The following is a 105680-nucleotide window of genomic DNA, read 5'->3' as shown; positions in this document are numbered from 1 at the left end:
CAAAATTTAGAATATTTTATTAAATAATAAATTTCAATTTTAAATTGTCAAAATTATTTTTTTCCAGCATGACTTTAAATCATCTAAAAAAAATTTGATAAATTGCAAATGTGACTAAACACAAATTATTAGATCTAAAGAAATTTACATCTCAACAATAACTATTTTGTAAAATAACTTCTCAACCTGACTTGTTAGTCAAGACAAACTATGTGATAGCAAATTTAATTGGTAAAAAATCAAAGCCATTTACTGAAGGCAAACTTATTAAAGAATGTCTGAAAAACATAGCAATCATAATTTAACCTGGAGGGGGGGGGAAAAAGTCAATTTTTGTAAAACAAGTTTATCAAATCAAAAAATCACTAAAAGACTGAAGATATAGCAAAATCTGTTGAAATAAGTTTTGAATCTAAGTGTGCTACTTTTAAGTTTATTCCATGGCTTTGGAAATAATTTAAAATTAGCAAAAGCCATTCTTATATATGCAAAAAGTCAATCATTTCAAATCACAAAAAAGTAATTTTGAATCAATTGGTTTTTAATAAATATGCTTTTACTTCTACTAGTAACAATGTACTTTACTAGTATTTAATAACATTTATTATAAAATAAATGATAAATTTTATGAAATTAAGAACAGAAGTTAAACTTCATTTATATGTATTACATAAACTTGCAATCAAATTAAATATTTAACTACTGTCCAATTATATACATATTATATAAATTACTGAAATTCATAATAATATCAACAGCTATGCAAATACTTTCTACATGACTTTCCACCTACTAATATCAAATCCTTGAGATAAACATATATAGAAGTATTCAATTAATAAAATACAAAAAGAAAATTTGTAAGCCATATTATTTAGATATTATTAAGAAACTATCAAAAAATTTTTACAATTAAATACAGTATTAAACAGTTATTATTATTTAACTTCATTTTCCTATTAATAGATAATTTTAAATGATGTGGAGGTCAATTACCTAAATAAGTTTTGAGAAAAGGTTAATCACCTTCTTGTAAGGATATTGGAAAATATACAAATGTCTCACTAAAACGTTTGAGTATCCAGTAAAAATATTTAATTAAAATAACAAATGTTTTCGACCTTAGTATTCAGTCTTCATCAGGTTTACAAATACTGAGATTATAATAACAGTATGTGCAACAATTTAAAAAATTCATTGCAACATATACAAACAAAAAGATTGCATACAAGAGGCCTAGTACTATATACGACCTACTATGCAACTGAAAAGACAAAATGGACAAAAGATTGGCTCCAGGTGTATACTCTGTTCCACTATAGGATGACAAGTTTCAAAGAGAGCTTGTGCATATTGGTTCCACGAAACGCTCTCTTGACAAGCATCTACGCGAACACAAATATGACATTGATCACAACAAAGACACCACTGCCCTATTCACTTATGCCTCGGACCCCGGGCATAAGAGCTGACCTTCACAATGCCGAAATGATCAGACTCTCGCACCACATAGAACACATCGATCTCTAGAAATTCTTGAAATATACAAAGCTGGATTACATACTAACTGCATCAATTCCAAGGATGCGATTAATATATCTCAAGCTTGGAAGTTCTGTTACGAACAGGAAGACAACCCCCAGCAGTACACTTCCGTCCCTTTATTTGTGTATAAATAATACCGTATTTTCCGGCGTATAAGACGACTGGGCATATAAGACGACCCCCGACTTTTACAGTTAAAATATAGAGTTTGGGATATACTCACCCTATAAGACGACCCCCGACTTTTGAGAAGATTTTCCTGGGTTAAAAAGTCGTCTTATACGCCAGAAAATACAGTAATATATTCTTTCATTTGTGCTATGCATGCTACATATGTTACCAACACATATGCATCCATGGCAACGCACATGCTCAACGGTTTTATACGCAAGATTGGAAACATTCTAAAAAAATTTTTTAAATCGTTGCACATAACTGTTCTTATCATCTCAGTATTTGTAAACCTGATGAAGACCAAATACTAAGGTTGAAAACATTTGTTATTTTAATTAAATGTTTTTACTGGATAGTCAAAGGTTTTAGTGAGACGTTTTTACCTAAATAAGACCTAAAATTAATAATCATATTGTATTTATTATTCTTATAAATACTTTTTTAATACTTATATTACTATTTATTTATATTTATATTACTGTCTATTTCAGGCTTAGACAGGCTATACTGTAGTTAGTTTAATCCCCTCTACAGTTTATAAATCAATAATCAAATTAACTTGAGCTGTAAACATGAGGGGCATCCAGAAAGTAAAGAACACTTGGTTATAAAAAAAACCAGTAATAATAGGAAAAAAGTTTTATTAACTAATTAGTACAAGATCAGTTATTTTTCTACGTAGTTACCATTTTGATTAAAGCACTTGTCATAGTGCGACACTACTTTTTGGATTCCTTTGTCATAGACTTCCACCACCAGTTCCTTCAGTCAGTGACAACTTTCACCTCTCATTCATTCCAAAATGTTCCAAATCCACCCAAAAACTTTCAACTTGAGAAAGAGGTGAGTCACCAGGTCAAGTTGGGACTGTACAGTGGGTAGTGAAAACATCCCAGCCAAATTTCTTAAGCACAACTTTAGTGGCTATGGTGGAGTGCAGTCATGCATTATCTTCATCAATTAAACATTAACACTATTTTCTCACACTTGCTCCATTCATAATTTGATCGCCATACATTTCCGTGATTTGTTTATGAATTTCTTCAGGACAGACCTTCACATTTAGAAAATGAACAACACTTTGCACTCGTTGAGATTTTTGAATTTTGAAACATATTACCCTTGACAAAACAGTAACAATAAGCCTGCCGTTATAAAAACTCTACACGTGCTAAGATAACACATCAAAGATAACAAATTGACCTCGAATCGACAGCAGCAATTTACCTTAGCAGTGTATGCACAAACATTCTTCTAAAACAGATACCCAAATGCAAATAAATTGGAAGCCCAATCAATTCTATATGAACATATTTTAGAATTCCATATAGTGTTATTATTAATCATAATTTTGAAGTTAAAGTGGTTTGCATTGATTAATATATTGAATTCTGAAAATATCATTGTATAGGCCTATTTCATTATATTTCTAAAAATGTAATTTACATCAACAACATAGTTACCTCAAATAGAATAAAATTTAAAAATAAAACATAACCTATGTTTATTTCTTCTTCATATTTTAAAGCATTAGCTTTTGTAGAACCTTCCTAGAGCATAAAACCTTTTCAAGTTTTTTTTATTCCATTACATATTAGAAACGTGCAAACAAGAAATTGTATGTAAAAGAATCAGTCCTCCAAGTTACTAAAATTTTAGTGATTAATTGATAATCAAAATATAGCCCAAAATAATCTGGAATTTAAATTAATAACTCGATTAGAAGAATAAGAATCGATCATATTTTAAACTGAACGATCCAAGATAAATCTTTAGCAAAGATTTTTCTCTCTGCAAGGTATCATTAGCACCCAGTTTGGTTTATAAGTACAGTTACATTTGAAAAAAATAAAAAAGTTCTTTTTTAGTTTTTCAACCCACATAAAAATGGCCTACAACCAGTCCCAAGAGATGTCGATCATAATACACAGAAAGCCATTATTTAAACTTATAAATCTTGTAATCAAGCTAATTCATTTATGCAAAAAAATGTTTAAAAATTTCATACTGCCTTAAGGAAAATGTTTATATTAAAGCTTGTTTGTTTGTTTTATTAAGTTATGATAATGCAACACTTGGGTGATCTGCCTAAGGGGATGCCTTCCGGGAGATCTTTTTAAGGGAAACTGGCTCCTATTTAGGCGTTACAGACGTGGAGAAAACCCGGAAAACTCCACGTGGCCAGCCCGTCCAAGCGAGGCGCAAACCCACGACTGAACTCCCAGTGTTCAGGGGACGGAAACCGATCAGCCACCGGTGGGCCATTTATATTAAAGGATTGAATATTAAATAAATCTCATAAATTTATTTTGGATAAAGCAAAATTTGTAACTTTTTTTTAATCATCATTATCATCAATTTAAAGATTTTTCTCGGATTAAACTGGATAAAACTGCAGTTGTGAATGTCCCCCACTAATTTTAGACCATCCTATACTCATGGGCATAGTCTACAGCTCTAATAAGGACTCAACCACCTCAGAGCATTCAGAGCTGGAATTGTGCCTTATATGTACCTTAAAACTCTGAAAAAGGATAAGTTTTATATATTTAAGTCAAGAATTGGTTTAAAAGTAGAAAATTTTAGTCAGAATTGTCTCTCAGCATCATACTTCCAATCACCACCACATTACATTTCGGGTTTTGACGTCATCTTCGAGACAATCGTGACGTTTTAAACAAAAAAAACGACGTAAACAATCAATAACATCCTCCAGAAAAAGCTTCGGACGTTACCATAAATATTAAAAGATAATTTTGCGTTAAAATCGTAAATATCGCGAAGACCGAAACACAAAATCTTAATTTTTTGTTTTGTTTTTGGTCTCGCTTCTTTTAGAAATTACACTTACGCTCTTTGAGGTGGAAATCCCATTTCTAATAAAACGTTCAGTTCCGATGACATTTCTTCGATATTTTTAAGTTTTTGAATTAAAAGTAAATTAAAATAAAATAATATCCGTCCGTAAATACAATATTACAATTTGCCCAACTTTTTGAATTCGATGGACGGTACTAACTACTGCGCATGCTCGTGTACTTTGGTTGCTGCTCGAAAGACGGCGCGACGAACGGTATCTTCCTTCTTCAAACAAGCTTTTACATATTTTCAGTTTTTATACTATTTTTTAAAAATTTTTTTCTAATAATATAGATTTTATTATAATTATTAAATCTGATTAAGTGATGTAATTTAATATAATAAAAATAATATTAACAAAATACTATAGTACAGACGGCCGGATGGCCGAGCGGTCAAGGTGGCAGCCGACCGTTCTGAAGGACCCGGGATCAAATCCGAACGGGTCGAATAATTCCCAGGAATTTTTCGGGGGTGGTCCGTTCGGATATGTTGGGCCCCGTCCCTCACAACCCGGTCGCCCCATTGTGGGCCTGGCCGAACCCATAATGGGCCTACTAAAAGCCCTCTTAGTGCCCACAGGGCGGAGAGTTAAAAAAAAAAATACTATAGTACAAATTATAAACTATTTTTTTTTGTTTAACTTTCCAAAGATATAACATATTTTATGGCAATTAAGACGGCACTTTTGTCAAATAAAAATAATAATAATAAAGGCTCGAAAAATGACTTTGCGTTATATATGTGGCGTTGCAATACTTTGGTATAACACGGTCAACGAGCGCGAACAGGGGTCTTCGATCTTCCACAGCCTTTGGAACCCTTCTAGTTTATAATAGTCTTTCACGAACCCTACGTTTAGAAAACAATTTAGAACGGTGTTTTCAAACTTTGGTTATCTAGTGTGCACGCACAATACAAATCGACTAAACGTCGATTTTAAACATTTTTTAATATAATATTAATGTTAACTTCACCAAAGTATTAGTTTATTAATTTTGAACTTTGTCCATATAAAGCCCGCTTTATCCAAGTCGCAGGTGGATGAAGCTATTATCCAAAAACGGCTGGATGAAGCAAGAACAATACCTAAAATTCAGGCTTTATCCATCCAATTTTAGATAAAGCGAAAAGAAAGATGAGGGTTTCTGTTAAACATACGGTAAATTTGGGGGTTGTTTCGACACTGATGTCAATTTGTTTTTATACAGTATGGATGGTGACAGTCGACTTCCTCTTTGCGCCATTTACTTAGAGAGCCAATGTGCTAAGTGCGACGTTTAGTCTGACGAATAAATAATAGTTCGTTTTCCAGTTGATTCTCTTTCAAACATCCTTAAAACACTATTCACACTATAAAGTTGAAGTAGGATTAATATTTAAGCAGAATTAAATTAAGCCCCATTACCGAAAACAAGATTAACTATTTCTTTGTAAGAAGGGCTGCACCGGGCGCCACTCACAGAGGGGCGCCCAAATAGTCTCCAAGACAAACTATATGTCAGACATGGGCAAATGCGGCTCTTTCTGAGTTACATGTGGCTCTCGCTGAAAGTGTTAATTTCTGCTTTTTATTATTATTTTTACAGTTTTATTTCCACAATTTTATGAAAATACTAGCTGACCCGGCAAACGTTGTTTTGCCATATAAATTATTTCTAGGTAATTTCTAGCTGACCCGGCCACGCGTTGTTGTGGCTCAAAATGTATCTATTATAAATGTATAACACTTCCCCCGTGGGGGAATTTCAAAAAATCCCTTCTTAGTGTACATTCTCTTGACGTACCCTATTAAAACGCAATCAAAAACGCATCTAAAATAGTATAATAAAAGCCGAGTTCTTCACAGTAAGCCTTAATCCCGTCACTTTTCCCGCTGGGGAATATCGAAAAATCCCTTTTTAGTGTATATTCTGTTGACGTAACTTATTAAAACGCAATTAAAAACGCAAAAAACCGCATGTAAAATAGTATAATAGAAGCCGAGTTCTTCACGGTAATCCCGTCCATCTCCCCCACTGGGGGGAATTTCGACATGTATATTATATAAAAACACGTGCGTATTCGAATGCAACGTTGTGTCAAAATTTCAAAGGAATCGGTAGGAACAAACGAACGTTATATTTTATTTATATAGATAGATAGAAAATGATCTGCTTCAGTCCATTCTCACAGAAAAGCAGAATGCCTCACAGAAAACAAACTTAGGTCGTCGGAAGTTAGCGCCATCTGTTGGACATAAAAGCCTTAATCCATATATAAATATATTTTTGAAAGGGGGAAATGGTGTAGGGGTATGAAAAATAGATAGTAGCCGATTCTCAGACCTACTGAATATGCATATAAAATTTGGTAAAAATCGGTAAAGCCGTTTCGGAGGAGTACGGTAACTAACATTGTGACACGAGAATTTTATATATAAGATTATCAAATTATCAAATATAAATTATTATTAAAAAATGGAGGTCACAAAAAAATTATGAAATATTTGGTGGGCGGCGAGTATAAAAAGGTTAAGAACCACTGCCCTAGACCATTACTGACGCGCAATTAACTGATTGCCCCTGGAAGTCGGCTTCTTACAGAAACACAGCTTCCCTGTCATCAAATGTCACGGCACGCCACTGATATTAATACTACGTAATTTGGACTAATTAATTAGCCATGTTATACCCAATAATAATCGGGCTGTATCATTTGATAAATATGTGATTTTTTCTTGAAAAGTTAGTAAGTTTCTTCAATTGACTTCTATCTCTAAGAAAAATTTAATATTAATTATGATTTATTCTTTGACATATTCTATTAATTTAAATGCTAAAATTCAAATGCCGTCAAAGTTCCAAATATCCGAATTCAAATATTCGTATCCGAGAAATCAGATAGAGAACGGATCGAGTAAAGGAAGTGAAACAGATCATGACCACTCATTACATCACGTGCGATTTTGTGGCAACGCAAGACTTTTATCGGAAATACGTCGGCACTGGGAACGATGCCATGAGGTCTCCAGAAATTCCAACCGGAGAACCCAGAAAATCCATCGATGCGCAAGTTGTCAAGGAATCATTTCGGCCAGCGTGTACTGTTCAAGCGTCTGGGGAAGAAGAGGGGGGAAAATCATCAGTCTGTTTACGATGTGCTGTGAAGAATATCGTTTTACAAGAATCGGAACGAAATTTTCACGAGGGGCTGATTTGGAATATATATATATATGGGGTCTATGGATGGCTGGCTAATCTTGAAGCGACACGTCGTTTTTGTTTCTTCTTCTCCAACTGTAACCGTCATCGTCTTTTTTCCTGCGTGCGCAGGAATGGATGCGCACGACATTCGGCTCGACCATGTCGCCAGCGCGGGGGACGGGCACCACATTCGACTGTCCTGGATTTGTCTGGACCTCCAGCGACATTAAAATACAAAAGAAAAACACAGAAAACAAAACTGCAAAAATATAAGCCTCTGAAAAGCAAAAGTTTTAAGGTTGATCGTCTTTTAAGTCCGTCAAACGTCTGTCTTCTTGGAAAATGGATAAGAAACAGTTTTCGTCTTAAAGCTCATTACGTCTTCTTCAAACAGTTCTTTCGTCTTTAAATGTCGTTTGTCGTCTTCTCATCAGCACTCTGGAATACCATTCCATGGTTTCAGAAATTCGGAACACGTTGTCGTGCCATTTGGTCCTTCGTGACATCCTTCCTTGACTACGTCGTATGTGTTTCCTCCTTTAACTTTCACAATTTTGTAGGGTCCAAGATACTTTGGTTTTAGTTTCAATTGCGATCCAAATTGAGTCCTTTTGATGGCAACCAAGTCATTAACTCGATAAGGTCTAGATTCCTTTCTTCTTAAATTGTACGTCTTCCTATTTTCCTCTTGTATTTTAAAAATCTGTTGCTTTGCGTGTTTTCTATGTTCTTCCCTCTGAGTTTCAAAATTTGCTTGAAATTCGATATCGATCATTTCTCTAAGCTTCTCCAGTCCGTTTACATTCATCTTCGTCCCAAAAAGTAGTTCAAAATTGTGTAGTGTCTATGGTACGCTGATAAGTGGAATTAATCGCTCGCTGCAGTTCATTTGTATATTTGCACCAATGAGCTGAATTATTAATTGATAACTTCGAAAGAATTGATATAATAGTCTGATTTACACGTTCGACTTGCCCGTTTGCTCTAGGCAGGCCAGTAGTTATTAAATGATGTTTAATGTTCTCTTTAGAACGATAGCGAACTCACTAGAGGTAAATGCTGTACCTCTATCGGATATAATTTGAGAGGGGTTCCCAAATACAGCCTTTTGGATCTCTAATTTCGCAATAGTTTCAGCGGATGTAGTGGTTTTCGTAGGATAAATCCACACAAATTTGGGTAAATGCGTCGATTATTGCTAGAACGTACTTATAATTTTTGTGTGTTGTTTCCAATGGTCCAATGTGGTCAATGTGATAAATTTTTAATGGAATATCTTCTTTATGAAGTGGATGTAAAAGTCCTCCCTTCATACGATTCACTAGTAGACAATGAACACAACTGGCTACAATTTTCTCTACTTTTTGTCTAAACTTGGGGATGAAATGATATTCTTCGACGTTTTTCTCAGTATATTTAATTCCTGTATGTCCTTTTTATGAGCGTCTCTTATAATCTCTGTTTGCATACTTTCAGGTACAACGACTAATTCTTTATCATCCACAAATTTATATAAGATTCCTTGTCTCTCATAATAATCTTCAGTTAGAAATTTTTAATAATTCTTTAATTGCTTTTATTTCACTATCTTTATCCTGGGCTGATTTTAACTTTGGTACAATATTACTGACAGAAATACAAAGTACTGTACATTTACGGGAGACCTACTAAGGGTGTCAACGTGAGCCATCTTAGTACTGGAACGATGCTCAATAATGTAATTGAATTCTTGTAGGAACAAAACCCAACGAGCTATGCGAGTAGACAAATCTCTTTTCGCCAGAGTCCTTTCAAATGCAGAACAATTGGTGACTCTTTTAAATGGAATTCCCAATAGATATTCACGAAATTTCTTTAAAGCTTCTATTATAGTGAGAGTTTCGAGTTCATAGCTTGAATATCTCTTTTCGGCGTCTGTTGTCTTTCTACTCATGAAATAGGTAGGATGAAATTTATTATCATTTGGAGACTTTTGCATTAAAATTGCTCTATACTCCTCTAACCTCGCGTCAGTGTGTAATTCGGTTTCATAATTAGGATTGTATATTCCCAAGACTGGTTTCTCAGCTAAAACAGCGTCTTAAGTCGATTAAAAGAATTTCTCTCCTCTCCACCGAATTTAAATTTATGGCCTTTTTTCAAAAGGTCACTCAACGGCTTACCAATGATGGAATAGTTCGGAATAAACTTCCTGAAGTATCCGCTAAGTTCTAAAATGCTTTGAATTTTCTTTAAACTGTTAAACTTTAAATTCTGGTTGGTTGGTTCCGGAAAATTGAGAACAGCCCTAGTTTTTAAAGTAGAGGGGAAAATTTTACCTTCTTCTACTACGTGACTCAAAAATTCAATTCTTTTTTTCAAAAAAATGAGACTTCTTAAAGTTTATCTCTAGTCCGTAATCACTGGCAAGTTCTAAGTAAAATCCATAGACACTACACGTAATCACTGGTCTTTCAAGTCGCTTGATTCCTTCTTCAAGCGAGGAAGACAGAATGATGTCGTCCATATAGGGTAATACAATGCCATCATTAACCATTCAGCGACTTGAGTCTTGACAGTCTTTTTCTCAGAAAACGGCAATCTACGCGGCTGATGAAATATCGGTTCCTGATTTTTAACCAAAATATTCAGTTCTACATTTGTTCTCTTAGTCTTATGTGGGACATAATCCAGAACCAATTGTTGCACCTTATTTTTAAAAGTATTAGGAACATCTGGTTCGATGTTTACTTCGACTTCGTCCGTTGTAGACAAATCGATTGGCAAAATAGACAAGCAGTTTATTTCCTCAACACACCGAGTTTTATTTTTTATAGTGATACCATTTTCATTAATAGCTGTCTCACCCTGCATTAACTCTTTCATCTTTAAATAATACTGTATTCCTGAACGGATTCAGAGTCCTGCATTGTGCGCTTACTCAAAAACTCATGCAACTTACTTGAATTAATTTCAAAAGAGAATTCATCGATCAAAGCTTGTTTTAGTGTTTGCCACGAATTAATCTCAGATACTGTTCTTACAAATAAAGAGGCGTTACCACCAAGGGATCTTTTAGGTATTCAAATTCATTTTTGTAATTCAGGCAAACTGAATAATTTAGAGATGTTTTTTCAAAACGTTCGATCCAATGAATAACATTCTCGTGCGATTCTGCATTAAATTTTGAAATGGTACTCTCGATATCAGAATAATTAATGGTAACACTATGGAAAACAGAATTAGCGACAACATTACTTTGTTCAGATTGGATAGAAGAATCGAGACTCTTTTTATTTTTATTCATATCGCACTGCATTGAAAATTCATCTTCACTTTCAACTTTTTTATTTAATTCACCAGCTTCGGACTCGGAGCCAGACAAAACGAGTCGGACATTCCAAAGCACATAAATCAGCTAGAATTCTCTTCGCTACTTCCGACTTATTGCCCTCGAAAGATATCTTTAAAACGTTGGAAATCGTAATTAGCTCATTCAAGGAAAAGTTACCTTCTATACTTTTCAGTTTCTTATTAAAATTATCGCTGTCTAAGGCAAACGTAAATCCACTAAAATTTCTCATTCTCTTTCGATTTGACCGATCGCCGTCGGTATCAAAAATAAATTTATGAAGAATTTTAATTTTATCAAACTTGCAATTCTTCAACGCAACGCTTATTTCTTTTATATCATTTAGAATCATTTTGAAGAATAAAAGTCTACATACCCCTTTTGCTGCTTCCGAGATGAGTGTTGATAGTATCCAAAAGTTTGGTTTTGGCAAAACACAGTCAGTTCGAGAATCCCTTCATTCGTCACTAAACGTATCAGTATAATCAGTAAACACTATGATTACGATAATTCACAACTATTTAAATCACTTTCATCCCACTCCTCAGAAATGTGGGGTCTATGGATGGCTGGCGAATCTTCTTGAAGCGACACGTCGATTTTTCCTTCTCCAACTCTAACCGTCGTCTTTTTTCCCGCGTGCGCCGGAATGGATGCGCACGACATTCGGCTCGACCATGTCTCCAGCGGGGGGGACGGGCGCCACATATAGGGTACGTTCGTTAAGTCAAACGAGAATGACGTCATCGTTATTCTTGTTTCGTTAGACTTTTCGAACGATTCGTTATAACTAAATGGCTGTTTTTAAAATCGAAGATATGAATGTTGCTAGTGCAACCTTATCCAAAATATTTTTCTTAGGTTGCTTCGGATGGACAGTTATTTCAATCATTTCACCTTTTAATTCACAATTTAAACACTCGAGTAGATCTAGAAACATCGATATCGTCGGGCGCCATTTTCTTAACGAAGTAAGCTAACTCTTTCCTTCGTAAGCTTCGTTAGAGTTTCGTTCGATACGTCATCACCGCGGAGCATGCGCACTGAGCGAGACTACTACTTTTCGAACGATTCGTTACTAACGCGTTTAACTCGTTCGACTTAACGAACGTACCCATATATATGTTACAGTCAAAACCCTTTTTTAGTTAGAACGCGTTTTAACTAGTTGAAACTAGTTTATACTGGATGTCTTTGTTAAAACTCGTTTTGTCTAGTTAAAACTAGTTTTAACTCAAATTCATTTTTGACTAGCAGTAAATTCTAGTTATAACAAAGACATCCAGTATAAACTAGTTTCAACTAGTTAAAACGCGTTCTAACTAAAAACTGGTTTTGACTGCAACATATAGAGTGATTCGGGTAAGATGGTAAGCGGGGGAAGATGCCTACTTTTTGATATTTTCAAACGGTGACGTCAGATATTGTCATGTGTTTGTATGATGAATCGTTGGGCCAATATTGAGTGCGGAAAGCTGTAGTTGGCTACCGTTACCTCATTTTCTATATCTGAGAAGAATAAAAGAAAGATAAGAACGAAGTTTTTGTTGCGAAATGTTTCTAGAACCATTTTAAAATTAAAAGTTAAAATAGAAATTATTAAAAATTGCGAAAAACAATTAATGTGTGATATAGTTAAGGTTCTAAAGTTTCCATTGTGAGCTACCGCCGATCCCGATCGGACACGCTAGAACACGTGACTCCGCTAGGCATCTTACCCCAGACGGCCGGATGGCCGAGCGGTAAAGGTGGCAGCCTACCGCTCTGGGGGACCCGGGATCGAATCCGAACGGGTCGAATAATCCCCAGGAATTTTTCGAGGGGTGGTCCGTTCGGATATGTCGGGCCCCGTCCCTCACCACCCGGTCGCCCCATTGTGGGCCTGGCCGAACCCATAATGGGCCTACTAAAAGAGGCCCTCTTAGTGCCCACAGGGCGGAAAGAGTTAAAAAAAAAAAAAAAAAAAAAAAAAAAAAAAAAAAAAAAAAAAGGCATCTTACCCCGACAAATGGGAAAGATGCCACATTTTTATTGGGGTAACATGCCTATTCTTTGTTAATTGAATTCCAATATGCCTATTTTTAATAAATTTTTGTTTTCTCGTTTTATTGAAGGATATGCATAGATATTATATAAGGACTTCTCAAAAAGGTCTTTGGACTGAAAAGAGCTTTCAGATAGCTATAGAGCACGTTAGAACGGGCGAAAACTTAACAATACTTATACTGCGCTGTTATACTTACTATGAAGTACTTTGTACTACATATGCAATAAATTAAAGTTAGTTAAGATATTCGAAAATTAATTTCATGCAATTATATTTGGTATCTTACCCTAATGGCATTTGGCATCTCACCCGAATACTTGGGGTGAGGTGCCTAAAATGCCAGACATTAAAAAAGTCGTCATTGCAAACACAATGGAGTATATGAAAAATAATTGTATAAAGTTTTATTTGAAAAACATGCTCAAGAATATATTTTCGTTAGAGGCCTCCAAAACCCAAATTATCGTTATAATTTCCTTCATAAGCAAAATGTTAGGCATCTTTCCCCGAATACATAACTTTATTTATTTCCCCCAAACATATTTATGTAGCTAAAATTAGTTTTAACTAATGTTAAAAGTTAAAACTAGTTTTATCTAAAATCAAAACATGTACAGCAGTAAATTAACTAGACAAAACCCGTTTGTCTAGTTAAAACTAGAATTTACTGCTAGTCAAAAATGAATTTGAGTTAAAACTAGTTTTAACTAGACAAAACGGGTTTTTACAAAGACATCCAGTATAAACTAGTTTCAACTAGTTAAAACGCGTTCTAACTAAAAACGGGTTTTGACTAACATATATATATATATATATACAGTCGAGTCCGCATAAGGGCTGTTTCACACTGTCACCGACTGGTCCGACCGGTCCGACCCGACCGATCCTATAATCGGACCGACTAGTAGTAAAAGAATTCACACTGAGTACGATTATGTCGGTGGCCGACTCGTAAGGACCAATCGGAACGCGTCTTACAGGTCAGAACACTAGCCAATCGTGGTAAGTTTTTCAATTTTAAACAGAAAACATGGTCGTCATTGAAAGGTTGTCGTGTGTACGCGTGTTCGCGGGCTAACGACACCATTTTAGCATTTTTAATGTCGCTTTCTCTTGTAAATGAAATGTATTATGGTGAATTAAAGTAATTCGTTTTGTTAATATCGATGAGTGCCTGCGTATTTCTTAATAAAGTTGTTCTTAAACGAAGCAAATAGACGGAAATAAAAAATCGTTCGTAACTTTTAAACGGTTGATCGTAAGTAATTTTTTTTAATACCAATCGATTCAGCGTATCAAATTACATTTAGATATGTCTACGTCTATTCGTTAATATGAAGTTTAAGACTATTTTTTAGCTGGATACCTTTCGCTTTACTCTAACCAATTATTTTTTTCAATGTCGCCTTTATAATCGGCTCGCCGAATATCATAAAGCCATGGATATTTTCTGACTTCGTTTATTAAAGCTTCCGAGAAAACTTTACCTTCCGCCATTTTCTAACTTCGGATAAATCTAAACTCTGATTGGTTATAGCTTCGAAGCTCTCATTGGCTGTAGCTCACCGACTGCTCCGACGCGACTACAAATATTTAACTTTTTAAATCTGTCCGACTGGAACGACCAGTCGGTCGACCGACTGCTGTTGCCATGGCAATACGACTAGGAGTCGGACCGGTCGGCCCAGTCGGTCATAGTGTGAAACAGCCCTAAGTCGTCACCATGGGAGTAGCCAGGAAGGGTCATGGGTGGGCACGGCCCCCCGTTAACCTGGTACCCCTCCCAGAAAATTACAGCCCGGCCCCCACACAGCTAACCTGGTGCCCCTCTCCAGAAAATTACAGCGCGGCCCCCCAGTTAACCTGGTGCCTCCCCCAGAAAATTACAGCCTCTACTAGGCCCCTATAACAAAATAACAAAACCCTGGCTATGCCAATGAAATGGTCGTCACCCGGATAACTCGACACTCGTCGGTTACGTAGTAAGTTTTCTGTGGTCCCGGCCGACTTACATAGGCAATAATGTTATTAATGTTAAAAACTCGGTTTACTCGAGATCATAAATAAACACCAACTAACCCGTTACCTATAAAGACCAACAACTGCCGAATTATCGGGCTAGCAAATGGCTATAGAAATATTAATAATTTTAAAGTTAATTTGATACTAGAGTTAGGCGTTAGAATTTTAATTAAATAATTTAATTTAATAAAATTTAATTTAATAAAATAATTTGCGATGGCCGGTTGAGTGCCTTTGGGAGGACGTGGGCAATTAATGTGTCCCCAGCCGGCATTGTAATGACCGTCGATGGTTGTACGGTAATCTTATATCAACTGGAAGGGAAGATCGGACCGAAGGTCCGGGTAGCGTAACTGGTAACGTGTCTGCACGGATAGCAGAAGTTGTGGGTTCGTCTCCCACTTCCGGCCGATTCTCTTCTTCCAGTTAGGCCTAAATTTATTTAAATTATTTAATTAAAATTCCAATTATTAAAGTTAGCAAGAGATGGCGCCTAACGCCTAACTCTAGTATCAAATTAACTTAAAATTATTAATATTTCTATAGCCATTTGCTAGCCCGATAATTCGGCAGTTGTTGGTCTTTACTCGAGATCGTTTAACTCGTCACCACTGGATAAATCAACATACTTTTTCTGTATCACACTTTTTAGACGTCTGATAAGTCGACTCCCCTCCTGAAAAAAATGAGTTTACACCTTACAATAAGCTGTGTGGTGTGAACTCATTTTTCAGGGGGGAGTCGACTTATCAGAGTTCTAAAAAGTGTGATACAGAAAAAGTATGTTGATTTATCCAGTGGTGACGAGTTAAAAAAAACTCGGTTTACTCGACATCGTTTAACATTAATAACATTAATGCCTATGTAAGTCGGCCGGGACCACAGAAAACTGACTAATTAACCTACGGTGTCGAGTTATCCGGGTGACGACTTATGCGGACTCGACTCTATTTTAAAACGAATAATTGAAACATTTTGGTGAATTTGGACGAAAATTTTCAGAATTTTTAAAATCATTAAAATCTTCTTATACTTTGTAAATAATGCTTTTATTTAAAACAAAAGAAATACACGCGAGAGTTTTTGTTTACTAAGAATCGTACGAACTTTTAACAATAATTTCGTGCCAACACAAAATAATTCGTGGATTCGGGCCTAAACACAATGGCGGGTGTATTTATAGATGTATTCGGTCGGCAGACGAAAAGGGACGCCATTTTATAAGTTCCAAAAATTTGATTTTTTTTTACAATCTTATCGTAAAATACATTAAGGGTTGGATCCGTGGGAAGACAAAGCAGCAGGGATCACCTCCTCGTGAAAGTTTTCCGGAAGGAGTGCCCTGGGCATGCCTCCTGGGAAAACACTAGATCGCCGGGCCCTGTAATAGAGTCGTGTCGGTCATCTTTCCCGCTCCATTCTCGATATTCAGGAAGGGCAGACAGCTGACGAACGACAGTATTTATAGGTGTACAATTTTTCTCAAATTGCAGCCAAATAAGTACTCTTCAATAATTATCTTACACGGTAAACATGAACTTCCAATGCAAACCGAAAGTCAAATTATTTCAATTCAAAAATTTCTTCCCCAAAAGGAGTTAGTTAGATGACCTGAACGACTATATTTCTAAGAGAAAAGTGTGATGTACAGGGGCAAACCACTACTGATTTCAGGTGGAGAGTATATATTTTAAATTAAAAACTGCATCCCAGCATTGTGACCATGTCATAATAAATAATTGCTCGTTATTGTTGTTTATGCTGGACGACGACGATACTTTGGCGATGCTCGGTATCTTGTCAATACGAAATCTGTCACTTATCAAGACAAAGTTAAAACAGTAAAACGAAGATTTTCAATCCCTTCCTTCCGCCATTTAATTTGAAAATTAAGTTGTCGAATAACCAGCAATTAGAAAAATTACGTCACCAAAATATAATTCTCCAATTGGTGTATTAAAAAAACGGAATGTATAAGTAAATATGAACAAAAAAATAAATATATTTGCAACTCTTCCGTTCGATCCGAAATTTTTAGATAGGAAATGTAATGGAAACAAGTACTCGACGTGCTATATTCTGCATACATTCGCCTTATCATGTATTACGTAACGCTCGTTATAAAATTACTATCAGCAGCAATGACGCGAATTTAACACTTAGTGTACTGACCTGATATCGGTTATATACTTTGTTGCCAGATCAAAATGGATGTTAAACGACGTAGTTTGAAAAGTAAAACAGCAATTCTCACTGGATCTACTCAAGGTATAGGATTCGCAATCGCAAAACGCTTAGCTCAAGACGGAGCGTACGTAATTGTCAGTAGTCGAAGGAGTGATAATGTAAAAAACGCAGTAGAAGAATTACGTAGGAATGGACTTCGAGCTGATGGAATAGCGTGCCATTCGGGTAACGCCGAAGACAGAAAGAAACTAATTGAACTTGCTCTAAACAGAACGGGCCGTATCGATATCTTAGTATGCTGTGCCGGTGTTAATCCTTACGTAGGTAGTTTCCTCGAAACTGAAGTAGAAACTTGGAAAACCATCTTGGATATTAATGTAATTTCACTCTTTGAGTTAACTAAAGAAGTTATTCCTTATTTAGAAAAGCAAAATGGTGGTGCCGTTTTATACGTCTCGTCATGTGGCGCTTACAATCAGGTAGAAGTGCTTGGAGCCTATTGTGTGAGTAAGACTGCAGTGTTAGGTTTGACCAAAGTTATGGCCATGTCGTGTGCTACTAAAAATATTAGAGTAAACTGTATTTGTCCTGGTATAATAAAAACTAACTTCAGTAAAGTAATTTGGTCAAATTTTCCCGCTGCGGTAGAAATGATACCGTTAGGGAGATTTGGCGATGCGGAAGAGTGTGCCGGTTTGGCTGCCTTATTATGTTCTGATGATGGAAGTTACATCACTGGAGAAAACATCGTTATTTCAGGTGGTACAATGTCACATTTATAACCATTTATTACATTAGATTATATACATATTTCACTAATATATAAAAAAATATCCTTTATAATTAAAATTGTGTTAATTAAACATTGCAAATAAAATACTCTAAACGAAACCAACTAATGAAATTAATACGCATATCAAATTACTAATTTACATTATTATTAATTTTATCATTTAAATCATTAAATGTTTTATTTACATGTATGCACTTTACACAAGTTTTGTATCAATCTGCAAATAAATTCATTTGGCTACCATAAAAAATTCTGATTTTTCTATTTGATGAGTTAAACAATTCAATCTTATCTCAATTTTGTTTACTTAATCAGAATCCAGATAAGACAGGAAACTAATGATAAACAAGATATGAGTAAAATATTCCCTTATTCACTATATAAATATGAATTTACAAAATATATCAAAACTATATATATATATATATATTTTTTAGTTTCCATTTCCTTTATGATCTCTGACACACTCCAACTAAGATTCAATACAATTCATTTAACATTATATTCTCAAAGCTGATCCTACATATTAATCAGAATATTTTGATTCAACTTATCACTGTTAGTAAAATTATCAATTTGTTATATAACATTTTGTTAACAAAATTTCCTGTAAAATAAATGTTTATTCAACTGATAATTAATCAAATTTATAAAGATATTTTCATATAAAAATAACTATAATTAATCTGCTTATGTACAAACTGAAAAATATCTATATTATCATAATTGGTAGTAATAAAATTATTAACTAATACTAATAAAATGCTGTATTTATCTTGAATTTATATTGCTGGGTTATTTATTCAAATCAATATCAACTGCTATATTATACAGTATGGTATCAAAAATATGTATATGATAGACATAATCTTGCATAATTTGATTTCTTACACAGTCTACAAGTTACTGTTCAATTAGAAATTTGTAATGACATTAAAGTTATATGTACAACATTGCATATGAGACCTCTAAATCATATGTCCTGTGTTTCCACTTTGCAATAGAGTGTTAATGCTTGCTCACAAATATTTGGTTTTGGACTCCACTTTTTTTTGAAGACTTCTTTGCTGATCACAATCTCCTATGAAATGTGGCCTTCTAGGTCTCTGCACCTCACTTCCCCAGATATCCAGTATTTGATACCAGATAAACTGCAATATCGTCATATCACTTTTATTAAAAGTTACTTAAATCATAGTGATTTTTTGGGCAACCTGTATTATTGTACAGGATTCAATATAATAAAAAAGAAAATAAAGGTTGACAAAAAAAAATAAAATTTTAAAACAATTTCATATGGAAAATGTAAAATCTACTGGAATACATCCGAGTGTAAATAAAAAATTAAATAAACAATTCTATCAAAATTTTATCCATTATATTTTTCATTTTCATAAGATAACTGCATATTTTACATTTTAATTCTACCATAAATATCACTGTAGAAAGGTTAGAAAGGTAGAAATGTAGACATACTTAACAGTGGTGAACAACTTTTTAAAATAAGCATATTTTATAAGACTATGGATGTTAAACATGTAAATTAACAAAATATTGTAGTCATATCACAGATTTCTCAACTAATTTTTTTTACAACCTAAACGCTGTTAACTTAATCAAAATATTTAAGGAAATCAACAACTATTTTACAACAACATTATTCTGAAGATTTAGCAAAGAATTTCCTTGTACAATTGTTAAATGCAATATCTTTTATTAAAAAATATAAAATAATTATAGAAACTACTATAAAGTGACTAACTTTATTTTGTTTCATGGAAAGTAATTTCTTGAAAGTTAACATAGCTTTTGTTGACTATTCATCCAAAAAATTTTGCAACAAAAAGCCTCAAAATTATAGTTATGTCATTTGCAAACCATCTCATTTCTTTCTTAAGAGAGCTTGAGTAGAAAAATCATTATGTTAAAATTAAAAATTATATGCAAAATAATATAAAATGACAAAGACTAAGATTTTTCTATGCTAGCTAAAGAAAATGCAACAGGTCAAAAATTAGATCAAGATATATCTGAGTTTATTCACCAAAAGGCTAAAAGAAACTGAAATTTAATTTTTATTTTATTGCTTTACTTTTGCTTATATTTTTTTATTTTATGCAAGTTACTTAAAAGTACTATTGGTATAACAACTTATACACAAGAATAGAAAGCAAGCTTATAAAGCCAACTCAACTGTAATTAAAAATGTTAAGTTCATAATCAATAGCAATCACTTTTTAAAATTTTATTATTTTACACTAATAGTGTTTGATATTATTGAGTAACTGACTATCAACGAGGTACAATATTTTCCAACTATCAAAATCAGAAAAACACTATTTAATTAAATATTGTTATTGCAGTTTGATGTTACCGATATCAGGAATTACTAAAATTTGATATTATTTTATATTCTTTTCATTTCCATTCACCGAGGATTAGATTTTTCTCCAGTATTGCACAGTATAATTTTATATTATAACTTACTGATGTTTGAAATTAACAATTATATGAAACCGATAATTCAAAACACTGTAATCAGAAACAAATTTAATTGTGATCCAAAAAAATCAAAAAGTTGCCATCATTAAATATACAAATACAGTAAAACCTGTCTATGGCAACCACCCACGGTTCCTTCAAAAAGTGGTCTTTTAAGACAGGTGGTGCTGTAATACCATATTTCCCTACGTATTTTGCACACTTTTTAGCCATTTCTACTAGGCAAAACTTGAGGTGAGCAAAAATAAGCGAATTTTTTCAACGATAGAGCTGTATTGGTATTGTATTTTATTCTTAACAGATAACTCGATTTACAGGAGTAGTCGTGATTTTATAAGACAGATTTAATATCAATATTTTAAAGATTAATATAATACTTGCATTTTCTCGATTATAATGCACACTTTCTTTTTTCCGATTTAATTAATTCAACTTAGTTCTTTTCATTCGCTCCTCAGTTACGTGTATTACGTCATTGATATACAAGTGTATCGTATCTCTCCGTCACTTTGGGTTTTCGTTTTTGTTAGTTTAGTCTTATTTTAACTTTAAAAATATTAAATATTAAAAAATACAGTATTTTCTTAAATACAGTATTTTCTTAAATACGATAAGAAAAATTATTAATTAATAATAAAACGATTTTATTATTTTTTCTCATAATACAATTTCATTACATTCTGCAATTGTCACTGGACAATTGCGAGATCAAAAAAGGAAGGTTGCCCGTAAAACTTATTTTTGCATTAACGCATTTATTGTTTTTGGAATATTTTGCGTGCAAAAATTACTTGGATATTATTTTTCTAAAAATATCGTGGAAATAAGGTAGGTTGATACAAACTATTTATCACATATGTACTGTATATGAGCGTCAAAAGTAAATAAATAAAATAAATTTTATCAAACAACGAGATCAGCCAATTGTATCATGTACAATATTTTATACCCCTAAGGAAAATACTGTAGGTCTACGGTAAAATAAATTTTCGTTTTCTCACAGTTAAACTTCGCCGCTAATTGCCGTTGTGATAAACCATTTTCACTTTCTCTGATAACTTTAACACGATCTTCTAACGATAACACTTTGCATTTCTTCCATTTTTCAGACAATTTCAAACAAACTGAAATGGATTTCCTTTTTTGCTAGAGTAATTCATTAACATCTGCGCCTAATTTCAAGGGTGGGAGAAGTGCCCGAGGTGGGTTCAAACAAGAGTTTAGACCAGATATATTTGCAAAAGTGGTCAATTATTACAGTTGTTGTTTTTGGAATATTTTGCTGTTTGTTTTTTTGGACCAAAATTCGATGCCCGCAGTCACATTACACAGATGGTCGTTTAATACGGGTAACTTACACAAAGACTACGTATAAACTATTCCGTGCCAGAAATTTTTGCCAGTTTTGACAGGTGCCCATCAAATACAGGTCTAAATACCCTGCCTAAGCAGTTTTCACTGTATATTAATAAATTCATAAAATTCTGTTAGGAGAAAAATTGATTAATTTATATTTTCACATATTTATTAATGTAAATTCACATCATCATCATAACATTTAAAAGTGATTTATAATGTAAAGTAATACTATATAATTTTTTTTTCTATTATTTTGTATCAAATATCAATAAACTAATTAAGCTTTATTCTGGATTTATAATATACATAATTGTAAAAAATGAATCAATTCATGATCAAAAAGTGAAAATTTATAAAGCATATAGATTTAAACAATGTTTTATTGTTAAATTTTACAGTAAAACGAAAGCCAAATGACAATTTGAATAGAGAGATATACTTAACAGTGCTGAACAATTTTTTTTAAATAAGTGCTAAAACAACTTTAAAATAAAAATACTCAATTATATAAAACTTTCTATCGCTAAAAAGTTTAGTTAAATGTATTAAAAAATAAAAATTATTTTTTCAGTTTTTGACTAGAAGATGTGTACACTTAATATGTAACAAAAATGTGATATTTTATTATACATGCAGTTTATTTACTTGTTAAATAAATTAAATGAATTCATTCCATTTTGATACAACTGAACTGTTTGAGTTCAATGATTTTGTGTTCTTATCTGTAATCAAAACATCTTCATTTTTATTGGAAATCAATTCTTCTTCTTTATCTTCACAAATATTTCTGCTTTCCTTCCTGAATAACAAAGAATTGAAATGAATAATTTTGACACATGATTACATGACAAATACAATCAAATTTTCATATGAGAGATTTCTATTCTGTAAAATTTTCTTCTTAGGAATCTTTTTAAAATTCTTCAAAAATTGTAAAGGTTTAAGAAAGCTTTAGTCAAGTTTCAAAAACTCTGACTCAAGCTTTCATAAAATTTTTATTTCTTCAATACGTTATGTATAAAATTAATGGCAATTGTATTCAAATAGAAGTTATTTTCTAAATTTGATTACATCAGTTAAGAAAACAAAAAGTTTAAAATAATTTTTATTATTTCTTTTCCAGCATTGTTATGTTAAAACCTTAGTTAATCAATCATATTAAATATTTTATTTATAATTGTAATTAATATGATTTAATATAATTAGATGAAAAACTGTGTTTAAGAAATAAAAATGACCAAAAATTTAATTATTTTCCTGCAAATTTCCTTTTGTCACACAGAAATTAAGTTTACTTTATTAACATATATTATGGAAGTTGATACAATAAAAGTTGTTACCAGACATTTCTTTAAATAAATGCCATTCAAAAAGAAAAACCACACACTTATTCTTAAATACTACGCTTACTTTTGATAACTTCCAAAATGAAAGACAGAACAAATTCATTTTCAGATAATAATTAGCTTAGTTCACTGTTATAACAACAACAGATAGTTTATTCTATTCTTAATGACTGCACTACACTGAAGTGACATAAAAACTAGGATAGTCATCATTCACAAAACACTGCCGTCCCTAGCTTCTCATAAATGTTTTTGTCTGTATGCAGAGTCTACATAGCGACAGACATCTGTGGAAATGTAAAGATTGATTGTACAGTGAGAATGGAAAGTTATCATGACTTAAGCAAATTTCAACATGGTATGATAGCAGATGCTTGTGAAATGGGTCATAGCATTTTAGAGATACAAATAAAGTTTGAACTTTTACATTTGGCCAAATATATGATGCAAATATTGATAACAGCAGCATTCAAAAAATATTGCACAATAATATATTATATGAAAATATAACTTGATTATTATTATTATTTTTTTAAAATACCTGATAGGTTTATTTGCATGGGTACTTGTTAAATCAGTATCATCATCCATTTTCTCTTCTTCATTTTCTGACAAAAATTTTGACCATTTGCTAGTGCAGGGAACTTGAAGCTAGAAACAATTAAATATATATAAATATATGTAATTTCAAACAACAATCATTTTATTATATTACTAGCTGTTACCCGCAGCTTCGCTCGTGTGGATTTTGCAAGCAAACCCTATTTAAATTCAATATTTCAACAACCACAGTAATTGTTATTTAACACCTGTTTCTAATTTGATAAATTTTCTGGAATGTCTATAATTGAATTGGTTCAATTATAGAATGATATGTAGATAGAACCAAATGTTCGAACCATTTTAAAACGGTTTGAACATTTGGTTAAAAAATCAAAATATATAAAAAATATTTATAACAATGTCTGAAATGTTATCAATTTAATATCCCTAAGTACTGAATGAAGACTAAACGTAATTAAAAACAAAAAATCTTATCTAAAATAGTACAGTAGAAGCCGTTCTTCAGGTTAAGACTTAATACTCTCCCTCTCCCCCGCGGAGGAATTTCGAAAAATCCCTTCTTAGTGTGCATTTTCATGATGTACCCTAACTGTGTACCAAATTTCACCTCTAGGTTCTGGAACATTCTCATTGAAGCATCACACATTTTCAAAGTCAACCACTTTCAACCCCCATATCTCCCACACCCTTATAGCTATCGAGACACAACCACCATAGTGCATGATGGGAGACTTGGGGCTACTACCACACACAAACACCATTCATGTGCAATGTGTAATTTTGGCTGCAGAGTGAAATATAGGCACAAACATGTCATTTATATATATATATATATACACGTGGTACGATCCAAAAGTTCGGGGAATGCAGTAATCTATGACAACAAAAGCATGTATTTGAAGTTACAGCGTATGAAATAGATTCTACCAAACCACCTCTACGTGTTCAGGTTAATTTCACCCATGTCATGTGATTAAACCGCGAGCACTGCTGTTTTTTTCCAGAGATAGTTACCTTTGTTCTGCGACGTAATCAAAGTGGAGTTTCAAGAACAACCTCCAACATTAAATTTTGTCAGCGTTTAGGTAAAACACCTACAGAGATTTTAAAATTGCTAAGAAAGGTGTACGGTGATTCTATGGTGAAAGGTCACGGTGAAGTCAAAATGTTGGAGGTTGTTCTTGAAACTCCACTTTGATTACGTCGCAGAACAAGGGTAACTATCTCCGGAAAAAAACAGCAGCGCACACGGTTTAATCACATGACATGGGTGAAATTAACTTGAACACGTAGAGGTGGTTTGGTAGAATTCATTTCATATGCTGTAACTTCAAATACATGCTTTTGTTGTCATAGATTACTGCATTCCCCGAACTTTTGGATCGTACCACGTATATGAAATATAAATATAATAAATAAAAGTATATAGTGTATATACGTTCAAGGACGAAATCAAGGAATTAAGGAATCAAATATGTTAAATTTTTATCATTATGCCATTAGAGCCTAAACATTGTAATTGGTAATGTATTTGTTCTATTTACAAAAGTCACAGGTTCAAATTTCACTCTAAGTTGATCATTTCCTCTAGACATTTCTGAATTTATTATTATTAAAATGTTTGAGACGGCAACATTGCCTACTTCTAGGCCAAATTCTTTTCTAAATTAATTAAATTATAATCTAAAACACTCAAATATTTTTTATATTCTAGAATATGTTTTATATAGTAATTGTAAATAGATGTGAATGTACAACTGTGGCCTAGATTTATAAATTGGTATGTCAAAATCTTATGTGATCAGTAAACCTAAATATGATTCATTAGGCAAGAGAAGGATTATCACCATTGTTGTTATTTTAAGTGATTTTGCTGATTGATTCTTATTTGTTTTTTTCTGAACTAGAGATCTATTTTGTCTCATTTTTCTTTACATGGTGATTATATAAAATGATATTCATCATAACACACTTGACATGACAATATTCAATAATTTTTCATCTTAATTAAACTTTTAGCAGAATGCTTAATTAACACAAGTGCCTGCTACAGTTTTTGTCTATGGCAAATAGGGAAATACAGAATAAAGTTAAGACAACCTCAAGCCGAGGCATGAGTTTTCGTATCAGTTCCTTATTTGAAGAGAAAGATTTATTCCACCAAATAATATTTTCCTAATGAATGAAATGAACAAAGATCTCCCTCTATATTTGAGACCAGATGAGTCATCAACAGAAAAGAATAGTGACTATGTGGGGTTTGACAAAGTGATAATGAGATGGACAATAGATGGTTGGGCTAATGAAGTGGTCAGTTGGTTCTGAGACATCGAGAAGAGATGAGCAAATTGGGTGTTTTGGGCTCATAAGAAATGAGCGAAAACTAAAGACTTATAAACCCCAAAATAGAATGAACCTTGGGATATGAGCTTGCACATATCAACAATAACAACAGACTTTTGTAACAGGCTAATACCATGTTAGCCATAACAATGAAGCTTTAGTACTTTTCTTCCTTTTTTTCATTGAACTTCACAGATATCCACAGATGTATGTGTGTAGTGTAAAAGCTCAAACATGCATAACTTCTGACAATTACATCTTTTGTAAAAAAATATTTTAGATAAAAGTTTGTTTTTGATATAGAATCATAAAATACAGTAAAAAAAATAAGGGTTCCAATTTCAGAAAATGAAGTCAACCTTGTTTTCACACACTGTAGGGTCCATCTACAATAAAACCAATAATCCATTTTGTGGCTTCTTTAAAGTTTACATTTTTAGTTCAATGACTTTTTTGTAAAATGTATATTTTCACATTACTTCAGTGAATTGATTAAAATGAACCATCTGTATATTTTTAAAAATATTAATTGTTTAATTATTATTTTATTAATAATACATAATTTATATATATATATATATTTAGATGTCTCTAAAAAAAAAAAAATAATTTTATGGTCCAGAATTCACAACAACAAAAATTAAACGTATACTGTTTTATATTTTATCACTACACTAGAAGCCATAAAAGATTGCAGTTCTCTTTAATTCACCTCTAACATGCAACAATTTGTTTTATTCTTTAAAATCATGTCTACCATAACCTCACAGTAAGCATCGCAATATGTTAACACAACACTTTAGTACGCTCAATTTCAGTAAGGAAAAATGATTCAATACTACACTGTGCCTACCAACTTCATATTTTAAAATTCTTTGATTGTTTCCAGAATTTTCCCTGAAATATACTGTATATTGAAATATCTATCAACATTAAGTAAAAACTACTTAATGCACTTTTACTTCTTTTTTTTACATTTTATTGCTCAGTGTTTTCATAGATCTAATTTTATTTTTTAAATTTCATTTGCAATTCAGTTTTGCTGATCATCAAATTGCTTTTGTCTTTTTTCTTCAAGAGCAAGCTTTCATTTATGAAATGACAGAATTACGACAGAATTAACATGAGCTGGCAAATTCCACTCTGACTATGAATAGCATCATGTATTTATTGTAATGCTACTGAAAATTGTGTGTTAGTTCTCAATAAACATTCCTGTTTACAAAAAATTCAGACTCAACATATGATGGCATGGATAGCATGGTGGTTTTCAACCAGGTGCTGCAAAATATAGAGCTGAGTAACACCATAATACTTTTATGTATGTACAGGGATGCTAAGAGGGGGAGACAGGAGCAAATTGCCCTAGACCCTGAGAAAGTGGAAGTTCCCACATAATGTGGATAAACAAACAGTATTTGAAAAGTATTTACAAACTAAATTTTATATTTCATAAATATTTTAACTTGTTTGGACAATTTTTGTCTTAAAATTAAAACTGATTGTTTACAAACACACACATATTTACATAAATTTAATTTGCTATAGGGCCTCATATATATATATTTTGCCCTAGACTTCCATTATACTTTAGATGGCCCGGCTTATGTATATTAATAAAAGTATGAAAAGTGCAATAACTCTACAGTGAAGAAGTAGTAGGGATGCCACGAAAAAAAAAATTATCAAGTTGAGTACACTATTAGAAAAAGGTCGAAAAACATTGGGATAGCACTACTAGGCATATGCTTTGGCAGAAACTTGTACATATTTTGCAATTCAATCTTTTCATTGAGCAAGCTGAAGTACATTTTGTTAAGTCAATCAAAGGTCCTTTACAATGGAACCAAGGAATTTGCTGAACTTGCTTATTAATATCTGCCATCACTGCAGCTGGATGAATATACTCTGTGAGCTCCTCCAAAGCCAGTTTCAAGAAAGTATGACTTTTTTTTGGTGAATAAATGATCATATTTAGATTCAGACAAGATACACCTTTTATTAAACAATCTTGTCTTTATAGGGCTGCACTCCAAAGTTTATCCTCCAAGCTGGGATTGAATGACAATCCTATAAGAAGTTGAGCTGATCCAATTCACTGTACGATGCTTTGGACAGAGACTGTTAGCAATTCCAATGTTGACAGTTTTTAATGAAGAAAGATTTTCTTTATTTACCTTCACTTTCACCAATGTTGAAACATTTTCTCTCTTTCTTTACAAATCATATCTATGCACTAAAGATCTTTGTTAGCTCCTTGTAAAGAAAGTGTCAAAATTTCGCTCTTAAAGATTCTAGCTGGCTTGTGAATGATTGGAAAAATTCCAGTTTTGATGGTAAAAGATCTTTAAGAAAACTCCTTTTACTGTATTGAAAGTTAAACTTTTATGTTCTTTCTTTGTTTACAATTAAATGCAAGCAAACTTTTTTATATTGGAAAGAAAAGATAAGACACATTTTGTAATGGTGATTTTCAGTCCACCTTATTTGAGAAAATTTTTGTGGAAATACTGTACTCTTAGTATAAATGATAAAGTCTGCTTGCAGAGCAGGCAAATCCTTGAACAAATTATACAGCAATCTCAAATCTTTCTAAATTCCAATACACTATCATATCTAGTTTGAAATCTCCTATTCAAGATGTGTAGAGAACAACTTCCTTCCCATCATATCAAAAAATATCAGACCATTTGGATCTTCCTCTTGCATTTCTTCTTTCAATAATTACATGAACTTTCAGTTCATGTTTGGCCCATCCATGAAAATTTGAAGAAAAGATGAAGATCTAAATAAGAATATGAGTTTGAAGCCAAAAAGCAAAACTTTAGTAGAAGCATGGCCAAGGAAGACAAATGTAAGGTATATAGTTGTAATTTTTTTAAGCTATAATCCCAAAAACAAACATCCAACTGTTCTCTTTATGCTACTTTATTAAAAATTTCATCAAAGCACAGTGTAATCTTATCTTGCTTCATGCAACAAAAGCCTAGCTGATCATAAAAATGGGAAGCAACACCATACACTATTCTATATCCAACCTTTCCTTCTTCATGGTAAATTTCCTTATCTCACTGTCAGAGAACATTTTCACCAACAATTCCACTAAACTGTCAAAGAATCGAAATAAATGACAGCATATAACCACATTCATTCCATTAAAATTTGTGCAGATGTTACTGCATTTTGAAAGAACTCAGCTTACTGATGCTAGAGGTAATTTTATCATCAGTTTCAGTGAACTCATTAGATAAACTGGAACTAACCTTTGCAATTCGTTACAAGTTGCTTTGTCTGTACAGTCTGCAGCAGCTGCATTCTGTTGGGAAATTTTAGTTTCTTTCATATTCCATTTGTTGTTCCATTTGTAACAAATGGAATAATAAATACAGTCAAACTTGGTTATAATGAGCATTAGGGGACTGGCAAGATTTACTTGTTATAACTGTTACCTGTTATATCCATGAAGAGCAATAACATAACTAGGGGAGAATGGGCTGCTACTTCAGGCACAAACATGTTGGGGGTGCCTGTGGTACCTGTGAGTGGCAGATTTGTAGCTACATTAGCAATAATTAGTGAAATCTATTTTTTAACTTTTAATTCTAAATAAGTTGATTAAAAAATATGTAATTATATTATATTGTGTTTTTATTAATAGTTATATAGACTACAATATAATTAATATTAAACAATTTATTTTTTCATAATTTAAGAAAATACGAATTAATAATGTGTCTGATTTCAGTTAGTCTTTTTATCCACAAATCTTAAAATTGATGATTGCTTTGTTTTTGGTAATGTCAATACTGTTGAAGATGACAAAGAAAACTTTCTAAACACTTTGACAATTTCAGCACCACGTTCTAACTCGCAAATATTTTCTACCTTTTCGTAAACTGAGAAACATTTTCCTCTTTGTAGATATCCTTCCCATATAAGAGTGATTCTAACTAGAGTATATGGCAATTTTATAATCATAGTGATGATTAGATAGATTAGCAGAGTAGGTTGGAAGCTAGTCAAGAAAGAGGGAGACAGTCTCCAAAAAGAAAGTTAAGTGGTAAGTAGGCCTGTAATTAATGCAGATTATAAAACTAATTATCCAATGGTCATAAAACCAAGTAATCCTTTCAGTTTTATCTATTCCAAGAATTCAGTACTGCATTTCCTATTACTTGAACAATTAAGAATGTTCATGTGTTTGCATAGCTAGTGAAAATTTTCAGTAATTTCGTAAAGCACGTTCGTTATAACTGTGAGAAATCTTATAGAAAATGCATAAATTAAAATTGTTATGGTGTTTTGCTTGTTATAACTGTGAACTCATTATATCCATGTTCATTATAACAGAGTTAGACTATATGCATTGGTAAAACAGTACATTAAGATTTTTAATTTGTCACTGGACTTATTAGAAAATGGCTACGAAAAGAGGAACCCTAGCAGATAGCTATTTAATATGGTAGTATAACAATAAAAATATTTACTTAGCCACCCATAAAAAAGACTAATTCCTTTTACTATTTTAAAATTGCATAAAATGTTACCATAATAAAGTATCTGGAAAAATAACATTTGTTTAATAAAAAAAAAAAAATCTATCTTGATGTTTATTGAAAAGTTTAAATATGTTTTTACTTCCAAAATGAGTTTACTACATTAAGATGAAAAGTGGTATAGCTGAAATAATATGATCCATATCTGATAATGATATTTAAACTTCAGCAATTGTATTAATTTTTGGTGTAAGCTAACCAATTTTGTACATTTGAAAATAAAATGATTGTGTTTCCAAATACAGTATTAGAAGAAAACTTATCAATCTAAAAATTTAAATACTAATTTTGTTGTAATTAAAATCATACATATTCATACATACTTCAGTGGGTGTGCCATCATTTGTTTCAGTCACTAATTCCATTTCACCTTCATTTTTGATGCTCTCCTTCATTCCATTTAAAAGATTAAGTTTTTGAGTATGTTCTCTACAGTCTGCAGCAGTTCCTCGACAATAGACCTTTAAATAATGTTAATTTTATATGAAATAAAAACTGAAATGCCATTATATTTGCAATAAAAATAAGTTATGATTAATAAAAAATTTAAGCATAAGTTTATGTAATTATTAACAATTATTATTAAGCATGAATGTATGTAATTATCAGCATCTAAACATCTAAACAGATTTACAAACAAAATTACTGATCATCTCATAGAAATTTAGTGGATACCTCTAAATTTTAATCCATATATGCCTAATGACCTCTATGTATCACAGTTAAAAATTGTTTCAACATGCTTTGAACAGTAAACTTTCAACAGTTATTTTTGTGTAGGCACTTAGATCACAGTTATAGCTGGTAAAGTAAACACAATTTGCCATTTATTAGCAGCAAATTTTTGAAATATAATAGATTGAAATAACAACTTCTTTTGATATGGCCAATTTTGGTGTTCACTTCAAAAAGTAATATAAATTTTGTAATAAAAGTGTCAAATTTTTATTTGTTTTTAGAAAAATTTATAAAATACATACTTATATATTCTAGTTTTTAGTAAAACATATTTCATAATAATGTATAAAATTTAATAGCAAAGAAAAGTTAAGTGTCCTATATATAGGACATTAGACATTTACTATGCTCCTTACCTTTATAGAGATTTCACCCTTCATAAAGCATCATCTATGTTAAAGGAAGATGAAACTGATTCTAAATCAGTTAATCTATTACCTCTTACAAATACAATTCAGCAATGTAACTGATGAAGACTCTGAAGATTAGGATATTATATATATAAATAATTTACCAGTGAATCAAATGCAAAATGATATGGAAATAAACTACCAAAATCAAGAATTTAAAGATTGACTTCCTTAATATTAAGTATTGCTTAATGAAACTTCATGCCAAAATTGAGAAAAAAGAAAAAGCATTATCATTATGTGAAACAAGACTTATTGATAATCATGTCTTTTTTGATGCCAAAGATTGTATTGTAGCTAAAGAAACTTCTTCAGAATTATTTTCAAAATTCTTTAATAATGAAATTATAGAGAAAATTGTTGAAGAAACAAATACAGTAGTTACCTTTAACAAAAAAATGAAAATACTCATGTTCAAATAACAGAAATATGGTGTATAATCAGTCTGATTGGCCATCTAGAGAGTTTGCAAATGCTTGAAATACAAATGAACAAAACATCATTATTATTATGTAGAAACTACAACAAAATGCAAGATATGTAATGTTGATCTGCTTATAAAGCATTTTGTAAAATTCCACAGAACTTAATTTATAAACAACACATAGTGGATATAGCTAATATAATAGCATGCCACATGCCTAATGTCCTATATATATATAGGGCATCTTGTAATTTATATAAAATAATAATAAATTTTATTATCAACCTTGTCAACAGTCTTTTTTGTATTTTTTAATACATGTTGCATAAAATTATCAAAAAAATATGTTTAATAAATTTTTAGGCATATATGGGTTAATGTATTCTACAGTTGCAGTATCACTAGAAAAACAATTTTTCACTTTACTATGTAAGAAATTTGAAAATATTGTTACTTATAATTTAAGTAACATACATAAAACAAAAAATTTAAAATCATTTGAATCATAAATATCTCAGGGTGTTTCAATAAGTAATACATACTATATACTTATATATGTATATATACTAAAAACCTCTCGAACTAATTAACTACTTGTGAATTTCCTATTGATAAAAACAGTTTGTTGCTATCTGATGATAATTAATACTAAACTAGCAAGAACCCATCAAAACTGATGGTTTTATTCAATTAAAATACAATACCCTCATTTAAAATTTGGCATTCTACACAAAAATCATCAGTACAGCAAGTGTTTTCTGACCATTTACAGATGGATTCATGTCTACCTGTTCTCTAGTACTATGAGGTTCCTCCCACTGGTCCTCTTTCTAAATGGCTTCTTTCAATTTTGCATCTAAGTCCCAGGGTGACGTTTAGCATTCCTAAAGCCAGTTGATTTTGGTGGCTGGTGGGGTTTTAGATAAATGGTGAGGGTAGTGTCAGCCTGCCTCATAGCAATCTCATTGTTTGTGATAAAACTCCTAACCTATGAACAGTCATATATTCAAGTTTAGTCGTCTTTTAGTTGGTAGATTTATTGAGAAAGCAATCAGTTTACATTAAGCAATGAACTGAACAATACTTTGGTCTCATGAAGTAATAGTAAAATAAAAACAGTGATTGGTGTGAAAAGTTGATAGATGATGCTGAGCTCAATATTGACAAAACTAATTTATTGAAAAAATAATGCAAAATGTCTTTTAATTAACAAGTAAATAACAAACAAAGCAGGAATTCACAGTAGTGGTGAACAACAGATTGTTGAAATGGTTTAGAAAATCTAAATCTCTAGATGGCATGCAAGTGCCTAACATATTTGTCACTTGCCTTCCTGTACACTTAATTATACCTTTGCTACTCCATCACACCTGAACCATTGCATCTTTCTGAAATTTTTCTTCAACAGCATCATTTATAGCACAAGAGCTTTAATTTGATATCTGAAACATATTTTTAGTCCCAACTGTTTATTCAAACTAAGTTGGAAAACTGAAACCCTCTTTCAATTCAATTAATATATATAGAATAAATATGTCAATAGATACAAAATTGGTTTTACTCCACAGGCTAGACTTTAGTGGAATGGCTCATTCTTTTTTCCTGTAGTAGAAGAGTTCAAGTTTGTTTCAGGAGGGAGAATGGTATACAGGAAGAATCACGATTGTCTTGCTGCTGTTTTTTGCACAATTGTTTCCCAATTATTTTGCTTTTTATTGTATTTGCTGTTTTATATTATCAAAAAAAACACACATTTTTTGTTTTTTATTTGAAATAAAAGCAATCACTTCTAAATAAGCACTAATTCACACTTAATTTAATCTTTGTTAGCAATTTGTTTATGTCTTTGTTGAGGCTTGAGAGTATTAGTTATTCTGTTTAGCTGCTGGTTGTGTGATTTTTCTCTTTTGTTTAGAATAATTTTCTTGTTCCTTTATATTCTATATCTGTTATTCCCAAAGTGCAGATAGGAACAAGTTCTACAATTGCTCAACATGTTTGTCCTATAGACTTAACGTTATACCTTTGCCACTTCGTGAGGCCTGAACCATTGCACCTTTCTCAAATCTCTATTCAGCAGCATCATCAAGCAAGAGCTTTAATTTGATATCAGAACCATATTTTTAGTCCAGCTGTTTACTCAAACTAAGTTGGAAAACTGAAACCATCTTTCAATTAATATAAAGATATTACTGTTATCAGTAACAATATTGAAATAATTTTAATTGAATCTACATGTATTGAAAAACTAATCAGATTAGTAATCAAATTATAAAATAAGACAATACATTGTAAATTCTTAAATCACTCAAAAAGAAGAAAAAAATCCAGCAACAACTTGTGTAAATTTCCAGGCTGTTATGAATTTTATTTAAAAAATAACTTTTATATTATTAATTATAATAAAGTATGGCACATCTGTCTGAGATTTTATTAAAAGCTTTTTATTGTATTAGTTATTATAAAATGGAAAAAAGCTTAATTTGAGGGTAAAAATGGTTTTTATAAAAATTTTAAATGGTAATAACATGTAAAATCTTCAGTAAGACATATGACCCTCTACCTCCCAACTCTCGACCTTTAACCACCAAAAATTTAGTAGTATTGATGTCCCTTATACACAAGCTAACATGCCAAATTTTGTTTGATAAAAGAATTGAAAAGAACATAATTTTCAGACTGTAGACAAGATTCAACAAAAATCACAGAGACAGCTATGCAACATATCACAAAACGAGTTCCAGGGAGCATTCCAACAGTGACAAAAACAACAGAAACGTGTATTGCAAATAGAGGGGAGTACTTTGAAGGGGGCAAACATGTATAATATTGTAATCACAATAATAAAATTTGTATGACAAAAGTCCACTCTTGTTTTTTTGAATGAACCTCATATAATAAACTTAAAATTGATCTTTACAATTTGAAACCAAGAACTATTGTAAAAATGCTCTAGTATTGTATCAAGAAAATTCTGAAGACAAAAAAAATTCTTCTTGAAAATATAAAACAGAAGAGTTTAGTTTTAATTTCTAAAAATATGTCTAAAATACAGTCTTTGGATATTAACTTTAAAAAGTCATTTGAAAATCTCACTAAAATCTGTACAATCTAAAAAATGAAAGTAATAATAATAATAAACACTAAATTTAAAAAAAGTTTTATATAACCATTAATAATAATAAATAATAAGCTGAAATAATACATCAAATAACTTGTAATAGGATAGAAAAATTTAATATTTTTTTTAAAAAATATTTTCAACACAAAAAACAGACTACAACAAACATAATACAAAAAAGTAATTGAATTATAGTGATTTAAAAAGTTACATGTCAAAGAATTTAACCTTCTGATAAAAAAATAGAAACTTAATCTTAACTGACAAAATCAATCCAGTTACAGAATTTTCATTAAAGGATTTAATAAATTATTATTATATTTAATAATAGTAATGGTGACGATAAATCAGTGGCACTTACCTGTTTAACTGACTGCTTTTCATTACAAATTTTGCAGTTCCATTTATTGATCTTTTTTATTTGATGAACTTGATATGTTTTACATGAATAACATTGCAAGACATGAAATTTTGAATTCTTTTCACTTTGGTTTTCATGATCTAAAATTAAACAATAAAAATGTAAGATCAGAAATACAGACGAAAAATACATTTAAAAATATTTACAATACTATTAACTCAATGAAAGAATCAATATGTTTTGGCTATAAACAGAGAATTTTATTTTTTAATCTATCAAAATGTTTGACAATACTTCAGTTTTTACCATATAATGAAATAGAAAGAACATATTAGGAAAAATGAAAGAATGATCTTACTTTTAAAAATATAAATTGTTTTCCTATATTTTTGCAACACATAATTGAACTCTATACGTCTTGCTACACATGGTTGAGTATTGTTTTGTTTAAGAAGAAAGCATCGATAACATGTACACATGTATCTATCATGATCATAATTCTAATATCTGACATCAAAATTGATAAATAAATAAATACCATATATGTTTAATTTATTTATAATTCATAAAAATATATTAATTTGTAATGTATATTTTTTGAAATGCTATATCACATTACATTATAAAATAAGGTGTACAGTAACTTATTAGAAGAAATTCAAATCAACCAAATACATACAGTCAAACCTCAGGTTTTGAATGCATCATTTTTCGAACAAAATTTTGAATGCAATATTTGCCCAGTTACTGTATGATAACTTGGTTGCAGAACAAGCCACTCAGCAAGAGCCAGTCACAGATTAGAGAGACATAGATGGTCAACTCCATATACTTCCCGTGTTAAAGAAAGTTGATAGCTCAACCAATCAACAATGGGACTACTGATTCTGATGTTAGTGGCACCAAGATCGCCTGGCGTCATTACACGTCACCACACAAACAATCAACAACATTGTTAGTCAAATTAGATTTCGATGCACATGCAGGTAAGATACTAGTTCTGTTTTTCAGTACGTGTTGCAATCGAATTTAAATCAAATTAATTGACATTCATGTAATATAAATGACATCCACTAATCCGTGTTTAATGGTGCTTAACTGAAATTAAATAATAAAAATTTATTCATGTAATATTATATATTATAATTTTAATATTTATTAATACTAGATAGCCAGCCAATTAAAATAAAATAATTAAAACTCTGGTTTTTGCACCAAAACTTAAAATTAAAAATAAAATCAAAATTAATTAATTGAAATCAAATCAATTGAAACATAATATTTGGAAAGTGTGGATAAAGTATTTGTTGTATGCCTTGATTGATTTGATTATATTTCATTTAGGCAGACTTGTCTCTATTTATAGCACTTCTTTGTTAAGTGATGGTTTCGGTTGGCAGTGATGGAACATTTTGCTTTTAATATATATACATACACACACATACAATATTATATTGCATTTGTAGGCATTTTAATGTGTGAAATACAGCTAAAAAGGTGAAAAAAGGTTTTGTCTTGTGAGTCCGGAATGAATTAATCCATTTTATATTGTTTATGGGAAAATTTGTTTTGGTTTAAAAACAAATCTGTTTTCAAACAACTTATAGGAATGAATTAAGTTCAAAACCTGAGGACTGACTATACTGTTAACTAGGTATAGTTCAGTTTTCTGTCCAAAACAAACTAAGAATTGAGTTGAAGCACTAGCAAGTCAATAATATTGTTTCAGGGTGCCATTTATGATCTCTTGCCACTACCACAGCAGTGATGATGTCACTGGCATAGAAAAGAATTTTCATGTGTTTGTGCTAGCAATCATGTGTCAAAAATTGCACGTGTTTGTGCTAGCAATCTTGGACATTGTCACTTTGACCCCACTTAAAAAGTCAATCACGGACCCCTGATTTTTATTACATTTTTAATTTCCTTGTCTCATATTATATAAAATGAAAAAGTTGACTGATCAAATTTTGAGAATGCACTCAATTTTATAAACCACATAGAAGAGTCTTCACTAATGCTCTGTCTCAATTATTATTAAGAATAAATATGAGGTCTTTCTCATTAATAATTATTCAGTTAATTATCACAACCTTATCTTTGAATAATCAAATTTAAGGGAAAATTCTAATGTATTAGAATTCAGATGTAATAATACTTCAGAACAGGAAGAATACATAGAAACAATCCCTTCACTGTTCTCTTATTAATCACAGTACACTACCTTTTTCAATACAGTGAACATTTATTTTTCTAATGTTTTCAGCCTTCTCAATCAGCCTTCTTCAGAAAATAAATTTACAATTTACCAAAGAACAAAGCCATAACTAAAAGTATTAAGTTTTAAATTGTTCTAGAATAAGTTATGGCTTTCTTCTTTGTACATTTAAGTTGTTTCCCAAAGGTCAAAAACATTAGAAAAATAAATGTCCACTGCATTGAAAAGGGTGAGGTGTTTTGATGCATACATAACAGAATAAAAAATAAAGCATCAGGCATAGAAAAATCAAATATATACGTTGTTTTATTTCTTTTTCTATAAATAGATGATAATTATTACAAAATTCATCAATAAACATTTTCTTTCATAAAGACTAAGAATTTTCAAAAAGCAAATGTTTTATTATTAAAATTCTAACTTCACTAATCATTATCTCATAACTTCATCAAAGATATACTAATTAAAAAGAAGATATTTAAGCTAAAACTTTTTGATAACTATTTACATAGAAACAAACTTAATAAACACTACAGTTCAATAGATCATGCATATAGACTAATATATGTAGACTGCTTATAATTAGCAATATCTATTTGTAGATGTAAGTTGTTTCCAATCATAGTTTAGTTGCTTTAATTTTAAAATTTGTATAATTTTATTTTGTGAAGTAATATGACAAATACACAATGTTGCTATAAAATACAACTTTTAATAACCACAGTACATTTGAAATTCAAGCTTATTATCTTTCATTATTTATTAATAATATCAATCTATAAATGAAAGTATGGAAGGCCATTAAAATCCCTAAAATTAATAATAATACTTTTTTTCAAGACTGATATAAACAGTTTCTCAGTTTAGATCACACATTTTCTGATTGTTCAATTATTATTTTATTTTCAACATCTGTAATGAAAACTACTAAAGCCAATACATCTGATATTAATCTTAGAGCCGCCACAAACTTCAGCTTTGCGAGAGCAAAACACTAGCAAATGTGTGTTAGCACACCCGATGACTTCAAAGGCTCCGCCCCTTTCTTTGTGTCCTCACAGTAATTCCTTTGCTAGAGCAGTGATACAAGCATACGCTCGCTGTTGAATTCTGTCACCAACAAGTGTACACTTGTATCATCACGCTAGCAAAGGAATTACCACGTGGATGCAAAGAAAGGGAGGAGCCTTTGAAATCATCAGGTGTGCTAACACACATTTGCTAGTGTTAGTTTGCAACGGCTCTTATGCTTAATTAATTTCTTAAAAAAGGGGGGCGCTGCTAGCATTCAACGGTGTTGGCGTGATTTTAGTGAGAGTTTGTTCCGAAGAGTCATTAGGAATTTAAAAGATGGAAATGCTATGGATCAAAGTATATTTACTTTTAATAATACAGAATTTGCTTATTTTGGCCGGTGTTGAGCAAAATCCGAGCCCTTTATCACATTCACCATCGAAAAGAGGTCGACCTCCATTAACAAGAAGTAATAATGCTGTCAAGATGTCTAAACCGACTAGTTTGGAGAATATGCTACGTAAATCAAGGCCTGCTTTGAGGGAGAAGGAGAAAAACGAGATAACAGTTGAGGAGGTGAGTGATTTTGATTTTGAATCTACATTTGTGGAATGTTTGGAGTCGATAGAGAGAGAGAACTGTCCGATCACCTCAAGTTTACGCCAAATGACTAAACTAATTCAAGCTTCACATGGAGCTATAACTGAATTAATATTAGAAGTTAAAACAGAGATTGGTCGGCTACATAAGGATAATAAAGAATTTAAGACTAGACTTGGGTTAATGGAACAGAAGGTTAATAATTTAGAATTAGCATTGCCGGAACTAAATAGGAAACTAGAAGCCCAAAAATATTTTACAAATGAAATTATAAATATATCAAATCAGTCTAATTTAATATTATTCGGATACCCTTTGTCTGATAATATGAATACTAGAGAAAGTCTAGGTAGATTTATAGAAGAAGAGTTAAGGATTACCGAATTTAAGACAGAGGAAATAAGAGACTATTATGTAATAAAGAAAGTAGTTCCGACTATTTTAAAAATCACTCTAAATTCAATCCAGAGGAAAAACCAAATAATATCATTGTTTTATAAGTATAAAAAGAATCCTCCAATGAACTATATAGTAAATTACATATAACTTCTGATCTTACCTGAGAATCTAGGGAAAGAAGACCTAAATTGATCCCATATTATTTAGAGGAAAAGAAAAAGGGTAGTCCGATTTTATTACGTAATGACTGTTTGATTTACAGAAATAAGAAATTTACCTATAATTTAACTGAGAACTGTTTGGTGGACACTGGTTCTTTTTTAGAAGTGGAAATCAACTAACCAACATAATGGCTAAAACAGATAGTAGAGTTAGTAAGAATAGCAGCAATAACGTTATGAAAACAAATTTGACATTAGTGAAAGAACCAAAAATCACGATTATAAACTGGAATACTCAAGGTCTTAGGAAAAAATTTTATTCTACTTATTTTCAAAAATTAATGAAACAATACGAGATTATTGGTTTGGAAGAAACCTGGATCATTGACCTAACTGCCAAAGAGATGGAATTCCTGCAGTCTTCATTTAATTATTTAATGGTTCCAGCTACAAAAAAACTGGGAGTTGGAAGACCTAAGGGCAGATTGTAGTTATTGGTGAAGAAAAATATGGGAGAGTGGTTTTATTTTTATTCTAATGTTAACTTAATATTTGTTATAATCAAAGTTGACAAATTTAAAATAAATTGGAATTCCAATAGCTATATTCCAATTATGGTCTACTATTCTCCGCCATATGAGTCCCAGCAGTTACCATTTCAAGAAATTGAGAAGATTTATTCAGATTGGTCGCATCTTACAACATCATGGATTATCCTCGGGGACTTTAATGCCAGAATTGGCAATGAAATCGATACTGATTATTCAGGGTCTAATCCGGCTGTTTATAGTTTAAGAAACAGCATGGACAATGAAATTAACAAAAAAGGAAAGCTACTGTTAAATTGGGTGAAAAAGAGCGACCTATTTATTTTGAATGGACGCATGAAAGATGATTATCCTGGTAGATACACATTCATTTCGGCAGCAGGTACATCAGTCATCGATTATATAATTTGTACTGAATCTGTATTAGATCAGTGTGTTGAATTAAGAGTTCTTGATGATGATTTATCGGATCATTTTCTTGTCACTCTATCGATAAAAACAAATGAATTAATTTATAAAAATAAAATAAGTAAGAAAATTTTGACTCAAACAAAGAAATATAAATACAATACTAATAAATTTGAGGCTGAAATAGGTGACAGAATGGCCTTAATTCATGAAGTGAGGCCTGATCAAAAATATCCCACATTGTTCTATAATATATTCATTACAAATATTAATCAAAGTCCTCAAAGTATCCAACAGTCACTTAAAAAGAAAAATAAGCTCAAACAGGAATGGTTTGATTTGTGTTGCTACAGAGTTAAGAAACTTAAAGAATATTATTTAACTTTATTTCGTAAAACTAGATTGAAAGAGCGATTAACTGATTATATAAGTACAAAAAGAACATACAATAACCTCATAAAGGCCAAGAAAAGAATTTATTACAATAATCTGAACAGAAGATCATTATTAGATAAAAACAATAATAAGTTTTTTTGGCCAGTGATCAAAAAATACCGTCCAAGAAAGAAGGTGGAATATCAGGACCCTATTGGTTTCGAAAACTGGTATAGGTTTTTTAAGAAGCGCGAGCCGAGTGTTTTAATGGATACTGACGTTAAAGATTTACCTACGGAAAGAGATAAAGAAAGGGTGTTGAACCAACCAATAGTAGCAGGTGAATTAGTGAAGATTATTACAAAACTAAGAGAATCGACAGCGGCGGGACTGCATTTAATACTAGTTAGTTTTTTAAAACGTTTACCTATAAAATTGATAGATGCTTTAGCGTCGAATTTTAATTATATTTATAATCAAGTTCTTTTGCCCGAAATGTGGCATTCTGCTTACTTTCGTATGATATTTAAAAAGGGCGAAGAAACTGATCCAAAGAATTATCATCCTATAGCCATATTATCAACGCTAAGAAAAATTTTTACATCAGTTCTTGTGAATAGGTTTGAAAAATGGACTAAGGTTAATGGTTTAATTTCAAATTCACAATTTGCTTTTGTGAAGAAGAGTGGGACGGAAGTGGCAATATTTTTATTGCTTTCGATCATACAAATTCACCTTGTCAAAAAAAGACGTAAGGTATATATGGCTTTTTTAGATCTAGAAAAAGCATTTGATTCTATCTCAGTGGATAAATTATGTGTGAAATTGGAAGATAATGGAGCAGACTCAACATTTACAAGGGTAATAAAGTCTTTGTTCGATCAGTACACTATTACAATTAAAAGTGGTCTAATTACTTACCCTTCGTTCGAAATAAGTGGCGGTTTACTACAGGGTGATCCGTTATCACCCTATTTATTCAATTTTATGATATATGACTTAGATAATCAATTTATGAAGGAGGAGGATGGTATTATTATTAAGGATAATATGATAGTACATTCGATTCAATACGCCGATGATGTGGTATTGATTTCACCGACAAAAATAGGTCTTCAAAGAAAATTAAATTTAACTGAGAGATACTTTTCGAAAATGGGATTGAAGATCAACCCGAATAAGACCCATATTGTTGTGTTTCGAAAGGGAGGTCAGCTGGCAAGGAAAGACCATGATTTTTATTTGGGGAGTGAAAAATTGAAAGTAACTGAGGAAGTATTATATCTGGGGGTTCTTATCACTTCAACGTTGTCTTTCGGAAAACACTTTCAGCAGATGAAAGTTAAAGCATACAGAATAATTAATAGTTTAACTGGTTTATTTGTTAAAATGAAAACAAATTCTATTCAAATGCAGTTTCGTCTGTTTTCAGCACTGGTTATCAATTCTATTTGTTATGCTCTACCATTATGGGGTCTAGACTGGTTACCTTACTTTGAAAAAATTCAATTACAATTTATAAGAAAAATTTATGGACTAGATAAAGCTGTGCCGGGGTATGCGATCCGTCATGATACAAATCGAATGTTATTAGAGCCATACTTGGTAATTAGGATCATGAAATTTCTGAAGAGACTGTTAACTAGTGAGAATATTCAAGTTAATATGATATTAAAAGTTTTAAAAACCTTGGCAGAGAACAAAAAGAACTATCAAAATAATTGGTATAACAAACTAAGGATCAAATTGGCAAAATATGGTTTGTCCCATTTATTATTTAACGGTTCAGAAACAGACTGGAATTATGGAATTTCTTTATTGGTGGAGAATATGTATAACGAGTCAATTGTTCGTGAGATGAAAAATCTACAGGAGTCAAAATTTCACCCATGGTATATAGTTAATCTAAATTTTCCACCAGCAAGTAATTATATTCATTATAAAATACCATTCACGTTGAAGAGATTTTATATGCAGATCAGATTAAATAGTTTTTATATCACAGTTGAAGGAAATTTTGTGGCCATTAGAAATAAACAATGTAAGTTATGTAACGACCAAATTTCAGTATACCATATAATTAGTTTATGTAAGGTTGTTCCAAACTTAGGGAACAGTCGGAAATTTTGACTTTGTCAGCTATCAAGTCTATGCAAGAATTCTATCAAAAAATATTCCAGATGGGACCAACTATGATTATCAGAATTTATCAGTTCATTATTAAATATATTAAAATGGTGGAGAGCCTAAATGAATGATACATATATTTAGTTTTGGTTGTTGTTCTAACTTTTGTTTAATATTGTAATAGACTGTCTAAATTTTAAGAAAAGAAGTAACTTACATAACATTTATTTATTGTCAGAGGTTATAATACATTTATTAATATTTGTAACCTAATGCACCCCTTGTAACTGGAATTTTTCCATATTACGTTAATAAATTTGAATTTGAATTTCTTAAAAAGTTCTACTGAAACTATAAACTTTTTTAGATTTTATTTTGTAGCCTACATTGATTTCTATCAATTTTTTTTGTTAAACTAAAAAAATTTCATTTTGAAGAATTTCAAGCAACTTTAATAATATTTATTGCATTGTTATCAAACTATCAAAAAGTAAATTAACAAAAATTGTGACCAGTAATTACTATTTATTAATTAATAAATCATAGGTTTACTTAGTAAATCAAAATGCATTTGAATGGTAGCAGCTGTTCTGAAGAATATTCAACACTGCAATCTGAGGTACTGATATAAGAATACTGTAATAATCAAAGATTGTACTACTGAACTGTACATTCAACCATCATTTTGACACTACTTCCCATTTGGGCAAGTGCTTATAACCTGGGAAATTGCCCAGACAGCTACTATATTAAACAAGGTTTCGTCTAGAAGAATGACATAGCTGTTTTGCTAGATATTAACATTTACATATTAATAATTTTAAAATTTTACAAAAAATTTGTAAATTTGCCAGTCAAAAATTTAAAATTAAAATTTTGTAAAAAGTAACAAACTGAAAATACAATATAAAAATACAGAAGAAACTAAAACATATTCAAACTTCCATCATCTTCAATCACCAAGAACAAACAGTTTTCACTTCACTTCAAAATGATTCCCAAACTTATTATGCCCACGGACCCCTTCTCATAGCAAAATCCTGACCATGAATCCCACGAAAAATAACTCTACACAATTATATAACAACAAAATTACAAATTTAACTTTGATGTCTTCCAAGTGTGCTACACTTCCAACTCTGTTGCTCTTCCTTTGATTCTTGGTACTTCCTCCAGGTGTAGTCACACTCTTTCTTTTTACCAACATCTTGTACTTTGAGATTGCACAATAAAGTTTAAATTTATAAATGAAATATTGTAGACTTGGAGATTGCAAACACTTTGTGTAGTAAATAATAACCAACTGCAGGAATGAGACTAACACTACAAAAGGGGATTCCAGTGCTGGAGATCTGGTTATAAGTCCAAGTAGTTGTTAAACAGGTAAGCCATTAAATGAGGAGGTGTCTGTACTGTCCTTTATAACAGCTAACATTAAGTAAGTAAAAGAATTGCAAACAATCTAAACTAGTACATTGCAAGAAAATAATGACAAATAACTAGCATAAAGCCCTGGCGGTTATTTGTCATCATGTGATGCTAAAAGCACAAAAGGACACTTTAAGTGTATTTGCATAAAGATAACAATAATCCGTAACCTAAACTCTGATTACAATAAGCAAAGTTATATATCAGCAGTTATCTGCAGTTGCTAAACACTGCAATCTTTATGGAGGTGCAATAGATAAAAGTACAATAAAAGCACTAAAATTTGAAACTGACACCTATAAACTTAAATATTTTGAACATATAGAAATTTTAAAAATTAATAACGTTAATAGAATTAATGATAGCCTAGGTGTTAAAATTGACAAAGGATGGCATAATTATATCTTTAAAAACTAAATATCTTTGTGATGTTATGACTATATATTGTTAAAAACTGTTGGTAATTGTATCATATGTTGTCACCACTTGTGCACCAGATGTGGACTGTTACACGCCTCCCTTACTACCGCTTCCAGCACCTTGTTGTAAGCTGGCACCTGTAACTCTGTTGTCTTATTGTTGACTCTGTTGTCTGTTGTTTTTGGTATGTACATTATCTGTATGTATAACTTTAGTTCATAACTATAAACCAATAATTGTCTAACTTATAACTGTTTGGTATCAGCACCCTGTATGTCACACCACATTGCTACGTTATGAAGATTTATTACACTTATCTACACTGATATGATTACTGCTCATACAGTTATAATGGCATTTTCATCTTTATATTGTATAGCTTTACGCATATTTTTAAGTTGACCGTTACCTTGTATAATTTTTAATATAGCTTTACTCTTAGTTCATACCAACTGATAAGGGACTATTTTCCCAATAGGAAAATGCATTTTGGGTTTCCATACTTATGTAGTAATTTTTGTGTTTATTAAATTGTTTTCACTTGATCCCTGAGCATCTGTGCCCATCATTGGTCTGATAAGCCCTCACTATTATCTGCCTCACAGTTGTTGATAATTTAATTAATTATAAAGTTATATAAGTGTATTTTAAATTATGTTTTCTAATTCTCATATCATTAAACAACTGATAACAATATCCATAATCACAATAAGCATACTCTACTGTATATATTCTAAATCATTCATTTCATTAATATTTATACACGATATACTATTTGCTTAAAATAAATAATTTATTAATCTTAATGCATTACCTTTAGTCTTCCTAAAGTTGAAATTTCTTTCTTCTTCTTCAAATATTTCATCACATTGTTCCTTTGAAATCCTGTGATCAGATTTAATCAGATGGAAAAATACACCACCTGGAGTTCTTCTTCTAGATTTATTCTATATATATTGAAAAAATTCAAAAATTTATGTTTACAATTATTTTATATAAAAATTTTGCTTAATTTAACATCTAGTAAAGCTTTAATATTTAAACATGTAAGAAATTTAGATAAATTCTTTTAAGATTCTTTGTCATATTAAAATATATACAATGACAATATAAAATTTAACCCTTTCCCTGCCGTTTGCCACGCCCCCTTATTTTGTAAAACGGCCAAGGTCAAAATAGGTAAATCAGGCAATATTATTTTAAAAATTCACCAAAAATTAAATTATTATTTGATTCATATGAAAAAAATCACATATATTTATCAATATAGTTAGTTTTAAATACGACATTTTTCAATAAAGTTCGTTTGAAAAATTTATGAGAAAAAAAAAATAATATATGATAATTGACATTCAAACTTAAAAATTTGTTACTTTTTGTCAAAATTAACATTGTCTGGTTACTTTATTCTTATTGTCACTGAGCCAGAATGACGTAGAATATTGTTCTGTACAATTTGATATTACATTTATGCACGTACGTTTATTTGTTGTGAAATTATCGCACATTATATCAAACATTTGTTTGAAATCTGAACTTTATTCTGCTTTCATCTAACATAATTAACTAATATACTTTATTCATTTCATATCAAACAAGACTATATATTTTTGTAATAAACATATGATTACCAATAGCAATAGATGTAACATTTGCTAATATTTTAGATTTAAAAAAAAATTAAAAATTAAAAATTAAAAAAAATATATAAAATATCAGAACTGAAGGTCATAACTTAAATATTTACGATATATTAACATATTATAGCTGAATAAACTTATTATAGCATAAATCAACTTATTATAGTAATATTATTGCATGAATATGCAAAAAATAAAATAATAAGTTATCAGAAAATGAAAAATTAAGAAAAAATAACCGATAATTAAAATTTTTTAAGTCGATAAAACACCACCTGGACAAAAATATGTAGAATGAACGATAAACAAGACGATGCCGTCAAGTGCTGACATCTGTTGTCGATAAATTTTATAAAAATCGATTGTTAACAGGGTAACGATCAATCGGTACCCTGGCCGTTTTGCTAAACGAATAGGGTAACGATAGATCGGTACCCTGGCCGGGAAAGGGTTAAAGTGAGAAACAGCAAGTTGATTTAAAAAAAAAGTGTATTCTTTCACAAAAGAAAGAAAACATTTTCATAAAAGTATACAAAATCTTTTTTTCACAAAAAGGTAGAAATCCATATTGGATTAAAATCTGAATACCTTACAACAATAGCATATCTTATCATGTAACAATTTCTCAAACCAAATATTAAATTTCTTCTTGATTTTTTTAGACCAAAATCTAAACATAGGAGAATCTTGACAGTTTTTAGTCTTTTATAAATTTAGTAAACCATAAATACTTGAAACTTGATATTCTAATCATGCCTCTTACCTAATTTAAAACTGATTAAACAAATGATTACATGGTAAGATATCAACTCACTACTGTGAAGAATTCAGATTCAAATCTAATCTTCATAACATATCATGAATACAGGTATACCTCGAGTTACGTCGCTTGAGTTATGTCGTTCCTGATTATACGTCGTTTGTCAAAAAAGTATATGGAAAAATAAAAATCAAGTTTGAGTCAGTTTATTTGACTTTAAATCCGTCTGCCACAAACATTGAAGTCATAATATCATTAGAAAAGCGTTGAAAGCACATAAAATCATATTAAAATATGTACATTTACAGTAAATGTTAATATAATCATCATAAATCCTAGAGAACGAAACATGAAAACATCTGTGTTTCTGTGTTGTCGTCTTATTTAGCGGTCTTTAAGTGCTCATTATTGGCGTTTTCCACCATAGTTCCGACTTACGTCGTAACTACACAAGTAAATTCGACTTACGTCGCCTCTCCTGAAACCAATTACCAACGTAAGGCGAGGTATACCTGTAGTTTGAGTTGGAATGTATTTTTTCATAAGGTACTCATAATGGCTGATTCTATTGTTAGTTAAGCCTATCTTAATAGACAAAATTGAAGTTAATTATAAAAGCAGTGTGCTGATGCATCTGAAAAATATTCAATAAAAATTAAAAACTACAAAATAACTTATAAATATGATACAACCTGAAAATATTTTGAAAGCAAAAAAATGTATTTCATTCAACATCACTCAAAAATATTAAAATATATATAATGGCAGTGGTTACCATTCAATAAATATAGTTAATCAACTTGAAAAAAAAATCAATTGAACTAACATTCAATGTTAGTTCAATTGATATTTTTCATTTGAACAATTATTTGTAACATTCTAGTGTGAAAATGCTTTGTACAATAGTATTACAGTTCAATAAAATATCCAGGATGAATAAATATACTGTTAAAAATTCACTGGGATAAACAAAACTTTCAAAAATAAATATGAGACACACGCCTCAGGAACACAACAAAGTCACACATTAGTCAACTCCACAGTGTGACTTTGTCATATTTGAGATGTGAAAAAGACAAATCATAAAGATATTTTTTTTCTATTTGTTTCTTGGAGTGTTTCTTCTATCCTAGTGAATATTACAGTTTTTTCCCCATGTTAGATTTTATAGAACAAAAAACAATTCTTTTTTCTTAATTTCTCATGAACGGAACACAAAATAACAATCACTGATTATAAACTAAATAATCATTTCAACAATTTATTAGAACTAAGCATTATTAAAATTATACTCACAATTACTAGCATACCACCTTTCTTCTCAATATGTTCTGTCTTTTTTAATAATTCCATTGCTTTATTAACACCCAAGATTTTTACTACATTATCTAAAAATTAAAGTTAGATAAATTTTTCAACAATATTAATTGATTGCTAAAAATAACTTTAATAACTTACATATTAATCTCCATTTTCTCTCTCGTAATTTTTTTACTATTAATTTAGCAATTTTATATTCTTTTGGCGTCAGTTTATGTTGATTGTATTTTGTCTGCAATTTATTTTTATTATTTGAAAATACAGTATCATCATCTTCAAAATTTTCTGTTACTGGAAATGTTTCATCATCGTCAACTTTAATTAAATCTGGACTGACAGGTGGCCTTGTATCAAGTTCACGTCTTCTATAATCATAGCTCTCACAATGCCTGTCTTTAGATTTTAGTATATGTTCCACGTTACATATATCAAAACCATCACTTAATGATTGATCTTGAAGTACGCTACTCCAAATATTATTAACTTTTTTCCGTTTTCGTCGTGCATTTTGTTGCTCAACTGAATCAGAAATATCAACTTCACTATTTAATTTTTTATTAAAATTATTAATGTGAATGTTTTCCAATAAATTCCCAGAATACTCTTTTTCAACCTGAGAAAAGTCATTCCTAGAACTTTTATTTATAGAATTATTGTCATCTGAATCACTTTCAGAATTTTCAAAAGAATTAATCCTATAGTTTGCAGATGCCATAGTTCATTACTTCGTGCCTAGAAAAATCAAAATTGCAAAATTTAAATTCAATTATTAATTATCAAGTATTTCATATAAATGCTTATTATATATTGTATATACAACAATTTCATTATTGTTTTTATAAAATTGTTATATTAAAAAAAATCAATCTAATTCTTTAATATTAAAAATATCTTTCAAAAAACATGACATTTTTCATAAGAGGGAACAAAAACAAAAACAGAAATGAAAATATCTTTTTGCTCTTCCAGAATCTGAAGAAATACTTCAACAAATAATTTCACAAAATCTAAACCTAGTTTTTTATTACACTGAAGAAATTTTTAGAAGATATTGTTATAAAATCAAAAAGTAATTGAACACACTAGGTAGAGGAATGCACTGTTCCCAGCTGCATGTCTGCTTGTAGATAATAAATATCCTAGGTAAATGCTGTATAAGTATGCTACGATATGCCAAGAAAAATATACAGAGTTGTCTGAGTTTGATAAAAGCATTGTTGTCATATGTACCTAAGTAACCAATTATTTTGTGATGAAACTGCAATACTTTAAATCAACTAAACAGTTTTGTGCTGCACTGATGACAATGTATAAGCCATTGTAAAAAAAATGGTAAACTACTGATCCAAAATCTTGGGAGTTAAAGATTGCAAAGTTTTGAAAAGGAAGTTATAAATGAACAGGATGAATAATGGACGATAAAATTCTCCCTATATTGTATAGGTATTCTACAGAAACAAAAACTGGTACAGTAGACCCCCCTATAACATGGGTTCATATAAGACAGATTCATATAACATGGTGGAAAAATTACAATCATGTTCGTATAACATGCTAAAAGAGGCTCATATAACACGGTAAAAGAATGAGACAGATTGTCATGGCCAACCCATGTCTCGACAGGATTGGTCGAATCTGGATCAATAATGGATATTGCACAAACCGTTGAGTTTAAACAAGCAGCGGACCTACTAAAAAACATTTATTATTCAACGACCATAAAAATTATATTTTTATTAATGATGTCTCCAAAGTTCAACGAATTTTTCGCAAAAAAATAACTTATCAGGAAACACACGTCCGCATTTCGATGAGCTGCTCCTTGACGAAAACAAGCTTAGGCAATGGCATCTTCAAACGGTGCACACTCGGTAAGTATTCCTACAATTTTTTGTTTATAGCATAGTTTATATGGATTATTCCCAAAAAATTATATATGTGATTTGGAAATGTTCGAGTCAAATTAGTCTAGAATCGATTAATTTTATGGAAGAAAACCTTTCAAACAGCCGCACCTCCTAAACTGCAAAAGTGTCGGGCTGTGAACAGCTCATGTATTTGTAAAATCTAAGTGACTCATACGACACGGAATTCATATAATACGGAACGTATCTACCGTGTTATACGGAGGTCTATAGTATTTCCAGGATAGCAATGCATGATGTCATATTGCAGTCACCATCCTGACTTGATATGAAAAAAACATCTATTTTTCTCAAGGTAAGACCAGCATCACGCTATGATTTCCATGCAATTTTACCATACACAAAACTCAAATAATGAGAATCAATGCAGAATTGTATTGTATGATAGCAAATAGAACTTATAATCAACAGTCATGTGACGTTGCACCAGTTCAGTTTTTTTTTTGTATGTAGTAACTACGCAGAACTTGTTCAACTCAACTCAAAGGGTTTGGCAATTTGTGGGTGATGAAATCAGAGGAAGAAGTGAGGGTATGAGTTTTAAAGTACCATACATTTTTTGAAGGATTATAAAGAGTAACTATGCAAAATTTGTCCAGATTGCTCAAAAGGTTTAATGGTTTGGGAGTGGGGGGGTCTGAGTTTTATGGTAGTCCATGTTTCCCATAGGGTACCCAAAACTGAACAGATAAGTTTAAAAAAGCCCACCAAATGGCAAAGGGGATTGACCTTGAATGGAGCAGACAAATGTCAATACAATGATACGAGACAAATGTTGCAGCAAAATCATCTTTCTCATGCATTTTCCTTTTTAATATGAAACTAGTATACAGCCTATGTTCATCTGAAAGGTATAAGCTTTCGAAAAGTAAAATAATTTTAAAAATTCAGTAGATTCCGAGATTACCTCCAGCAAACAAACATTCCTGTTTTATATATATTGATATAGATAAACAAATATGGTTAGCCAGTATTAATCCAGACATTGTTTTCATAGAAAAGATCTAGGCTACTTAAAGTTTGCAAATTTACATTCTAAACTGTCACATACATAACCCATTGGTCTAATAATTTTTTAATGAACAATTTTTCTATCACTTTCAATCAACCTCTGGCTAATTTTTAACCCCAGGTCAATATCAGCTATTTTCAGGACCCCTGATCTAGACATTTGGGAAAAAAGCTCTAATTTTTTTAACTAACATTTCAAAAGTAGAGCCAACATATACATTAAAATCTTTAATAATTGCCTGACTAGATAAATGCTCTTTTTATCCATATTGTTAATCCTTTTGTCCAAATGCAAAAGTTTGAAAGGAAACCTAATCAATACATGAAAATTTATCAAAACTTTAAGTAAAATGTACCTGTACTATAGTTTTTTTAGGTAAACCCTAAAATTACACATTAAAATTAAATACCACATTTCCTCGATTAAATCCCAGGAGAATTTATTTTTAAAATATACATAACTATTGGGATTTATTTGAAGATTCAAGCTTTTTGAGGCTGGGGTTTATTACCTTTCAACAGGATACAAATGGTAAAACTTGAAATATCTTAATTGCATCATTTATTGATTGTATTTATGGGTTACAGCTACAATATTTGAAATAATTTCTGTTTTCTACTAATTTGAAATAGTTAATCCAGTTCAGTCTCTTCCAATTTGGTTATTACATTGTATGTATAAGTCATCACCTGCTTCAATGTTATTCCTACCACTATGCTGAAGCAGTTGAATCAGATTGTAGGCATGGTCTTGAAGACCATGACTACAGTCTGATTCAAACTGAAGGATAATTAGGAAAATTCCAGTTAAATCAGTTTTTCTAATTATCCTTCAGCCAATAAACTTTCAACTTATAAATTCAATTGAAACTTTCCCACACTCAACATTTGACAATATTTATAATTTCATTTCAAAAAATTTTTCCACAAACCTCAGAATAGAAAGTACAGTCCAACTCTACACAATTTGAAGAAATAGAATTTTTATTTCAATTCTTTCCCTGTCACTTTAAACTACATTACCCTATATAGTGCAATACTTCAACACATTTTCTGTGCTTTTTGACCCAATGTTTATTTTTAACAGCACATTTATTTCCAAGGTATTATTATTATTAATCACAAAAATACAGTATATATTATTAAATGTGTGCATATACGCACACAAAACTATATACTGTGTGTATGTGTATATATATATATAAGGGTGTCCTTATTTTTTGAATATTTTTTTTTCTAATGCATAGGGCCTAGCTTTGTTTATTTTACCCTTAAATACTCCCACAATAAATTTCAGCTCATTTTGATCACTAGAACCCATGCCGACTTGCATCGAATCATTTCCATACATATGGTGCTAGAGAAGTGGCACGTATTCGCTTTGTTCTCCATTCTAACACAATTTATCGGGCTATTAACACGTATAGTTTTTTTTCGAAGATGTCAGTGGAATTATGAAGCAATAAAAAACATATTTTCTTTGTCGGAGAGATAAACCACCAAATCATGGGTTCAAAATTACTGTCAAATTGGCAAGTACTCGCAGTTTTCTTTTTTAATATTCATGAAGTTAAACCCACCGTGAATGAAAGCGTAAATCTTGTAATACACGAGTGTATCATATTTTGGGAAAAAGCTAGAATACCTAAAAATCTATACCTGACTGTGTCAAGAAATTGGTGGATCTTTATCACATATGGAGTCTCCATACCTGATGGCGAACAAAGCGAATACGTGCCACTTCTCTAGCACCATATGTATGGAAATGATTCGATGCAAGTCAGCACGGGTTCTAGTGATCAAAATGAGCTGAAATTTATTGTGGGAGTATTTAAGGATAAAATAAACAAAACTAGGCCCTATGCATTAGAAAAAAAAAATATTTGAAAAATAAGGGACACCCTAATATATATATAACCCTGGCTAAATAAAAAAAAATTTGCTTAATTTACTTAAATAATTTTGCTAAAGTTTTAACTCTCAACCGCAATAACGGGAAGTGATTCCATTTTCCCATGGACTTGCTTCCTTGTCCAGAGATGACACATCATCCAAATGTGTCGATTTTGACTGGCCACAATTTAGGCAAACATGCTTTTAAAATAGTAAAACAAATACAAAATGAGCAAGATTTTATTGTTATACCAAGAGTTAGTACTCGCACTTGCGCATTATAACAATGACACAGGCAAATTTTCGTTTATTTAGTTGTTTTGGTATTCACATAACGGCAAACAAAAGTTTTAATAAATATATATCATCACTTAGCGGGCCACACAATTTAATGTGACGGGCCATGGGTTGGCCAGGCCTGGTTTAATCAATCAACATTGCCTAAAAAGGACATTGAAATTAAAAGGGAGAACCCCCCAAATAAAAAAAAGTTTGATTGACAACAACAAAGTTTGCGACTAGCCTTTACATCCAAGAGGATTCGGCCACACTCAGCTGCCTATCCCATCATCACCGCCGATTACCTCCTAGGCCAACTTAACTTTTATCGGTCTGTTTGACAATACACCTACCTATCATCGGAGGGTCCCACATCAAACTGTCTAACATCCAACAAACCCAGAGTCCGCCTACCTATCGCCAGCGAACAAAGAACCTACCCACCGGGTGCAGACAACAACTTCCTACAGAACAAAACAGTCTTCTCCAGCCTATTGAGTGTTTGACCTTGACGGAACCCCAATAACTACAGGTATTTATCATGCACGTCCAAGTGCAAACTCTCTCTCTCTCGTGCTTAAAGACACTTAATTTTATGTGTAAATAAACGAGTATTTGCTGACATTAATCCAGTAGTCAAGTGCACTTCTTTCAGACGTGCCATCTCACAGTCTCCTCCATTCTGAATCTGATTGCTCGTGAGATGGCAAAACACTCACATCGAGCAACAGCATCATCCCAACGTAGGCATGACCGACCCAGTGCCAACCCTTCAGTCACAAAAATTATTACTTATTATTATTATTATTTACCGGAGGACTAGATTACCACCTATGGAATTTTGGGACTTTGAGTGTATTTCTGAACTGAGGGGACCGAGATGAGTTCAATGATACCCTACTTTTGGACCAAAGACAAAAAATAAGAAAGTTATCATACTTTTTTCGGCGATCACGCAATGATTGGAAGTCGCATTGCTCTCTCTGCTAAGCCTATTGCATGTTTAACAGGCAGGCTGGCAAGTCGACCATATATACCTTCAACAGAGGCAGATGTTGATCCACAAGCACACAGAGTGTCTGCAGTTGGAGTTAAGTCCTTTCTGCACACCCTCGCACTCCTCCACCTCAGGGCCTACGGCCCCTCAGCCGCTGAACGCTCGTGGTTGGCTAGTACTACGCGCTGCTTTCGCAGCTTGTCCAACAAACCTAACCTATTCTATTCTAATAAATTACCATAATTATTAGCAACCAAATTATTAGACTAGGTTAGGTTAGGTTAGGTTAGAACGTGCGTCCCACTGTTTCCTTGCTGGAATTAAAGACGAGCCGCCATCTTGGCTACCTAAGGTAACATTAACTCTTATTTTTTGTCTCTGGTCCAAAAGTAGGGTACCGTTGAACTCATCTCGGTCCCGAGTTCAAATATATACTCAAAGTCCCGAAATTCCATAGGTAGTAATCTATAGTACAGCCTTATTTACCTTTAATTATATACAGTATATATTTTTCTCTGTTTACGCACTCGATTACAGAATGAAATAGAATGAAACAAAACGACCTTCTGAAGAATTTAAATTCTTATGCAATAAAAAATTCGAACTTATATTAAAGAGAGAAAAAACGTATTTTGTTATAAATACATATTCCGAGAAAATGTTTAATTTGTCAACCAAAGCTTATGCTGAAGCTGTCATTTTTCAATTAGAAAGGCGAGCATTAAATAAGTTTTAATTAATAATAATGAAACTTAATAGAATTATTTATGCTATACGTTAAACTTATACAGATTATAATTGCCATATATCTAATAAGTCATTATTTTTTATATCTTAAAAATATTTATTACAGACCTTCGACAAAATCAGCGGGAAGTTTGATTTCTGAATTCGATGTTGCCAGACGATACAGAAAGTTGTTTATTTATTAAATATTATTTCACACTAATAAAATTTTGTATTTTATTATATAGTTAATATAAGTAATATAGTTATTTCTTGACATTCGTTACTCAATTTTATTTATTCAAATTTATTCCGATGAAACAAATCGGTGTATGTGACAAACGCAATAACGTTAGGCTTTTTTTAAAAAGCCTTTTGTCCGGTGGGCATTAATTAAATGTTCCGCGCTCGGAAACAACAGTTTATTTAAGAAGAAAACAAAATTATTTAATCTACATCAGTTAATCGATAATTTTTCAACCTGTATTAAATTTAATTTTCCACTAGATGAAAATCTCTGTTTTGCATATTTTATGGGTTTTTTTTTTCCTACATAAAAACACGCTGTCTGTTTTTAATACTGTATATTGCATTAATTTCATAATTAATAATTTCAAAAATTGGCAACACTGATAATTTCTAACAAAACAGACGATGTAAAAAATTTGAAATCGTGACGTAAAGACGATCAAGATGTAAATAGAAAATAAGGATGAGAATTTGATTTCTATGAAATGATAATACTTGGGAATCTTATACTCGTATTTTAATAGAATAACAGAAAACAAGCTTAAATGGATATAATTAGCAAACTGAAAATATATAACGAAAGAAAATGTAATTATGCATTTTTTATATTACCTACGAGATTAGTACAGTACAAGTATCGAAAAAAGGTCTTCTCGTTTGATTGGTGTTTAAATTTTCCAAAATTATTTTGGTTTGCCTCATTTTACTCCTTGCCATAAAAAGTCTAAAATTAATGAACCAGTTTTGAATGGTTCTACATCTTAAGTTAAAATCTGATGTAAAAGAAGGTTTCAGTTTAGTCGAGAAACATTTTATCACGTTATTTTTGTGTAGAATTTGAATACAAACATTTTATCATAATACTGAAGTTTTTCATTGGATTCAACAATTCAGAATGAGCTAAAACTTTTTTTTTATGCTAGTTTGCCACTCTTACGTACATTTTAAACTATACATTTGTACCAGGAAATGTAACTGCACTTTGGTGTTGGAAAAACGGTGGAAGACAGCCGGCGACAACTTCCGCAAAGAGATGCGTCGTACAGGTTAGAAAGACAACTTTAATCCATCTTGTGTGGAACTTAATTCTTTGCTTCCTCCTCCTTGCCGCTTGATCTCTTCCCTTGCCCTCGGATCCCTTGCTTTGTGTCGCCGTGGTCAAAAACAAAATTGTAAATTTCGTGGACCGCCCGTCTGCTCTCCAACCTACTTTTGTCTTTGGAGAGTGGAAATGCTGATGCATGTCAAAAAAATTTATTTTTATATGATCGAATTTTAAAATGCTTATCTTGTTAAATATGGACAGGTTTCTACAACTTGAATGAAATTTATTTTGATATTAAAAGTTTTAAACAAAAGCAAAATAAACCAATATCTGGCACAAAAATGTAAGACTGCTTTTTGCCTTCGTTAAACTGGCCTCTTCGGGATAGCTGACCGCTGCGGCCATTAGGATGACAGGGATTGTGGTATGTGCGTTAAGCAGTGCCGTAAATAGCCATTCCTGTGGCCTGTACAAGAATTTGCATTTAGGCCCCTTAATTAATTAGATTTGGGAAAATAATAAAATAAATACATTCATTTTGGGCCCCCTTTGCAAGACGGCCCTGTGCAGATGCATCTATTGCACCCACCTAGTTATGGCACTAGCATTAAGAGTGACATTTAAGTTTTAAAGCTTTTTTATGAATTTTGAAAGTCTACATTTAGGCTTACTTTCACAAAAGTCATTATTACTTTCCTAGAATATTTTTGAAAAATCTAATATCCTGAAACTCTGGAAATTCTATTATATTATGTTTTAAATAGGGTTGTATCTTCAAAGATCAAAACTAGAACAAAATGTATGAAACAAAAATGAAATGAAACATTTGTTATTTAAATACATAAACAGTAGGTTCTACTTAATTGAGCTGCATTCAGGAATAGATCATTTGGCCAATTATGCAGATATTATGCTGATAAGCTGCAAAATAATCTTTCTGTGGTAGTCTAATTAGCAGGTATAATAATTATAAAATAAGGAGACATTTACTGAAAAAGAAATTAATTAAAGACAGAATGTTTATTACAATCTTTGAAAAAATTTGTCAAGTGTACTCTGATTTTTTCTCTTTATCAATTGCAACTGAATAAAATCAGTGCGTGTCCAAAGCAGAAAAAAGGACTGTCTTTATTCCCTTTCTCCGTGAAATGTCTCAATTCAGCAAAATGGTCTCTAGTATCCTGTTCGGTCACTTTGGCATATCATCACCATACATTTCTTGGTCTTTGAAGTTTGTTCAATAATCAAAATTGCTTTGTCTCTGCCCCAACCTAACTTCTTTTAAGCATAGCAAATTCAAAATTATCATTTTCTACTTTAAGCCCATTCTATAATGCAACTTCTGTTAATTAACAATTGTGAAGCAAACTAGAGTGAGACAACCTATGGTTTGCTGTTCAATTATGATTGTCGCTGTCCCAAATAAGCAGCATAAAATTTACAGTAAATACATTGATTTGTTTCTGTTCTCAGAGTTTTGGCCAAGTAAAATGGCTGACCCAATTAACTAGTCCAATAAAGTGAAAAGATATTAACATTATACTAGGAGATAGGCACACAGGAAAACATCTGAAGTATTTTACAGGTCATTTTTGTTGTTCATCAAATGATGGTTGCAATGATGGCTGAAACTTTGATTAGATTTGTCCAAAAACATTTTTTCTAGAGTTGTAACAAGAAGTTGAAAACTGAGATAATCTCTCAAAATTAATGTCTGGCAATTCTTGTTATAGACAATAAGATTCTATAAGATTATGGGATAAATTTGCAATCCGTAATATTGCTTGTCTATCAATCGAATTTTTGTCTTTGATATCTTTACATGTCCAGATTGTGAAGAGGTATTTAAAATAGAAATTCTATTCACATTACCAGATTTGGAATTTCAAGATAACCAAAGAAATGAGACCTGTAGTACAAAATTGCAAGGACTAATGTATGTTCTCAAAAAATGCCTATACAGATAATTTCTAACCAACTAGATGACAATATTTATGTTGCACAAGATCCAGGTAAAGTTGTTAAGAGAATTAGAAAGCTTAAAGTTAATGGAAGATGAAATAAGAATGGTATTGAACTGAAAATTTGTATCTGTCAATTAAATTAGAATCATGCTTTGATACAATTATTGAATTCTTGGTCCAACATAATCTTGAGTTATCTACTTGCACAAATGAGATAAATAAGTTAGCCACATTAGTTTGCTATCAATCATTTATTAGATTCAACAACAAGTCTCATAAACAAAAGAAAGGGGTCCAATGGGAATTCTATGTCAGGACTTTTATGTGAATTAGTGCTATGTAAGATTGAGAAAGATATCCTCAGATATTTTATAGAAGACATTATATTCTATAAAAGGTATATGGATGATGTATTCATGATTTGGAGGAATAATGAGTTCAAGATTTTTTGAGTATGGTTAATTAACAACAAGGATGGTTTGAACCTAAATTGCTATTTCTATATACAGGTAACCCCTGTATAACACGGCACTTCTATAGCACGGATTCACTCTAACATGGTTCAAGAATTGGGAACATCCCCCGTATAACACAGGTTCACTCTAACATGGTTTGGGAATTAGGTAAAACACTTGTACAGTACAACATGAAATGTAATAAAAACTGTTACCAGTTGATGATGCTCATGCTGAGATCATCATATAGGATGAATAATCCTCTTGTAAAATATTTATTTAAATAATAAATAAGTATTTTACCCATGAAAACAATCTACTATATAAAGCTCAAAAATCGGATTCTATCAATGTATGCCAAAAATGGTCACTATGGGTGCCCCTGGCTACTCCAAAATTAATTTAAAATAACAATATAAATTATTTTATATTTATTTTATATTTTTACAGTATAATAATCAGTACATTATTATTTTTATTTGTAATTTTGTATGCCCCGATGCCTGCCTGCATCCGGCCTTTCAACTTGTGAATAATAAATCCAATTTAACAGCATGTTTTTTAATTTTTGGAACCTAACCCCCTTTTTGCACTAGTTCTTTGTTTCATATAACACGGATTCGCATAACACGGCAATTTTTTGGAACATAACTCCCGTGTTATATGGGGGTTACCTGTATTTTTGTATTATTTGAAAAATTTTGAATGTATTTTTATACTTATATTTTTTTAAGTTATTTTATTGTAAACATATATTGTTTTATTCTTTTAATAAAAATAAAAAATATTTATAGCTAAAGAAACTCAAGATAAAGATTTAAATAGTCCAGAGAAAATAAATGAGGAATTTCAAAAATTATATATAGAATGGAAGGGTTTAAAGGAAGAACCAAATGGAATTCCAAGATTTTATTATAAAGTACTTTTTATTTTAAAATATTTTCATTTTTTATTGTCTTGTTAATTGTTCTCTTTTTTTATTTATAGATTATATTTCAAATTAAGATAAATACTTCCACTATAAAATATTAATAATCAATATAAGAACCAAAAACTTTTAATTTTGGATAAACAAATATTTTTGGCTAGCTGAACTAGTTTCAAACCACACACTACTACAGGGTTCTAAACATTAGTTGAATGATATATTTTTTTTGTATAACATTAATTCATAGTTAGTTAATATTTAATTATGAGTTACAACAGAATTCTAGAATAACAAACCAATGTTCTAGAAATCTGTAGTGGCATTTGGTTTGTACTTGATGATGGCTAACTGAAAAAGTTTATCTGAAATTAAATGCTGGATTGTAAAGGTGTTTTTTGCTTTTGTTTTAATTTTATCTGGTTTGCTATTGCTTTAGATTATATTAATAATAAAACTTATATTAAAAGAAATACAGTAAAACTTTGATTTAATGAACTAATTTGGGCAAAGGAATGTCTGTTAAAGCTGAAAGTCTGTTATATAATAATGTAGTGTTTTTGAATGCATGTGTTAAAAAATTGACAAATTAGTTAGTTTATCTGTTTTTACTTATGTAGATACATTTGTGTAATTAAAATTATGTATGTATGAGAAGTTTCATTTCACAGACAAGTTTTCTATATGTATTATGGGCGCGTTTTTTTATGCAGCGCTCGAGAGGCGCTTTACAGCTAATCCTCTGAAACCCGTTTCTAAATGGCCAACGCTGCTCGTGACGTCATTTCGCTACACTTTCGCTGCATAAAAAAACGCGCCCTATTGCTTATGTACTCATCATAGTTTTGAGACAATATTAATGAACAAGTATACCATGTAAACTGAAATAAATAAAAATTTTTTGGAAAATACACTTAATTGTATTTAACTGAATAAAATAGTGTTTTTAAAAATAAAACAATTTAAATTTGACAAAAACATAAAAAAATTTTATTTATTTTTCTTTAGATGATGATATATCAGGACGCACCCATTATAGCATGAAGAATGGGGACTCTTGGATCTGGAAAAATCTTGTTAATTATATATGAAAATAATTTCAGAATTAACAGGGTGTTAATTTTCACATTTTACATATGGACCAGAGATTTTGTCCATTAAATCAAAAAATTTTACTGTATTTCATATCTAATAATTTTTGGTTTATATCAAACTAAAATATTTTAGTTTATTTTATATCTTTAGTAGTATATACTGTATATTATTTATATATTGGCAAAATGCATTTGAATTTTAATGTAACTCATTTTTAATTAAAGATTAACTAATTATGAATTAATGTTATGCACAAAAATATATTATTTAAATGAAACTCCCAACATTTCTCTCTTAATATTGTGTTTAAAATTATATTTTTTACATTACATTGTGTTTTTATTTTTCAACAGTAATAATTTACTTTACTTAATGATTGAGAAAAATAAACATTAGATATAAATAATTAAACAGAAATTAAAAAGTCAGATATTTTATAAAGAAATTTTAATATAGCTTATATCTGTAATGAAGGTAATAAAAATTTAAAATAAAATGTTTAATTTTTTGAAAATAAATGGAAGATTCATTATTAATGACACATTATTCTTAATGCACTTTGAACAGAAAGTCCACTTGAATGTTCATGTCTCCTTTTTAGTTAAAAGTCAACTACTTATTTTTAATTAAAAGTTTTTAGGGTGAGCATAAAGTACAGTAGAAATTACCCATTTTAGTCATTTTAGTACTTGCCTATACTGATAAAAATAACCAATTTAAAACATTATCAAGATTACAATTACTAGAATAAGATTACAGTTAATAGAGATTCTGGTTTATTCACTCTTACAACTTTGAAGATTTATTAATTATAATTATCATTAATAATTTATAGTAATTCATTTAGTATTGTTTGCCTGCTACTACCTTTAACAGCAGTTGTGTATAAGTGAAGTAAGAAATGACAGCAATTTAAACTACTATACTGTGAGCAAATAATGACTTAAGTGATTAATAAATAGTAGTTAAGACTAATAACAATAACTGATAAATGATTCCATATTATCAATTACAAGTTAGCATAAAAGACAGCTTTAAAAGGCCTATTTAGCAAAAGCATGATGATGATAACCAAGTGAATTTTACTGTAAGTGTCTGATTACTGTGAGTGAAGTTTTATGAATGTATTTAAATTTACATATTTTGGTACCTGCTAGTTTTAATAGCATTAAACAACTGATGATCTTTGTGATAACAATAAGCTGGTTCTACTGTATTTAAAAATTAGAACATAAATATAAGATTTTTAAGATTTGTTTTAAACTTTTCAAATTTAAATGATGATAAACTTTTATTTAGATTCCAGCTGAAGATAACATATTATTGTTGAAATTAAGAGAAGAATCAAGGTAAGATCATTTTTTTAAAACTAGTGATTTTTTTTGAACTAGAATTTAAAATTTTATAAATTTATTATTGTTATTTCTAAAGTGCATATAGAAATATCCACAAATTTCCAGAGAAGGTTTATGTATTTTTCTGTGCTGTAGCACCACCGTCGCACCATTATTAAGATACTGCAAGATTTAGGTAACTGCAGAACATAAGAGAATATAATTGAGAATATAACTGATTTTGAAATGACTAATAGAAAGTCATTCATAATGCCCACTTTGTTAGTAATTGTAAGGGTTTTAAATTATAAGGAAAGTATTTTTGATCATTTTTACACAAGTTAAAATTGTTTCTAACGTAAAGAAAAAAGTGTGTTACATGTATGGTGGAGAAATATGAGGTGTGTCCGGAAAGTAAGTACCATTTTGGAAAAACTCGCATAAAAAATTTTTTTTCAAAACAAAATTTATTTTTACATGAAAGAGCATGTCGGAAACTATTTTTCTACATAGTTACCACCGTTGTTTAGACATTTGTCATATCGGGAAACCAACTTGTGTATACCCTCTTCAAAGAAAGATGCTGCCAGTGAAGACATTTACTGCTGAACATCGGTTGTTGCGTCATCATTGCTGGCAAAGCACTTCCCTCTAAAATCACGTTTTAAGTTCAAGAACAAATGGTAGTCTGCAGGTGCGAGGTTGGGGCTGTACGGCAGGTGATCGAACTGCTTCCAACTGAATTGTTGAATAAGGTTTTGAGTGACACCAGCAGTATGGGGACATGCGTTGTCATGAAGCAACACAATGCCTTTACTGAAACTTTCACGCCTTTTGTTTTGAATTGCACAGTGAAGTTTTCAGAATGTTTCACAGTATCATTCCGCATTGATGGTTTCACTTCTGGGAAGGAACTCAACAAGCAAAATGCCCTGTCTGTCCCAGAACACAGTGCACATGATTTTTCATGCTGACAACGTTGTTTTGAATTTGTGTTTTCTGGGGGACTATGAGTGCCTCCACTCCATCGACTGTTGTTTTGATTCTGGAGTGACATGACAAACTCAAATTTCATCACCAGTAACAATTTTGTTTAGTAAATCATTACCCTCTTCACTGTATTGGGTAAGCAATGTCAAAGCACTTCCAAGTTGCTTCATTTTGTGGACATCCATAAGCATTTTGGGAACCCAACAGAAACACAATTTGCAATAATTTAAGCGATTTGTGACAATCTCATGCAAAACAGTTTTTGAAATTTGTGGAAACTCATCACAAAGCAATCTTATTGTGAACCATCTGTTTACACGAATTTTCTCATTTACTTTTGCAACCAAACCATCATTGACAACAGAAGGCCGGCCACTCTATGCTTCGTCATGAACATTGGTGCATCTCGTCATTGAATTGTCGAACCCACTTTCTCACTATTCCATCACTCATTACATTTTCACCATAAATCTCTACAAGTTGATGATGAATTTCAACTGGCTTAACATTCTCTGCATTCAAAAACCGTATTACAGAATGCATTTCAAAGTCGGCGGGATGGGCAATTGTCTTAAACATTTTGAACACTCACTAACACGTGGAAAAACAACACAATCCAGCTGTAATGGCATCACTGGACTGACAATCAACCAGAGACATGTGTGCACAGGCGCCGAACTGCAATAATACTGCTGCGCTGGTGATAGAATGAAACAGTACTTACTTTCCAGACACGCCTCGTATCTTTTAAAACTGATAAAAATTTAAAGTAAAATTAAGGAAACCTAAATCCTATTTTTTTCTTTTCTTTTGTTGTTATTTTTTGTTTCTATAAAATAATTGGCAAAATTTTCTTAAAATTTTACTAATATTCCATTATTATTATTTATCAGAAAATGTTTATATTGCCATTTAATTCATAAAGTATTCTAAAATATTCATGAAATGTCATCGATTTAAGTCTAATGCAAAATTTTTGGATTTTTGCATAATTTCTTCTACAAACTTGTATTTTCTAATTTATTTTCAGATAGACAGTTGTTTTCACTGATTAGTACTATAAAATCTTGGAATAATGACATGAGAGAATGGCCATCTTTGGAATATCCAGCTATATTTGAATATGTTATTTTAAAAGTAAAGTCTATTGATTACCAAGAAATGCTTAATTATAGGAATCTTGACTCATAATTATTTTTCAAGTAGTAAAGTGGGTGAAATTTTGTTTAATAAATTGTCGCAAAACATTTGTGTCCTTAAGCCAAATGTAGTGCCATCAAAAACCCTATCTACAAGTAATAATTCTGCATTGACTTGTGTGTCTAATGATGGCAAAGTTATTTATCTAGCTGGACATACTGTACATGCATAGCTGGTTACCCATTCTCTTCTTAAATTTTCATCGTTTTAAGCGATCTTTTTTAGTTATTCTACCAATGAATCAAATGAGAAATTTGAATTTATGAAAAACAAAAATTCAAAATGCAGCTATGCATTTAACAGTAACTCGCAAATCCATTCTTAACAGAATTACAATAAATATAAAATAAAATAACAGGTACAACAAACTAATTAAAAATCAACAAAAGTATACACTAAGTAAATATTATAGCAATTAATTAAACAAAATCAATGCACCTACTTTCGGAATAGAAAAACAGCTAGTTAAATTTATACGGAAAAATATGCAAGAGTCTCCCTTATTGATAAAAAACTCGATACAGTTACTGCAGAGTCAACAATAACTTGTATGGTTTAACATTGGAGCTAGACCAGGAAAGTGAGAGTAATGTTACTTTCCTGGATTTAACAATAACATGCAGAGAAGGGGAGATCAGAATGGATATATACTGTAAACCAATTTATCTTCCTATTATCATCTCTAGAAATTCCTCAGATCCAGAACACATTAAAATGGCAGCTTTTCGATCATGGATAAAAAGGGCTTACACACACTGCACCAGCATATATGATACTTATAAAGAATTGGATTATATACGGAGCATAGTGGTGCAACAAGGATACCGAAGAAGGGTAATAGATATGCTTATTAGGAATTTTCAGAAACATTACCGACAACAAGGAAGATCTGAGCAAAGGGATAAGCTTGTGCTTAATTACATACCGTTTCTAAATGGAATGGTTAAGAAAGTTGCCAGAAATAGGAATCTACAAATAATTTATAGGTGTAATCCTACCATGTACAGGCTATTAAGAAACGATAAGGAAAGATATAAATGTAATAGCCTGACAGGAATATACTCTATACCATTAAAAGATCTTAGGTTTAACTCCAACCTGGTATATGTAGGAGCAACTATGCGGAACTTGAAGAAAAGAGTTGATGAGCATAAATACTCAGTGAATAAAAACATTGACAGTACGGTCCTCGCTGCGTTTGCCAAACAGCAAGATATCACAGTTTTCTGGGATCAGGTGGCGATTATTAGGGCTACAAGATCCAAGCAGGCGGTGACACACCTGGAAAAAATAGAAATTCACAAGGGGCAGATGACTGCACAGTGCATTAATCATAGGGATGCTGACGGGTTGTCCTTGGCCTGGAAGTCTTTCTATGATAAATTGGCTTAACTTTTACATCTTCATAGATGGCATTTTTAATTAATTGCTATAATATTTACTTAGTGTATACTTTTTGTTGATTTTTAATTAGTTTGTTATACCTGTTATTTTATTTTATGTTTATTGTAATTTTGTTAAAAATGGATTTGCGAGTTACTGTTAAATGCATAGCCACATTTTGAATTTTTGTTTTTCGTAAATTCAAATTTCTCGTTTGATTCATTGGTAGAATAACTGAAGAAGATTGCTTAAAACAATTGAAAATGTTTTTAAGGTATTAAGCGTTGTGCTGGACTGGTGAAAGGTGTTGTTTTATGTTACTTTAATAATAAAATGTTTTTTAAAATATTTAAAATATTGCATTATTGATTATAATTGAAAATGATGATAAATGTAGTGAAATTTTATCAATATGATAGAGCTGTATTTCTACAAAGGAGAAGCAGGGAATTATTAGACAATAATGAACTGAAGGTAATTGTAAAGATTTTCTTTTCTAAACTTATTTTTAAATAAAATTTTCAAGGTTTTAAACATACTGTTATATATATATATATATACACATACATAACTGTATGTTTAAAACCTTGAAATATATATATATATATGCACACTGGCAGATGAGCCTGGTGTTGCCCTGACAAAAAATAACACCACCAAAGATTAAGATTATTAGGTTATTTCATACCCTTCTATTGTATTATATTATAGTATCTGATTTATATAACTACGAAGGTTATCTTATGCAAGGGTTTATCACACCAAGTGACCAATCTAACACATTTAAAAAATTTTTTATTTCTCTACTGTACACAATTTAAAGAATTTTTAAAATGTGTTGTATTGGTCACTCGGTGTGATAAACCTTTACATAAGATAAACTTTGTAGTTACATAAATCAAATGCTAAAAAACAGGGTCATTGTAATTAAAGTTTCACTTCAAATTGTCATAAAAGAAAAACTACTGGACAGAATGTTATCAAACTTGGTAATAGTTTACAGGAAGTTGTGGAATTTTATTTTCTGCAAAAAAAGAATAGTTCAAAAATTCACCACCAGCAGGGAATGGCACTGTCTGCAATATTGTTAAACGAAATAAGACATGGAGACATCAGTTGAAAATGTTTTTAATCGTTTCTAAAACGTGTTACAAAGCATGTTCAATGTGGCGTCTACCATTTTCTGAAACCAAGTTAAATTGCATTACTGTGTTCTCAACATTATCTGTTAGCATATCAGGAGGAATTTAACTTGCTTTCAGAAAATGGTAGATTCCACATTGAACATGCTTTGTAACACGTTTTAGAAACGATTAAAACCATTTTCATCCAATGTCTTTGTGTCTTATTTCATTTAACAATATTGCATACAGCACTATTTCCCACTGGTGGTGAGTTTTTGAACTATTTTTTTTTTTTTTTGTGGAAAATAAAATCCCATGACTTCCTATAAACTATTACCAAGTTTGATAACATTCTGTCCAGTAGTTTTCCTTTTGTGGCCATTTCAAAATGGAACTTTAATTATAATGACCCTGTATAATAAATATTAAAATGAAAATAATATAAACAGTTTGGTTATTTTAGCCTACCATTGTCATGTTTATTGCGATACTTGGATGGTACAATTACATTGGTCAAGTGTACAATTGAAAATACAATATCTTAAATTGTTTTAGCTATCATATTTTTTTCTTAATGTTAGCTGTAAACATGACAATGGTAGGCTAAAAAACCAAACTGTAAGAAACTGTACCATTCACAGCCAAATATCAAATGGTAATCTGCCAACCAATCAAAGTTTGCAAAAAACAGACCAAATATTTAAACTTGGCACCTTTGAAAACACTTAAAACATACTTTTTATAGACTGGTAACCTCATATTTGTAATTTTCCTATTTGAATACCACCATACTGCTGATAAAAAGGGACTGTTGCAGAAGGGGGTTGAAGTAATTCAACCAAAAGTAGTCATTGACCTCCTCCTGGCAGGGCCGGCCATCGGGGGGGTGCGGCGGATGCTACGCACCGGGGCCCCGCGATTGAGGGGGCCCCAACATTATCAAGAATGCAGTATTTTTAGTAATTTTTCTGAAGTAATTAATGTATTAGCAAGAACAAAATCATGCTTTAAATAAACATGCATTAATATATGTTCGTGTTTGTAAATTTTTTTATTTTAGAAAAACATTTGGGCCCAAATAGTTTCTTGCACCCGGGCCCCTTTATCGAGAAGGCCGGCCCTGCCTCCTGGAAGAAAGGATGATTGACGACGACTAATTAATACTGGTCTATTATTATTATTTGAAAAGTGATCCATATTGGATTGATTGTGATAGCCCCACATGTGATCAAAGTTGCTAACCTGAATGTCCAAAAGACTTAATATGACTTGTTTAAATAAAAAAAAATCTTGTAAAAATGTGAGAATAATTGCTTTTATGTGATGATAAAGTGCTTTTATTTTTGCAACAGATTGTCTATTGTGAGAAGTATGTTCTCATAAATATCATGTTTATAGAAAAATTATTGGGCTGCAATTTAAAAAAATTTTAGACCTATAAGTTTCAACTGCCATTTGCTTGCGTGTCTGTCCTTCCTTAATCTTGAGAAAGGAGTTAGATAGATGAAAGTTAAGACCATATATGGAAAGCTTAGGGGCAAGAGGTGCAGATTAACTGTATGAAAATTCCAGTTTGGATCAGAAGTCACATTACTTCAATTCAAAATTTTATCTTGAATGGAGTTCAGATAATCATGGATAACCATCATGACTATATTGCTAACAGGAAAAGTATGATGTACTGTACAGGAGCAAGACACCTTTAGTGCTCCACACTAATTGTGTTTCTTTCTTTCTGTCTGAGTGTTTTCTTCACTCTTTAATTCTATTCCATCTTTTGTTTTGGTTCATGTATCACCCTTCTTGAAGACTGGTACAAAGACTAGCAGTTGGATTGACTAGAGGGAGTCATGTGCATAGGAAAATGTTATAAAAACCTAGGAGGATGTGAGTGAAGGACTGTTTTTTTCCTTGTCCTCCACCAGAGTTTTAGAGGGAGTAGAATTGGTTGGTACTCGAGACGTGCATCAAGACCTAGGAGATGAACCAAGGACCCCACTAGAATTGAATGAAGAACTCGTACTGGTTGAATCCATTATCATCCCACAGTTTGGAACTTGAAATTAAAAAGGAACTTGCTGTAGATGTGTGTACTATCAGAACATACTGGTTAAGGACATTATTTCTTCAATTATTTTGTTCAAGTGAGTGAAAATAGCAATCCTAACAAGCCATATACAATCAGTGGATTTGGCTCCCTTCTCCTGTGTGATCCTACTTCTCTATCTTCACCTAATCACCAAATGCATGTATATCATGATGTTAGTAAATATGAAAAACCTCTATTGTTGGTAATAAGTGTATATCTGAGTAGTTTAAGCATATGTTAGTGAGTGTAAGAACTAAAAAGTAATTGTTGTGAAAAAATATTTGTAATAGGATCTAATTTTGTTAGTAAATTAATGTTGAGCTCACTTTTCTTTCATTTACGTTAGCCCTGTATGACCATGTGCTATGAGAGACTACACACCACAAAGAATTGAGAACATTGTAATGAAAAATTGCAGCCTGGCGTTGTGACATCATTGCAATGAATAGCTCATTTGAATTAGTTTGATTTATCTGGCTATGGTAACATGATGCGAGTGATCTGCCAATGGGGATGCATCTTGGAAAGACTTATTGGAAGCTGGACCCTATTTAGGTATTACTAACATGAAGAAATCTTAGAAAACTCCACATGGCCAGCCTGTTAGCAATGCCCAAACTCACAACTAACTAACATCCAGTGTTGTTGTTTTATCCACTTGGCTACTAGAGGGCACTTACTTGAATTAAGAAAGTACCATTCAGAAATGAAAAAACCCAAATTGTTAGATGTGGAAATTTAAAAACTAAACTTTTCACAGGGTAACACTTACAATTCCAAGCAGGCAAGTGCTATATGCTACCTATTGCACTAATGATATAGCATGTTTATTTTGCACTATATCATTGTTGCAGTAATTAAGTGAATATAATATTTATATTATAAATATAATATATATATTTTTAAAAATTATATCCTTTTTTGTAAGAATTATATTTAGTTTATTTTCTTAAATTTTTTGCTAATAGATGGTGCTGTGTGTAAAGTCAGGAAAATCGAATGTAGATAGAAATTAATTGATTTACAGAAATCCTATTAATATTTTGGGGTGGGATGTAGTACATTATCTAAGTTAGAAGTATGTAAAAACATAACTGCCAAGTTTTGTAGCAATTGGTCGAATGGTCTAGGAGTGCATAGCGAACAAACAAGCATCCTCATTTATATATATATATAGATATATAAAATTTTTTTATTGCTGTACTTCACATTATCTTGGTATGGGACCACTGCCACATACTGTAGATGACATGTGCACCATAATGGATGCAGTTTGGCAAGGGATACTTCAGGCAATCATTAATTGCCTCATTGATAATATGCCTCACCATATATATAGCAACCTGCATAGCTACCTGTGAGGACCATATTTGTTACTGAATAAACAGGTGTCTGTTGCATATTTTTGTTTGTTCTTTTATTCATTTGCATATCTCTGTCACCTCTACAGATCCTGCAATGTGTTTGTGGCTATGTATACATTCCTTCATGGTGTTGCAATTTCACTTTTGATGAATGTATGTATATATACAGTAAATCTCTACTAACTTAAGTAATGGGGATAAAGTAAAGTAATGGGGATAAAGGTTGTCTGAGTTTACAAAAGTTAGTGGGGTGTATTCCCTGATGACATAGAACACAAGAAGGTGAATATATAATACAGTAATTTATTATGACCAACTCTATACAGAATTTTACTTGCTTTTAGTAGGTTATACTTTTGAATTTATTATTACAGGAAATAAGCGTAAAAATATTTTGTGACAGTACAATATAACCACAATGTACAGTCTTTAGTAATTACTAACTACGGTAATGAAATGCATAGTATTACAAAGATTTTTGAATGTTGAAAACACTCATTAATTATAATTTCATTATAATTATGGTTACTTGTTAATTGTAATTTTTATATTGTCAAGAAATTTTAAATTACTATGCAATTTTTTGAAAAAAATTGTTCAAGTTATGCAAAGTCCAAGTTGACAGGGTCCAGGTTATTGGGGCTTACTACAATTAGAAAGTTGTAATGCAAATAATTTCTCACTTTTTTACAAATTACATTTTAATTTTTATTCTTTTCATTTTGCAAAAAGTTGACTGCAAGAAAAGATTTGCAAACAATGACAAACCATAATAAGTATTAAGTATTAAATATTAAATTATTTTTAATTGAATATATATAATATATTTATATATATATAAAATATTTTGTAAGACCTATGTTAAATTTTTATTTTTAGGCATTATGGGTACTTTTAGACAAGCATCATTCACCTCCACAGTTAGAGAATGAACAAATGATTAATTATGGTGACTTTTTAAAGGTTGCAGAACAAGCAGGACAGAAGTGCAAGTAATAAATATTTTGTATATATTTAGAATATAATTTAATAGCAAATAGTAATAGTTTGTGTTTTTACAGATGTTTTAATAATACAAGTCAAATTCAAGGGAGTTTGTATTCTTGAACATATTACTAACATATTACTTATTCATTATTACAGGAAATGAGCCCGAAAAAAATTTTGTGACAGTACAGTATACAGCAATGTACAGTCTTTAGTAATTACTGACTATAGTAATGAAATGCACAGTATTTCAAAGATTTCTGAATGTTGAAAACATTCATTAATTATAATATCATTATAATTATAATTACTTGTTAATTATAATATCATTATAATTATAATTACTTGTTAATTATAATTTTTATATTGTCAAAAAATTTTAAATTACTATACAATTTTTTGAAAAAATTTGTTCAAGTTATGCAAAGTCCAAGTTGGATAGTTACATAAAAATGGGGACAATAGTATAGTATGAAGACAGTTAACATTTGCCATAAGTTTTATTTTTCAACAGGTAGTCTACATACATAAAAACATTAATTGGTTCCAAATAGGAAATTTACAGAACTAAAAATGTTTGTACCATGTAAATTAATACCAAAATATTAACATTACATCACTTCTTTGTGTTTTTAAATTAATTCAGTATTTCTGTGAGACATTGATTGTACTAATTCATGCACTTTTTCTAATGGAATTCTGTCCCATTTTTTTATCAGGATTCAAATGATAGTTGATGGTTTTGGCTTATACTTACTCAATTTTCTCTTCAAATATTGCCAAATATTCTTGTCAGATCTAAATAGCTATAATAGCAGAACATGAAGGCAGTGTCTTTGAAACCAAGTCTATCTTGATAACATGAGGTTGTTTTATTGGAAGATATAAGGCTTTCAGAGAACAAAACTATCCTAGATTGCAGTAAACAAGTTTTAAGGATGTCAATGTAGTCTTCAGCTGTGATGGTGCTATTATTAAAAAGGGTTTTCTGAGGCTATTCACTGACATGCACCCACAGATTCCAATGGAAGTGGTCCTTTGCACCATTTTTGCAAAACAATATGGGTGGCTCATTTTACATTTAGATAATTTTATGTATTATTTTCATACACAATCTGGAAACAAGATTCCTTTGACCTTGAACTACTTCTTACACATTTGCTCCCACTTCTTCACAGATGTACACCTTTTGCCCAAGCAAAGTGACAATGTTAGTTCATCACAGTAAGAAATGGTTTTTTCTAGCACAACAGAAACTATAGTTTATTTTCTTTATTCATCTCTGCATTGTCGATACATGTACTGTTTTCCCTAGCTCAGTTGTAGCCAAATTTGCTAAATCTAACAGTTACATTTTTGTTTTTTATACACGTATCAATATAATCTTATATAATCTGTAGGATTTAGAATCCATTTTTAGTTTCTGCATAGATTTCCAGTACTTTTCGCATGTACGATTGGCATGCGTGCACAAACAGAACTGTAGAACATCAGATGTTTCAATTTTTTGCTATTTGAAGGTAACCTTTGCCCTCTTCATATTTCAATAAGATTAATCTTTTTAGATCTTCAAAAAGTAGCCTTCCTTAGGCATTGTATCAAGTTTAAAACATTTATGTTACATTTATCAACTTGCAAACAACTTTGCTACAGATTCTCAGCAGTCTTCCTTTAATACATGCTGGTGGTTTAGTGTGGTCCTGCAAGTTTGCATGCAGGTATGAATTATTAGGCTTGCTGTATACTATATCAGCTCAAATTATTTGAATTTTCTTAAAGTTAGATGCATTATATTTTCAAACCCTTAGAAATTCTGTAAGATTTATTTATTTTTTTAACAGAAAAATGGGTTAACATCTGGTTTGAACAGGACTACAATAAAATATCGGTTTTCGCAACAAAAATTACTTTCTCCCGACACGCGTATATTTACACAAAAACTATCACATAAATACCATATACAATTTTATATATGGACGAGACCGTCGAGATGCTATCTTCACACTCTATTCCTCTTTCCCCTTCAATCGTCGATCCGCTTCACTCGACGTTCCTCGTTGTTCCCGCTTGCTTCTGAGATGTTCCAAAAAAAGGTCCCGTTCCGTCGGTCTTGCCGCTATTTATACTGTCCTGTCTCCCCCTGCTGAGTTAATCGTCCCTTCCGGGTCTAACGGACGATGGAATGTTAGGGAAATCAACAAACAAAGGGCATTGTCTGCTAAGGGAACAATATGGCGAACAATCGCCACAATTCTAACCGTACTCTTCTAGTAAATCTTACCTTACATGATGAGAGCCTACAGTAATTCAGGATCAGGGTACAAACTCTTTTGTATTTGACTTTGTAATTTTATTCTGTTAAACAATCAATTTCAAAGATAAAATAAAATTTCTATAATTTAGTGTGATGAGAAAGAATGTTATAATGCTTTTTATAGTAATTTATAAGATTTCTAAATTTGTAACATTGAATGTAAAGGAAAATTAAAAACATGCATTGTTTTTTTAGAGCCTATAACATAGAAAAGATGGAGAAAAAATTATATCTAAGTTAGATTATAAAATCAAAAAAATTAATTGTTAAGAATACAAAAGTGAAGAATTTAGTATAAAGACAATACCTGAAGGCTAGAACAATACACACTGAATTCAATTCCATTTAGATGAGATAAAGAGATTATGTGTAAATTTATAAATTCATTTTTTTATGGTTAATTTTATCATTTAATGTAGTTCACTATATATATATACATACATACACACTAAAGAATAAACGTCTATCAGTTTACTTTAATCAGTAATTATCATAATACCAAATGTTATGAATGGTAAATGCATGATAGTATTCAGAATTAAAGTTTTTTAAGTTTTAATGTGAATATTTTATATTACATAACTTAAATATATGAAACAATACACTAATTAATCATTAAAAAACTATAAAAGTAATATTGAAAATAAAATTGTATTAAAAATAAATTTAAAAAATTTTTATTTTTCAGTTCAAAGTTGTGTTTCAGTTTCAAAAGCAAAGATTAAAAATTAATTTTAAATTATAACTTTTAAAATTATTTAATAGAATTTTTAAATTTAATTTTTTATTATTTTAGGCCATATTTCACAGCTACAGTATTTGGTAAATTGTTACAAAATGATCCATATGGTCGCATTTCCATTATGCATTTTTTTAATTATGTTATGAGGAAAGTATGGCTTCATCAGACACGTATTGGGCTCTCCCTTTATGATGTTGCTGGACAAGGCTATTTAGAAGAACCTGTAAGAATGTTTAATATTTATGCTAAATTTAAAATATTTAATTAATCATGTTTAATACTATATTCATTATTAAATAAAAATGTAAGAATGAATTCTTACATTTAATAAAACAGGAGAAAAGTACTTCTGATATAATTTTTAATCAAACTGATTTTTCTTCCTATTATTTCAATAGGATTATTGGGATATTATACTGACTTGTACTGTATTTTAGTATTCTACCTTAAGGATGTTAATGGATTCCATCAACATATCTGTGCTTTTGATAGATATACTTGTGAATTCTATCAATTTTACAACTTTAATAGTCATATTTAAGATTTTACCACAATAAATATAAATATAGTCAAATCTCAGTACAGCAATTATCAATATAACAAAAAATTCCTCCATAATGATAAGAAATATAATACTCTATACCAGCAGTGTGCAATCTTTCTGACCTCATGGATCACTAAACTTACAATTTTGAATCCCATGGACCACTATCATGAATTCTTTTAAAAAGATACAAAATCTATAAAATAATAAATATAAAAGTGCAATTTTACTATATTAATATGAAACGCGCTTGTTTAAATATAACAAATTAATGCAAACTTAAAGTTCATTGCTGCTTGTTTGAAATAAGGTATGGATCCTTAATGCTTTTCCACAAAGGACGACAATCACACTCACAATATTATTTATTGTTCGTTATTTATTGATAACAGTTGCTTTGTATTTGGTTTAGATTCAAATAAAAAAACCCCAATGAGTGAAAAAAAGCAACTAAGCATTTTGCATTTCTTTCATAATACTTCATGTAATATTCAATCAATCAATCAGTTTTATTTGCTGCACAAAAAAGTACAACACCGGTACCGCAAAAAGCACAACCAGTAACAACACGAGTACAAAAACATATTAAGGATACAATATACAAAATATAAAGTACAAATCCAAAATGTAGTATAAGAATACGATACATATTATACAAATAAAATTGGAATAAAAATATTATACAAATGTTAAAAAAGCTTACAATACAGTGAGAGTATTGAAGGTACAGGATAAGTAATATACATGAGTGCAGTAAAGTACAGGAGTTGCTAAAAATCACATCGAATATTCTATACATGGTTATGATATACAATATGCCTAAACTAGCAGGAAGAACAGGTGCTGAGTGTAGCTGATGGGACATAGACCAAGCGATGAGGTTCAGGGAAGAGAAGTGGTGGAATGATGAGTGATGAGGCTGTGGTACTGGGTGACCAGCTGGGCAAAGTGGGTGTAGGTAGTCTGATTATTGACCAGATCGTTGAGATTGCATGGCCATTGAATGCCTCTAGAATTAATGATGGTCTTTAGATGTTACATCTAAATACCATCATTAGGGCACTCAAAAATATAATGGTTGGCACCATCCTGTATGTCACAGAGAAGACAGGTGTTGGTTGATTGATGGGCGAATCTATTCAGGTAATTAAAGAAGTTTCCATGGTTGGTGTAGAACTGCGTGCTACGATGATTAATTTTAATCCACTTGTAGTTGAATAAATCAGTGATGATGGGGAAGCGTGTAATCTTCAGTTGATTAGTGTCTAAATTTCTCCACAAACCACCCAAATTTTCTCGCAGACCATCAATGGTCTATGGACCACCAGCTGCTGGCCGCTGCTCTATACAATTCGTATTAGCTTAATATAAAACTTCTTGTAGTTGAATGGTATCCTTAATGTGATAAATCTCTTTTTTAATGATACATTTTTGTTACTATGTTCTTTAATATATACAATATTTTCTTCTCTCTACTGCATTATTATTATGCAGTAAATTAAATGTTAATTTATATTAATTTATTGCTTGTTTATGGGATCAAAACGTGGTACTCTCTTAATGCAGTAATTCTACCACAAACATTACTTGCAATCAATAGGCATCAATACAGATGAATGCAGAATTGCCAGATTTAGTGTGTTTTTGGTATTTTAGACCCTAAATTTTTTGTTTAGTGCTTAAAATTAATTATCCAATTTTTTATAACATTTAACACTATAATATTGAAGGAAATCCCTTTTTAACTTTTTCTAGAACAGTTCACACTTTTTGTGTTCAAATTTATCATTTCTAGTTTTGCAAGGAATTATAAATTATAGTAAATGTGTATGTTAGTCAAAACCTGAACCTGATCTTACTAGGTAAAAGTAATTGTGCTAAAAGTAAAGCTTCTCTTACTTTAAGAATTAGTGTGATTTGTAACAATAAGACAGCCCTATACAATTTCTGAGAAACTTTATTTTAAACTTATTTAACGTATAAAGTTCTCTTAGAAAGTGTCCATAGAGATCTTAATGTTGCAAATTACACTTATTAAAATAATTATAAAAAGCATTCTCCTTAAGAAATTATATTTTAGAATTAGTTAGTTTTTACTTTTTTAGTTTTAGTTTACTTAGTTAATTTTTGCCTTGGAAGAATCAGATTCTGACTGATTTTGGATTTTGTTGTTTAATATATACTGTATAAATAATAATAAACTAATATGCAGTAAATATTATTAAAATATATATAATAAATCATTGTATAAATATTAAAATCACACTAGAAATAATATGCAGTAAAATCACTTAATTTTTGAACTGCGGGATACTAATAATACTATATGTTTTTCTGTTCTAACTTTGTCTGAGTATGTATAAATAACCCTATCAGTAGTGTGACAATGTTAAATGAAGAATGAGATATTTTTAAAAAACTCTTGCTACAACAACAAATCTCTCTAAAACAATATTTTTTCTTTCAGTAAATATTGCTATAGAAAGATTTGACTGTATACTAATAAAAAAGATTAAAATGGTTAATGTATCAAAATTAGTCTGTTATGTTAGATTTAATTTTTTTAATACTAATTTAATGGACTAAAAAATAAAATTGAATAAAAATACATAATACTTTATCAATCTGGAGTTAATTAATCAATCAGTTGATCAAACAAAATGAGTTTTGAGAGTTTTTGGCAATTCATATTAAATACAAAGCAAGCAAAACTTTGTAGTTTAAAATATTTTTTAAATTTTATTTTGTTAAATATCAAAAATGGAATTTTACTATAAAGTTTTAATTGAATATTGCTTTCATAAAATTCATAATAAATTATAATAATAATTATATGAAACAATGTATATTATATATGTATGTATGTGAGTGTGAGTGAAAACCTTTTAAAGTTCAAATTATTTTGATAGTATTGAATGGGGGAAATTGAATTAACAACAAATTTTTTATTTAGTACTAATATTACATAAAATATTAATTATAATTTTTTATAATATTGATAACTGAAATAAATGAAAACTTATTATTAAAATTTCTTATAGGATTTGGAAAACTATATTCTTGAATTAATTCCTACATTATCTCAGGTAATTTACATAATCAATTTTTGAATATCTAATTTAGATCATTAAATTACATTTTGTTAAATTTATAAAAATAGTGAGAAGTTGTTATTAATAAAAAGTATATGTAAAACTACAATAATGTAAATTAACCTTAAACTAAGAAAACATGTTTCCACACAGACAATTTTATTGGGCCAAAGGATTCAAAAATAGTGGATTTATCAGATTAGCTGTTATCAGTGTGTGAATGTTTGTCATTAGTATTGAAAATTATGTCAAATCTATTAAAATCAAAGAAAAAGTAAAAAGAATATTTCACATAAAACAGGCATGACATTGCCTCAGCTTCTGAGTTGTCATAGCAACTGTTGTCTACTTCTGAAACTTCCTGCCTACTGAAACACTCTATCAAAAGTCCATGAAAACTGAATGACTTTGGCATGTTTTATGTTTAGTTGGAATGAATTTTCTCCTATTTTTCTGAATTTTGCATCATCACCACATTGAGCCTATCAAAATGTTTGCTAACCAATAAAAATCAAGAGACACAACAAACAAAATATAGATTAGTTAAAACTATTGCTGTTATTTTCAATGTTAATTTGGCGTTATTATTGAAAAGATGCTGTTTTGTATTTATCTGAATATTATAGTGTGCCATCTTATATATCTGAGCTAATATCATATTATTGCAAACTTTTAATTGTAAAACAAGTAATTAAATAATAGAAAGAATTTGAATAATAATAATTTTTTAAAATTAAAATTCAATATTACAGAAAATTATATAGTATTATAATGAAATATTTACTTAATAATAATTTTACAAGCTTTTGCTTCAATTTTTATCAAAATAATTATTTTTAGCAGAAATTAAACAGAGGAGGTAATAAATTTTGAATCAAAATTCTCAGATATTCTATGTGGAAAACCAATTTAATCAGTGAAATTTCTTGATATGATTTGCTATATTTGATAAACCACACACAAAGTGATTGATTCTTGATTTATTTTAGCAATAAATATAATTTAATCTAACATTGAGCAATATTTAATAAGATTATATAATTGATATTGATATATGCTTAACTTAAATTTTTTTAAGATGCTTTTTTTAATATCCATATCAAAGCTTAAAATTTAATCATAATTGGATCATTTATATTCTTTAAAGAATATAAATGTGAGAATCTGAATATGGATGTTGATATTTTATAAGATTTTAAAGATTAATATAATATTTCAATATTAAATTCAAAACATTTTTCCTTTTTGTAAAAATTAAAAATTGAGGAGAACAAGGAACAAACGTTTTCTTTTTGACTGTTAGTTCCTGAGAGAGATTGTTATCTCTCCTATGACTAAATAGCTGACTAAATAAGACTCTTGAAATCCCGTCAGATGGTCAAATTACTTAATTCTCATTGTAAGAGAATATTTGTATAAAAAGAGTTTATGTGCCAAACTCGGGTCGGATTAACTAAATAGTCAGTGCATATACAATGACCGCAATAGATTTAACATTGTGCCTGACTCTGCTATAAAGTCTCAACTACCTCCTTCTATGAAACGTTGGAAATGGAATAATTTACAGAGATATTATGTTATTCATATTATGTAAACTTTCTCTCTTGACTATAGAGTAGAATACCATAAGTCTAATGTCGAATACTAGCAGGATTTTGTTATTCTTATTTGTTTAATTTGATTTTGTTTATTGTAATCTTTGTTATTTTATCCATTAAATTAGTTATTTAATTGTTTAGTTGACTTGGCTCTAATTTTTTAAAAGGACTCCTATCTACATACTCACAACCTCCCCACTCATAGAGTTATTAGCCCTCCTCCTTTAGTGATATGGTAAAATTTTAGATTGTGAGTTAAACCACAATTGAAAATAATAGTTTAACTGGTGTCAGTCCTGACAGAGTTAAGATTTAATGATCTTAATCTTTTTTTTTTTTTTGCCATGCTAAGACAAAGTGGGTGGTTCTCAACAAACTATTGCCGATTAAGTGGTATAAATATCTTATGCCCCCAGTTTCTCACATAAATGATACATAATTATACTTGAGATTAAGTTATTTATTAATCTAAAATAATGAAGAATTTTTTTCTTGTATTTGTAGCTTGATGGTTTGGAAAAATCATTTCATTCCTTTTATGTCTGTACAGCTGTACGAAAATTCTTTTTCTTTCTTGATCCTATGCGAACTGGAAAAATTAAAATTCAAGATATATTAGCATGTAGTTTTTTGGATGATCTTCTTGAGGTAGGTGATTTTATTTTTAAAATTTTAAAACAAAACATACTATCAATAGTTCTAAATTTAAAACTAGTACAGTGGAACCTCACTTGACGAGCACCTCGCATAACGAGTGTTTTGCATAATGAGCAAATCAAATTTTTAAAAAATCACTTGCTTAACGAGAAAAGTTTCGCATAATGAGTGATGAGGAGAGGAGAAGTTCTGGATTGTGTGCATGCTCCATCATGCTATTATCTATGATTTTTTTGTTTTCTGCAAATCGAATTTGCATTCCAGGTTGGTTCATTCCATGCTATAAGAAAGGATGATGATGATTCATGCTCCTTAACAATGTATATTGTATAATTTTCTTTGAATAAACGTTATACGTAAAATACTGTATTTACTCGTGTTTAAGATGATCGCACATATAGGATGAGGTGTAACTTTAAAGATCAAAATAAAGAAAATTAGATTTATTAATACAATTCTAATTTTATTTTGTTTAGTCACAAATAAATTATCATCAAATGCACAAATTAAAACAAACAACAATGTTTTTTTGATGCTATCACCTAATACCCATGTTGCAAAACCAAAGATTATAATGCATGTGACAGGAAACAGTTTATTTTTAATGATTCAGAATGTACAAATATTCATTAAAAATATCAATTTAACAAATATGAAATAACTACATTTATAATCATTGCTAAGTGACCAGCTATTTTTGGATCATCTCTTTAAAAGCGACACTCACCTTGACCTTGATAGCACTCTGCTATAATGGCAGCATGAACTATACACAGTTTACGAAAATTATTGCAAAAACACAAAGGCTCCTTTGCTCACACGTATAGAACGACCTAGGTTTTTGAAGCAATGAAAAATGAATAAAAGCCTCATCTTATATGCAAGTAAGTATTGTATTTGAGTATTTTTTTCAGGATGGAATGCATTATCATATTTTACATTAATTTCTATGGAAAACATTGTTTCACTTAACGAGTGTTTCACATTATGAGTAAGGTTCTGGAACAAATTATGCTCGTTAAGCGAGGTTCCACTGTATTTACATTAAAATTATAAAAACTGATAAAGAAAATTATAAAATAAATTGTTTATGAGACATATAGTACTGTGAAGATCCTAAAATTGCACCGGGATTTCAATTGTTTACAAGATTGCCATGTCGGGAAATTTCAGGTCAATCAGATCGAGAACGCGTGTCGGGCTATAAACTCGACCGATGTAAAACATTTCTTCTAAAACAAACACAACACGGTAATGAACGACGGAGGGGTTGTCAGAGTGCTTGTATATAAGAGTCGGGATGTAAACAATCAACAAAAAAGGGGAGAAAGAAGAGAGACTTATGGTCCAGGACACCTGTGAGATCATGTGAGCCCGGGACCATCTTGAAAGGGGGGAGGCAGACACAGAACATCTGGTTGATCGGTCTAGTCAGATGTCCAAGAGAGAGGGCAAACAGTGTAAATTATGAGGGTGGCTGTCAACATTCAGGCGCCGTCCCCGGCCGAACTTGGTTTTCGTCTTGCTTAGAAACAATAGACTGACCAATCGGGAAAAGGGAAAAGGGACCCAAGACAATCAAGAGGAGAAGATTTGAGGGAAAATCGTATAAAAACCCCTGAATCAAGGTCGGAAGAGAGAGACGACGGAGCTTTCTACCAGGAAGTGAACGATGGAACTCCAAGCAGCCACCTACTCCTTCACTGACGTCCGTCACCAATCCCTCGGACTTTTCTGCCCAACTGCCCCGGGGCTTCCCCAACGACTTCAACATCCCACCTCCGACCATCGTCATCCGGAGCTCCTTCTGCCGCAGACGATCTAGATTGCATCACATATTATTCTTTTGTAAGTTTGCTTTAATGTTAAAATAAACAATTATTGTAAGACACTTGTCGTCTTTGCCTCTGCCACCACCACCCATGTACGATCAATCCCTAGGTTTTTCCTGACGTGCAATTAACTTATTGCCACTAAATGTCGGCAACTTACAGTACAAATGTACTTTTTAACACATACATAGTAAATTATTTTAATGAAAGGGTAGGGTTATTGCACACTATTAATGCCTTATATATCTCCTAATGCACATGAAACTATTAATGCCTTATATATCTCCTAAATAGTTTATGTGAGTTTTAATTACATTGCTGACACTTTAAAATTGTTAATGTATCACGAAGCATAAGATTCTGTTTATTGTATACATTTCATGATTTGGATTTAATAAAAACATAGTAAAATTTTAAGTTAAAAATAATATCATTTGCTGTCTTGATTTACGTTTGTTTAATCTATTGCTTTTCACAATTAAAGCCACCTTTCTACATTTACATCTATAATGGTATAAAGGCATGCATTTTAGCTAGAAAGTTTTTTTGAATGTATTAAAGGAGTATTCTGTTTTTTAACACTTATGATCAAGTTCTAAAGATCAGTTATAAACAGAATCTACCTAAAAAAAAAAAATTAGAACTATTAGATTGTAAAGGTGAAATTTAGACATTTTGAAAAAACTTTATTGATACTCAATAATGATTATAGTTCAGACTTGTAGGTAGTCACTGTCAATATTAATCACATTTCACCATCTTTGCTTCAAACTTTTAATTTTTTGAGCACGGAAAGATGGGTTTTTCTTGACTATCTGGTATTTTCATTAAACTGTACATTGACAACATGGTTCTGCAGGCTGTGAAATAGGTGGATGCTGCATCAACTAACTACCTTACAGCCCAAACTTGATGTCAACTGAAATTTAGTTGACATCAAGTTTGGGCTGTAAGGTAGTTGATGCAGCATCTTTTAGCCCAGATTGGCCAGCTTCACTAAGGTTATCTTTACTCTATGTGCTGGTGCATTCTCATGGTAGTATCAGACTTTGTCAATTTTTGGATGAAGTTTTTTGATCTTGGTGTTAAAACAATCCAGTTGTTCACAATAGAAGTTTTTGTGACCTTGATGATGGTTGGAAGCTGCTCTGTCGTGATGATGCCAAACAAATGCGTCTGATCACCTTCTGCACTATTGGCCCTTTGACATTTGCAACAGCTAGTTGAACTTTACCCATGAACTTTCACCCATGAATGCTTTAACAAATGCTTTGCAGACAAGATCATGAACCTTCATTGCATTGTGACCATTTTTGAATTCATAAAGCAACAGCATGAGAAATGTGCTCCTACAAAAGTGTCATATTGTCAGACATTGCTGATGTGTCTATTTCCAATGAAATATGTGATGAAACTTCCTTTGATTACTCTACTTATATATGCACATCAAACATTCTAGAACATTTTTCCAATTGTTTTTAGAAAAAAATTGAAATGTCTAAATTTCAGCTTTACAATCTGTTATATAGAAAGATAATGAAATGTTGTATTGTATAAGAGATAAAGTACAGACAGCATAAATAAAAGATTACTATTATTATTAAATAAAAGATTTTTTTTTAAACTCCTTGTCTGATGATCATTAAGAGATCACTTTATTTTTTTTCTATCTTGTATTTCTTGACATCATCTCATCATCATCAGTTTTTTTTTTGTTTATCAGTTCAGCTAGATTCACAATGGGAACTAGTCTGGTGATGAAGGACAGAGCCTAACATAAGTAGGTCAAACTATTTATGTAAATTTCTGAGGTTCTGACATAGACTCAAATTTTGGACCTTAGAATAGTAAGCTTTCACTTTCACAAGAAACCTTTTGACATTGACAATCCAACCATTAAATTTTTATGTCCAATCATTCAGTATCAAATACACATTTTAATAATAATAATTTTAATATTAAGTTAACTTATAACAAACCAATAAAATAAATTGTTTTGCTAACAGTTGAGAGATGAAGAACTACCAAAAGATGCTCAACAGTCAAACTGGTTTTCGGCTCCTTCTGCTTTACGTGTATATGGACAGTATCTTAATTTAGATAAAGACCATAATGGCATGCTTAGTAAGGAAGAATTATCACGGTAAGAAGGCAGAAATTTTATTAACTTTAAAGAAATTTGTGTACAGTTTGGAATTTAAAATAATGGAAACTTTTGAAAAATAAATAAAATCATATAGATATACTTCAAATTTCTATGATGATAACAGTATTATAATTTTAATTAATAAAATACATTATAAGTAAAATATATTGTAAGTGATATTATGATTATATATCAAATAATAAATTATTTTATTTCTATTTTGGAAATATTGGAAGCTATAAATTGTTTTTTATACTATTTTGTACTTTTGAAGAGTAACTTTCATCACCAGAACCAATAAATTTTATACGAGAATTGTGAATACGAGAATATTTGTAAAATTGTGAGTTTTTGTCTTAGTAAATTTAACTTCCATATTATCAAAATTTTTAAAAATCAACTGTAATTTATTTCAAATTAGGTGTGTTGCAGGAATCTTATTAAATTTATAGTGGGTCCTAATCCAAAAAGGTTGGGAAACACTGATTTAATATTTAAACAGACAACTTTTTTAATGTAATATTGCTGATAGGCATAATTTTTGTTTTTATGCTATATAAAAGTTTTGTGAATAATCTATTTCGTAATTATACGTGGTATAAACTTATTTTTGGTAGCAATGTCAAAAATACTGAATTGATTCCTGATTAACTCAGTAGTTTAATGTAAATATTGTAATTTGATGTCCAACTCACCAAAGCAAAAAAGCATCAGCTTGCCATTCTGGCAATCTGTTTCATGCTGGGTGAGGAATTTTTCAAGGATGAGCTGTCTTGATTTGTCAGGCCTGATCTCTCATGATACAACTGCCCTGTTATGGATCTGGTCAAACTCATAATGGACATAGAAAAAAAGACCTTTTCAGTGACCAGGGTGGAAAGTGTTTAAAGATAAAAAAAAATATTGTACTGGCTAGGTCTTCATATTTTCCAATAAACTTAGTGTAAGTGGCTATCTGATTAAAACTGTTTCAACTTTTATATTTTCTTTTTTCATGTCTCAGTTGCACTTCTGAGGACTGGAAAAATCTAGTCTGAGGGAAAATATAACATTTTTTAGTCACTTTTACATTTATTGGAACTATAATTATAAACTGTTTATTGGCCATTTCTATTCTGCTTCTTCAAACTTGAATTTTTAAAGATATTTATAAGATAAATGTTAAAGTTAAGAATTTACCGAGTATTAAAGCTAACTGGGATTATATATAACATCTTATTTAATTAAAATTTAAAAAAGTTAATTTTCTTTCATAACTTGATTTAAGAAAACTTTAAATGAGAATATGGAAAATATCATTTATTGCCTAACCCCTCTAATATAAAATGTAAGAGATTTAAAAGTTTTTAAGATTTATTAGTAACTCTTATTATCCTAAGAGCGTTAATAAAAGTACAGATTAAATTCCTTAAAAGTATAAATTATTAAAATGTTGAAAAGGAATTACAAATTTCAAAGTTGATAAATCAATAAAATATAAAAAAATGATAAAATTAGTTTCAAAACATTAAAATAATTTCATTAAGATATAGTTTTAATGTAGTTTGCATATACTGGTATTAAAACAACATCTAAACACTAAACTTTGTAAATGCTATTTAATATATTTAGATTCATTCAATTAAAACACCAAAAGTTTTGTAGAATGTATTTAAAATTACAAATTAATTCTGATTCAAAACTCATTCTATTTTAATTCCTTAATAATTTTGTAATTACTATTATAAAAATTGTATTTTGTTTTAAAATATTTTTATATATTTATTGATAAATATTTCTTAATTTAGATATGGTACAGGTACATTAACTAGTGTTTTTATTGAAAGAGTATTTCAAGAATGTCTTACATATGATGGTGAAATGGTAAATGCTTAAATTTTTTTCTTAAACTATTATTTTAGTTTTCTGCTTTCAGTATTTAATATTATAATTTTTATTAAATATATAAAATAAAAATTGGAATTATAAATATCTCTGTTTTTAAATGTTAGGATTACAAGACATATTTGGATTTTGTATTGGCATTAGAAAATAGAAAAGAACCTCAGTCTTTACAGTATTTTTTCCGAATATTGGATATAATAGGAAGAGGTTATTTGAATGTATTCAGTTTAAATTATTTCTTTAGGGTAAGTTAAAATATGAAAATATTTTAGGATTAGAAACGTTTATTGTTTTGATGTACCTTGTATTAAAATTATGTTTAAAGTAATGAAAATTAATTTATCTCTTTTTGTCTTTATCTTTATTTTAATTTTAAAATTAAAATAATCTTTAATCTTAATTTTTGATATATTTTATCATTAGGCTACAATTTGAAAAAATTGTAGACCTATAAATTCCCACTGTCATCCATCTGTTTGTCCTTTCTTAATCTCAAGATTGGAGTTAATTAGATGAAATCTAAAACCAGATATGGAAACCTTATGGGCAGCAGACCCCAATTAACTATATGTGAACTTCTGATGCAAACTGGAAGTCATGTATTTTAGTTCAAAAATTTTTCCCTGATAAGAGTTGGATAGTTGACCAGCATGACTCTGTTTTGACATGAAAAGTATGGTGCACAGTAGGGTGTCCCTTATTTTTCGAATATTTTTTTTTCTAATGCATATGGTCTAGTTTTGTTTATTTTACCCTTAAATACTCGCACAATAAAATTCAGCTCATTTTGGTCACTAGAACCCATGCCAACTTGCATCGAATTATGTCCATACGTGTTGCACTAGAGAAGTGGCGTGTATTCACTTTGTTCGCCGTTCAAGGAAAGACCTCAATGATTCTAATTCTGTATTCACAAGATTAGCCTCACTTCTCATTTTTAATGGTAATGCACAATTTGTCGGGCTATTAACACATATAGTTTTTTTTTCAAAGATGTCAGTGGAATTACGAAGCACTAAAAAACATATTTTCTTAGTCGAAGAGATAAACCACCAAATCACGGGTGCAAAATTACTGTCAAATCGGCAAGTACTCGCAGTTTTGTTTTTTAACATTTGCGAAGTTAAATTAACCGTGAGTGAAAGCGCAAATCTTGTAATATGTGAGTGTATCTTATTTTGGGAAAAAACTAGAATACCTACAAAATCTATATCTAACTGTGTCAAGAAATTGGTGGATCTTTATCATGTATGGAGAGAGTTGCAAAAAAGCAGTAAGAAAACTCAAGATGTTTATAAGTGCCACGAGAAAACTTTCCAAATAGATTTAGATAACTTATTATATATCACACATGCCAATGCCCTTGAACATATGAGAATAGAGGAAGATAAAAAGTTCTTACAGAAACAGAGGGAACTGGGGCATTCGGACTGCTTAGCAGGTGTAGATAAAAAATTGGCTGAAAAAGAAGAAAGGGCAAGGAAAAGAAAAATAGAAGTAGAGAGAAAAAGGCTCAAGAATATTTTTATGAAGGCTGCATCGACTTCTTCAATATTGCATGATTTATCACCATTCCAGGAACTATATGACAGTTCTCATAGCTCTGACAATGGTCTGGATGAGCTTTTTCCTCAGGAATTGAATACTGTGCCATCTGAAGCTAGTGTAAAAAGAGGAAGAAAGGATTTCATTACGCCTAAACTAGTTGCAACTTTAGACAGATGCCAGTTGAGCATTAGAGATTCTGTTTATATTCTTCACACTACAGTGGAAGCACTAGGGCTTCGTATTGATGAATTTTCAATCAACAAATCTTCACTTCAACAGATTCGGACACAGGTGAGGAAAGACAGAGCAGAAGCCATAAAATCCGATTTTCAGGATGATGTGCCAGAAGTAGTCACAGTTCATTGAAATGGAAAATTGTTACCTGGCTTGAACATTAGAAGTTCTAAAGAAGAGCGCCTACTGATTCTTATTTCATTTGGAGAGTGGAAACAACTGCTTGCCATACCAATACTGGACAGTTCTTCTGGTAAACACCAAGCCAAAGCAGTTTCGAATGTGCTCTATGATTGGAATTTAAATGACAAGGTACCAATAATGTGTTGTGACACAACAGCATCCAATGTGGGTTGCTTAAATGGAGCTTGTGTGCTTTTAGAACAAAAGCTAGAAAGAGAGCTGTTATGTTACTCTTCACTTGTCGCCATCATATATATAAGCTAGTTTTAAGAAGTGTGTTTGAAACAAAAATCCCCCAAGTTACTAACAGCCCCGATATTCTGATATTCAAAAAATTTAAAGACTCTTGGAAAAGCATTGATTCTACGAACATACAAATGTGCATTAATTTTGTAAAACAACATTTCAATGACGCAGAAATTGATCAATTATTATGTTTTTATGTGAGAGAACTTCAAAAATCTATTGAGAGAGATGATTATCGCAAATTAGTCAAGTTATCTATCATATTTTTGGAGAAGATAAAGAAAAAAAAATTAAAATCAGGCCTCCAGGTGCAATGCATCAAGCAAAATGGATAGCTAAAGCTATTTACTCTTTGAAAATATGTTTGCTGATCTCAATTCAGAATGAATGCCAAGGACAAACAAGCATTACAAGATGTTTGCTTATTTATTGTAACAGTTTACGTAAAACCCTGGCTTGGATGCAGTTTGGCAGAACTGGTGCCGTATCAAGAGTTGTGCTTTTTTAAAAACATTAAAAGACTATGAAAAAGTTGACAAATTAATTTCCCAGGCAGCTTTGACCAAGTGTTGTCAACACTTGTGGTATTTATCCGAGGAAATAGCCATATTATTACTATTCAATAATTTAGTCGACAAAACAACCAAGATAAAAACAGTAATTAACTTGGAACGGGAAAGTATATCCAATTTAGGGAAAAGGTTTATTCTATCAAAAGAAGAAATAGCAAGCTCTTTGTATGGTATGTAGAACTACATGTTTTGTTTGTACTTTAATTATATCTTATTTAAACTATACCTACTTTTTGTTTCAGGAAAAACCTTGGATTGTTTTATGTCTAGGAAGAGCAAAAAATCTGTTTACTATGTTAAAAATTGAAAGCAGTTTCCTTCAGGAAAGCATTTCTTCATGGGAAGAAAATGCTTCTTTTGTGCAAGCTAAAAGAAAGGTTCTTTCTCTCAAGGCAGTGAATGATACAGCTGAAAGAGCTGTTAAATTAGTGCAAGATTTTCATGGGTTAATTACTGCAGATGAAAAACAGACGCAGTTTTTTTATGTTGTGTGCAAGAACACAGAAAACTGTATCCGGAATGTAAAAAGGAGACATTGAAAAGAAAATATTCACAATAATTTACATTCATACAAATTTTAAATATTATTCTTTGTTGTCTGATTTTCTTATTTACTCAATTATTTAATATTACAATGATCTAGTCATGTATGTATGTATTACAATGATGTAGTTGAGTGATAGTCAAAAATGACTTTATAAAAACTTTGAGGCTTAGTCGGCATGGGTTATTGTCATCGTAGGGGATCAATATTTTGTATGTAAGTAAGTCTTAGTGATTTGAAAAGAATTAAGAGGTATGCATTTAAAAATTCGAAAAAAAGTTTTTTTTCATATAATGGGTACCCTAATGTACAGGGGCAAGACACTACTAATTTGAGGCAAAGAGCATATATTTTAAATTAAATAAATTAAAAATATGATTAAAAATTGCAGCCTGGCTAATAAATATTTGCTCATTTTATGATTGAATTTTATTGGAACTTTTCTTAAATGCTTTTATTTTTTCTTGGAAATGATTGTAAATATAATATAATTTAAGTTATATTTTATAAGTTGTTATAATGATAATTAACTATTCCTCTAGTATTTGTAAATATTTTTACAAGATATTTATTTATAACAGCTTAGATGATTTATCTAATATATATTATGCATGATCAAACTTTGTAAAAACTTAAGGATAGAAAAAAATAATATATCATATTATATTCTAATATTATTGTTTGAACTATTAAAAGTTTTAATCAGTACAGTTACCAGACCAATTATCTGCTAAGATTGGGATTAGAAGTGGTCCAGATTTCTGGATTTTCTGGTTTCTAGACATGGGCTAAATATATACTTCAAATATAAAATAAAGAACAGAAAATTAAGTGTGTTTAACAGATACAAATGAATATACTTCTAAAGCAGAGATCTGTTTGATCATTATTAATCCTCTTAAAATATAGAATATGTATACTGTGATGTAATATTTAGGATAAAAATTAAATGAAGAAAAGTAAAGAACATAATGGAACTGGTGTTGTGCAATGCATATGCTATAGAAATCAAAACAAAGTGACTGTATGACAAACTATAGCTGCTCACTAAATTCAAGCCCAGCAAGTTTCAAAAAAAATTTTCTGGTAATTCCAGATTTCTGGAAGCTGGATAATTGATCTGTTACTGTCCTAAATGTTTTTAATTAAACATTAACAAATAAATTCTGCATTTAATACTATTAAAATGATGGTATTTTATATATGGATATGTATAGGCCATTCAAGATTTAATGACTCAACATGGACAAGAACCTGTTTCTTTTGAAGATGTTAAAGATGAAATATTTGATATGGTTAAACCTGAAGATCCTCTGAAAATTACTTTACAAGATTTGATTAATTGGTATGTTTAAGATTAAATTTTTAAGTATTTAAAAAATGTTTAAATTTTTTATCTGTTATAATTTTCTAAAATATTTCTTAACTTTGTTTTTCATATTTATAAAAAAGCAAAATTTGCATTAGTAATGAAAGTTATTCCTAATAGTTGTGAATTCTCAAAAGTTAGATTACCAAGATGATAATATAAAATCATATAATAGCATTATGATAGAACTGTCAGTATCTTAACAAGTTTAATCGAAATTTTCTTCATTTAGACAAGCTAATAATGTATGTGATGCAATAAAAAAGTTTAAAATTTTAATAATAAGTTAAATTATCATTAAATAAAAAATTATATATTCCCTAATTTTCCCTTCACATTAATAAAATTCCCCACAAAATTTCTCCATTATTATCTCTTCCCCATTTTTGTTTCATTTGCCACAAGAAAAGAAGACTAGATCCTGAAAATGTTTGAATGCTTTTTTTTTGTAAATAAAAATATACAATAGGGGAAAATGAGAACAATCATTGATTAATCAGTTGTAGTTAAGATAAAAGTACTAAAAAGAAGATACTGTAAAAGCCAAAATAAAACGTGTGAAGTTTCATTTTTTAGAATTTAGTAGATTAGTTTTCCTTTTACTCTGTGTTTTACTTTATCAATTTATTAATATATAGAAATAAATAAAACAAGTTAAATAATAAATATTAAATAAAATTATTAACTAAAGTTGGTTATTAAGGTAATTAAGTTCACTAAATATTCAAAGTATAGTAGACGACCCCCCCTATAACATGGTAGATATGTTCCGTGTTATATGAATTCTGTGTTGTACGAGTCACTTAGAATTTTACAAATACATGAGCCGTTCACCGCTTGGCACTTGTGCAGTTTAGGGGGTACAGTTGTTTGAAAGGTTTTCTTCCATAAAATTAATCGATTCTAGACTAATTTGATTCGAACATTTCCAAAACACATATAACTTTTTGGAATAATCCATATAAACTATGCTGTAAACAAAAAATTGTAGGAATACTTACCGAGTGCACATTGTTTGAAGACGCCAGCTTAAGCTTGTTTTCGTCATGGAGCTTCATTGAATGGCAGATGCGTGTTTCCTGATAAGTTATTTTTCTGTGAAAAATTCGCCAAACTTTGGAGACATTATTAATAAAAATATAATTTTTATGGTTGTTGAATAATAAATGTTTTTTAGTAGGTCCAGTGCTCGTTTTAACTCAACGGTTTGTGCAATGTCCACTATTAGTCCAGATTCGACCAACCCTGTCGAGACATGAGTCGGCCGTGACAATTGGTCTCATTCTTTTACCATGTTATATGAGAGTCTTTTAGTGTGTTATACGTACACAATCGCAATTTTTCCGCCGTGTTATACAAATCCGTCTTATATGAACCCGTGTTGTAAGGGGGTCTAGTGTATTTGATATGCAAATTTAAGAAAAGTGATATTCGTCTTTCTCTAGTTTTAATATAAGACTTTTATTTATTATAAATTTTTGAAAATTATAAATGTATATAATAATTTTTTTGAGTTTGATTTTTATTTTGATATTTTAATACTTTTGCCAGCAATAAAAATACTAATATTATTTTCTTTATATTGTGAGAAATTTTGTAATGAATTCTTTCATGCTTGTTATTTTATTTTTTTTCTTCCTGTTATTATTAGAAATATAAGTTTACTATATTAATGAACTTTAAATATGAACAAAAAAATTATATCTAAAATTGGTATAAGGTAAATTAATGACGCTTTAGTTATATCTTCATCAATACAATCATTCTTTTCTTGATTATTTACTTTAGTTATCTTTAACTGTTCTAGCAGATTTAATTTTTTAGCAATAATTTCAAAACTTAAAATACACTGGAAATTCAGTTATCTAAACTGGATAGATCTTGTAGTCTTTTGGATAAACAAAATTTTGGATAATTGGGAATTTTTTTTGTTCATCAAGCATTGTGCATTTATTTTTCATGAACTATAAATACTATAATATAATTACTGTATTTGAAAGAAGATTAATTTACTCAAAATGTAGCATGAGCTAATGTACTGTACATATATTATTTAGTTTTGCAGCACTACAATCAACAGATGATGTAATATCCAGTTACATGGAGAGTTTCTACTGTCAGTAGAAACTCGGTAGAGAGTCATATATACAGTAGAGAGTCATTAATCGGAATCAATTGGGGACTGGGGTTGTTCAGATTAGTGATTTGTTTTGATTACCGATTATGTACGAAAAAATACATTAACCTGTCCGATGTTCAAATTTTTCTCTGTTGTGTGTCGCTTCGTGTTGAATTTTCGTCGATTTTAAGCCTAACGAAAATTTTTATAATAATAATCGAGGCTACCGTATCGTTAAAAATTATTTCTTCATTTTGTACAAACAAAATAAATATATTGAAGAATATAAAAACATGAAAATTATACTTTAAAAGTAAATCTAGTATCAAAAACGTTCGATTCAGCACGACACAGTCCGACTGAAAATCGTTCCGATTACCGGCGATTCCGATTATCGGGGTTCTGATTAACGACTCTCTACTGTATTAAATTGACATCAAACATTAAAATTATTAGAAAAAATGCTTAATTCAGGAACCAAAAACAAATTTTATTCAGAAGTGTTTTTGTTCTCTTTAAAAAAAATTTGAATATAAGTGTTCTTTTGTAATGTATTTGTTCTAAAACACTGTGGATTTCCAAGTTGATGATTTTTTAAGACAAATAAAACATTTCTGAATAAATTTTGATTTTCATTCTTGAATTTAGCATTTTTTCTAATAAAAGTATTATAAAATGATATTGAACATGATGCCAGATACAAATGCTTTTTCTGTTGACATCAAATAAAGCAAAAGAAATAACAAAAGTAGTGTTACATTTTTATATATAAAATATTCGCTATTTTCAACTTCAGAATTCTTATTAAGTAGAAAATATGAAAATAAATTTCTTTATGTGTGATACTAATTTGAAATCAAACATAAAACAAAAATTAAGTTTATAATTTAAGAATTGCATTATAACATATTAGTAAAATTTTGTTCCTGTGTATTATATAACTGTCTAGATATAATTTTTAGAAATATAACACACTAATGATTGATTAAGTTATTCATTTGGATATAGATTTCTAAACCAAAGACTTAATTTGATATATATTTTAAATATAAAAAATGTTTCAAACATTTTTTAACTTGCCATCTTTTTTTGTTGAACCTAAACCATCAGAATTAAATAATTCTACTGTACTTCTCCATAATTATTGTCCATCCTTATTGTAAAATCTATGCCTAATTTAGCATTTAAGATTATTTTTTGTAAAATCAGTCATCAAATGATCTTGCAAATGTTTTTATAATTCTTTCAACTGCCATTTTTTCTTTTAGATTGTATTCTGATTGGTTAAAAACAACGTACAAGTAGTCTTGAATGCAGATGCATATTTCAAAAAGACAAATATCATACATTTGCTGAGACTACCAAATATGTGCAGACCCCATAATGTGCATCTCATTTTATTCTGCAACTACTTATATTCATATAATAATAATAATAATAACAACAACAACCCATGGTCACCACCTGGTCATGGTGGGAGACCCCAGTAATTTTACTGATCTATAGGGCAATGTAGGCTGGAGCACAAGCTTCTGGTAGGGACACTCATGCTAGTAAGGTCTGTTGGGAGAAATGAAGCTAAGAGTGACCACACCCACATTCTGTGGAGATATTTACTAAGGTAGTAACCAGATCTAAATGTGATACTGGCTTGGATGTCACCCGAGTTAACAAGGTCCATGTTTGTGGATTAGATAGAGGCTTAAGTTCAAAAAATAGGCTACAGTCTCCCTTGGTTATCAGTAGTGAAAGCAGCACTGACCCAAGCATGGCTACTGCAATGCCCTTGACAGATGTGAGGAACAAACCTAGTCCTGTGGCAATGCATCCACCGACCACAAAGGCTGGAAAACCATGCCAACAGATGAAATTGACATCATAAATGAATGAGTTTATCATCCATACTTACTATACCATCACAAAACTTGAAACAAACATGACAGCATACAGACAAAAACTACACTATAGATTCACACAACAGTATCCTCACCTCACTGTCACCAAACAAAGGGTTGTCGATCAAAAAAGAACAATTATACACAACAACCTTATCCCACAAACAACACTCAAACTTATCAAACAACAGGCTGCTGATCAAATACTTCAACAGACAGAAACATTTAACATTAATAATGAAGATCATGTAAGTTGTCAGGATAATCCAACAACAAGCACTGATTATAGCACACACAACAATTACCACTAATGATACCAGACACTTCCTCATTCACCACTGATGACATAGATTTAGTTAATATGCTCTCACTTATATTTCAGAAAACACTCACTAAATATACAGGCACAGACCCCATACAAAGACCACGAATACCAAAAATCAAAATGTCAAAGGTCGTAGGAAAAACACTAAATTATGTAAACACTCACTGACTACAACACTACATTCATTTAATTTCTACACTCTCAGACATTCATACATTAGTTTATGCTGGGGCACTCACAGTAGTGACACACCATGGACTGAAAATACAATTGCAGATAGATACACACAAAACACAATTTTATCACAAGCCTGCCTGGCAGAGAAGAATAGAAACACAAATAAATGACATTAGACAGCAATTAGGCAGGCTGACACAATACACTAAAAACAACATAACACCCAAATTCGAAATTTTGATATCTTTCAAAAGTAATTTTTAAAACTTGCTACAATAAAGTCTTTCATCACCTAACTTGGATTGTTGCTATGAGAAAAATCAACCTATGATAGGATTAAAGTGATTTTGAAGATAACGATATATACTATTCTTTACTTATTGTCTAGATGTGTTACATATGCCCAATGACTTACATATTTCATCTTGTTTTCAACCAAAACTAAAACCTCAAAAAATGTGAACGTTAACATATATATCAAGCATTTTCGTAATAGCAAGGTTGTGGCCAAAATTTTCAATGCAAAATTGTGAATGTTGGACATTCACGTTTTTGCATTGAAAACTTTGGCCACAACCTCAATAATGTCTCATTTATACATATTACTTTCAAATAAACAGTATGTATAATACATTTACTTTTTATCTTTGAAATGTAAAGTTGAAGTCATTTCTCATAGTTTTAGAAACTTGTAAACTGATAGATTGCCAGATACAAACTGAGCATAGCAGTGTCTGCAGTATTTGCTTATGTCTATAATAGCAGTTGAGCATGCTGCCATTTCTTAAAAACAAGAATAACTTAATTTATTCTAATTACAGTAGAGCGTCGATAAGTGGAACCAATTGGGGATTGGGGTCCTTCCAGTTAATGATTTGTTCCAGTTTCCGACTTTGTATGAAAAAATACATTAACCTGTCCGATGTTCAAATTTTTCTTCATTGCGTATCGCTTTCTGTTGAATTTTTCTTCGTTGCGTGTCGCTTCGCGTTGAATTTTCGTCGATTTTAAGCCTAACGAAAATTTTTATAATAATCATCGAGGCTATCGTATCGTTAAAAATTATTTCTGCATTTTGTACAAACAAAATAAATATATTAAAGAATATAAAAAACATGAAAATTATACTTTAGAAGTAAATTTAGTATCAAAAACATTCGATTCAGCACGACACAGTCCGACTGAAAATCGTTCCACTTTCCGGCCATTCCACTTACCGACGTTCCACTTATCGACGCTCTACTGTACTTCAGTTTAGCAATACTATGGAGTTAAGACATTAAGCATATCTTGATTAATAGATTTAGCTTTTCAATGAAGTACTTATGGTATTTTTCAGTATATTTTATTAGCATATACAAATTTGTTCCATTTTTATTATATATTTTTTCAAACAGCTTTAATTGGATTATTCATAATCAGTTTTAAAAAGTAAAATTGATGTTTTACATTGATATATTTATTTTATAAATATTGTAATAAGTATAAATATTTTATTAATAGAATGTTTGAAATTTTAAAAATTTAGTATTAAGACATATTTTTAAAATTTATTTATTCTTTAATTAATAATTAAACTAAATGAAAACTAAACTTTGGATTTCTTTTAAAATTTTTAATTTTATGAATTACTTGTATAAAATTTTCTGTTTTAAGATTTTTAAATATTAATCTTATTATTTAGTGGTCAGGGTGATACTGTAGTCAGCGTATTAATTGATTTAAATGGCTTCTGGACTTATGAAAATAGAGAAGTTTTAGTGGCAGAAATGAATGAAGAAGCAGAAGTTTGATGTATAAATTCATATGAAGTACTGTATATCTAGATTAATGTTTTTTCTATTTCATACATTTATTGTAAATATAAAGACAATTTTTTCATAAATTATTGTATATAAGTTCACAAGTGAGTTATATATTTTAATTTTTTTAGTAATAAATGATTTTAAAACATGTAAAAGATTGTTAAATTTTTAAATATATATTTTTATAAAGTTATTTTTAATAGTAATTTTTAACTATTTATAATTTACACGAATACTTCATTAATACAGTATCCATATCATTATTCAATAGAACAGGGTTTCTCAAATTATTAGCTGTAGGTCAGTATTGATCTGTGGGAATTTTTGAATTGCAAAAATTATAACCCAAAAAATTTAATTGCAAAATTTTTTTGAAAACAGATACTGTATTTTAAGATAAACAGGTAATTTGTATTGTTTATTAAACCATTTATTAATTATTTATATTACTGGTTTAATCAGTTTCTCTGCTCAACATTAAGAACTGTTGAGAAAAGAAATTACTTAGCTGACAATTTTGTTTTATATCTTAGGATTACTTCTTTAACTTGATTCTCAATCACATTGGTTATACTTTGTAGTACTTATGTATGTTAAATTAAAAGCAGAATTCATATGTACATGCATAGATATAAATGTATTTTACCTGTTACTTTAGAAAAATTTGGAAAATCCACAGGTCTATAATACATATTGGATAACCACTAAAACAGAATATTAGTACAATAAAAATCATAAATATAATAATGTGTCAAAATACATGAATAATTAAATGAATTAGAAGAATGCAAAGTGAAATTACAGTTTGATATTTTCAGATAATTTAAATTGTTTATTAAACAAAATATTTTTTTTGTAATCTTCAAATTTTAATTATGATGTTAACAACATATTTTAACTTGAAATTTGTAGTAGCTATTATTAATGTATTGTATATAATATAATGTATTATATTATGTATTAAATAAATTAATGATTAATGTATTATATATAATGTATTATATTATATATAATACATTAATCATTAATTTATTTTAATTATTGAATATCTTATATTCATTATTTATTTATTCTCTGTAATAACTGATTTTAGATCATCACATAAGTTTATATATTGAAGTTAGTCATTTAATTCTATTTTAAATAGTAAATTAGTTTACTATCAATATATTTTTTAGTTTTGAATTAATTTCCATGTACTGTTTGTAAAAAGGTAAAATCAGTTTCAAATTATTAATTATGTATATATAGCAATACTAAATTCATATATTATAAATGTAAACATGAGATGGTATCAAAAAGTTTCCAAACTAAGTCTATAAAAATTTACAGGATAATGTTGTTAGAATTTAATTAATTTATTTATTTAAGCTTACTGGTACAACCATGATGTGGGGAGAAAACATGCAAAAATTACACAAGATCATACAACATATCTGTTAGTAAAAAAAGACCAAATACATACAGCTTATAATTAAAATTAATTACAAAGCTAAATTCCTAAAAAACCTAGTGAGAGAACTATCTAAACGAAAAAATTACAAGAAAACTAGGCTATATCTTATCTAGAGAGTGAAAAAATCTGATTAGTCTTTTATCTAGAATCAGATAGTCTCCCAAATAACCAAAGCTATCCACTGGTTAAATAATGTGCAAACCACACCCCAGGATGCAATTAATATAAAAATACTAACAACTTTTCACTATGAACCTTAAAGAAAAAACATAAAAAAAACCACATTACCACAAAGCTAACATCATGAGATAAACAATTTAACCTTTTTAATAAAAATAAATACCTAGAAAAACAAATCGGTATCTCAGATTACTTTTACAAAATTATTAAACAAAAAGGAAGTAATACCAAAAATCTCCTTATGTAATTTTGACAAAAAGGCACAAACTGCAATCACACGATATGCATCCAATGATGAACCAACCATCCATACATCCAAATGTTGTTCCTTTTGTAATTACATAAAAAACTCAATGAGTTACACCTAACTTGCACTAATACTGCCATAACATTACAAGAAAAGTCATTGTTATAAAAAAAAGCAGTCAAAAAAAAGATCTATTCAAATTTTTTACCAGCAATACATGCTTGATAATATGCCATTATTTAGCTTTGAAATACAATTATCAAAATGATTTAACTTTAATAAATAAACTTCATTTATATTTTTAAACAAATTTTCAAACTCAATCCCATTCCTCATACAATTCACAGACAGATACTTTGTCCGGGCAACTCTACCCATTTCAAAGTGAACTATAAACAAATCTTGCTAAGGTACTCTTCTCTCAAGCTTAATGTTTTAAAAACCCAATTAATACATTTGTTTAAGATCATGCAAAATAATGGAACCAATGAACACTCCATACACACTAAATATCCAGAGTACATCTTCAGAGCCCATACAATCTCTTAACAAAATCTCTGCTTGAAACCACCATACTTCAGAGGCATAGAGAAGAGAGTAACCTACAACTCTATTAAATAATTTTAACTGATCCCTCAAATTATGCAATTTTGCAGACTTACACATTTGTATAACTTTATCCAACTTTATCTCAGCATTAACTCTACAAGCCCTCCCATGAGTATTAATATTACTGTTACTTTTAAAGGTCACACTCAAATACTTATATTGTGAAACAACTGAAATTGGGTCATCCCTAAACCACCATTTATCAAACGTTAGGACAAAATTGCCTACTGTCTCTGTAAAAGTTCCCAGAATTCTGTATTTTCTTACAAAACTTTGTTTTCTTTGCTAGACAGTCTCTTTACTAAACTTTGGTATAGAACAAAGACTCTCCTTTTAGCCACCAAACCATTTTTCTTAAACTCTAACCATGCTCTGTTTCTAGCTATAACCTATCCCATGTTGAAATTTTTCTCTGTTGCGTATGGGCGTCATGTTGAATTTTTGTCGATGTTAAGCCTAACAAAAAAATTTTTTTTTTAAATAATAATCATGGCTACTGTATTGTTAAAAAGTATTTTTTTATTTTGCACAAACAAAATAAATATATTGAAAAAATATAAAAACAAAAAAGATTGTATTTCAAAAGTTCATTTTAATATAAAAAATATGACGCATGGCGACATCTAGTATCAAAAATGTTCTGATGCAGAAACGAGTATATTTGGGATTAATAACAAATGAGGTCAACATAAAAATACTTGGAAACAACATGGGACAGGTTAATCATTAAATGACAATCCAAATCAAACTAGTCATCTATTCCCACTTTTTTTAGGCTTATGATTCAACCCATACATGCTAGCAATCTCCATTATAACCTTACTCAGCTCCAGCAGGGAGATGTTAGAAATCCACTCCAGGCAGTACTCCAAATCAGCTGAAAACATCTCTACCAGGTCACTATCCCAAAAAATCCTCTCACAGCAACTACTGGTATTACCTAAAAAATCTCTAGAAGAATTGTCCAGATAGAGAACCACCAGATAGTGATCTGACAAAAAACAATTCTCGATACTAAAAAATTTAATGCAATTCCATACCAAGGTGTAATTATTCCCAAATCAATTACTGAGGACCCTCAGTTAGACATAAAAGTATACTCTCCCACTTCATCACCATATGCTCTACAGTTTAAAATAAATTATTATTCATACAATACTCGAGCATTTTCTGACCTCTAACATTCATGTTTAAGTCCTTAGAAACTCTGCTTCTCTTATCAGCACCGATACCAAAACTATTACATATACATGTCGGAACCTCATTACGAGTACCCATTCATGCATTAAAGTCACCCAACATAATCCAATTTGATTCTTTCTCAACCTTGAACTTAGACACTTCAAAAATTTCTTGCTATCTTTGTTCTTGCATGGGAACAAAACAAATATCAATATTAATCTTTATTAGTATAAAAGGTAAGAGCCCTGCTACCCAGGGCTAAATGATTACAGCTGTCAAAAGGAGAATATACATTTTACAAACAGAAATTCAAACTTTACATCAATAATTATTTTATTACAAGTTCTTAAATTTTATCTATTATTTGTTAGTTTTATCTTTCACAATTTTAATTATAAAGTTATACAAGCTGTACAGCTCCTTCTTTGAGAGTTTGTTCAGGTTTTCTCTAAAGTCTTGAGTTGAACTTTATTGTATTGTATTAGATATTTTAAATGACTTTTGTATTTGAGTAAACTTCTCACAGTCTTTCAGTATGTATAAAACTGAAAAGTCACTGGAGTCACACCAATAAGGATTTTTATTTGAATAATTTATATATTTATTTTTAATGAATAATGAACTTTTATTTAAGCATAATTAAATTATTTTTTTACATTTATTCCTAATGGGTAGTTTATGTATGGTTGTAGTGATGGAATTTTAAGTATTTTTGGATACCATAAGTGACACTTGGATTGATATAAGCTATTTTGATCTTTGTTTATACTTTGTGATATTACAGAATGTAGTAGTAATTTAAATCCATATTTCCAATCATGAATATTATTCTCAAACAAAAGGGTACTTACACTGAATGTTTGTAGAATTTTGTTGAACTTTGTTTGTCATTGTTGATTAATTTCCTGTCTTCTGCTTTGCTTTAACATTTCTTGATGCAAAAATGTTATATTTTCATCACTTTTAAGTTTTATTCAATAGTAGAATTTTATTGTGCATTTTAAAAAGAATGGGAAGAACCAGAATCGATTTGTTTCATGTCGTATAGCATATCCAGGCACAGTTCTCTCTAGTTGATATAATCTTTGGAGAAAGCAAATATGGAAACGTTCCAGATCAAATAAGAAATCAAGACTCCAAATTAATCCTGCATAATATATAGTTGAATTTATTAATTATAACAGCTTATGCAAAAAATTCTAAAAGGACTGTGGTTTATTGTTGATTCTGGCACAGTTTCATGCCATAACAGAGGAAGAAGTCAACAATGGTTGCTATGAAGAAACAGGAACAACCTTGGCCAATGCTGCTTCATATTTATACTAAACCTCATCAACTACCAATTTGTCATAACTGAAACACACACTTCTTGAGCCTTCCGATTTTTTTTCTCTTTTCAAACAGTCTTAATTTGTATCTAATATCTCTTAAACACTTTGAGAAATCATCATACACAAACACATTAAGATTCCAGTTCTCAAAATATGGCCTTTTTAAACCTTAATTTATAGCTAAAAGAACCAAATTGACAAATTACTAGTCTTGGTTTATCATCATCTCTTTTTCCCAACCCATTGTTCATTTACTAAAGGCAATGAGGATAAATTCAATATATGAACTACAACAAGATTTCACTATGTCAAATACTTTCAAAGATGATACCTCTTTGTTTTCCTCCAATCCCTGAATAACATTATTCATCTTCTGATTAATAATGTTATTCAGGGATTATTCATCCCTGATTATCTTCATCTTCTGATTATCCATAACAACCAGTTCCCTCTCAAACAAACTCAGTTTCATGTAAACTTTATTCATATCAAGGAAATTTCCTTGATATGGATAAAGTTTACATCTCCATTTACTTCCTTTCCAACCTCTACTTTAACCTCCCCTAACCTTGCCTCATAATCAACCAAGGCCTCATCTACATTCTTAATCCATTCTGTAAGTTGATTCAATTTTCTGATAAACTTGTTAATTTTACTATTTAGCAAAGCATGCAATTGCAATAAAAGACAAACTCCTTTTACCTCATCAAAACTTGACACCTGCAATAACTTTGAAATATTATCTTCACCAGAAGGCCTCGCATCTTTATCTAGTTGATGATCACTCTGGAACAGTTGGAGAAAAGGTATTCTTCTTTCGAGCTTGAGACATAATAACAAACTACACTTACCTAGAAAGCAAAAAAAATAAAATAAAAAGAAATCAGATTAATCTCTTATCCACAAATTGGATAGTCTCCCCTATTAGAATTTAATTGCCTTGCCATCTCTTTTGAAATAGTCTCCTTGAAAACATATACAGCAATCCCAGTGAATCTTCCATGACTCAAAGATATCACAGAAGTTTTCTTCCTGCAAGCTATCCAATACCATCTGCAATTCCACTTCCACTTGGATTTCATTGAGGATCTTGAAGCAGTGTCCTTTCAACTTCAATTTCATTTTTGGGGTAAAGTCATGGGCTAAATCAGGCAAGTTGGGAGTGTGTGGAACAACCATCATCCTGTTTTCTACCAAAAACGGTTGTTTTCAAAGAGGTGAGAGGGCATGTTGTCATTATGAAATGTCCAATTGCAGTTGTAAATGTGAGATGAAAAAGACCATTCTTGTCTTTTTCATCTCACATTTACAACTGCACTGGACATTGGACATTTCATCTCACATTTACAACTGCAATGGACATTGTAAATGTGAGATGAAAAAGACCATTCTGGTCTTTTTCATCTCACATTTTCTCATAAGTGCCTGGAAACATTGTAGTAAAAGTCAAAATTGACCTTCATGCTGTGAGCAACAAATTCTCAATGAATAATGCTCTTAATGTTAAAAAGCCATGAGCATGCATTTTGTCATACTTCTGACCTGCTGTGCCTTTTGGTTATGGTGACTGCAGGCTCTTCCATTACAATGACTGGCAGGCTTCATAATGGATTCGAACCATTCCACAGAGCTGATGGATTGTTCAGCAACTGTCCTGATGGATCAGTTCGCAAATTTTTTTGGCAGTTTTTTGATGAGCATTCTGGGTGGTCGGCCACCCAGAACACTCATCATCTCAAACATACACTCAACCAGCCTTGAAATGCACATGCCACTCAAAAATTTTTATGTTTGACCTAACGAATGTTCACTAAAAGCCTAACTGGTCTTTGCCCTACTTTACAAGACTGCATGTAACAACAGAATGTGCATTTGCACTACGATGTCGTTAGGCATAACGAATCAGCTGATTTGGAAACGATGACTTTGACAAGCATGTGTGCTTCCATTGAATGACATAGTAATGATAGCTACAGTCCTGAACTTTCTGTTATCATCTCGTATATGCATGCATTTTAATAAAACTGAGAAGGTACTATTTTTTTCTTTTATAATATCAAATTTTTTGGAGAATAGATTATTTTAGTTTAATAAATTAATTTATTTATTTAAAAATACAATGCATTATATATTAATATCAAATTTTTTTTCATTCAAATGAAAGAATAACTACTTTTTATATGATGATAATTTTGATTATTATAATTTTATCAAATATAATTTCACTCAGTTTAATTTTTATGTATTAAAGTTATTATAGGTAATTCAAATTCCATTAAAGCATTATCAAATATAAATAACTATCATAAATACTAGTTGACTCAAATCAACTATATCTACACAGTATATACACATTAGATTTTTTTGTATTTAGAATAACATTTTATCCAGTTATGTTACAAATATAATTAATTCAACAAGTAATTTTAACTCCACAATAAAATAAGAAAACATTTTGTTTTTAATGAAGCAAAACATCAAACAAAAACAAAAAATGTTTAAATACTTTTGAGCCTAAAATAAAGTTCT

The 105680-nt window shown here is 30.5% G+C and overlaps 2 protein-coding genes and 1 pseudogene across 3 annotated transcripts; 2 read left to right on the top strand and 1 right to left on the bottom strand.

Moving 5' to 3' along the window:
- The first annotated feature begins 17295 nt into the window (after nt 1-17295).
- LOC136973593 (dehydrogenase/reductase SDR family member 4 pseudogene) lies at nt 17296-18142 on the top strand (annotated as a pseudogene).
- Nucleotides 18143-22366: 4224 nt separating this feature from the next.
- Nucleotides 22367-50070, bottom strand: LOC136973591 (phosphorylated adapter RNA export protein-like). Its single transcript, XM_067268322.1, has 7 exons — nt 49424-50070; nt 49262-49353; nt 46380-46512; nt 35868-36007; nt 31137-31274; nt 23892-24001; nt 22367-22803 (listed from the first exon to the last, which is right to left on the bottom strand). The coding sequence occupies exons 1-7, from the start codon at nt 49998-50000 to the stop codon at nt 22662-22664; spliced, it is 1332 nt and encodes a 443-aa protein (XP_067124423.1). The 5' UTR covers nt 50001-50070; the 3' UTR covers nt 22367-22661.
- Nucleotides 50071-56772: 6702 nt separating this feature from the next.
- LOC136973592 (serine/threonine-protein phosphatase 2A regulatory subunit B'' subunit gamma-like) lies at nt 56773-98271 on the top strand. 2 transcript variants are annotated; one of them, XM_067268323.1, is made up of 13 exons: nt 56774-56953; nt 60624-60748; nt 63149-63198; nt 67176-67230; nt 72213-72325; nt 75431-75599; nt 78962-79006; nt 81115-81258; nt 85106-85242; nt 87033-87108; nt 87237-87374; nt 91674-91801; nt 98026-98270. In XM_067268323.1, the coding sequence occupies exons 1-13, from the start codon at nt 56911-56913 to the stop codon at nt 98132-98134; spliced, it is 1332 nt and encodes a 443-aa protein (XP_067124424.1). In that variant the 5' UTR covers nt 56774-56910; the 3' UTR covers nt 98135-98270. The 2 variants fall into 2 exon arrangements, with proteins under 2 accessions (XP_067124425.1, XP_067124424.1); XM_067268324.1 differs by lacking the exon at nt 78962-79006 and having other exon boundaries at nt 56773-56953; nt 98026-98271.
- The last annotated feature ends 7409 nt before the right edge of the window (nt 98272-105680 follow it).

The sequence above is a fragment of the Centruroides vittatus genome, unplaced genomic scaffold (genome assembly GCF_030686945.1).
Source record: "Centruroides vittatus isolate TY-2023 unplaced genomic scaffold, ASM3068694v2 contig_3235, whole genome shotgun sequence".
NCBI lineage: Eukaryota > Metazoa > Arthropoda > Arachnida > Scorpiones > Buthidae > Centruroides > Centruroides vittatus.
Note: the sequence above shows the minus strand (reverse complement) of the source record. Positions and strands in the feature narration are given on the sequence as shown.

Coding starts and splice junctions, on each gene's coding strand:
- LOC136973591 (XM_067268322.1), bottom strand. CDS start 50,000: ATGGCATCTGCAAACTATAGGATTAATTCTTTTGAAAATTCTGAAAGT. Junction 49,354..49,423: donor GAGAAAATGGAGATTAATAT/GTAAGTTATTAA, acceptor TTTAATTTTTAG/ATAATGTAGTAAAAATCTTG. Junction 22,804..23,891: donor CATGCAAATAAACCTATCAG/GTATTTTAAAAA, acceptor TTTGTTATTCAG/GAAGGAAAGCAGAAATATTT.
- LOC136973592 (XM_067268323.1), top strand. CDS start 56,911: ATGGATATAATTAGCAAACTGAAAATATATAACGAAAGAAAAT. Junction 60,749..63,148: donor TTCCAAGATTTTATTATAAA/GTACTTTTTATT, acceptor ACTTTTATTTAG/ATTCCAGCTGAAGATAACAT. Junction 85,243..87,032: donor AGTAAGGAAGAATTATCACG/GTAAGAAGGCAG, acceptor TTCTTAATTTAG/ATATGGTACAGGTACATTAA.